Source organism: Antedon bifida, chromosome 1, assembly GCF_963402885.1.
Source record: "Antedon bifida chromosome 1, ecAntBifi1.1, whole genome shotgun sequence".
Classification (NCBI taxonomy): Eukaryota; Metazoa; Echinodermata; class Crinoidea; order Comatulida; family Antedonidae; genus Antedon; species Antedon bifida.
The window spans coordinates 3772280-3890505 of NC_136226.1; the positions used below are offsets into that span (position 1 = coordinate 3772280).

Sequence of the window (118226 nt, forward strand, 5' to 3'; positions counted from 1 at the left end):
GTGAACATATAAAATGTGCTCGCATTCCAAACGAGGCTTTGAACTGCACCGGTGTGAACTGAAACTAATAATTATTAATAAACATGTTAAAATAACATTACAAGCAACTTTATATCATCTGTAAAACAGGTTCCTTTCACAAATAATTAAGATATTTTATTTTTATTTTCTCCCGAATGCTTTCCTTAACAGCTGTTCGTTCACATTAACTGTTAATTATTTATGCCCGTTTACACGACTGATTCTTGCGCGCAACCCTTTCGGCGCGTGTTTTATCTTCTTTATCAGACTATACGTTGAGCGTACTCCAACAGAAACATGTAAATTAGTATTTCTTTTCCTGTCTGTACACTAATTCAAGCTTAAAGACTTTAGTGTAATTGCTTTCGTATATGATCCTATTTCCCCAAATGTAATTATGATCATATCGCTGGAATTATTGTATCCGTTTTCAAGGCGGTTTTAACATTGATACTTATGGCCTATATCATGTACTTTAATTATAGCTGAAGTAGTTATTCATCACGAAGGGACACACAACTACACGCGCGCGCTTAAAGGCTGATAGTGTGATTAACATGATTTCCACGCGCGCGTCGTCATGTTCCGCTTGGATTAGCAACGTTTTTAACTTATTGCAGACTATAAAGTATGTGTTCTGTCTTGATGCAATGATAAATATTTTGTTTTGATAAATAAATTTAAATTGGAGTTAAAATCTGCAATGCAGTATTTACTTAGGGTTAAGCGAAATCCGATAGATTTAGAAGTAGTTACACGAATGATATATTATGTTTACTTAAAAAAATAGAGAAAATCTTCATCTTTTTCAAGGAATTTGTCTTGCATAATGTTACCTAACTAAAGAACGCGTGAAAGAAGTGATGTTTCTGCATTCGTACTCAGTTAGAATATTATTTTTCGTATGGAAATTGTATTTATTTCCATTTATTTATTTGTTTTATATCTTTGCTATTTAAATTTGTATTTTACATGCTTGACAGGTTTTTATGTCTATATTTTAAGGGGTTGTTTTATTCCTTAATACTTTCTATCTTCATAAAGTGAAAAAGTACGCGAGGATGAGTTTGTTTCAATGTATCACTCACATGCTGTGTATTGCTTTATATGATGGATACTCACTTTGACGTTTATCGCTGTTTTATGACGTCATTCGTTGGGACAAGATAGTATTGACGATATAATCATACCAGAACGGAAACTGTAAAAATCATGTACCAAACAGAGGGCATCAAACACACTAAATGAAAACATGGTGGAATCGTAAATCGAATAAGTTTATTTACTATTTTTTTCTGTTTCAATTATTTGAGTTCGTTGTGGTATTGCATTCTTTCTCCTTGATACAGAAAAAAAATGCTTTTCGTTAGGCCTATTGTTTAAAAAAAATGTTCAGACGCCGCAATAATGTTATAAGATATTTGAAAATTGTTCTCTTGCATCTATATTACACTTAAAACTTAAGCTCTGTCGACACAAACTAGTTTAACAAAAAAAAGTGTGATGTGCCCAAATATGGTAGTGAAATGTCCAAATATGGTAGTGATATGACATCATCATGTCCATATATGGGCACATAAATATTGCTTTAGACAGTTTTTGAGCATATGATTTCAGATTTTACATTTTAAATCCATATTAGCATAGGAGATTTCCATGTTTCTTCCATTTTTACCCCACATACTTACGTTTTATATTCGCATATTTTAAGTCTGTTTTAACTGATATGATTATAGAACCAGCGTCGCTTTTCACTGTACTGTTTCATAAATTGTCCGATATTAAATGATATACGTGATCAACAACGCAAAATCCAAATATAATAAAGATGAATACGTGGTTTTATAAATCATACACAAACGATTTCGCAGCAGGGTTATGATGGAACCTACAGATAACCCTAAGATACTGCATTTTATCCATTCATTATGTCACACGATTAGACGCGATAATGTACGCGCGCGTTTAAATGTTAACGAGAATTACTCGGTGTTCGTACGCGCGCGTTCAACTGTTGATTATTATAACTCGTCATTTACACGCGCGCGTTAACTTTTATTATGTGTGAAGTTACGAGTACTTAAAACAAACAATAGGCATAATAAAAAGAAAATTATTTCTATTTCTCTACTAAACCTTTAATGGAATTGACATTTGATAAGATCGTCTGAATTGTAAATTCTATGTAGAAATATTGTGGTCGCGTATCGTTTCAACCTTTTCACATTGCGTATTAGGCTAATCTTGCTGATTCGTTATTTAAATTAATAAGTTCGTTTAACTTGGCGTGGCTGTCATCATCGAAAACTATTTCAGGTTGAAAGAACACGGCCAGAGAGCAATTTTCACTATTACAAACTTGATTGTAAATCTCCCTATTATTAAAACGGCTGCCTAAACACTGATCAGGCTATTACTACAGTTCCACATGATGCAACAACATCCTTTCATCTGTATTAAATTCAACATTCTTTTTGAATCAATCTCACGGTGGGAGTGTTGGCTAAATGTAACAAGTTCAAGTATTGTGCAAAATTGAATGTGACGTGTCGTTACTTGAAGTATGCGCCGCATGTTGCTGGTGTGAGGTTGTTATATTCTTGGCCTTTTCCGACGATATTTCTGTCCCGTTGTACCCTCTGGCTTAATTCTCAACTGTATCATTTTAACCCATTACTTTTATACATTCTTCTAACAAATTATTGACTACCCGTGTCACAAATACAATAAGGTTATAAATTACCGGTATATAAACATTGATATACTTAGATATAATCATATTTAGTTGAGCGTTTCTTAATAGGTTGAAGAAAAGGTTTCTGATTGGTTGAATGTTTGTATTGAATAAGCGCCTATTACCTTTTAACGAATCACTGTTGAGGTTGTATCAAGCGTTTTTTACATTTAGCACAGACTATAAAACATAAGCATTATAAGAGGCACAGCTGAATTTGTTTTGTATATAATACAATATTTGTTTTCCATAATTAATTCAAGTTTGTGTTATCAGTTACTAGTTGATGCAGACATGACATTTTTCACAATTTGTAACCTAAGTACCGATAGCCCGCTGTGTATCTTATTCGATTTGCCTGTTTATCTGGTAAATGGTGGTTGATGCCAAATGCCCGTCGTTACCTTATGAGAACCACCAGGCTAATACTTGTAGCAATTTTTAACCATCGCCATCACACACGTTTTGTCCGGCGGCGATTTCGTCAAGTATACATAAAAACCGCCGATAAGCACTATAAACCACCGAAATCATCATAGCAAACGTGACGTTGAGAGCGTGAAAAGTACGAATATTGTGATTTCTTGTTAACTTAGTAAGGTTAGCTTCAATTTCATCAAGACATGATTAAATTGTAATTAGATCAGGAATTATATCAGACAATAAAAGCTCAACATTCCATATTTTAAACATAACTTTAAAGACATTTGATATAAGGTTGAAATGTAAAAATAATAAATGTGTCCTCTATCGACGTTTTTATGTTTTTGTATTCATGTTAAAGTTAAATGTGTTCTCCCAACGGTATTGCATGTTTTGTTGCAGTTTTAAATGTTTCTTCTCAGCGGTCCTATTGTAGGCCTATCCATGTTAAAGTTTTAAATGTATCCTCTCAACAGTATTCATGTTTTGTGTCCTCTCATCCGTATTCCTATTTTTGTACCCAGGTTAAAGTTTTAAATGTGTCCTCCCAATGAGTTCATGTTTGTTAAAGTTTACATTTTGTGTCCTCTTAATGATCCTCGTGTTATTTTGTTAAAGTTTAAAATGTGTCCTCCCAACGGTATTCGAGTTTTGTGTCCTCTCATCCGTATTCCTATATTGTTGTGTCCATGCTAATAGTTTTAACTACTTCCTACATTCATATTCATCAATGTTAAGTTTTAGGAGATAGATTGATTGTTTTTATTACATGATGTTTTGTCCGTACTATCGTAACTTTATTTCAGTTAAAAGAATTGAACGTAATACAAAGACACACAAAAAACAGAAATAAATGAAAAGAAATTATCTAAAATATTATCAATTATTTTCTCTTTAAAAACTCTTGTTCTTTTTATTAAACTAATATGGTATACTTTTAATATGCTTATACTTTCTTAATATAATAAAATAAAAAAAATGAGAATTAATGTAATGCACATTATTAATTTTTTATTCAAATAAAAAAATGAATCGAAGATTTTCCTTTATTTACATATAGGCTATGTTAAGAAGACTATGAATTATAATTTGATTCCATTTCGATGATTAGTGTTGACTTTTTTAATTTGCTGTATCACTGATATAAAATGGAATTTCGCCAAATTTATCTAAACAAAAATATACATTGGAATATAATTTCCTAGAAAAGAGGTAATTAAACGAGTTTAACATCGATAATTGGAATTAAGATAAGATTGCTCCATAAATACATAGGTCACTTTTGTTTCATTTCACCAGTAAATCACATGAGAGTTACATCGTATTCTCCGAATTCCTACATTAAAATGAGCAGTCACGCCTGTGCGCCAACTTTTTCGCAGACGATAAACTACGTCATCATGCAGCAGACTTTTTAGATCGGCCGTATGATCGCCATTGTCCTTCATTAGGTTTTAATAAAGATTTACCTAATTAATACCGACACCTTGTATTAATTGACTCAATCCATAGCATTTTTACACTTCCTGATCAGTTAACACTTAGACACGCACATACCAACCATTAATGAAACAAATATTAGGCCTAGCCCGTGGTATTGTTTTCTTTGATCAAGCTATGGGAAAGCTAGAGGTACGGACCCTTGACTTCACCTTATGTGAGCCTTTCCTGAGGGTTAAGTACGAAGAATGATCAGATTACTGTATTCATACTTAGTTGTTTTAATAAGCATGGCGTGAACATAAGTAGCAACTTTAAAATGGAAATAATTGTTACAATGTTGGAATGACGATAAGAAACGAAAACAAGAAAGACAAATAAATAAACACACACTGCAACATTGATAACTTTGTATTTGATTGTGTTTGATAAAAATTTGAGAAAACAAAAACAAATTACCTTAATTATTATTACAGTAGTAAATAAGTTAGTTTACAAACATTCAGGGAAATAATATTTGTTTAATGATGTGTTCAAGAACTGTTTTTACAAAATGTAAAAAACGCGTTTATATAATGAACAAAGGTATTTTTTAAAGAATAATTACTCCAAAACGTTTGCACTTAAACATAACTACCAAAATGTATAAGAAAATAAGTCAACTTTAACTATGTTTATTGTCAACAATAGAGGGAAAATTACTAAAGAACGGCGTAAAGGTACGTGCAGTTTTTAACAAAATCAATGCTCAATACGCCTATTTCAACGTTTGACCAAAAAATGGTTAGAACGAAGGCTGCTCAATTGTACATCATATATTCTTGATGACCAAAGTGATTAACGCATAGATAAACGCCTACACATCATAGTAAACTCATCTGTTTTTTTAAGTTCTATGCGTCATCATGTTTTTATTACGTCATTCTGAGAAATATCCTTGTAAATTAGGCCTATAAGAACAGAATTAATGAAATAGACATTGTTGACAGAATGTTTTATTTTATTCGTTCAAAATGTGTGTGGTTTTTAAATTTACCAGACCGAATTAGCGGTGTCACTGATAGGCCTACATCGACCCATTTTAGTTCCCTTGAAGTATGTTAACTAGAAATCTTAACTAGTTTGTCTAAGAAAAGGTGCTCTCTGTACGTTATTCATCAATGTAATACATTACAAGAGTACATTAGTCTTCATTTTCACGATAACTTAGGCCTATGAAATTTGTTTTAATGTACACTGTTTTTCATTATATTTATAACAATTATAATAACTTAAATCTTGAATTATGGTATTGCTAGTACAGTAAACTGTTTTATTATTTTGCATGTTCTAAAACTCTGACAGTACTTCTTTTCTTTTCTATTATAAACAGTATCAGTTTTCTCCAGACTCAAATCTTATTTATTTGTTGCAACTTCAAAAAGTCCTTTCTACTGTTTTTCTTACTGTTATTCCAGTATCACTTTCGGTGAATATAGCCAGAGTTTGCACAAATGTGCGATCATCTTTTGTCAACGTGTAGGCCTAACATGTAAACCATGTTTTTTAATAGTCACCTTCATGTAGTAAGGGAATGTGCTTTAACTTGGGCGGTGTTCTGCGAAACTAGTGCACTACGTATTGTTTGTTTGTACTACGATTAATGACAGTGTTTACTAGATAATTGTATCTACTTGTGATTTCTTCACCTGTTCAATAAAAACCATAAATCACTCGTCTAAGATAATTACGTTTATCTTACCTCTACGATCCAATAGCCCTACTTTTAATAAACCAAATTCTTGGTCTTATTTTTAAAACAATTTCTCTTTTTAAACAATGAAATAAATGACTTTCATCAAATTCCCAAACTTTTTTGCTGCCTTTATTAATGTAGGCCTAAATCATTTTCCAATTTTTGTTTACAATTTCTCTTTTTAAACAATGTAGCCTAATAAACTAATAACTTTATGAAGTAATTCTAGCTGTTGAAAACGGTGAATACAATTTTGGATTTCAATATAAATAATGGACTTTTCAAACTTAAATAAGCGATTCTTGTGGTTGAAATTGCGAATGCAGTTTTTTCTGCCTTTCTTACTGTATGCGCGCCTAAATCTAATTTTGATATTTTTTTTTTACAAATTCTCTCTATAAACAATGAAATTTATAAAACACGTCATGATAGTGGATAAAACTGAATCTAGTTTTTCTTTATTACTGTACTGAATCATGTTCCTAATTACTTTTTCACTAAGCTATGGAATTTAAAGTACCACGCAAGTTGCTGGAACTTCTTTCCGATAATATCATTTTCCTGTGCATTTAAAAAATCATTAGTGGCATTAATAATTGTGTAATAATTTCGTGACTGAACTGGTTTTTTCAGAACATTTGAAGGCATTTTTCATAATTAAATACCGTCGGTGAAATGCTAGGGGTTTAGAATCGTCGAACGGAAATAGCGTTTTGTATTTACCGTCGGGCCTACTGAGTTATTGAATCAAATGGCATTAACCCCCATGAGCTGATAGACTGAAACGTTAATATTTTTTAAAATGACTGATAATGGTTTAGGTCAAGCGAGCTAGTACTGGTTACTAAATGGAATCTGTTCCGACTCGACGGGTAGCTCAGTGGGATTCATGCCGAAACTTCAATCTCATAGGTGGTTAAACCAACGTAGTTGCACCGTGTCAATTTGTTGCTTTTTAACCGATACAAAATGAGATACACGGAACCTTCATTTGCCAGATGAAAACGTGATAAAACTGCCAATCATATCTTTTATTGTTACGGAGGAACAGCAAGGACCAATACACTGTATTTTAAGCGAGAGCCATTTGCCGGCATTGCGACGATTTATTCATTAATATTAGTTATAAATCGGCATGTTCTATCTGGAAATGATGCAATTATTTTGTCGGTTCGCTAGACGACTGTGAGTTACCGCAAAGTGTGTTTTAAGTTTTTTTTCTTTTGTTGATGATTTGCTGAAACTTGTTTAAAATCCCGGCTTCTGTAATACGCATGTCATTCTCGATACAGAGTTTACATTGAAAAGTCCATTGTAAATCGTAATTTTGGAAAGTATAGGCTTAACAGAAGAAAATTGAAACAGTTCCAACGATTGGATTATTGCTTTTGTTTTTCTTTGAGCGACATCTAAGCTAGGAAATTTAATCTTACATAACTTGACCAAAACTACTAGTGTCCAATACTGGTAGAGTAATGTTTGTCTGTGATAGTGGCAGTTAGTCCACGACTTACAACATCTATACCTTGATTTGACGATTTATTCAGAATGCTGTTTGCTAAGTTGGGACTGTTGATGACAATGCTAATTGTTGTGGATGGGTAAGTATACCAATTTAGTTTTATTCCACTTAAATTATGCCTTGTAGGAAATAGTGCTAATAACCGATAAACAGTATTGGTTATTTGTTGTAGAAAGAAACAAGACAAATATTAGTATTATGTAGTTAAAGTTTAGTAGTTTAGTTTCCTTTGGGGCCAGGGAGCCCAGTTTAGTGGAATTGCATTGATTATCGTTTTAATCTGGTGCAGGAAAGTAGGTGACATCATGTGTTCGATCTATGATTCTAAGAGAACGAGAGAACTATTGTTATTGTAATTACTCTAAAACAAATGATGTTTAACGATAAATGTAAATGAATTGTAAGCTAGAATAACAAATGATACTGGCACGAGTAGGCCTAAATGTTTCAAGCATCTTGTGAGCATGTAATGAAGAGGGTCCTGGTGGATATTTGATCATCCCTATCAGAAAATTCTACCAGACAGGTGATACATTAGGGCTAGTGTTTTACCGTAGTAGACCAGTGGTTATGTTGTACTCGTATGTGTTATATTCGGTGTTACAGTAACTTACTGTTATGGAAAGTGTGTAACAGACCGAGTATATGTACGTATACAGCATTAGTGTTTTAGGCCTGTTTTTACAACGATAACTTTTATGGTAGTTTTAGCCTCCAACATTAGGCCTAATAAAACAACAATCGATAGAGGTACTCAATCATGAATCCTAATCCTGGATCATTAATGTGGTAGATGTACATCATCAGGGTGAATTAACAGATTGAAATGCGTGAAAGAATATGCAATATTATAAAATAGAGACTCGTATATTAATTTATATTTACATTTTTCTGGTACTTGATGAAGAAGATTTACGATAGATTGCCATGTTTAGTTAATTCGCCTCTGTAGGATAACATCTGAGGGATTATTTCGTGAGGTGAATGAACGCTGGTCATCTTAGATTGATAAGGTCGTTCGATTTTTTTTTTCTCCTAATTCCAATACAGGGTTGGGAACGACGTACGATCAAGGGGATCTGGTACGTACACTCCTTCAAAGAAAAGTCAGACGATTTGTCGGAGTTATCCCGCGCTTACCAAGAAACAAATGATGCTTTGTCGAAGACACCCAGATATTGCAGCGGAGGCAATTAAAGGCATCCAAAAGGGTATATCCGCTTGTCAGAACCAAATGAGAAACAGACGATGGAATTGTTCTGAACTTCAAACAAAAAATGGAAATCCTTATACGCATCCAATTATGAGACAATGTAAGTAACGAAATAAGGTACCGATACATATTGATTAATAATTAATAACATAATATCGATACTATATTATTGGATAGAGTATTAGATACATGTATTGATACTATATATCGATAGTCTATCGATGAATAAAAAACATTCCAACTTGATGCTGCATAAAGGAAATATCCATAAAATACCTGTACCTTATAAGTATACTTTATTCGATAGTATCGATATATCCGATACTATCGATACATTATCGATATTTTAATATAGAGTACTGTATTGATACTATCCTATAATTATAGATACATGTATCCTAAGATCCGATATTTTATTGTTTAGTTTGTACAGTAAAAAAGAGTTGGGTAGATCACGTGCCAACCACAAAAACAAAACCAATACACTCTATCACTGAGCGTTTGTTTTTGAACGGGTAACCTGTGCTATACAGGTAAAATCCACGGTGCGCCAGACGCCATTACACACAAATGTGCGCGCAGAATAACTACTTTTCAAAATTACAATTCTCATTATTACGCGTTTACATACATACAATTATTATAACGTACATAAAGCCGGCAATGTGTCAGCATATTGGCTCATCAGTGTGTTTAATCTATGAGAATCAACTTATCTGTTAACACGCATTCATCATTCATAAACCACAAGTAAGTAGTACACATCGTTGATAAACAAAAATAGACTAGTCAACAAAAAACTATAAATCATCGTGTCTTTATATAAAATAAATGTATTCACTCCATATTTAATGAATCATCATTTTTAGTGCATCCTTAACAGGACACCAATGTATTAGTGAATGAAAATAAGGTAATATTGGTTAGGAAATGTAGGCCTATTTTCTAACGATGGTGTGTAGTTCACACAAACTTATAATCCAGGTTATTTGAAACCGTTCGAGTTCACACACAAATTTAATCCAAAATATCCGTCTTTCCATGTCTCATATTGCTACAGTAATTTCCATTACAGCACAAACATTTAAATCACTTGACTTTGTTATGACTGAACCCACGACCTAATACGTATCAGGCTTAGTAATCCATCGTACATACCACTTTATTTGTCATTGCCATTTTATCTGTCTTTAAAGATCCTAATTTTCAAGTTTTGTGGAATCCAAATCGAATGTGAATCTTTCATAAAAGTATATATTACGTTTATATTTTACAATACTTGTTACTTTAGGCTATATTATGCAAAAGTTTCTCCATAATCTTTTCTTTTTATCTTTGCCTATCTCTTCTAATACACTTATAATAATATTCAATGATTTATATATATTGATGTAATTATAAAAAAAAACTTATTTGACCTTCATCCACACTCATGTTACTTTTAATCTAATTTATAATTAATCTATGTTTTATTAGAATGTACAACTGTATTTGATGTGTGTAGAAAGTGTAATAAAACAAATCAAAAAACCAATCATTTCATCAAAAACATGATACAATAATTACGGACGTTTAAACATGGTATAATCTAAAATATTATATCTTATAATTATGCAATCTAGATGGACTTTCTTCATCTGAGATGGACTTTCTTTATCTGTACTTATTTGAATTGATGACAAGTTGAGAGCATAAATGCTAGTAGAAAACCCCAGTTCCTTATTGATTTTTACAAAACTAATGAAACTAAAGTTAATATTAACTCAATCATAAGGTGTATATTATCTTACTTCTACTCTTCCATTTTTATAATCAATTTGAATTTACATATCTGGTTTGTAAACCGCATCAATATAATTGTAAGATTGTCTGCTCTTTAAGAAAATAAAATAATACGTATTTATGTGTTGTTATTATTAAAAGCAAGCGATAATGTTACCAAGCTAGAGTCAGGTCATGTAACCATTTAGACCTATATTCCGTTATCTTCATCTTTTAATGTTATTAAAAATGATTATAAAAATGATTGATGTCCGTTCTACATTCACCAATAGACCTCATTTGTAAGTCCCTCTCATTTGATCAGCTTGTTTGCAAGTTCATTAAATAACAATCATGTTATGATATGAGATTTTCTACTGATTTCATTTCCCAAAACCAAGTTTTTGTTATAGATTTGTCCAGACAGGCATGCATGTAGTAGATCACCTTAAAAGTAATTTGTCTTCTGATCCGTAAAGAATTTGTAAATCCAACTGTTCTCATTAAAGGTTGTATCAAGGGAGAAATCATTTTTCCAGTCTACCAAAATTGTATCACAAGCTCAATACATTCATAAATATCAATTTTATCAGTTGAATCATAAAGACAAACATTTACGCGCGCGTCAAAATGATGATAATGATGCTATGCATTTTTACGCGCTTAAAAAGGATGATAATGATGCTATGAATTTTTACCCGCGTACACATGACGATAATGATGCTATGTATTTTCACGCGCGTACAAGTGATGATAATGATGTTGTGCATGTTTACGCGCGCGATAAATTTTGGCTGATTGTATTTTAACTGTTGGTATTTGTACTATGTTTACTTTTCCTTCGCTCCATTAACAAAAATAAATGATTGCTTCAAAATCGAAAATAAAGTTCCAAAATTGTTTTATAGGAATATTTAAAAAGAATTGTTAGCATAAATAATTTGACCAAACAATGTTCTATGTATTCTGAACTTAGTAAGCCTCCTTCCACTTACATAATATTAATTATATAAATTTAATAACAATCTATATTTTATAGATTAGATTAATAAAATAAATATCAAACAGGGTACTTTAGAAACATTTCTAATTAGATTCTTATATTTACACAACTTTTCCTTTACTTATTATTCTACAACTTGCAATCTTCGGTTTTATTGAATGAAAATATCAATCTTACTAAAGCAGAATATTCATTTAAAAAAACTCCCTCTTACGTTGTTTGTTTAAGCTACTTTACAATTACCTTTTCTTGTTTTCTCATATCGGAAATAGTGTCACATGATTGATCTAAAAACTCCGCGCAAGTTGGTTGAGTGACAAGTTATAGAAAGAGAACAGCTAGAAAAAGATACATCGCCCGTAAAGCTTTCTTGAATTTATTTTAAAGACTATACTTCCTCTAACTTAATCTTTTCCTTCTTTGACAGAAATCTGTAGTTTTTAAGTAGGCTTACCTTCATTAGATTGAGATATAAACACACGTAAGGGTTTGTGATTTTTTTGGCATAAAGTTTACGGATATTCATTTCAAAATGTGAATTCTGCATGGATTTTGTGTGTATTTAAATATTTTATAGGTATTTGGTACCAACGACATTAATCAACATAACAGGTTTTATTTTTTAACAAATGCAGTTTTCTTTTGTATAACATATCTCTATAGGAATTCAAACCTGCTACTGTTTATGTGTCTAGAATTATTAGAAGCATGCAATTACCGGAATTGTTAAAATAATCTTAACAAATCATAATATTCTCTTTTTGTCTTTTATTATATGCAGTTATATATTTTATATATACAGTTTGTAGTCAGGAGACAAGAAACTAAGCACTTTTTAAACTATCTTGACTTAAGAAAAATGATTGATAAAATGATGACTAGTTTTCTATACCAAGTACACTATACCATTTTAATTGTTCAAAAATACATTTTTTATCAATTTAATTTGATTTCGAATAGTAAGATCTAAAAGCGTTTTATTTTTCACTTTTTTCGTCAATATTAAGCTTTAGGAAAAACAGCTGTGTAATTGAATGATCGTGTAAAACACGATCTTTAATTGTGTTTATCGAGTTAGAACAGAAGTTTGAAATCATTATTATAACTATGAGTGTACATTCGTGAGTTTCAGCAACTTCGGATTAGTAGTTGGAATTAGATTATCTGCAATTTTGAATTAGGAGTGACTCAAATCGCTTTCATCTGTGATGAGTAACACTTCACCAATGAAAAATTGTTTGCTGAAATTCATATGAAAAAGATTCGAAGTTGCTACGTCAGATTTCATTAGTATACGAAGGTCATGTGGTACCGCTAACTGTCGCTTGGACACGGAAAGGGGATTATACGCGAAGAAAGTTTTTCTGATTCTTGCTATAGGAAAGTTTTTTTTGTTCTTGGGTTAACAGCTGAATGTGAGATTAATAAGAACAAACAAGTATGATTCAACACACGATATTATGACATCGATATGTTTACGGTATTAGTTAAGGCATAACTTTTAATGATATTACGATTCAAGGAAATTAAACTATGTCGTAACACTTGCCAGGGTACGTGTAAGCACCTCCCTCTGAAAAGTAGAATAAACTTTCTTTTTCTGCCGATACACTGCTGGCGATTTCTACATACATACAATTAGTACATTCTTCTATCATAACGAGATGACAACAAAGTTAAATAATTCCTCTATAATTATATAAAATACTATTTTATATCTGAAATTATAACAATGTAGAATATACAGTGAGCTTTGTTCTCGCACTTCCTCTCCTGCTTCACACATAATCAGTGTTTAAACTCATTAACATGGTACGCATTTTGTACGCGCGCGCTTGAACTTTGATACTAGTTTACGGCATTTTGTACGCAATCTTCGCCTAGTGTCTCTTCGTTAACAAGAACAATGTATGCAAAAGAGAATGATGTGATAATTATAAATGTTTAATGTGATGATGACATAATTATTGTGAATTTTCAAATGCATACTTTACTTGTGTGGCGCATTTTTACAATGTTATGCAACTAAGATAAATGGTGCGTATAGCACGCATATAGTAATAAGTTATATATATTTCGTGTGTGGGAGATTTGAGATTTTTTTAAATAAAAATGATTGTATTTCTTTTCTGTAGCTTATCCTGAAACTGCATTTGCTTATGCGTTAACAGCGGCAGGAGTTGCGTTCAAAGTCACCAGTGAATGCAGCATGGGGCTCCTGAAAGCGTGTGGCTGTGACACCGCTTTCTCTGGATCAGCCGATACTTTTGAATGGGGAGGATGCAGCCATGATATAGACTTTGGTGTAGAATTCTCTATAGACTTTCTTGATAGTAGAGAACGAAACAAAGATCCCAAGTCGAGGATGAATCTGCATAATAATAGAGCAGGGAGATTGGTAAGATACATTATATATACTTGTTTTAATCAGTCATTTAATTTCAATTTCATTCTGTCTTAACCTTACACTATCAAACTTTATGTGACACAAAATGTGATGTGCCCATATATGGACATGAGATGTCATATCACTACCGTATTTGGGCACATTTGTCAAACTAGTTTGATAGTGTAGACAGAGCTTTAGTCGATTCAAAACAAAAACAATATAATATGAAAATGAACAGTAAAGCCAAAAGCAATTTTACAAGTCATATAATTGATCATTGTTTTTAATTAATATTCTTGTTAATCACGTCATAAACCAGTAACTTGGCTCGCAAGTGATATTGTTTCTAATTGCTATTATTATCCATTATTTTTTTAATTAAAATAATGTTGTTTGTTCTGTAGTTACCTGTAAACAATAACATATTCGATGAATTCCTAATTTAAAAATGCACTGTCATTTTTATAATCCGAAAAAAAATAAATAGTTAGGTTTTAAAATAATTTATTGTAAACCAGTCTGCTAAATATATAGTCAACATTATTGGTTTCTTTGATTTTGTTGGTTTGCATCCATCATCCATTACAGTTATACAGCTAATGGTGTATTTAATTAATTGAATTACAAATTTAACAGCAAATAAATACCGTACTGTTAATATGATTGACAGAAAAATATTTCTTAATATTGAGATTAATACATAATGAAAAGTACGATTATCAAGAGGAAAATAATCATTAAATAAATTATACCAAATATCTATTTTTGGCTTTAAGTCTAAGGACCTCGAAAGGTGATGCAGTATAGCCATTTCCTGTATGGGGATTTAATACCTTTAAGAGGTATGGCTTTAAATGACATAAAATACCAACATATCAATGCCTTACAGGAGATACGTATAACAAAAACAATCATTTAATTTCTCATTTGTACATTCTTCGTCTTTTTCAAATTGCTTAACTATAAAAATAATACATTCGATTGTTAGAACAATGTCATGCTCTTCTCTATAACATATTGAATGTAATGCTTTAAGATGTTTAAATCCGAAGTTAGATCCGATGAATCCATCAAAGCTCGCGATACGGTGAGTAACCTGTGTGTTGAGATCGGAATCTATTCCTCCCTGGTCGCCGCCAAGCCATGTGGGTTCATTTGTATAGTTAAAGTTAATACAAACAAATTGTCGGAAATGATTTTGAACACTATGGACATAATCTGTTTGGACTTGGAAGCAATTGTTGAAATCGTTTAGAAAGGTGGTCTAGCGGTGAGATATTTTCACACCGGTGTCTTAATTGAGTCTAAGATAGATTTACATTTTTTAAATATCTGTAAGATTTTATTAATTACATGCGCTAAAATTGAACCAAAATGGACAGTTATAGACCATTGAATATACAGTACATACACGTTTTCTGTTTATTGTTTTCCAGAAAATATTATAATTATTATTCAAATATTAAATACAAGTTTGTCATAAAAATCAGAGGCAATCGCGAACTTCCTGGAAAATTGAAACTAAATAATTATTTGGCTCACAGTAAATTCATGTTGCGGATTTTAAATATTTTCAAGTTTTGTGAAAACTCAATATCCGACTTGGCTGTTCGGATTCAACTTGTTTTATTACAACCAACAGAGATGAAGAAAATCCATTAATTGGCTGAGAGAGAAACACGGATACAAATATTTTTTCAACTTTTAACAATATTATAGATCCAAAACAAATAAATATCATAAATAAAATACATTATTAATCATTACCATGAAATAAACCTCTCTCTGTGCATCTACTCACTTATTCTAAAACTTTAGCTGTATTAATTAGTTCATTTAAAAAATAATATAGCATCGGTAACTTTTATTGTTTACGGAATAAGATGTTGCCAAAAGTATGGAAATTAGCAAAGTATGAAACGTCTACTGGTACTCTTTTATTATTATCATCTTATATTCTCAAACTTCTTGAAAACTTTTTCTGCTTAATTAATATTAGTACATGTGCTGAGTCTACTGTATTGCATATTTTCTGTATCTAACGGAATAAGAATTCTCCAAATAAAATGGTGTTTTAGGCACTGTTTGGGTTGTAAATTCTACTACTCTTATTTTATTGAAAAATATCTAATCATGAACAGATAAAAACAAAAGATCCATTAATAATTATTTTTGGATAACATCATTGAAAGTCGATGCTTCTATACAAAGCTGATGGTAGACTGTTGTGTCCAATTATCTTTGACATGTTACCAATATCTGGATAAAAAAATAAAAATTATCTCATTGGTCTTGGAGATAATTTCATAAAAGGTATTTGCCCAGTAAAATTAAGTGTATCAAATCTCATCGCTTCTGAAAGTGCCTAACATATCTACACAAATTAGATATGATTTGACCTAATATCTAGCTAAAAATGTCCATGTCCTTAACACCTGGTGGCAATTTTAATATGTACTTTTTTCATATGTCAAAACCCTATGTGGGATACTTTACAGCTGCCAATGACAACTATAATACGCTCAACAGACTTCTTCTAAAACACTTCTTACACATCCAAAATGAATCCTGTCGCAACCGATACATCAAAGACAATTTGGTCATATCCGAACCAGTAGGACATTAGTATAATGTTTGTTAGTAAGTCCTGAGGTGTTCACATCATCTAACTGTTTTTTTTCTTTTTATATTTAAACACAGGCCATAGCAGAATATGTTGAAAAGAAATGCAAATGTCATGGCATGTCAGGAAGTTGTCAGTTAAAAACCTGCTGGATGCAGAGTCCAGATTTTGGTGCAGTGGCCAAAAGATTGTACCATAAATACCAATCGTCTGTCAAGGTTAGACCAGGAAATAAAAATGGCGGCAATTTAGAGAGATCGCCAGCTACGAGAAAGCGTCGTGTCCCTCCCCAATCAGAAGTCGTGTACCTTGAACAATCGCCGCACTATTGTGAGCCAGACGATGGGATAGGTTCGGCGGGAACGAAAGGCAGACTATGTAACAAAACTGGTAGCGGGATGAACAGTTGTGAAGTAATGTGTTGTGGGAGGGGGTATAATGAAAAACTTGAACGTAGAACTCACCCATGTAACTGTACATTTATGTGGTGCTGTGACGTCAAATGTCAAAGTTGTGAAACAGAAACTTTAATTGCAACTTGTAAATAAACAATAAACACAGCAAAACTGGAAGTGATCAACTTGTAAATAAACAAACAACTGGAAGTTATCAACCAAGGCACATGGGAAACTAAAAACGCATTTTTTTTACATTTTGTATTATTTATTTAATAGTTCACAATTAATTCTTTAAGAAATATTAAAATAAAGCCAGTCGTAAAGTTTTAAATTTAAATGTACATAGTTTATAACTGAAAAGCAAATTTTACTGAAATAGAATAATTTTACATTTCTGCCAACCTATACTTTTAATAATAATTAATTCTCAATACCCTTATATATAGAAATAAAAATATAAAACCTTGATCAAAGATTATATGAAATAAATATATTTAAAATTAAATTATTAAACCCTTTTTGATATTTAATATCAGTAAACTTAATGAAATTATTAATGTAATAATTTTGCAATTATTGGCTAGTATTGTAAGTAAAATGGTTAGACATTCAACGTTAATGCGCGTACAAATTATGATGCTACGCGCGCGTGTTCCTCGTGATTTCACTGAAGATATGAAAAATGCTTTATCGGAAGCATCGTTGTATTTTTGCGTATGAACTGTTTGCAATTTTATTATTATATTTCGTTATACTTTTTATGTTTCTGTAAAGTGTAAAGATGTACAGTTATACAAAATATTTATGGTAGCGCAGACTACTAGATAGAAGTACATTTAGAGATTTATGTAATATAAGGGGCAGCATGTTCAATACATCTAATGTATATTGTGCTTTTACGTATATTTATATAAGTAGAAAGTTATTGTTTCGATGTTATTACTTTGATTGGTTACTAGAAAGAATAATTTAACATTGAGATATAAAAGAAGTAGTATGTAGGCCGTAGACGTTTTGGGTAAAACTCTTTTATATCTATAGCCTACAACTGTAAAAATTTTGCTCTAACAACTATTTATTTTGAGATAAAATTACTTATTTTTATCTTTAAATTAATATTAAAATGAAGTTAAATAGCCTTTCAATATTCTCTTGCGGTCGGGCTACTTGTTGGAGAATAGCATAATGAAACTTATATAATATAGGCCTAACGGTAAAGGCCTTATTTCGGAACGGGGCTTTTTGACTATGGACTAAACTGACATTTTCACAGCTTAGGTCTACCTTTTAAAAGCAACTATTCCGCCTGTATTATAACCTCATTATTCGGTTGTTGGTTTTTTTTTCTAAATTCTGAAATCCGGATGTTCAATGCGAATGTTATACAACAATATAATATACTGTAATAATTAGTCTCTAATAAATATTTCTTTCTTATATGGTTATTTATGTTGTTTGGAACTGACTAGAAATGTAATTAAGAAATTTGTTTACAGTTTTATATTGTTATTATCATTTTTCTAACTATATTTAAACTTACATTCTCAGTAGTATTATAATCGTTACAATTATGTTTCACGTGTGTAGGAGGAATTGTATAAAATAGGCCTAGTAAAATAAATGTAGGTCTAATTGTGGCATAAAGGCCCACCAACAAAAGCATGATTGAATTCTGTCAGTTAATTAGCACGGTCTAATATTTGTCCGAAGACATGGTATCGTGGACGTAGGCGGAAGATCACCTTGTTGTGGTTTTTAGCCGCCACAAATATGTACATACTCGGCATGTCAGAAAAGCTGTTGTAATCTCAATCAGTATTCGGCCACCCTAAATCCATCACAGAGTTGGAGCTATGCTGCGCCACAGGCGTTTCTTTCTATCATTATTATCGCAACCCTAGGCTTATTAGACTTTCTTTCGAAATTGTAACAATCTTGAATGTTCTAAATCAAACACTAAATTCTAACTCGTCACCATGACGAGATAGGTGATACGCACATTAATATTGAAGTTGATATTCGTATGTTATAATTTTATACAAGGTTGTATTTTACGTCATCATTACGTATTCTTCTGGTTTTTGTTTTAATATGAATTTGTTTAGTTACTGGTTTTGGAGTTTGTTAATATCAAATCGTTAGTGGGCGCAATACAATTTTTACTAGAGATAATTGATTCTAAAAAAAATGTTTAGATTTCTTTAAGACATCTTTTTCAACTGGAATATGATCTTGTATTTCGTCACTTTAAGATCAATAATTCGAATCTCTTCCATCAAGAAGTATCTATTAGAGAAGTGTCCAAATGGAGAGACATTTAATGACGTAGTCCTACTTTTTAAACATGTTTATCTTGTTTCTTTGTTAAAATAAACTGTTCATAAAACTTTGTTTTTCCATTACGTATGTTTTCTTTCTAATCACATAAAATGTGTCGCCGTCTAACTGGCGAATGTGGACACACAAAATAACAGAACTTCTGAAATAGTTCGCCAACGGTGGTGGTCAAATAATTTATGGTTTTGAATTTTTAACATCGTGACTTTAGTAAAGAGTATTCTATTATTTTTAATCATAACAAAAATATTAATAATTATTATAATACTCACTTAAATAAACAATTCTACTTAAATACACAAATTATACAGTCTTAGAAATAGAAGAATTGAGCCCGATGTTTAATGATAACAATTTACTTTGTAATATCAGCGTGAAAAGAGTTTCAACTTTCTACTGAAATATAGAGGGCGACATTTTACTCAGCAACCAACATACGCGCGTAAATATTTCTTCGTCGCGTTGTGTGTGTTGTGTCGTGTTCCATATCCTAAGTAACCACGCGTGCGTACTATGTACAATATGTTACCATGAAAACAAAAACAATGCAAACGAATACAGTCTGTATATATTACGGCAACGGGAGTGATCGGTGGTGGCTGCTGCTGATGAGGAAGGAGGAAGGCTTTCACTCAAAACATGAATTGTATAATTTTATATTTGTTTTAAAAAGTGCGCCACAATATAATAATTAAATTTCCTGTTGAGTGATCAGAATGGCGCATACAGATTCTAAACTTCTGGAATGGGGTGAAGTCCAAGAACAGATACAACATATTTTGAAGAACAGTGACCCGGGCGAAGAGACTTCTGTGTTCCTGCCTCACGGCCTGCAGGTAGGCCTACTGCGCTTGTATTTTTACTTGCAATATGCCCACCTCATTCATATAAATAATAGCCAAATATTATAATATGGCATTATGCCTGGCATAGAATAGAAATACAAAAACGAGAGACACAACTACAGTACAACGCCATAACAATGAAACCCATTTCATGCATCGTATACTTTGTTTGCCAACTATTTTACTTCTGACCAATCGGCTGACACCTAATTTACATATTAAGTCCTTCACGTGACTGCACACGTTGTCACTTTAATATGATGATTGGTCTTTATTTTTAGCCAGCATACACGTTTCACCATCCTCATGTTATCCGATGTTTGGCATTTTATAACTCAACAAAAGGCAGCGTGGTTATCACACATGTGGACGCGGGACATCGCAATGAGATGTTTGTGTGGACGATGTCTAACCTCAGTGAGGGAAAGGTTAAATGTGTCAGGTAAGACATGTTAAAATATTACAATTATAATTCTAAATGGCCGACTATCATAATGCAATATTGTTTTAAAAGCTAGTATTATGTGATTACGTTCTCATGAAACTCCGTTCATTAAACGTAAAGCTCTGTCTTCACTATCACACTTTATGTGACAAAAAATGTCACATCCCACTTTTGTCACATAAAGTTTGATAGTGTAGACAGAGCTTTAGATCAACCTATTTTAAAACTTTGTTTTTATTATTCAATTATTGTCAGAGCTATGTTACTTCAAGATCATACTAAAATACTTGCTATCTTATTACTTACCGTACTTATTAAAAAAAAAAAAAAAAAAATCATAGGCATATGGTATTATTGAAGCATAAACAAACAGTGTTGTGATTAGCGCCTTGAGCACTTTTAATGGATATGTGCGCTATATAAATTGTTATATTATATATTATTGTTACTTAAAAGGTCCGGTGTGAGATACAGAACACCCGCCTACATACTAAATTTTGATTTTAAACATAAAATCGCATATTATAAATGTACTTGTTTGTTCTGTAGGTTTTCAATCAATTCTTCCATCAGCAAGCTACTTTATGTTCCTAAACATCGTGTAAGTTCGAAATTGTTGAAATGTTATCTGCTCTCTTAAGCTCTGTCTACACTATCAAACTAGTTTGACAAACAAAGTGTGATATGCCCAAATATGATAGTGATATGATGTCATCGTGTCCATATATGGGCATTTACCAAAACAAGGTATGACAAATTGTATCTACATTTAATCTTTTACATTCAAGGTATTTGTTGGATTTTGTAAAGATATCCGTCTATGTATCTTCAGTGACGTCATCCACAACTGTTCCGAATTGTCTTCGATCACGTGTGCAACAACTGTTCTATGGTTAGTTATGTACTTTTGATAATGAAAGTTAAACTGTAATTTTGATTGGAAATAGTGTTTATATTATCTATAATATTATTTGTTTACAGTATGGCATTTAATGAATTGACTGATGAGTTGATAACCGGGGGGCATGGAAGTTTACAGGCCTGGAAAATGAGCCATGTCGAAGTAATGTTTTATTTTTCTTATAATACAAAAACAGGACAGCGCGTAATTGCTTTTACTTAAGAGAATGATTTGGTCTTAATTAAAAGTTGATTTCACCATTATCATCTTAAGTGTCACAGAGAATTGACACTTTAACGTCAAATATTTATCATCACTACGGATGATAGACTCAATTATGACGCGCGCGTACAAAAGCCGTACCGATATTATCAACATTTGAACGCGCGCATCAAATATTTTATATCATTATGCTAAGCAGAATAATATTTAACGATTTTTTATTTGTGGTTATCTTGAAAATTATAGATCCGTGGCCCACTATGTCCAACTACTGGATTTGAGTGTGACTTGTCGTCGACAGACTGGGTACGAGACGTCCGAATAGACGTTAAGAACAAATTGATTATTGCTTTGTGCGATGAGCGCATATTACTGATCAGCAGTGAAACACGCAAGCAGATTTACAACTTTCCAAACTGGCATCAAACGGCACTTACAAGGTGGGATTGAATTAACAAATGTCTACTTTACCTTTACGATGGGCCTGTATGGGTAGTTCTTGAGCTGGTTCACACTAACTGTGAACCATAAGTCCGGAATTTTCTCCAGGCTCAATGTGAACCTAGCTTGAGACCCAAGATTACTTGCTGTTTTTACATTAGTTCGCTTTATAACCAAACATCTCCTTAAAAGTTGCTTTTTGAAATTTCAGTTTTGTGTTTTACCGTAAGCTTGAATACTTCATCACAGCATCGATGGACGGCTGCATCAAAGTATGGAACGCGGTGGTCTATGGACAAGTTCATGAATTCGTCGGACATTTTGATTGCGTAACCGGTAACATTTGATTTAATCATTATTAATTAATAATGCTAAATCTAGTTTTGCACAATGTTTGTATAATTAGATAAGTGCACAATTACTGAGTAGTTTATCACTTCAGGAGAAATTTATTCGCCTTGGCTGTAACCCTGTTCTATAAATTCGTTTTAGATTATATTAGACAAATGGGCGTAGCCATAACATTATATTTTCATACTACTTTGCATAGTTGAGTTCACACCTGCACGGACTCGTATGCAAATGCCGATACGGTGTGCATGCGTACAACGTTTACAGACGGACAGTACGTTCAGATACGAAGAAAGAATTCGGCATAGTGAACAGTATTCCTGTAGATCGTCATTGTCAATACATTACTTTATGTATGTATTATGTAATATGTTGTTATAAATTCAGACAGAATGTTTAAATACTGTTTCTATTACAATCAGGTTTAATTGTTCATCCAACTGACCCACTACTTCTGTCCAGCTCAAAAGATGGAACTGTGCGTGTATGGCGACTTGATACCTTTGAATTGGTTCGTATATTCATAATCGTTTGGTACGGTAATCTATAATAGTGTTATAAAGCTTACAATATATTGATGGTGACGTCAAGTTTGTTGGACTTTCTGCATTCTCACTCCTGAGGACGATCAAAGTATTTTGATCGAAACGTCGAGAAACTAAACAGTTCTTTTCAGAACTAAATACACGTGGTGTACCGCAAACTTTATATCAATATCTTTTTATCATTACATTGTAAACTGTTTTTCAGACTTTCAGGTTAGATTATGAAGAGAGCATCTTGGGAATGAGGCAGGCTAATCAACATCAAATCTTCTTTTATACTAAACATGATGTCAAAGGTTATAACTTAAATCAGGTAAGTAACAATTTAATTTTGCAGTTAGCCTACTCATATAAACGAACATTTTGAACCCATTTACAATACAATAAGACGTTGACGAAATAAGTATAGAAAACAACAAGTGTACACACCCAATGAAGGTAAACGGAAAAGATGTAGACCAGAGAAGAGTGAAATTTCACTCTTCTCTGTCTAGACAAGATTGAGAGATAAATAAATGGAAACGGTTAGAAGATACAAGATGCTTTGCCTCTAGTAATCCTCTTAAAAAATGAGGATGATTTTTTTAGGAAAGTGCAACATTTTAGTGACTTTGTGGCAAATATACCATGTATATGTCACTTATTCTTCTTAATTTCATTATCTAAGGTTGTTTAATATCTTTGCAGTTTCATCACCTGTTTACACCAATACAATCAAGAGTTCATTTATTATCTAGAATCAAATCTAGCATCATGCCTTCAAGAATTCTCTGTGCTGCAGAGGTATGTTCATTTTTTAAATTATTTTTATGTTGTTCTATTCTGAGACGTCTTGCCTCTGACTGGCTCATATAAGTTCTCCAATTGTATCTATAGTGTGCTCATTTTTCCTCCTTTTTGGCATGTTTAGTTGTTAGGGTCTTTCCTTCATTTTAAATTTCACGTGATCTAGTGAATCACTCGTTTTCCTATGTAACAACACTTTCATTGTAGTTTTCAATAATATCTTTAAAGATCCCCTCCTTGAAGTACTGTATAAGTATCCATATATCCATTTCTTTCCTTTTAGCTTGCTTCATCATCTTGTTTTGACATTTTAATTATACAAATGTTCCATCAACAACTAAGACGCTCCAATGTTCTGATAAATCTCTCTTTAGATTTGACCCCGTCAGCCTCATCCACATCCATTCTTCTTCCAACTCATTCCTAACAAAATGTTCATTATTTTAGGACGGAGGTGTGCGTGTCATATCTCCTGTATCTGGCAGCATTCTCACCATCATCTACCCAATGGCCACATATCAGGTAATATACATTATAGTTGCATGTCTCATTGCTGTGGTTTGCTTTTGTTGATAATTTAATATTATAGGCCTAATAATCAAATTGTTGTGGATGAAATGACTGAGTGTTAGGCCTAATATGATTGAGTGCGTCTCTTCCTACCGTTCTTAACAAAACGACTTTTGTGTATCCTAGGTTTTAACAGATCTTGTGTATGACATATCCCGTGCCAGGATCTACACGGTTCTAACAACAGGAGATGTGTTGGTATTCAGTAGTGATACCAATCCATGCACACCGTCTCAACTGTGGATTCCAGATATCCCGGATGATTCCATTATATGTATAACACTAATCAAACTGGTAAGCAAAGGTTAAAATTAAATTAAAAAACGTTCTAACAATTTCAAAAAAATAAAATGATGGAGACACTTCGTCACCGCCTCTGTGTATGGTATTCAAACTGACGAATAGATTTTAATACAAGTTTTTACCGGATTCGGTGACCAAAGAAAACATATTACGATTTTCGATTACACACGCTCAGTCCAGGTTTATTCCAGGACTAAATTTAGGTTCTTTCAAAATACAGTCCTTTGTTTTTAAGATTCTATTATTATTATTATTATTATTATTATTTGTCGGTGGCGATCTCCAATAATACGCGCTGTCAACGCGATTTCATTTTTTCTTCGCCCTTCCTGTACGTATTTAATTGTTAGCATGGCTTGTTTCTTTATTTCTAGGACTCCGCATTGGGTAAACACGAAAGCTCTACAAGCGAGTCATTGATTTTTGCCGGCAGCAGAAGCGGACAGATTCATCTGATAGAGTCGTCTGGTGTAACGTTGCAAGCACCAGTCCAAGCACACTGTGGGACAGTCATGAAATTGCTAATCTCAGAAGGTGATTATGGGAAAGGAGATAACCGAATAGAGGGAGCTGATCGACTGATCTCCAGTGGATCTGATAAGGTAAAATGATTGCTTCATTAATAAACATATGAAACTAATACTGTTACTCTTCTTGTAATCGTCGTCTTCAAAACACACTTGGCCGTCATTCAAAATGTGGGTATGTGTAAAGACCCAGTTTACTTTATACTAGGACGAAAATAGTACTGATGGGGAACATGATCAAATCTATCTGCACGATGAAATTAGTTTGACAAAAAGAGTATGACGTGTCCAAATATATGGTATTGATATGACGTCATCGTGTCCATATATGGGCACATCACATTTTGTTGTCACATAAAGTGTGATAGTGTAGACAGAGCTTAAGAACAATAACATTCATACAATACATGTACGATTTTAATCGTTCTCGTTCATCATGACGTCATTTGATTGTATCTATTTATCAGCTAATTAATTTTTGTTTGTTCAGGTTGTAAGGATTTGGAAACTAGATCTCAATGACAAGTCCGTCTTGCTTACATCTATGATGATGGTAAGAAACATTTTTATGTGCAACGTAAAAATTATTATTTTTCATCTAAAAAATATTATTTATATAGAAATATTGCTCCTTAACAAAACAAAGGGATGCTGCAATAATCGGTGCTCAACAATTAGTACAACTTCGATTTGTAAACAACAGAACCATATTAAGAAAAATCGTTGTTTCACCAAGTTGTTTTCTCTCTTTTAGATTACTAGTCCTGACTGTTCCTGTCACGTGTCCATGTTCAGCAGTAGCCTGTGTATGACAATGCCAAATTTGTAAGTTTCTGCTAGGTAGAAATTCCTTTATGTTATGATACTATATACTGTACAGTAAGTAGACCTATATAAGTAATAACAATACCGATTTGTTTCATTATAGCAAGGTGCTTGTGTACGACGTTGGAGAACATACAACGCAAGTGAAAGATGGAAAAACTAATTCAGCAAGAAGGCGTGACGAGCAGTATAAATTATTTACACATCATAAGGACAACGACCATACTAAAGAGGTTGGTTTGAATAAAATGATGATTAGTTAGTATAGGTTAGTTCTTTAGACCAAAACAAACAGCCATGGGAAAACTTTGACAGAATCCCAAGTTTACTTGTTTTGCAGGTTAATTGTTTGTCTGCGCAATCAAGGTTGAAAATCTTCAAATTTTCTTCCTGATTTTGTTTGTAAACAAGTATTCAATAGACCATGTCTATTTATTTTCAAAAAAATCGATATAGTTATGAATTTACAAATGTTTATTTAAAACTCGAGTTATCCCTATCTTCAATACTAGCCAGAATATTAAATAGCGCGCCCTCTGTCGCCAAAGCATTTTGCTCACTTTTCTAGGCGTTTTATTCATTTATAAACTTTATTCTACATAGATAACAGCACTGTGCAGCTGCCATAGGCTTGGTATATTTGCAACAACAAGCGATGATGGTTTAGTAAAGGTATTTTATAAATAAACAATTTAGTAATTTTTAATATATTTTAGAAAAGTATAGGTAGACGGTTTACTTAAAAAATTATGTTAATTGTTTGATTTGTAAAATGTCCTGATAAAACCTTTCACAATATAATTTTGTACTTTTAGATTTGGGATACTCAGAATAACTTGGTGCGTGAGTTGACCTTTGACATCACATTAAGAGGCGTTTGCTTTGCCAATGACCGAGGCGACCTACTAGTCGGATTCCAAAATCATATAAGGTCAGCGAAATGTGTTTAGAAGTTTATAAAGACAAATTTATTTCCTTATTTTATAGTATTTTAACACTTGGATTTTTGAGGCATCATCAATTGACAGTTTGGTGAACATTTTGAATAAAATAAGATGAAACATTCATTAATATTTATCGTTTTTCTATTTGCAGTTTCGTGAGCATTACGAGCTATCTTCCTTTGACGTATATGGGGAGCATTGTTAAGGAGGAATTTTTGTCTGACGCAAATGAGGAACCTGTTCCATTCGATCACAGTTTGGAGATATGGTACACATTTAAATAGGCCAATATTAAAATATATGCAACTTTCATCCATAAATTATTATGAAAAACAAAAATCATATTTTACCTATGAGTGTACAGTCGAGTGATCTCCCCTATCTATCACAGTGTAAAAGCAGCTAAGATGTGAATATTCGTTGAAAGTAACATGCGTGTCAAATCTTAACTTCAGGAGGCCGTCTACTTTTATTTGGGCCATGTGTTAATTTGGAAATTCGTCGTACGTACAATTTACGTCCGTCGGACCATCAAATCAGAACGAATGTTTCTGAAACTAAAATTACTATTTCTCATCATTTCAATAATGCCTCAATGTTTAGGCTGTCAGTGACGTAGTCTTGACATATGTTCATGTACATACAACATACTTTCCTAAGAATGTCACAATTTGTTTATAGGTTCGATATTGCCTCGCTTCTTGCTTTACCAATTGAGCTAGTAAGGCGCAAAACGACTCTGGATGCTTTAGAAGACCTTCGCCGAGCATCAGTCAAAATAGGCAGCGGTGAAGTCGTTGACAATTACAAAGAAAGCCAGCCTTCAGATAGCCAAATTAACACTGACACAGTACCAGGTATGTGATGTCCTATAGTATTGCACAGGATTCTTGTACGGTATTATGTCTAGAGACAATAAACAGCACTGTTAGTTTCCTGTCTCCGACTACAAACTCCATTACCTCCTTTTCTATGTTATCCCAACGCTTTTGACCAGCTGTTCGGCTGAATTGTTGTGCTTCAGGCTCCGAATCTTGAAGACAACGGAACATGTGGTCATTTGTTATGTATAATGAGCGAGATTATCTATTATAAATGGTTAGGTTCAGTTAATATTTAGGTGTTGGCATTTTTTTTCCCGTGATATTTTTTTGTTATTAGTGGGCCCGTCGCTTGACATGAAACGGCCCCGCAGTTTATTACCTCTAGACATAGTACACAAGAATCGCCTGGTTATTATGAATTATTTTTATTTTCCTTCTTTTACCATAAGAAATGAAGTTATTTCACGATGCTCGCGTTCTTTACAGTATAAAGTCAAAAATTAGAGGTGACACTTTCTTAACTGATGAATTAGTGCTTGAAATTTTTTTTTTAATTTTTCTAATTTCAAGAAATGACGTCAGTACTCCTCATCCCAGAGAAGGCTAAATCAAGTACCGAATGTTTCAAACCATGTCGCAAGAAGCTCAACGTAAATTTCTTCCCGGTTTCATCACAATGTTCGATTGAATCAAGTGACGATGACGTTGACGATACTATTGCATATGATGAATCAAATGGAGCCATTGTACTTCAGTCGAGCGACTCGCTAATATCGATAGATAAGGCTAGCAACATAGCAGAAACTTCAGATGTTGACGACGATATGGAAGATGATACATTCAAATGGCCTATTGCACCAGACGGTAAATTAGTTTATTTAATTATGAATACAAATACAATACTTTTGTGAATAATGATTCTGTAAAAAAGTACTGTAAGAGATGTCACTAACGCTCTTGGCCTTTTGTGTCAACTTAAGCTCTACACTATCAATCTAGTTTGACCAAAAAGTGTGATGTGCCCAAGTATGGTGATATGACGTCATCATCATTGTTTTTGTCACATAAAGTTTGATAGTGTAGAAAGAGCTTTAGAGTTGTCGTGCCCACAAATTTTGCCGTTTTCGTGCATGATCGTGTGCAAAAGAGCATTGGGAACGGCGGCTGACAGTTCACACGGTATTTTGCAAATGGAAAAACGCATCTCCGGTAATATAGAAATCTAAATAAAAATTGACTATTAAACATAAAACTGTACTAAAACATTTTATTATATTGATTTTCACAGGATATATTCCAAACTCAGTTATAAGGAAACTAATGAAAATTCCATTAAAAGATACATTCGTTGACTCGCCATGGAAACTGAAACCGGTGAGATTTAGTTATTTTTATTATTTAGAATGTATTATAATTATTACTGATTCACTATTGATTTAATTTACAGATAGATAGAAGCTGATTAATGACAATCACTAAGTGTGCTATGGTTCTATTTTATTTAGATTGTCTTTCTTTTTTTATTTTCTATAGCTACCATCTGTTGAAAGCCCAGCCGAGTCACTTGGGAGGTCTTCAAAATCATTCGAGGATTATGTATGTACAGACAAACATTTTAGAACTTTAAAGACGTGTTCACACTACGCAGAACAACATTCTTAATTGACGAGATCACAAAGCTTTACACAACTCTGCATGTTTATGTTTGTAAATCTATAGTTTACATTTTATTATAATTTATTTTTCTTGCAACTAAAAGACGATCTTTCTTTCCTATATATTCGTAAAAACGCAGGTGAACACATTATGCAAATTTATTTCTATTCCAGACGACTCATGCACCGTTTGAATGGTTGTCTTCATCTTCAGAATCAAATGCGGATCTTGAAGAGATCATGTCGATGCTGTCAGATGGTGGTGGTGATCTTGATGTCCAAGACTTGCTGCCATTATCGTCCGATTCAGACTCTGAAATGTCTACACCAGAGGAAGTGTTGCTAAAAAGAAGGCGCAAGACTGCGGAAGCACTTATTGAATTAAAAAAGAAAAGTAAGAAACTGTAATACGTAAGATTTGTCAAATTTTCAATTTTTTATTTTTTTTCAAATATAACCCGGGTTCAGCAAAAACCTTTCTTTGCAAACTCCGAGTTTTGCCAAACTGTTTGGAAACATTCAAGTCTCTATTACTGGAGTCTTGTCCACCACCATTACTTCAAAACAGTGATTTGATTGCTGAGTTAAAAAATCTAAGCAAACTTGTTTGTCAAGATGGTGCATAGCCTAACTTTTGCAAACTAGTTTTCTGCAGTTTTTCAATTGGTCTACACTAGCAATCTTTTGCAAATTGTCATTGTCAAACTGGGAAGTTGCTGACGTTTGCGAACTATAAGTTTTCTAATGTTTTTTACTAGATATTAGATATTTTACTATACTTTCAATATTTCAATTTTGTTTATCTTTGTTGTTGTTCCAGTGCCCAAAAGGGGTATGGAAGGAGGAGGACTAACAATGGCAATGGTTGTAGAAGAGGCTAAACAGCTGAAGAAAGAGGAAGAAGAGAGGAAAAAATCTGAAATTGTAGGTTGCAAAAAATGGCAGATCAATTTTAAAATTTGATTTAAAAAAATACAATTGCTTGAATGACATCATAACGACAACGCATAGAGACTATTTGTATTTTGCGCTATATAAATTTAAAACCATTTTAACCATAAGTTAAAAATCATTGTACAATCGTCAAGTGGATGTGTTTTTTTTATTAATATAGGTTATCGAACGCAAACCATCGATACCAGATATACTAACATTGATTGTTAAAATGAGATGGTTTTCGCCCAAGAAACTAACCATCAACATTTTCAGTGTAACAAATGCACTTGGTACGTTTATTCTTTCTTATATAAAGTCACAACTGATTCCATAATTCTTGGTTTTAACTAGGAGGCAACGCATCGACGTAAATCGGAACGAAAGCGAATTGATCAATCACAAGCGACAGTTGAAATAATCCGGCGCTTGTGATTAGTCAATTGGTCAGCTTGTTTTGCGGCTAACGTCCTTGCGTTACGTCGTTAATCAATGACATATTATGGAGCCTGATCATGTGTGTAGGCCTACTCCGATTATACTTGTGTCTTTGAACATTGTTTTTTTTTAATAGTGGCATTGCTAGACAGGGTTGGTGATAGTATTCACGGAGAGGTCTGTAAATGCATAGTGGATATCCACAGGTTCGTAATATTGCAGACAAAACTTAACAAAAACATTATTAAGTATTCATATATATTATATCGTCCTAAAATGCCCTATTTTTTCTTAGTGGCATTGGATTTAATGAATTTTTAATGGATAAAGTACTCAACAACCTTCTGAAGCAGATATCTAGTGATCGAGCTCCACTGAGATGCAACGTGGTCAAAACTATGGCAAGTCTTGGAGATAATCGTAATAAAGTTATAATGGGTATTCTACCGCTTGCAATTGACCTTGTGGTAAGATTAGAAACAACATTCAATATTAATTAAAACAGATTATCTTGTACTTGTGGTACATTGCTTCCAATTGGTTAATGCAGAATTTTGAAATCAGCGCTTTAAAATTGTATACTGAAGCGCTGGACTTAAAATGTAGTTCCTGGTTTAAAATGTCTGTGTTTATAATATATAACCTTTGCAACAACAATAACCAAACTTATTTTTTATCAGCGATGAAGCAGAAAAGATTTGTTAAGTTGTGCTACATAACTTTCTTTTAATGTAATAAGATAGGAAATTCGCCAAAACACATTCAAAGACATTTTCTTGGCGAAAGAACAGTCGATTTTCAATGACAAAATAATATTTTCATTAAAATTTACCCGTTTTTATTCAATTTTAGCTAGAGGTGAAAGTGGCAGCCATTGAAGCCTTAAAGACACTAAATGGTTTGACCAGCAAAGAGCAACTGATGAATTATTTAGCAAATATTGGAGTAATACAACCATATGTGAATGAAGATGTAAGTCCGAAAGAAAGTGACTATTGGCGCGGTCAACTGAGTATGACTTACTATTTTCTATCTGCCCGACTATCCGTGCGTCTAATGTAAATTTGTCTATCGGCACGCGAACCGCAGAAGTAATGTGCACAGTCGCCAATGCATTTATAGGAGCAAAGTAGAAAACTGTTAAATTACACACGGTTGACCGTGCTAATAGCCCGGCTCGTCCGTGTAGAAATCTTGCTTATAATATTGATTATGTTTCATATTTTAAATAATGCTTTCAATTATTTTTCAATACAGAGAAATGTAGTAAAAAAGATCTTCAGCAAAAAATCAGCGGGAATTAAGAAATTTCGTGATCGCAATCTTCCTAAACATTTGACAGATCTGCAATCGCCAGTCGTAAAAGTTGATGGCTGGCTGGTTACATCGATAGATAAGTTTGAAGAAGAAGAGCAGTTTGAAATATCTGTGAACAAGAAGAACAAGAAGAACAAGAAAGAGGACAAGAAGGAAGAAATGAAGAATATGAAGGTACGGATTATTGCTTGACCGAAGTTACCGTTACCTATTTATTTGTTTCTGGGCCTGTTTGTTTGCACCAATACCCATCCACTCGCCTTTAATGTTTTTTGTTAATACGATATATACTATCAACACCAGTGTGATTGATTTGCGTGAAATCGATATATTATTATATTGGTGACCTTAAAAAAACTGATTAAAATATCGAGTGTCTAGTCAATATAGGCCGCTTGTGAATTGTTAGCTGTTCTGAACTTTAATTCCATCAAGTTATTGTGCATCTCCACAAACTAACCTACTTTATTGGTCCATATCATTATCTTGTTTGTAGGAATCGGAAGATATGATGGAATTAATACCACCTCAGAATAAGGAAACGATGCACTATGAACAGCTTAATGAAGTTAAGCAACGTAGAGTACTGCCCCATGATAACCAGAAAAGAAAACCTACCATAACAAGCGAAGTTGCGAAATTACCAGCAATCAAGGAGAATGCGATAAAACGAGAAAAGACGTTTTTCGTACCTGATAGCTGTTTTGGAGCCGAAAAGGTGCATAAGCAAGTTACACCGACAGTAGGAATAAAGACAATGCATGCGCAGATACTAGAAGCTAAAAAATATAGTTTATATCTTGAAAAAAGGAGAATGGAACAAACAATGCACCAACGCACGGAAGCTCATCGCAAACACTACGATAAGATTTTACGAAAGCAACGAAAAGGAAAACAAGTTCGTATATTCTTGCCAACGAGTAGCGCTTTTTACAAATATTTTTTCGATAGTGATTGCAAACGCCGTGGAAAACACGTCTATCCTAAACAACCGGATGTTAGCATGTCAGAGATGAATTCTGATTGGATGATAGCAAAATGCGCAACACTTCCCAGAATACACGAGCAAGAAGACGACAATGAGTCGAGTTTACGACTAAACTGTCAGTTCTCTGTTGTACTTGATAAAGGTGTGCAAAAACATCTTGAAATCGAGTCTGGAATTGAGGACAGTCTGACGTGTAGCAAACTGTCTCTGAGTGGAAGTCAAAAGGTCGGAACTCAGTACAGCAGCGGATTTGTTAGCAGTCATGACATTGAAAACTCGAAAAAAAATAAAATGCACGATAAAACAAACCAGGATGTTTTTAACACTTCAACTGAATTAGGTAAAATTGTTTAAGCTTGGTTCCCACTCAAGTGAGTTCACCAATCACAATCTCTTTGATTTTGGATGATCGCGTCGTGATTGGTCAACTTTACTTACGGTGCGCTTGCGTTACGTCTAAATAGATCAATTTACCGACGATACCCTTCTTTCTCTGTTTTATAGAGCGTTGCGAACCTGCGAACCTACGATTCTGTGGCTTAGGTTGTAGAATTATTTGAATTGTTTTTTTTTATTGTAGACCATCCCAAGAAACTGTACCTTTCATCATCGTTACTTCAGTCCCTGAGAAAAGTACCACAGATACCAGTAGAAGAACCAATCGTTGATGGTTGTCAGCGAGTGGTTTACGAAGCACGGACGTTACCAATAGAAAGAGCCGTATTCCCTCTAAGAATGACGAATAAGATCATGTTCACGAAAGAACCTAACACTACAATGGCCGAGTGGGACATAATGAGGTATTTGTATTATTGAGATGATATTTGTAGCGATCTACTGGGTTTTCTAAATAAGAGGAGGAAAGTGGGCGGGGAAACAAAAGTTGTAAATTGACCATCTGCATTTAAATCGTCTGTACTGAAGTGGAGTTTCAATTTGACAACGCGGACAGCGCGACAACGTAGAAATCTGTGTCACCGGTGTTTTTTTTTTCAGTAGGTTTCTGGTTTTTTCTGGAAGATTAAAATAAAAATGTACTTTTAATTTACTTTTCTCATTAGGTGCAAGGGTAAATCAACATTTGGTGTACTTGAAATGTCGTGGTCTTTGGTTCGATCAAAAGAAGATCTATCTGAATCCGACAAACATCGCCGATCCGTTAGGAAGCAGAAAAAACGTCATTAAGAGCATTTAATTAAAAGATTTCCAAAATTCTGAAAGTTTGTTAAATAAAAAATAACTGAAAAATGCGGAAAATTGTCTTGGTTTTCTTGTTTGAATATGTGCAATGATTATTGCTAACTCATCGAAACAGTAAGTACAAATTTAAATTGGTTTTTTTATAGTTATTATGGATTTTTGTGTGTCCCCTGAACCTTGAACCGAGGTTAGCAGTGTGTTGACATTATATTACCCCTCGTTCATTTTACAGGAAGGTTTCCCATGTTAAAGGGCCAACTGAGACAAGTTTTCTTCTAGGTTGGTCCTCATTTGTATGACATTTGATAAAATAAATTTTTGTTGAATTTGAATTTAATAGGGGTGTCCAAAAGAAGGGGTTCTTCTACTGTATTCTTCTTATGCCACCTATTTGTACTTGTGAACATACTCTTGTGAAGTCACAATTGCAACACAGAAGTTAAATTACAAAAACAATTTATTCTTAATTTACACAAGAAAAAAAAAATACTATACACACAATTAAAAAAAAAGATGCTTGCATGCACATACAGGCTAGGATCATTTATAAAGTAGACCCCTTACAGGATCAAACAAATAATAGGGGTGTCCCCTGAATATGGGTTAGCACTGTGTTAAAACATATATTTCTTCTTGTTCTAGTTTAAAGGGGTTCTACTGTATAATCAACTCTCTAAAAACCAGATTTATCATAAAAAAAACAAACAAGGAAAACATTTTTTTTGATACCAGGTTTTGGGTAGTTGAGTTACATACATTATGTCGTTTTTAACATTTAGCAGCACATGTTTTAACCACTACAGAACTTATATGGTCAGACATTCATATTATAGACATCAAAAACATGGTCTATTGTAGATTATACATTGACGACAACAAACAGCTAGACCTGAGCTATTATGTAGAAGTTCTATCAAACTCTTAATCTCAACATGTATCATTCATTAATTATACATGTATTCTTAACCACTGTAGTATTGCATATTACCGTTTTCTATTATAGATTTTAAAGCATTTACGATCCTAACATAATTTTGTCTATACTAGACACAAAGTCTGAAATAAATACTCCCTCTTAATTGATTTTTATGATAATGAATTAATTACTTCTCTAATGGTCTTGCTATAAACTAGCAGGCATAGAAACCTATAATATTTAAAAGAGCTGGTTCAACCGAGATTCGAACCCGGAAGCATCTTCTTGATATGCAGACATCATACCATTAAACCACTGGGTCTTTCATAATGTGTTTCAACTTCTTTAACACCCTAAACGTTTTATAATAACTAGGGTGAAATAACTACACTATTCATGTTATAACTAGACAATGTGTACAGAGGGGGGGGGGAGGGGTCTGCAAAAGGCATAACCCCCACCACCACCTTAGTATAATCACTCATGCGTAACTCTTTTCTATAACCTCAATCATGCATATTATTAAAAATGAGTTTTTTTCTTCTACAAAATCCACAAGAAAATTGTATATATTATTCATCTTTTAGACACAAACTTCTCAAAAATCATTCTGTACAAATTGACTCATTTCATTCCGAACATCAAATGCTGACTTCCATGAAAGAGATCTGTAATTATACTTCCATCCGTTCAAGATAAAAAAATCAACAGTATTTCAGAGTTTATATTCCACATGTTTATTTACTTGTGTTTTGATCTCTTCCTCCTGTCTTTTGACGATTTTCTAAAACATAACAAATTTAAAATTCAATTAGTTACCAAGTTTTACAAACGAGGCTGGAAGTTTTTAACAAGTATACAAAAAGAGAAATCATCACATGATAATAGGAAAATGTACACCAATATATTGTTATTTTCTAATTAAATTCTTTCTTAAACTTTCTTTAACATCGGATATGAGTTGATGTTTTTTATAACAATAGGATTTAGTCCGACATGCGACATAATAATATGTAAATCTTGTAAAGCGCTTAATGCACAGAGCATCTAAGCGCTTTCATTAAATTTGTCTTTTTTTCCAGATAAATCCAATTCAGTTTCCACTTTTTAAGTTCAATAATTTCTTTGTACCTTTCATCTGAACTGTCATCATAACGTTCCCTGCTTCTTGACCGGTCTCTCTTTCTTTTCCTCTTCTTTTTCTTCACCTAAAAATGTTAAAATGTATTTATTATTTATTTAAACACTACTTGTAGGTAATATTCTATGATAAATGCCAATTATCGGGTGCCAATTAAAGCAGAGTGTCGCAAACCATAAAATCGACACATTTTCAATTCTCTTTAAATGGTAGACCAAGTCTTCTCGGACTAAACTGAAGGTTCAGTGTTGACATCTGTGCACTTTAAAGAACCCTAGAGGTTACTCCGGCGTACTGGTCCATCTTGTCATGAACAGATGAATGAGCGACACATAACACATAGGGACCCTCAGGGGAGTCCAACTATACTCAAAACGGGGTTTTTCACAGTAAAGGACGATAATGACATGCATAAACTTCGCCCCTGGTTAGTCTTGCCAGATTTTAATGCAATTAAAAAATGACCTGTGGGAAATCTATCATGCAGAATGGCGTCAAGGAGTTGTGAAAAATTGAAATTATCTATACGCTACCTGAATTTCTGATTCACTATCTGAGGAAGACGATGAAGAAGGAGAAGGCGACTTAAACACAAAAAAAAGATTATTAATAAGCATTAGCTTTAAAACAAATACATTTACATATTATTTGTTTTTCTTTTACCATCCTTTCAATAATGAAGCAGGCTAAAAGATTCAAAATTGTTTCTGTAAGGATTATCAAATCTAAATAGGCATCGTAAACAGATATGTTTTAACCAGAATAGAGGGGGAGGGGTAGGGGCACTAAAATAATATTAATAGTCACTTTAATTTTCAGTGTTAGGCTTTTCTGGGAAGGATTCTTCAATTCAAACAAAGTTGCTTCTTTTTTTTTTGCTTTCTGCAGGACTCCCTCCAACTCGGTGAGCAACTTAGAATTAAAAATAAATTAATTTAATATTTGTGAATTTAATGAATAATTATCATAAATTCAGGTTATTTACTGTATTCAGAGGGATTATATACTGTATAATTTACACTTTAGTAATTAACAACTATATGTTTAATATAGGCTCTTTCTTTTTTTCTTTGTATTATGAATACAATTCAATATTAAATTCAGAAGATAAGAAGGTATAACATTATGCATTAAAGGATGTGGACAATCCGTTATAATAAGCAAAATTCTCTTCATAGACTTTTTCACAATACCCTGTGCCGTTTCTTTTTCTTTGATTTCTTCTGCAAAAAAAGACAAATAATATAAGATTACCAAATTGATATAAATATCTATTTATTCATGCTTTCTAAACATGTCTGGGAAAACCTGGTTCTTTCAGTGGTCTGTATTTCACTTAAGGACTCGATTGGCAGCCAAAATGGAAAAGATCCCATGCTCAAGTACAAGGCTAAATATGTAGTGGCCTTTGGTCCAAGTATATTCCCACTCTCAAATTCTGCCAAATTACCTGGGACTATGTCTCTATCATCTATGACTATCAAAATACACTTTTTGCAATAAAATTAATAATTTATTACACTAATACTTTTCTATAATAAACTTACTTCTTTTTTCTTCTTCTTTTTACTTTTGCTCAATATTTTTTCCCTATTTTTTCTGAGGTCCTCTTTGTGTTGCTGGTCAAGTAAAAAATAAGATTACGATATTCCAATATTAATCATAAAATATTACTTTTTTCTTTAAAAAATGAAAACTCTTAAAAGACAAATCTTAAAGTAAAATATTATTTGAGGATGCAGTGCAGATTTCTAAATCCTGGAGTCATTGTGATGGGGTAAGTAGTCTGAAATACAGTACATAGTTACCTCGTTCATTTTCTTCTCCCAATCTGCCAGTGTACTTGATCCATGGTTTCGTTTATCAAGCCTTTCCTGAAATTCCTCCCTATATATGGGTAACAATATTATTATTAATAATATATTATAAATAATGAATGTACGTAAAAATCACAATTTGGTATTTCAAAATATGGATGCGAGTCATACCATGATACACCCCTGCATCATAAAAGTGACTTACAATGACGTGACAATGACACACCCAGTTTTTAATTAGTGACAGACCTTTTTTTTTAGGGAACCAAGACACACCATGTCTGACTATCTTTTTGTGGTAAAGTGACGGACATTGATGCACCATTGTTTATTAATTGAGGTGACACACCATTAGGTTTTTTGACGAGCACCTGCATCATTAATTATTAGTAAATGACGCACCTCTCCCAGGGGTAGTATAGTGTGTCATACAACTGACAAGTGCATTATTACCATGTAGGCCTTCCCGGTCTGTTTAAGTAATCTTGTATTGATGTTCCACCTGTTTCAACTGGACCCTTGGCTCTTGCTGCTGCTATGGGGTTTACATAGGCCTTGGTTTGGTAAACAAAGAAAAATCAAATTTGATGTAAAAATTATGCAGTAATAACATATAATATATATAATAAAAAATAGTAATAGAAAAAACACTTCAAATCAGAATCCGAATTAATTTCGCTCCTCTAGGCCTGGCTACTATAGGCATGGTGAGACTATCATGGTTGAATATCTTGGCCTACTTGGTTAGGCACTCTGACGGCTAGGCATGGCAAGTTTTCGTCCTATCCTACGCCTCCTCAATGTCTGCCGCCGGCGCCGGCCCGCGGCCCGCACCACAGGCACCACCACCACCGGGAATGCCTAGCGGAAAGGCTCAGCAGTCAGTTGAAAAATAAAACATTGTATTTTCATACATACCACTCTATTATCTCGTTTTCCCATAGTCCAATGTTTCCTTTCAACTATGAACTAGTTGTAACGGCACTTATTAGTGTTTCAAATCAAATATTTCAATCGAAATTGTGAAAAAAGGTACAGTATAGCTTTTTCATGCCTGAATTCTTCGTTGAAAATAAAAACAATGTGAGGGGCGCCCTCTATCTGTTTACGTACTTCTTTGGTTTTTTTATACTGCGCCCTCATTCTTTGTACTTGACAGGTTTGTTGGTTTGTGCATGGAGAAAAGAAGAGAATAGCAATCTTCTCTTCTGAGAATTTTTTTCACAGCCGCCGACCGGGCGTTTTCGTTCATTTTTAATGTTTATTAATACAAAGGCGGTATAAGATGGCTTATGTTGACCGCCCTGGAGATATGAATGATTCGAAGGCATTAGAAATAAAAACAAAGTCAATTGAACAAACATTGGTGCCGCTAGTAACCCAGGTAAGACAATTAACTGTCGTTTAATTTTCAGAGACCACACAACCAGCAGATAGGATTGGAGGAGGCGGAGATGATGGTACACAGGGTAAACACACACAGACAAGGGAAGACGCAGACGTTTGTTGTCTCATCAGCTCACAAATTATTCAGGGCTAGGCCTAGGCTGGCCCAGGCAGCAATCCGCCCATCATCACCACACTGCTATATTAGACAGTAATGTTGCAAATGAAAGGCAAATGTATTATACGGAGAACTGCGAATTGCAGAAAAAGTGTATTTATCACTGCACAGAATTTTGGACCAATTTTACCAAAATATATACAAACTACGCAACATTATAATTTGCCCTTTAAATTATGCCAATCCTCGCCAAAATGCATTAATTATGCACAAATCAACGGGCCAAACCCACAAGAATATTCAAAGTAAAAAATGTCCTGCTTCCGGGGGTTTTCCCGATGTGGTCTTTCATTTTTATGGTGCATCAAGCAACTACGATGCACCGTCAAGTCAAGAAATAATGTTGCGCATGCTCATGGTTACAACACGACAAGTCTTTATTCCAGGTTTTCTACAACAACGCATCAAATTATTTGTTTTAATTTAAGAGAAGACATCGTTTCTTATTATTGAGCAGTTGGGGTACGATTTAGTAATTGTTTTCTCTTCCATTCCCCCCACGAGAGGAACATTGGTAGCCTTGTTTAGTAGCCAGATAGTTCTTTATCCCCATTCTACAATCTTTTTAGTTTAGAATTTACAGAGCTTATTGTATCATAGCAAAATATTCTTGAACACTATATTTTTCAATTAGGGTTAGGGTCTTCTACAGTGGTATAACAGCTATCAGTGCTCACTGGCTAAACCCAGTGGCCCTGGAACTTAAGGGGCCCCAGTGCATGAGCAACCACAATGTATATCCAGCGTTGGAGGGCCCCTTTGGTGTGCTAAACCAGGGGCCTTTTCCCCCTGTGTTACGCCTTAATGGATACAGTATTTATTTACACATGTGATAAACACTATTCAGAGTCATAATTAATATAGCATTCATTTGTACAAGCTCCAATAACTTATTTATTTATTTATTTATTTTCAATCTTTCTACATAGCAAAAAACAAACATAATATAAGTATAACAGGGGAGTAGCGGAAAAGCAAAAGTATAAAACTTATCAGAAATAAACACAAATATTCTTGAAAATCATAGAGCTTGGTTATTCTAGTGGTAGTAGCAAATTGTATTTATCATTATTTACTAAAATTCCCAGGGTATAAAAAGTCTATTGTTTGTTTACAGCCAGTAAACCACAAACAATAAACAGTGATCAAACAACAGTGATCAAACAACAAAACAGAATTAGCACTATTAATATCACAGTATTAAACTCTGTCTACACTATATTATTATTATTAGTTTGACAAAAAAAGTGTGCAAATATGGTAGTGATATGCCCAAATATGGTAGTGATATGCCCAAATATGGTAGTAGTGATATGACATCATCATGTCCAATAAAGTTTGTCACATAAAGTTTGAAAGTGTAGACAGAGCTTTACTCTATGAACTATTGAACTTTATACTTTGAATTGTTGTAAATCGGAAGAAAATCTAATTTAAAGAAACCTTTAATTCAAATCGTTAATGTTACTGTACTAGCTAAATTGTAATCATGATAAAGTAGGTACGATAACTGTAACTTCTGTATTATTAAACACATTATTATGAATGTTACCATAAATAGCACTGTATTCTGACTTCAAGGCTGATTTAGGATAATATAGTGAAATTAATCTAATCAGTCAATTAAATAATATTGATAGGTTTCTTCTCATCACCTCTTAGCTTTTAGGTCAGAAGAGAATTACAGTACAGTACTAGCTTATAGTTAACAGTTTAGTAGTCCAAATACAGATTGCAATGAAAATTATTATAGACTTTTAGTGTACAAAATTTAGGTTTATGGTGTGGATTATTATATAAATCGTAATTAAGCCTCCATTAGTTGATAATTAATGATATTAGGACATTTATAGTTGTCCTTTTTTATATTGTAGTTCTAGGAAATCTAAATCCTCTAGGCTGAGATGTTTAACCCTTATTAAAAAGTACATTTAAATGAATGTATTTATGTCATAATATATTGTTCTGTATTGTTTACACATTTGTATAGATTTTAATCCATTTTTGTTTACTGTACAACACAGTAGTACAAATGTTTAAAACTTTGCAGTACCATTCCAGTCATTTTTATATCTTATTTTATGTATTGTACTGTACTGTAGATAGTGAGTGTGCAGTACTATGTTTGTGTGTTTTAATATCAAAGGTGCCTACATACAGTACTGTACAGTATGAACAATACCCATAGTCAACCCAACCCCTTCATAGTAAATGTACAATCCAAAATGGACAATACCAAGTTAGTCAAGCAAGTCTCTCTACAATACAATCCATGTTTGTTCCTACATGCATACCAAAACATGATTGGAGTCTCTGATGTGTTATGAATGGGACTTGCCAAATTCAAGTTCGATTTGAATTTTTAGATGTACTGTATTTATTTATTTTATTTATTTATTCAATTTCCAGGTATACAAACAGAAAGAAACCAATATATTGTATTACTTCAATTCAAAACAGCACGATATCTAATGACATTTTGTGCAAAATACAATGCATCATTTTCTTTTTTGCTCAACATCTGGAGTTTGATTATAACAGATCAGTTGCTGAGCTTTCCAATAGCATTGATCCATTTGTTATATTGTTGTTGGTGGGGATGTACTATTGTTTGTTTTATCGGTTTTTCCCCACAATTTTTTTTTTTTTTTTTTTTTTTTTTTTTTTTACAGATTACGAATAAGATAGACACATAACTTAAAAATTACAATAAACATAAAAACATCACAGATGTGCAGATGGAGGTCAAAATAAGTTGCGGACAACTTTAAGTCATGACCACCATACTATAAGTATTCTACATTACATTGACTGCACAAGACATGATGCATTATTTATAACCCTTCTACTGCCCCCAACACCCTCTCATCTAAAGCTCAGTCTACATTATCAAACTAGTTTGTTATAAAAAAAAATGTGATGTGCCCAAATATGGTAGTGATTAACATCATTGTGTCCATACAGTATATGGGCACATCACATTTTCTTTATAGTCTAGATAGTGTAGACAGAGCTTAAGATCTGCGCCAATGGATACTGCAATGTCATGCTTGGTCCTAACATTGTGGCCTCTGATGAGTGTGGACATACTGTACATTCTATACAGAAAAACGTACACCAAATCATGGTATGCTGTAGTCTAATCAAACCAATTGTGAATTGCAATAATCCAGCCAATCTGGCCTGGCTGATGAATTAAAACGGAAAATTTAGCACAAGTTTAATCTTCAACTCATCATTATTAAAATTCTCTGGGAGTTTAAAATTCTTTCTGCAGTAAACATTTTGTCACGTACAGTACCATCAATGAATTTTAAATTAGCAAATTATCAAAAAGGTTAAGTTGAGCTGCTTGATCTCAACAAAATTTATGAAGAAAAAATAAGGGGTGGTAATTTATTACTTAATATAGTAAGGTATGCAGTAACTGTTAGCATGATGTTCAGATAGACCTGGATATCAGAAATTATTGAATTTCTTTAAATTTAATACAGTTCTTTGCCACATATATTTAATCCATGCGCCAAGATGTGTTGTTGTAAAACAGTTTAAATAAAACTTTAATAATTTACAAATTACATTTATTATCTGTTCCTTTTTTCCGGACTAAGACTAACACAACAGTATGTTGTACTGTATACACATTTTTTTGTTCATTCATTTAAAATTAAATTTTAAAACTCAATATTTATTTAGCCGTCAAACTATACAATAATTAAATAAATCACAATATTTACACAGCTTAAAAACTGTATAACTTATAACTATCAGTATAAACGTCAGTGTATGTACAGTATGTCTTTAATTTGATTATTTAAACTTTAAGCACAAACAGTTAAATTTAAATTATAAGTAAAGGTTGTAGGCAGTTTATCGCTCAGGAATATTGAATTAGTTTTAAGCCCAAAAACCTGGCAAATAATATAAATAAATAATCCAGTGTATGATATAGTTTATTGGGCAATCATTATAATAATCTCACCATATTATTGATCTTTATAAGGATTACTCTGGTTCACGAGTTCAGTCTTCAGTGTAAGTATTTCTGCCAAAAGCAAAAATTGATTGTACAGCACAGTTACTTGGTTTTTTTTTCTTTATTTAAATTTGCACAATGTCCACTAGATATTGACCAGTAGCCTTGTATTTATGAACTTGTAATACCCCTAGGATAATACTAAGTCTGTAATAAAGAAGTTATAATTTGAGAGGAAACTTAAAGGTCAAGGGTTAATTTTCATTGGTCAATTCTAGTCTCTTTTACAGACATGTATTAAAAAAAATTCTGCAAGGACTCCTTTCCTACTGTCTACAGCATCCCAACCATTTCCAGGAATACAATTCATTCATTCGTCTATTTCGTGCCTACAGTAGCTTACTGTACCTGGATAAACCGACATTGGCTTATTCTCTCCGAATCTATTCTTCTTTCTTTAATTTAGAGAATGGTACATTCCAACACACCATCATCATTTTCTTTCCTGCCACAGACTCTACCCTCAAACCCCAATTATCCTTTCTCTCCCACCCCGAATCCCCTCCCAAAAAATACCATTTACTGTAGGTTAATTTCAAATGGTTCTTTATTGCAGCAGTTTAGTAACTCCAATCAATGTAAAGAGATCAGTATGAGTGGTAAATGCAAAAATCAATTAAGCACTAAATAGTAATTAACTAACTTATCCTTGAACTCAGCTGAACTTTACATAGCTTATTTGCCCGATTTAATAACACTGATTGGTTTTTGTGTTCTCTATCAGGTACATTAAATAGCAAACCAGTGGCATGAATGAGTAACTCTTGATGTGCTATAAAGCTATATTAAAATTGGAAGCGTCACCCTTAATCCTCTGAATAAGGGTTGGCCTAATACTTACTTTCTTTATTACACCTTCCTTGATTAAACTTTCTTTCTTGGCGGTCATTACAAAATAATGCATATCATCTTTGTAAACACATTTCCCCTCATTCATTTTACGGAAGTGTTCTCTTATAGAGCCACCCCTCAATAGGGATTTCCCCCTAATAGGGCCATCCCCTCAATGGATATGTCCCCCTTGATATGGCCTAAATAAACACAAATACTTTATAGTATTAAAGTGGCTGATTTTATTTTAAATAACTCCAAAACAATATTTATTTTAAATTACGGTAAGTTTGCAAATTATCTTACAATTTATAAAGCCATGTTAAAAATTATTTTACAAAATTAAATGTTATGAATTGAATAGGGAGAAAGATAAACTAACAGTACTATTTAATGAGGTAGAGCAAGTTGAATAGAACAGTCTTCCCATTCAATGAGTACATACCTGAGCATTAAAAAATACCCAAGTAAACTTTTATTCAATTACCATTTGAAAAGTAACATAATGCCACATGATGCAAAATCAACCAATGAAATTGCAAGTACTGTATATCTGTATGTGTGTTTTATATTGTATTGGAAATTTATGAAAGAAATATTGAATATTTTTCAATACCCAAGGTAAATTATTCAAACGTCTACCTTTGGGAAAATAACTAATTAAAATTGATCACTTCCATCTTGTAAATAACTATACAGTATAGATTTCTTTTTTTTTCATTGAAAATGAATAGTATTGTAATGCATTTTTAATGTATTTTAAGAGGCTTATAAAGGAGAAATTAAAATGTTATTACTAGTGTATCTTGTTGTAATGTTTTATTTCTAACAATTAAATACATCCTGATTTACAGCTTATTTAATGGTTGATTTGAAGAACATATAGTGTACAGTACTTGCGATATTTTATGATCTGTTAAAATCTCAAACGTATATTTTATGACATAATATAATTGTAAAGTAGAATTAATTATATAAAATGAAATGGAGTAAATACTGTTTAAAGATAGGGCAAAATGTATTAAAAGAATTTGTTTTGAATTACCAAAATTACGTTTTTTTTTAACAAGCACATATTTCTGCTGCTAGTAATAGTATTAATCAATTAAATAATCGTTTGAATAAATTAGCCATTTCTTGGAAGCAGAAACAGGGCAAATTTTAAATACTGTAACCAATTAAATTATATGGGTGTTGGAACATCATAATCCAGTTATATCTGTACAAGTTAGCTGCAACAGAAGTAACAGATTGATAGTCTTCAATTTAATTCATCTTTTATTGAATATAATATTTTATACCTCCAATGTCTAATTCATAATATAAAAACAATAGAAAAGTACACAATATTTGTCTTAAGCTTTGTCTACACTATCAAACTAGCTTGAAAAAAAAGTGTGATGTGCCCAAATATGGTACTGATGCTTATGGTTGGTAGTGGCACATCAGGCACATTTTTTGTCACATAAAGTTTGATAGTGTAGACAGAGCTTTAGAATAATTTTGGCATGATAACCCCTAGTGTTTATGGTTTTATCTGTGGTACTAAATGTATTGATTTAAAAAACCTTTAACTAGTAGAATACGGAATTTAAAATTATATTTTTTCCAAAAATGATCGAGTCGGACTAATAAAGTCGAGATGAATACATTAGGTCATACTTTCTCAACATTCTTTTTACTCATGATAAGATGCAATAAAAAATGATGATACTCCAATTACAGGCCACTATTGCATGCTAATTACATGCTTGGTTTGTACTGCACTATGCATAGCAACGTTTCCATGGCGTTGCAATTTTATCCATTGTTGATGTGATTTTTATAGGGTTATTAAATTGAAGTTTAATACCGATCATTATTATTATATTAAAAAGGGGTTTTTTTTTTGTTTAAAAACAAAATTATAATGATATGTACTGTACATTATTTTCAAATCCTAACTTATATGAAAGTTGTTTTCCTGAGCTTAGAAACACAATTTAAAACACAATATAAAAATGTAACACCTTGACTAATTATCTTGAAAAATGTACATTATATAGATGACAAGAATATGGGAAATACCAGATCTATTAAAACTTGGCTGAAAATTGAATATTTAAAGTGGTATTTGACACTGACCGTCAAACTATACGCCGATCAAGTTTGTTATTAAAATACTTTTTTTGGCACCATTTTATTTTTAACAGTATACAGTAGCCTACAGTGCTCTCAGCAATTGACTGCCATAAGCTTATTTCCCTTTCATTCAATCTTATCCCTTCAGTCATAAGATTTTCATATTCATGCATTAGCGCTTTACAACACTACGTTCTTCTCTCCCCTGGCATACTGATTCACACATTGTGTCGCCAAAACCAGTCAATCCCATCATGCATCAGTTATTCTGCGGTAATTAATGTAATTATTATACAGAACAGATGAAATCCGGAGCTTAACTCGAAAAGCAGTTGTTAAAAATTGGAGATGCATTGATGTGACAAAATTTAAATCAATACTCTACCATACTGTAGTATAATAGTATTACAAAATTTTTGCTATTTTTTTAAAAATAAATAGTAAACATTGGTTCTTTGATGATGTACTGTACAGCATTTAATTTAAAGAAGATACAAAGAAACTTTGGTATCAATTTGTAAAAATTTAAGCGAGTGAGTGGCCGAGTGGAACCGTAATTACGTAGCCATAACATCAGCAAGGATTCGCGTCTCACTCATTTAATAGTTCTAGTGGTAGAACGAGTCTTCTCAGATAAGGACTATAAACTGTAGGTCCAGTGTACTAGCTCATGTGCACTTTGAAGACAGTACGTCTTTCAAACGAGTACTACTGTATTACACACATAGCCACACTGATCATAACTGGGTCCTCTTGGAGACCAGTCTTTGAATAAGAAAAACAAAATTCCCATACACATTCAACAGAAAGTAACGCACCAGTTACATGATGGAAAATATGTTTTAGTTTTATACAGTATACCAATAGCACTTCTGGTCTATGCAATCTACATTCCTTATATTAATTGTTGGGTAAATAAAACAATTAAAAAATACTTTGATTTACTGATCTTACTAAAGGAATTATTGCTTCCATATTGTGGAATGTGCTTACTGTATCAGTTGGTTTAAAACAATTTTAATTTGAGACAGATGAAAGTGGAAGCCATTTGTATAACAAGGCTTTGAATGCAAATAAAGGGCCTCAGTTTAAAACTGAAATTTTAAAATACAGAGAGGAGATTTTGATTCACCCCTCTTGGGACCCACAGTAGACATTGAAGTACGTATAAATCAGTATAATTTTCCCGATATAAAGGAATAGTCTTTAATTCATAAGATGAGGTTACAGAGCTTTTAACTTATGATTCCTGGTTCGAATCTTGCTTTGATCGCATTCCTTTTAACTAAAATTAATTTTATAAAACATACTGTATACAGTAATTTATGTTTGTTAAGAATAGTTAAAATTAAAAACTAGTCAGGAATTCACTTCAGAGCCTTTAAATATAGTTCAGCACATTCAATTCAGGTATCAAACACTGATTAACATACTGTACACATGTTTATATAGTACAGACATAGCAATAATTTATTTGAACCTACTTTGAAAGGATTGCACACATCTACAGTATAGGATCAACATACAAGACTAAGGGGCAATTTTTCTTAGAGAATACATTTATTAACTGTATTGATATATATTGTCAGAAACGGGTCCTTTATAAAACAAACTATGTTAAAAAAATGATCTACAGTTTTAAAAACTGAAAAAGTTGATGGATTGATTCTTGTCTCAATCATCAAAACTACAGTAGATTTTAAATGATTCTCTGTAGCAATTTTTAGCTGCCGTGTAAATCTTGATGTCAATTTGGCCTCACCTCAGAAAGTTGTTTTTTTTACTACATCTCTGTGGATAATAATGATAACATTACACAAACAACCAGGAATGATCAGCAAATCAGAAACCAGTTATAATTTTAGTAAAATTGAACAGGCCCTGATAAACAACAACAAAGTTTTACCCCTTAATATCTCCATAAAAAAACAACAACCTATTCCTTACTACAGAACCCTATCTATCAAAATGGCTATGTACAATACAAGCCATGTTAAGTGCCTGTATGGCCCTTTCCTCCGTCTCTACAGTCCTACAAATTTATACAGTAAAAACAATATTATACTGTGTCACTTTTCTGGTTGTCTCATCCATATTCATTAACCTCTAATTCGTATCCATTATTGCTAAAATCATGTTAATTAAAACAAGAAGGACAATTAGTTATTTCAGCAGCGTAATGTAGTATTGATTTTCACAGATGAATAAATGAATATGATTAAAACCAACAAAATATAACATTCAAAAGCTCTGTCTACATTATCAAAAAAGTGTGATTTAAGAAATTAAAAAACCATGAAGGAAATCTTGTCTATTTCCTTCATGTAATATGAAAATGGGAATAGACAAAGTTAAGTACTGTCTATCACTATCAAACTAGTTTGAAAAACAATGTGTGATGTACCAAATATGGTAGTGATATGCCCAAATATGGTAGTGATACGTCATCATCATGTCCATATGGGAACATCAAATTCACATACAGTAAAGTTTGATAGTGTATACCCAAAGCTTTAAGCAACACAAAGGTTACTGATACTGTACACATTAAGTAAAGAGTACTGATACTATCTGTAGGTAGTAGATATTAATAGTATATTAAAAAGCCATGGAGGAAATCTTATTTATTTCCTCCATAAATAAATAAGATTTCCTCCATGTACTGTACTGTATGAACGAAACAGGAATAGCCAAAGTTAAGCACTGTCTACAGTATCAAACTAGTTTGACAAAAAAGTGTGATGTGCCCAAATAATGGTAGTGATGTGCCCAAATAATGGTAGTGATATTCCCAAATACTGTATGGTGGTAGTGGTATGATATGATCATGTCCATATATTGGCACATTACATTTTTGTCACATAAATTTGATAGTGTCAAAAGTGCTTTACAAGAAAATACCATTCTTTGTGTTTGTACTAAACTCTTTCCTTCATTATAGACACAGGCCTTCATGTTGTATTCACATCTTTTGGAAGATTTATTAGATAATCTGGCTTCATTCTTAACATGTGTATCGCAGGATGAAATTTAATTATGGTTATTGGATACAGGGGCGCATTAAATTCTAAGCTAATTGGAAAACTTTAGTGATTCCTTCATCGAAATTGTCTCATAATTTAATATTAATTGATCGCTACTAAGATTTAGGTTATCTTCAATGTCATGGTTTGACACATTATCTTTTGACTGTTGGTGTTATTCACAACTTGTACTTTGCAACACTTACAGTATCTATTTGATTTTATGCTTGCTTGCGTGTCTCTAAATATGTGTGAATTTGTAGTAGGAGTAGAGACGTATACCTCCCTGGTAGGAGTATTCTTTAGGAGTTGGGTAGTCGAGCAGTTAGGACACTTGACTGTCATACAGAGAGACCTTGGTTCAATTCCTGACAACTCCCAGTCTCTCAGCTGTAAATGAGTACCTGGTTGAAAATACTAGGAGAAAGGAGGCGTGGAAAGGAACTGCCCATCCTACCACATAATGCCGAGGCTTGTCAAATGAGCTCATAACAACTCATTACCCTACAGTATGTTCAGAATTAATACGGGACCTTTACCTTTTACTTGCCCCAAGCTGTGATCCTTGTTTGTTTATCTTTTTTTTTTTTCATACATAATAACAAAATAATTTAAAATTAAACTTAAATATAATAAATAATAAAATAAAGTTAAAAAAAGGATCTGGTAGAAGGCCAAAGTCGTAGCCACCAGAGTAAGAATTTTAAAATAAAATTTTTAAATTTTTTAAATATTTATAATTTAAGTTTAAAATTTAAAACAATTTTACATATTATATTATATATCTAACAATATTTATCATTTTGAGCTATTTTGTATTGAGGTAAATGCTTTTTAAAGTTTTGATGTCGGCCGTCAATCTAACAAAAATCTATTATTATTAATCTTTTGTTATTAATGTTAAAAGCTTCAATGGTCTTCAAGTAAAAGCTGTGATTAAAGAAAATGCTGCATAATGGAAAAATAAAAAAGTAATTGTCATTAGACCTGTACTTGTAATAGACTCGTATTACTACATACTACATACAGTAGAAGTGGTCCTCTTATGACCAAACCATTATTGCTAATGGGAACAGAAAGAAAATAGAAGAGAGAGAATTATTCACCGCAGTTACTGCAGTATCCAACTGCATTTTTTAAAAACTTTAATTATGTATGATTTTAGTTTGTTTACAATAAGTTAGGGACCAAACAAAGTGATTCTTTATAAGGGTGAATAGAGGTTGGCCTTGGTGTTAAAACATACATTCCTCTTAATCTTATCCATTACAATACCTCAATCACTACAGTAGAACCTCTATTGATAAGGGGACACCTTTGAGACCCAAAAAGTGTCCACTTATACTAGAGGTGTCACCTGAATAGGGGATGGCTGTGTGAGTATTGCCCATTTCCCCTTGTAAAAGTGTCCCCTTAGTAGGGGTGTCCCTTGAATAGAGCTTCCTAAAGGGAAGTTATGACATTTTAAACATTCAAAGATATCTGTACTTACAGTAGTATAGTGAAATGTTTTTTTAGGATGTGAATTGCATTATAAAATAAACTCACATTTAGAATGTCTACAATTGATGAATCTTAGACTCCCTAAAGAACCGTAAAAATACTAATTTTAGTTCTCCTGTCTTTGGGTTTTGGAGTTTCATAATGTCACGACATTCACTTCAAATCGCACAGCACAATGTCTCTATGACAAAAAATAATTCATTTTATATCTTTTCAATTATAGGATATCTTTCATCAGAAAATTATGTATGTTTTTAATTGCAAATTTTGAGTGATTAGGCTTAGAGTGTGATTAACAAACAGACATTGAGCCTTGAAAACAATTAAAACCCAAGCCTCTATGAATCGCAGGTTTAAAATTGTTATAGTAAATAAATATTTTGAACTGAATGATTATAACATAACTTAAATTAAAATGGCAGTAAAAAGTATTTTATAGAAATAAATATTTTTGTATCATATCTCTTTTAATCTGAAATATCAATTAAATATCACACTGTATCCAATCTAATAGCAAGATACAGTGACTCACAGGATTGTCAAACTATATTTTGTGGTTATAATTTAAACTACTGTGAGTCCTTGATTGGGACTATGGAAGTAAGATTGAACCCTAGACCTTAGAATTGCAACGTAAGCTTGTTAACCACCAACCTACAGTTACCACTACTTTGCTTTATTTCTTCGCTAAGGTTTATTTTCTTCAATTTTTGTATCTGGTTTTATGAATTTCGACAGTGATGGTAATGTCAATAATGTCAGTTTTAATTCTGTAATTTTAAATCCCAGGCCACATTTTTTTCCTAATTATCTGTACCATATGGGATGGTATGTAGATCAATGTTTCTTTACTTGTCATATTTTGAATTTGTATCCTGAATAAATGTGTAAAAAAAAACAACATTTTCTCCAGTTTGGCCTTTTTTTTAAATTTTAATTTAATACAGGGAAAGGCCTATTGTCTGCTACCTTCTTCTATCACCATTACATTTTGAAATATATTTTTTCCATATTGTGATCAAAACGATTTGATGAATAAACACATATTATATGTTTGGAATCGAAAATAAAATTGTTTATATTTTTTAACTTTCAGATAACAACACTTGTAAACCACAAGGAAAAGCAACGAGTGTCTGAGAAGACGTGCCAAGCAATAGAACGTGTAGGACAAGCAGTAAGGCTAGCTGTTAGCAAGTTTGTATCTGTAGGGGAAGCATTAGGTAAAGAGAATTTAGACATCCAAGATGAGCTACATGAGGCATGTTCAGAAGCCCAAGTGGCAGGTAAGCTAAGGATAAATTACTACATGAAAAGGTATTTAAGTTGACAAAGAACTACACTGATACAAGTTGAATGGCACGGGTAAAAGCGGAGACTTGGCAACATACAGCCACAGGGTGGGACCAACAGCAGAAGTTAAGCAGAGGCCTGAACTAGCTCATGACAAATTTTACCACTTTTGTGGAAAGACGAACCTCCTGTAAAAATCCTGGCTACAGACTTGGACCATAAAATCTGTGCACGGATTTGATGCTCTCTTCGTCCATAGCATTCGTGATGGAACAAGTCCTCTCAGACAAGGACTTCCAACACAATTGTGTGCAGTGCACAGAACCCATTACATCTTTTGTGATGAGTGAATTGGTTCACAATCAGCCCCTGTTGATATTTCATAAAGGGACCTGCTGTTTCTACCAGGTTCACCTGCACCCAATCCCAGTGTAGCTTTGTTTGATCTACAATAGGGATTATCAGATCACACTAAGAACTAAGAACAAGTATACAAAACAATCTTTCATTGACTTTTGTTTATGAGGCGAATTGATAAATTGTCGGAATCATTTTTTTTTACAATCATAAAATGATAATGTTAAAAATGATTTATCCCGAATAATTTACCATTTCAGGCAATAATATCGCACGACTGACTGACACACACAGTTGGCTTGCTTCTACAACACAGAACTCAACAGATAAAAACAGTATGATCAAAGCAGCCAGAGGTCTCCTATCAGCGGTCACTAAGGTCCTGCTGCTGGCCGACAGAGTGGTCATCAAACAAATTATTGTTGCTGAACAGAAGGTCAAGAAAAGTCTAAATAAACTGGAAACCGTTCAGAATTTTACTGAATTCGTCCAGCTATTCAGCCAATTTGGAAAAGAAATGGTGGAGTTGGCTCATCTCACAGGCGATCGACAAAACGTAAGTACTTTACCTTGTTCCTCACAATTAACTTTAGTCCTCACAATTAACTTTAGTCCTCACAATTAACTTAACTTAACTTATAACCAATCATTGGGACACACCCCTAATCAGGGGCGCTTATCGTAAAACGAATATGGGACAATTATCCATATTATCTTTTTTTTCATACGCATCTAACAGCAATAAATAAACTCGCCAATTACTGGATGAATAAACTATTTTATAATTTATTGTGCTTATATAAACTAATAAGTCTCATTTTAGGCTTAGGAAGTGGAGTTGAAAGAGTCGTGAGTTACAACCTGACATAAAAATAGAGGATTATATTATTATAAAGAGTATAGCGCTGATAATAACAGACCCACTGTACTGAACTGCATCATTTATGATTCCCTCCCTACCTACACAACTGGGTTCCAATATCAATTTTCAATATCAAGGCACAGTATGCTTTTCTAGTTAACATCATTTACATAATTTGTCTCTTTCTGATGATGTTAATTTCCATCTGTGTCATAAACAATAATATTAGCATTCTCTGACGCCATTTTGAATCGGTTCAATAAATACTGTACTGTAGTCATTCGCACAGCCATAAATACATAATTATTAGTCACATTGAATAGTAGCAACATTATTATTACTGTATTATAGTGTACTGTATTGATAGGTACAGTAATACTAAAATAATATTTATTGAGGTCTTTAATTTTGTATGGTTTTAAAAAATAGTAATTTTACCTCTAAACACTTGATCAGATAGTTTAACACATTGGTTGAAAAGGATTAGGCATTGATTGATTGGTCACATTCAGATGGCTCTAATAATGCATATAGTACAGTAGAACCCTCCATTGGGACAGCCCCTATTCAGGCGACACCCCATTACAACCCGTATTCAGAGGACACCCCTTGGAACATGTTGTTTGGTCTTTTGAGGGTGTCCACTTTATACTGCATTTGAAAGTACAGTACTTGGTCACTATTCTTTAAATGTCTTTAGTTTCTAAACGCAATTTTAAAAATTTGAAGTTCCCCAAAATGTGGAATTTCCCAGATTTTTTGGGAAAATACCAGATCATTAAATTGGGGGTTCCCACCAAAAAATACTACTTTTTAATTGAAAGATTATCATACAGTATGCCTATTATTTGGAATGATTACTGTAAGTTGAAAAAAAGAAAATTTGATTAGGTTAGAATAACTTCTTTCAAATGGAGTATACCGTAGCTATCACCTTCTGTCACCTGAATGTATGATACAGTATTTTTTAAATATAATTAACACTGTTCAGCATGCTGAATGTTATATTAGATAGAGAGAGAGGCCTACATTGAAATTGACAATTAACATTTAATGGTTTTGCTTGTCATTTGTACAAGTAGTAAAATGATGGTGATTGAATAATGCATTGTAAGAGTTAATGTGACGTTTGCTATTGAATGATTAATAAGATTCCTAAGACAAGAATTATTGAAGTTGCTGTCTGTTTTATGATTTATGATATGATGTGATCAAATAATTAGATGTATCCATTTTGCAGGACTTGAAAGATGAACGAATACGAGTGCAGATGGCAGCGGCTAGGGGAGTCTTAGAAAAATCAACAATGATGTTGTTGACATCCTGCAAAGTTAGTGCAACTTCATAAATTTTGTTTCTAGACAGCGCTGAAATATTTTAAAAAGCAAACACGTTATAAAGTTTGTTGTTAGAGGAAAGGAAAATAAATTGTACACTAAATACTAACTAATTCACAAATCAATAATCATGTCTGCAGAAAGTTCCATTTGAAATCTGATCTGATTTTCTGACCAGATTCGAAAATGCAACATTTTGCTTACAGGATGAATAACATCTAAACCACAGAGGTTTGTTAACAGGTTAAATCAACATGAAAACAAGATAATCAATTGGCTCAGACAATTACCCCAAAAAAAACATCTCCTAGACAAATAAAAACATGGATTTGTATACTGTAGTTATGCTTATTATGGCCTAAATTGTCTTAAAACATTGTTCCAACTTGGATGAGTTGACCAATAACAAGCGACAATTTGGATGATCCATTGCATTATGATTGGTCAAATTACTTAGTGTTTGCACTTACTTTCTTATGTTATGTCTGAACAAAGCTTTAGGTGTAGTTGTCCTTTGGTGGTATCTTATGTAACATAATAATAAAATAATAATTAGTGTTAAATAAATGTGTTAAGTGCATACAGTATACATTGCTATTGTTCAGAATAATACATTTTTTTTACAATCAAATTTATGATAATTTGCTATCATTGTATTTTTGTTGCAATTTTTTGTACATCAACATCATTTGTTATGATACCATTTTAATGCATAATGCGTATGATGCCATAATGTAAAAATAATGACGCTACTTCCTAATGCAAACAGCATTACTTTACAACCGTTTTTCGATTTTGTTTTCCGATGCAATTCCAAAACAATCATGATGAAACATGATGTCAATATAATGATCACTGTAATATTACTAACAATTCTCAGAGGTTTTTAAATCGATAATCTTTATAGAGTGATTAGGGACGTCATGTCAGTTTTTAAAATTCGCAAATATTGATGTAATCTCATCACACAGTGGTTCTTTTTCGTGCTAATTGCCTTTTTAATTTAAAATCACCAGACATAAATAGCATGATTATAGTTATAATGTATAGCACTTTGAAATGAACAAACCTCTCATAATGTAGAAGAATAACTACAACCTTCTCCCACAAAATAGGAAAAGGTAAAAAAAACCTTCAATTTAAACAATCTACCTGTAGATAATTTTGTTTTCTTTCCCAATTATAAAAAACAATTCTGGAGAATTAAAAAATTACAGGATCCTAGGTGATAGGATCTAATCTATTACTTCGATTAGTACAATTATATTAGATTTTTTACAAATTGAATTACAAAAGATATTGTATTACTATTATATTGATCAAATTATTAAATTCTCATTCAATAGCTCTTGGTTAAAGGCCTAACCTACCACTACTACAGTACTAGACAATCGTCTATTTTATATACCATTAATTTGGAGCCAAAAAACTTGATGGCAATCGAGAGAACACTGTCTGAATTTATAAGATATTTTCCTTCAAATCTCAATTTATATATAAATTAGTTTACACAGATCATTTTCGTTTCCTACAATATCAAATATTTACCTGCGAAACAATAGACTAACCACATTTTTAGTCTTTTTCGCTATAAAGAATGTGTAACAATTTCATTTCAAGTTTGTTTTTCTAATAGTTATCTGTTAAAAGCATTTGATATATTGTTTAGGTATAAAAGATACTTTTTAACTTATCCTGTCAGCGATGTGTGCATCAATTTTAATATGCAATAATGCACTGGTGATATCTGTAATATAATGTACCAAACTATTGACAATCTTGAAAACCTATTTTAGGATAAAAAATGTCATTTACTGTATGCAGTCTATAAAATATTAATACTACTAGGCATAATACTGACATCTTGATATTGATAAAGTAGAGAAGCTCAATTGTTTTCTTTTTTATTTATTTTTTTCCCTAAGGGTATACTGTAGTTAGGATTATTATCCATAGATCAGAACATACCCTTACAGTAGTAGTTTTGTTTTGTTATTGTGAATCCATTTAAAAATTTTCGTTCTCTTTTAGACATGTATTCGTCATCCCGACTGTCAATCAGCGCAAGATAATTGTACCGGTGTCTTTCGAATGATGCGCAAAGCATTCCAAATGTTAGATGAAGTATTGTTGGATAGTTCGTCAATGTCCGTACTCGTAAAACCGAAAAATATTTACAATCTTTTACACACGCTTAGTGTAAGTATTTGTAGTTGTTTTTATCAATGTTGATGAGATTTATAATAGTATAATAGGAAGTAACAGATATAACCTCATTCTACTGTAAAGATTGATGAACAAGCTAACACTTAACATTGTCATACACCCCTCATTCTAACAATGGTACAGTCCATAATGGATGGGTATTGTCCTGGTGGTTATTGTCCGATTTCTGATTTGAATATTTATAATGTTCTTATTTTGTTCAATGTTTTGTTAAATAAGAAACCCTGCTTTTTGACACCTATTAAGGGAGCACTTTCCTGGGAAGCAAATGAGGAAAAATATTGTTTAACACTACAGCCAATCCCTATTCTGAAGACACCTCTATTGAGAGGACTGTTATGTTCAAAAGGTTTCCCATCAAGGTTCTACTGTATTGAAAAATCGTATAAGAATTGAATGTCACCGCCATCTTTCGTTTCTTGAACGTACGTAACTTTAAAGGGAGAATCATGTTATAGAAAAGTTTAACATCTAATGTCATCCCCCAAACGCTCTGATCTTTATTAATATAGCACTATAGAAATGTACCATTTCCATTGTCGGAACAATTGTTTCAGTCTGTCTTTCAAAATATCAATAACTCTCAGCTGAGAAAAAACGGAAGAAGATTGAAAGAAACAGGAAAGACTTTAATTACAATGGCTATTACAAGCTGATAAAAATGTCAATATTTTGTTGTTATTACCACGATATTGTTTGAGGGTAAATTATTCTATTTTTACATGTTTACAAGTCTTGTTGACCTTTGAAATAAATCACCAAATGTACAAGGAGGCCTTGGCAGTAATTAGCCACTAATGTGTGAATCTGAAAAATAAAAATGAGGATTATTCCTACAGTAATTGTTTGAATTGAAAAAGCCATTTTTTTTTATATTGATTGTATATAATCTCATTATCTCATCACTTTAGCATCATCATTATTTTCCATCATCTTCACTCATCTTTATATCTATATCACCTTTATTGTCACATTCATCATAATCATCTCTCACTTTTATCATCACAGTTATCATCATCATCATCTCTAACTTTTATCATCACAGTTATCATCATCATCATCTCTCACTTTTATCATTATCACAGTCATCATCGTCATCATCATCATCTCTCACTTTTATCATTATCACATTTATCATCATCATCTCTCACTTTTATCATTATCACAGTTATCATCATCATCATCATCTCTCACTTTTATCATTCACAGTTTCATCATCATCATCTCTTACTTTAATCATACCGTTTATCGTTATCATCATCAACACCATTATCACCTTCCACCTCAAATAACATTATACTAAGATTCACACAAAAGGGAAATTAGTTTTAGTACAATTTGAAAACATGAATATAATACAGTAACACACAACACCTATGCAAACATTTTTAAAACAAATTTAGAACAAATGCCTTTTAGTATACATACATAACAAACAAGACATTTTTCAATTAAAACGCATTCTCTTTTATCAAGTTTACGTAGAAACAAAAGGAGTACTTGAACAAAACGTTGAACCAGTTCTATGAATCTTACTTAGCCTACAGCATGTGTCGTGATCAATGCAAACCTTTTAAAAACAGATTACAAAATATACTTTTTTTATAGCTAACATTTAGCAAACAACACATTTCTCAAGTAAAAACATTAATTTTCAAGTTCTACAATACATTCTTTCTAAACAAAAGAATACCTGTCCATTGATTAACTAAAAAACGTTGAAAACATTTCTACGAATTCTTAGCCTAAAGCATGAGGAGATATCTTTTCAGTATCAATGGCTTCTTTCATCACATGATAACCATGGCAACTATATTGATTTCTAAGCATCTTTGTTATAGATGACTTGGTCCTACATCTTAAAATTAAAAATCAGATTGATTTCTTGTCTATGAAATGGACAACTGAGCATGCCCGGTACGGTAAACTATTCAGATTTAACTAAATCCATATTAGTATATTTGTAACCTATTTTCAGTTAGTATTAGATCTTTCCAATATATAGGTCAAAATTTGTTAAAAGGTAGAGTAAAGTTACGATCACATATGAAACAAAATATAATATAATTTATTTTATTATATTATTATACTCGCAGTATTAGTTAAAGATTATGTTCCTTGTAATAGTTCCCATCTTTATCATTTGACCTAGTATTGCTTCATGCTTTTCAGAGGCCTCTACGTGGTTTAATCCAGTTACAGTAGCTACCTATTCTTCCATGTCCATTCTCCTCTCTCAAAAGCCATCTTATCTCATAACTTAAACCTCCCACTCCATGTTTTCTTTCCTGTCTTCATTGTTCATTATTTACACTACGTTTCCTATTCTCCATGTTCCTGCTGTGAGCTCACTCCTAATTTCAGGGACTTCTTTCCATGCTTCTGTCTCGCAATTTCCTGATCTTCTTAATTATTCCATGGATCGTTATACCTTCTTCCAACATAAAACTGCAATCTGCTTTTCTTCTTTTTCACATCCAACAGCAGTAGCACATCAATGCTTATAAACTATTGTCTTACTTGAGACTTAGGAAGTGGAGGATTGACACTAGGTCAAGATTGAATTAAGACACTAGGCCAAGATTGAACTATGACACTAGCTCAAGATTGAACTATGACACTAGGTCAAGATTGAACCTTGGTACTAGGTCAAGATTGAACCTTGGCACTAGGTCAAGATTGAACTTTGGCACTAGGTTAAGTTTGAACCTTGGACCTTAGGAATGGAAACCAAGCCAATACTTCACTACTTTCTAGATAACAGTCTGTTTTTTCTTATTTTATTTAGGATGTAATTGAGACATCTAAGGTAACACAAGCAGAAAGCAACACACAAGACAAGCTAGTGACAACACTGAGTTTAGTTGTTGATGCCACACAAGACTTCACTGACTCCGCTTACACACAGCATGAGCAGAGGGAACGAATACTTAAACTGCTTAGCAAAGCTAAACTTGATGTCAACCACCTTGTACAAGTTGGTAAACGTATTGTAAGTTTTTTTCCTTTTCTTTTTTGCCTTAAAACGTTATTTTTCTCAGTGATTTGTAATTTTTGTATTTTCTAGAGTTTATTTGTGTTTTTTTTTTTCATTTTATTTTTTATTGCAAACACATATAATAGCAAGTAACTCGCCAAATAGTTTTCATATTTAATATGTTTCATACACCAGGAGCAAGGTAATGCTGCGAGATATGAGGATGAGCTGGATACAAGTGTCTACAAAGCTATCAAAACGGTGGATGATGTTAAAAAACAGGTAAAATCTCCAACATTGCCAATGTTTTTTAAAGCTCTGTTTACACAATTAAACTAGTTTGACAAAAGCAAAAAAAGTGTGATATGCCCAAATATGGTAGTGGTATTCCAAAATATGGTAGTGATATGGCATCATCATGTCCATATATGGGCACATCACATTTTTTTGTCACATAAAGTTTGATAGTGTAGACAGAGCTTAATGTGACATATTACGTATTTTCACGTTCTGGGTTCAAATCCTGTCTGATTCAATTTGTTTTTCCATGTTTGTAAAGAGTGTAAATATGATATTAGCAACCTCTGCAATAATAAGGAATAAACAAACAAAATAATTCTCATCTTCTCAATGAATAAATTTACATACATGAATAAATTATCCTTGTGTTTACAAAAAGGCAATTACCGTCCTGTGTATATTTAATTTGAATATAATTTTTTTTTTTTTTCAGCCTTTTCATATTTTGTAAATACTCACAATTTTGGTTGTTTTTTTAATTAACTTTTTTAATCGGTTTAGTTTTAATTGAAACTAGACTTGAACTCGTCACTTTGACGAGTTAGTTATCCGCACGACAAACGCCACGCGCACGTCATACGTTGGAATTTTGCACACGGAAAAAGATTAGGGCATTATGAGCTGAACTGAAGAATATCATATGCTGTTAGTGCCGAATTCTGTCAATTTTGTGTCATATAGTATATACAGTGCAAACGGTATAATCTGTATACATGTTACATACAGTGTAGAATAGGTGAAATTACGGGACCCCCCGTTTATTCTTATTTTTAACATGGCGACGGTATCAAAATGAAACACTAAGATAGTAATTTCGGAAGTACATTATCTCAGCAACAACATGTTAACGTGTAGAAGAAATTTGAATACGTAAAATGTAGATGCGCGCTCTTTTAAATGTGATGAACTATGACGCAAAAGATGAAAATACGACTTTTTTTATTCAACTGGCCATATAATGACGTCACAACATCGGATTGGAAAAATGTTCACATGAATTCGTATCTACAATCCAATAGCTTCCAGAAAACGTTTTAATCATGATTATAGCTTTTTATTCTGACGAGCTATAACAGATTGAAAGTTACTTTAAAGAAGAAAATAAGTGACCAACGTTATTTAAATTTTTTCAACATGATGACGTCATAGAATTAAAATATTTTTAACTCATACGAAAGATAGTTCATTTACCTACAGAATATCAAAATCGGGGTGAAATTGGAAAACGGATAAGTGAAGATGCGCTCAATTAAATGTGATACGCTAAGACGAAAGATACAAAAATCCTATATTTTATATTCGCGTGGCCACACGATGACGTCACAATGTCCGGTTAGCCATATTAATGCATGATCCAATATCTACAACTCATCAACTTCCAGAATACGTAATAAAAATAACTTTTACCGTTTAGTTTAGAAACTACGACTGTTTAAAAAAAGGTATAATTTTGACAAATTTTGACAAATTTTTGAACTTTTTCATCAAAAACGCACGTAAGTTATCCAATTCAACGTGCCCGTATGACGTAATTTTAAGTAAAAAATGTTTAAAAGTTGGTAAAATTACTAGAAAAGGCTAAAAAAACATAAATAACGCGAAAAAAATTGTTTTCAATGCTACGTGCGCACCGCGCGCGTAAAAATATGCGCGCGCGTGGGAATTTTTTACATGCTTAAAATGACATGAAACGCGTAGAAAGTTGATTAGAAATTGATTTTTCGCATTTTGAAATTTTAAACGCGCGTGCGCGCGTAACTTTGTGTGAAACATGCCATTTTTTTTTCACAGTCAGTTAGCGCAAGATATAAATTAAACTTTTACTAAGTTTTAAATTCAAATGTTATATGGTTTTTGATTTATGTTAAATACGCGAAATTCGTTAAAACGCGCGTAAGTCATGTTGCGCAACTCTGACGTCATTCAAAAATAAAAAAGCACAACTTCACGTGAATGCCCACATGTTAACAAAGTTATGAAATGTTAACTTTACAAGTTTTAGAGATACGCTCTGCACAAAAATGACAGAAAGAAAGAATAATACAGAAAAAAAAAAAAAAAAAAGATGAAACAGGACAGTTCCAAGGAGTTATCCGCTGAATGCGGATAACTAATAATGGATTTTAATATGTTGAGTGATTCCAACATAGTTAATAGGATTTGTTTTATGTTTTGTGTAGGTGGAGGATTTCATTGACTAAAAGATTAACATTTTAAATTGATTTAAGAGTAATCTAAAGCTCTGTCTACACTATCAAACTAGTTTGACAAAAAAGTGTGATAATGTTTGATTGTGTAGACAGAGCTTCCGTACCTTTTCAAATGTATTGGCATTAAGAAGAGCTGTAGCAGTTTTTTTTTGCCACAAAATGTTTATTAATAAAAAATTTCCTAGGTTTGTAAAGTGCCTAATGTTGTGAAACCCTAAGCGTTGTACACATCATTACCCATTTTCGTATCAAACACGTATGAAAACACTCCCATAATGCTAGATAGCAATCAGCGAAAAGTTGTGTCTTGATTTTAATACCAGATGCACATGTACACCTGGGTGTAGAGAGGCCAACATAAGTAAAGTTTCTTGCCTAGACACAAGCAATGCAACAAGCATTGGATTCGAACCCACCATCTCATGATCACTGCGCCACATTCCCTTACACTCCACTTACTACACATACAGTTGTTTAAGCTTTCAAAATTTTTTTTTTTTTTCATATTTAGCTTCAAATGACAGCACTAAGTCAAGCAGAGGAAATATTTAGGAGTAGTGACCAAGATGAGTTAACAAGTAAATTAAGGGAAGCGGCTACGTTTGGACAAATTGACAGGGTTCAGAGTTCAGCTGAAAAATTCATGCAATATTCAGAGCAATTACAGGAGGTATACATTCATTGCTTACCACCTTGACCTAGTTTTAGTGGTTTCTAGGTCCAGACCGATGACACATCATTTGACCTTACCTAACTTGGTTGTCCTTTGTCACATAAGTTGTTGGTCTCTCTCATGCAAAGTCAATGCATATGTCAACAGAACAGTCAATGATGGCCTGATTTTCCCAATCATGAGGATAGCTAACAACCAAGTAACAAGTAAAAGCTTTATGTTTCCTGACTTGTGTTTTTATTTTTCTAGGCCTGTAAGTTGATGCGTCATGTAGCATCCAAACCACCGGTGGCAATTGGCCTGGAAAATGCAGAAAGCAACATGATTAAGTTAGCGCCACAGGTAATTATTATTATTTATTATAACAACAAACTTTCTTTCTCTATTTAGTTGTATTTGCATTGAAACAAATTATAATTAAATAGTATTATTTGGGTTACAGATTTTGTTTCTTTTTTATTTTAAAAAGTATTTGTGTCTAGCTTTATTAGTCTACTTTCATTTGCAAATTGCATTTCCATGTAATAATATAATCTATGCTGTGGCGCACATCATATTAAGGTTTAAAGTGGTAACCATGCCAACATAACAACAAATGCAAACAATCATAATTGCCCTATGAATTTCTTGAAGATTTTTTTTTGTCCAAAACTGGAACCTTTATTGCCTCTTTCATTTTTTATATAATTTAATCACCTTTTTATACATTATGATTTGTTATAATTCTCAAAAAGAAAATCTCAGAATTTATAATGTATTAATTTTAATTTGAAAAATGAAAGAAATTTCCTAAACTTTTTTTTCAAATTTATAATCGTCATATTTTACTTTTTACATTTTTTATTGATCGTAATTTCAAAATGAATAACTTCAGTTTCACATGCCATAGTTGAAAAGCTTCATTAAATATAGTATTAAATAAATTCATGAATTAAGTTTCACATGCATAATATTAAACATAAACACTCAACCAACTTGGCATGATTTATTTTATCTTAAATATTTTACGAAGCACAAAATTTAAAAGCATTCTTATAATCATATCGATCAAATCTGTTATAGAGAAAGGTATTTGAAAAATAAATTTGAAATGTCTTGTTTAGGACATTTATTTTCTTCAATATACAATCAGAATTAATTGTTTATGTACTGAACTTTGTTTATTACTGTAATTCAAATAATTCAATGTACAAATAAAGCTATTATGTATTTCTGTGCTTTTTATTATCTAAAGAGCTCATATGCAAGACCAGTCGGAACACCTAGTACTGTATGATCAGTCATATTTCTTTTCTGAACAATTGCTTTTTTCACTTTTTTTTTATTTGATAAAATTTGAAAAGGTTACACAGGAACTGGAAAAATTAAATCTATTATAGTTTGGGCTACACAGATTTTTGAGAACCGTAATATGGTGAAACTAATTGACCATTACAGTATTTGGTGATGACTTGATGACAGTACTAGGTCACAAAATATTTATCCGACACATTCTCAGACTGTTTTAATTGACCAATTACCTGTAATAGATTGTTGGTATTTTTACATTATTACCGGTTCGCCATTTTTACTTCAAAATGTTTGCATGACAACATGTTAATTTGTTGTAATTTTGTAGCTTGTAACAGCGTTCTCGACGTTCGCAATAAACCCTACCAGTAAAATTGCAAAAGAAAACGTAGATGTTTTTAGCAACACATGGCAATGGCAGGTGAAAGAGATTAATATGATCATGAAAGAAATAACTGACACTTGCACGGGCAGAGCTAGTAAGTATATGTGCTGTTGTTCTTTCATAAATGTAGTGTAAAACATATATTGCACCTTGTTCGGTTCACAAGAAAGTGTCCCCTGAATAGGGGTGTCCCAAAGGGTTGTAATGTATATAGTTGAAAACAAAACATAGATCTGTCTTCAACAAACATTAAATAAAATTCTGCTTTTATATTATATTTGTTTTACAAAAATTGTTTTAAAAAAATCTATAAATATATAATTTATAAATGATCACTGATGTTCGGCTAGTGTTGTCCGAAAGCTCAAATCTTTCTGGCTGTTTTACTTTATTGTTTTGAGTTAGCTTTTTACATATTTTTTTTTGTATCTCCATTGAGATCCAGTCACTGATACCCACAGCATTATCATTTTTTCAGTAATTTGCCTTTGGATTTACATGTATATATAAATGATAATACTGTATATATCAGCATTCACACAAAGCATGCGTATGTTTTATCTCTTCCTTTCATAATGCACATGACACCCCATACTTACTCAACGATAATTGCTTGTTGATTAGCAAGTTGTAGACAATCTTCTTTATGTTATAACCTTTGTTGATTGACATATGTCAGTCACAGTATCTCTGTCAGCTTGTATATCGATCACTGCAATGCAATCTGACAATACTGACAAGTTTAGTTGTAAGTGTGTAATTAAACCTGTAATTAAACAGGCAGAACTATTAGAAAAAATTTTTGTAGATGCGGTATACTGAATGATTAACCTGAATTTGTCTTCTATTCCAAGTACTTGTCACTGTTTCAAAAGATTTTATTTTTGTTGTAAAATCAGTCTGTTGTATGTCATCCAAGACTTAAATATAAAGTATAAAAATTATATTACAATAGACGTGGTAACTGAATCTATTTCAAGTACTATCACAAGATTTTGTTATTGTTGTGTTATCATGTGTATGTTATAATCTAAGGCAGAGTTCTGTCCCTGCCTTGAGACAACCCAATTAAGGGGAAACACACATGTGAAACAAAAAAAGGGGGAATATATGTGTTTACACTATAGTCTATTCAGGGGACACCCATATTAAAGGAACATTTTGGTAGATCCAAATGATGTTCCCTTAAGGTTCTATTGTATGTTTTATACCATACTGTATATGAATATGTTTATAATTTCCTTATCTTTAAATACTTATTGTAGTAATTATGCTTCATTATTTATAAAGAGCCTAGTAGTAACAGACGTTCAATATAACATTTATTTCATGTTCAATGCAAAATATATGATAGCATACATACAAAACATGCATTCAGTTTGAAGACAAACTGATCGTAACACCTCATAATATCAGACTTTATAACAATACTGTAAACCATAAAATAAAAATAGTGTCTCAATTCATTTCAACATTATTGACCTAGATATATCTATATTTGATAAAAATAAAACAATTTGAGGACAAGATTAGCCTTATTATCGCTAATGCATTTGTAAGTCCTGCACGCTTGAATTGCCATGGAAACTGTCTCAGATGATTGGATTCAGATTGAGACAAATGAATTTCTTTATCCTTTAATTATTCATCATTTTCTCATTTTAGATACGAAGCACGTTTATTTGTCACTTCCTCGACCAGGTGTAAGTAAAAGCAACTTATTATATACTCAAGGTTTTGATAATCTGTTGTTAAAACATCGTTATTATGTCCATTTTATCACCATTAGTCTTAAACTAATTTTTTTCTCAGATTGTCAACAGACAATTAATATAATAATCACTATATTAATCTTATAATACATAGATGCACATATTACCTACCTACTACCAGTATTGCACTCCTAAGAGGTCATGCACTCCTCCTGCGAACTCTAGCACTCCTCCTCCTCCTGCGAACTCTTGCACTCCTCCTTTGAGCTCCTGCGCTCTTTCTATGAGCAGCTCTTGCACTTCTCCTGCGAGCTCTTGCACTCTTTTCTATGAGCAGCGCCTGCACTCCACTTGTGAGCTCTTGCCCTCCGCCTATGAGCTCCTGCACTCTTTCTATGAGCAGCGTTCTGCACTCCACTTGTGAGCTCTTCCACTCCTCCTTTGAGCTCCTGCACTCTTTCTATGAGCAGCTCTTGCACTTCCCTGGCGAGCTCTTGCACTCTTTTCTATGAGCAGCGCCTGCACTCCACTTGTGAGCTCTTGCACTCCTTCTTTGAGCTCCTGCACTCTTTCTATGAACATCGCCTGCACTCCACTTGTGAGCTCTTGCCCTTCTCCTTTGAGCTCCTGCACTCTTTCTATAAGCAGCATCTGCATTCCACATGTGAGCTCTTGAAGTCCTCTTTCAAGATTATGCATTCCTCTTGTGAGTTCTTGCAGTCCTCCCTGCTCATGCACTCCTTCTATGAGCTCTTGCACTCCTCCTTTAAGCTTGTTCACCCCTACAAGCTCCCACAGTCCTCATGTGAGCCAGTACCATCCCCCTGTGAGCTCATGCACTTCTCCTGTTATATACACGCCTCTTATGAACTATGGCACTGCACTCTTCCTAATAATAGCAATCCTGAAATGTTGCCAAAACAAAGGGATGTTGATAATGATTTTTGTTAATAGTAAAGTTTTACAATCTCCTTAAAGTGTGAAATTACTGACATCTTTTAATGCTAATTTATTTTATATAATTACAGAAACATGGTACTACTATGAAATCATCTAGACCAGTTAAACTTGATGCAGAGGTAGGCATAAGCATAAGCTTTTACCCTATCATTACTTAGCCAAAATATTCCTTAACTGCAGCTATACACCTGATCCCATCCTGTATGCCTAAGCAAAATAGAGACTTTAAATTCATCTTGTTTTATAAATCTGTGTCCAAGCAAAATAGAGTGTGCCATTCACCTAGTTCCATCCGGTTTGCCAATCAAAATAGAGACAACAAAATTCATTTATGGTTTACTTTAGGATTAATTATGTTATTATATTTTTTATAGGAACAAGCAAGGATTGCAAAACTAGGGTTAGAATTGAAGCTAATGACATCAGAACTAGACGTGGAAACAGATAAGTGGGAGGATGCAGAGAATGATATTTTAAAGCGAGCTAAGAACATGTCTAGTATGGCTTACTCAATGTATTTATTCACAAGAGGAGAAGGTCCATTAAAAACAACCCAGGATTTATTTAAGCAAGCGGAGGTAAGAGGTCAAATAGAGGTCAAATAATTATGGTAAAGGCAGGTAATGCACAAGCAAAAGTCATAAACAATTTCCTCTCAAAGCACAGTTTAAAGATGTTTTATTGTGGTAAATAGCAAAGAACTCTTTGTGTAGTAAATGGGACCAATTAATTTCTTGCCATTTTAATAAACATTTGTTTCTTCTGTCATCAGTATTTTGCGGAGGAGGGTAATAAACTGTTTCGAGTTCTTAAAGATTTCAACAGCATGATACCAGAAGGTGGTCTGCTACCAGATCAGCTTGTGCACCATCTACAGAGTTTACCATCGCTATGCCAACAGCTCCATTATACAACTAAGTCACCATCACTTGGTAAAATACAGACATTTGCTAAGGTTTGTTGAAATGTTAGCTGCTTCGTACAATTATTGGAATTGATGATTGATAATTTTAATAATTTTAACAATAAGTCATAATCTATTAAATTAAAGTTAAAATGAGTAAAATCATTTTATTAATGTTACTACGTAATCATATACTTGTCTAGAAAATATGTTGTTGGGATTCTACCGTGCTTTGTAGAAACTACAGATATATCAAAACTAAATGAATAAAAGTGTGGCTGAGCAGCAGGCACACCGCAAAGCACACAAATAATATAGTCACAGGTTCAAGGCACTCCTAGGTCATAGTTCTGGTGGTAGAACTGGGCCTAGTCTTTTCTGATCCTAGTTACACCCAGTGTTATGGTCCATTTCTGTTCATTTTGTCAAGAACAAGAAACCACTAATAGGACAAAAGATTATTAACTTAACTCGAGGTGTAGCCACCAGTACGGTTGTAAGGTTTCAACTTGACCACTTTTTCACAGAGGCCTTTGAAAGCCCAGCACAGAGATTGTTCTCTTTTCTTGCGTCAACCTCACTACTTTATTTCCTGTGGCTGAGCACTGTAACTATAAATACGATCAATAAAGCACAGATCACAAAACCTTGATCATTACGAAGGAGCATTGAACAATAGAGATCTGTGCTATGATGTCATAAGTTGTTTACAATAAGTCACTCCAGCAGTTGCCTAATAATTATCTTCTCTTGCTTATTGTAGGTGAATGGGAGTATTCAAGAGACCAAGAACTTGTTAGCATCTATCAGCCAAATGCTTCCACTGTGCAATACTCTAGTAGTTAAAGTAAGTAGTGTACCAGTGGGTTTTTAGAGACAGCAATACCTTTGCATTTGTAATATTATTCTAGGAATAAACATTTAGTGGTCTAATGGCTTTTCATATCATGTAGAAGTTGGAGTTTGAGTTGAGCTGATTAAATAATTACAATATGTTGCAATTTCAGTACAATATCAGGACTCCTCATTCTACCCATCCCATATGGAGGCACGGCGGTTCAGTAATGGAGACAAGGAGCAACGGAGACGATTCAGACTCTGCAGCTAGTGTCCTTAGTACGAAGTCAGATGGCAGTCTTCTTCGCAATGTTAAGACCATCGCCAACATCGATGCGTTTGATCGCATATGACATTACGACAGCTGCTAGCGTAATTGGTGGTACAGTATCATCCTTCATTTGCATACAATTTTGTCCCGACAAACTTTGTGTTTTTGGAGGAAAGTCCAAGTGAACACAACACTCTGACCTCTAGGACTTTTATTTAGAAAATAACAATTTCAGATGTTATGGCAGTCGCAATATAGTACATTATTTTAGCAACAATGTTACACATGTAATGTAAATGAAGTGTTTGTAATTGAGGGATGTTACTGTACTCAACACTTTAAAATATGTTCAAGAAAAACCAGTGTTTATTTATGGGTGTAATGACACTAGTTACGCTAGCATATGCATTGTGTAGTTTTAATGTATGTATTAGTGCGTGTTCACATGTGTGCCAATTCATGATTAGACAAGGATTAGTGTACACCAGGAGTATCTCGCCAGTCACATAGTGAAAAGTACCAAAACAGTTCTAGGCCAGTTGCTTGTTGCTAAATATAGCTTATCAAAGGTTTTACTTACATCTGACTTTAGTCACCTGGCTTTAGTACTGTCTGGCTTTAGTTAAGCAAGTACCATGCATAGTGTGAACATACTCAACATTAAACAAACATGACCATATAGGAAACCAATGATAAAATATTAGCAAACATTGTTATCATATAAACGAATAAAACCAAATGAAATAGGACCATTATAGTTAGCTAGCTATCATACCTGCTATGTAACTTCCAGTGTAGACAATTAGAATAGGTCATAGGTTATAGGTCAAACCTCTAGGTGTGCCAGTATGAATACCAATTATGTGTACTTAATTTATTTGTATTAAAGTTTTTCAGGATATGGAGCTTATCTTTAAGGACGAGGAAAGACATTTTTATAATGGAATCAAAATTCATGTACTGTACTTACTCCTATTCCTAATATGGACCTTGAAATCGATGTTATTCCAATAAAAGTTAGTAGGTTTATTTATAACTATGAATGTTTAAACATATGTGGCAGGGAGTGTTAATCATGTCGGCAATGTGATTTCAATTCAATCAATTTATTCGACCAATAAATATAACAATGCAAGCAGAATGGTTTGACAAAAATAGAAAGTTGATTAGTGGTGTGATTTCTATAACGTTTAACATATAGTGTAAGCAGCCTCATACATAGGCACAGGAACTTGGGGGGTTAAACAAGGTCTTCAGAATTATTTATTACAAAGATAAGGATGCAGAATTTAGAAAATGGAACAAAGTGTCTGTATTAAGGGTGTTCAAATATATCTTTTTCATATAAATCTATTAATTTCACAGTACATTTATTGATTAACTTTGTTAGTTTATAAAAAATATTAATTTGTTAGTATATTAAATGTAATATATTCATATTAATTTTACAGTTAACATATATTGAAATGTTTGCATTCAAACCTCTGAAACTGGACAAGTAGTGGAAGGGGGGGAAGTAATATTTAATATTCTAGTTTTCAGGGCGTTGGTTTTACACCTTTCAGGGTTCATACATGTCTTGGAAAAAATGAACATTTTTACTAAAATTCTTCTTTTCTAAATTCTTCCCAGGCCTTTCTTTATAAAGTTATGTACATTTAAAAAGTGTTATTAATAAATTGGACACCATTTTATACAATTAGTTTGCTTTCTATGACATCAATATTATGTAAAACATTTCAAAAGTCTTTATAAAGTTGTGGAATTTATCACGAAAGGTCACGGATCCAATATTAACTATTGAGAAAATCTATGAACTCTGATTTTTCATTAAATATGATATACTGTAATACTAATTAATTCATTTACATTTTGTAACATTTGTGTATCATGTTCACATTAATGCAACAGTTAAGCTATAACTTGAGTATTTCCATTTATATGTAAGATTTAAAATATTGTGTGTAAATTGTTATCACATTCACATAACAAGTCTTTCAAAACTTTCATAACTGTTCATTTTGTGTTGTTAAATTGTAAATCTTTATTTTTAGCACAAAACATATGTATGTCACAAAATAGTATTCATTTTTATAAATTGATCTTTTTGCTCTTTTGAAACTGGACATCATTCTTGTGCTAAGCCACTACATAACACTGGTTTAGTGCAATGCATGTAAGTAGTGTGAAATAATTCGGGATTCAGTAAACATCTGCAATATTACAGAGGTGATTATTTACAATTAAACCTTTCAAAAAATGTCAACAATATTTATTTAACTTTGTGAGTTTATAATGCAAAAATGATATTGACTATTAAAACTAGTAATTATTAAAATCAAGATTTTTATAATTTGATAAGTGAAATCTACTTATTAACATATATTTTTGATTCAGAATTAAGAGAGACAAAGTATTAAGTAGGCCAAACACATTTTGAATTGTAATGAATTGGGGGTAGGGCAGGCAGCCAGGAATTCATATTATATTTTATTAATTATTTTACCAAAACAAGGATGAAATCAACTTTCAATTATCTTTAATTGTAATATTTGTATGGTATTTGAGTCTTTTTGTGGGGCTGGCTCAAAACCAAGATTTCCCTACCCAATCTATGGATTGATACAGTATGTCAGGGAGTGGGTAAACATGGGAGGATCCTAGATAACAAAAAAATATATATAAAATCATAATTCATAATTTAATTTTTGCTGTAGACAAAATTTGGATCTACCCTTAAAAGGTCCCCCTAAAATTTTTTTTTTTTCATTTTGTTGTTGAATATGCCATTTTAATGTTACATAATAGTTATTCACTTTGACTAAAAACTGGATTGAAAAAATATATATTTACCTGAAAAATATAATTTAAACCAAAAAAATAGACAAAGGTTTTTGGTTAAAATTTCTTTTGTCTTAAAAAAATAATTATATTTTTTTTACAGAAGTGAATAACTTTATTAAAACTGCAAAATAGCCTATTTAAAGTCTGATTTTATTAATCTTCATTTTCCATGTTTTTGGGGGACAATACATCGTTAATTCTCACACCCCTATGGGTTGATATTCCACTCTCATACCAGAGCTTGTTAGTTAAAGTGCTGTTTACACTATCAAACTAGTTTGACAAAAAAAGTGTGATGTGGCCAAATATGGTAATGATATGCTTAAATATGGTAGTGATATGACATCATCATGTCCATATAAGGGCACATCACATTTTTTTGTCACATAAAGTTTGATAGTGTAGACAGAGCTTAACAACAATTATTATAAACTTGTATATTTTGTATTAAAGCTTATGTATATTACTCATAACACTAGACAAGCAATAGCTAATAAATGTATAAACAATTAATGTTTATTTACTAATTGTCATAATAGCAGTTTGTCAATCACTGCTACCATAATACTTGTTCTCTGTATAGCATTTAATAAATAGATTGTAAAGTGAATATTACAAAATGTATTTTTGTTTGAATTTATATTGTATTGGATTTTTTTTCTGGGCCCTGCTCCCCTTAAGCTTTGAGGCCATGGAGTTTGACCAGTAAGAAGTCATAGCTGTTACACCACTGCAGTGAAGTTGCCTGAATTTTTTTATTTTGCAATTAAAAATTGGAATCAGCACTTTAAGCCCAACTCAGACAGCATCGTACACAGGGCCTGATGAGTCGTCTTGTTCGGGTCAGGACTCGAGTCAAGTCGAGTTGGGCTTAAATGTTTGTTTGAAATCATTTCACACATAAGTTGTATTGATGTTGTTAATATCCATTGTTGTTTGTATTTTATTTTCTTTTCAGTTCTTTTGTGCTTAACAATCACAAGCTTTTGCTTTTTTTTTCTTCTGCCTTTTTTTCTTTTAGATCTTTTGAATTATGTAGTTAATTAGTAGACAATTACATAATCTTTTTCTTTTGAAAGACATTTAATCTTAATATTTGAAGCACACATGAGGAAAAAATACAATAATTAGATTAGTTTAAATTGTTCAACAATTAATACTACTGTATTTATATTAATATCTATCAAATTTATAAAAGTGCAGTACAGTTCTAATTCAAATATAATATTGACTATTGTTTATTCATTCACTCATACTGCACAACAAATTCAAAATTAGCAAGAAAAAATATACTAGTCTAAAATATGATTTGATTTGAAGTTTGAATATGTTTATACTTATTTTATATTTTATTTAAGGCACTGATTGTTAAAATTCTGTTATTGTGTTTAGTTTCTAATACAATCCTAAAAATATTTCTAAATATTTCAGGGTTTCAAATCTAGCCTCTTTTTTTTTTATCTATACGACATAATAGTTTTAGTTTTGTTTATATATTTTTGGATTCAGCATTTTCAGATTTAAAATATCTTACAGTAACTAAAAATAGGTCCAATTATTGCAATGATCCTTATACTTAATATAAATTACTACAACAGGAAGTATTATTGGTTTTTTTTTACACATTTTTTAACATTTTAATACTAACCTGAGCTTTCCAAAGTTGCCTAATGTTATATAGTGACCGCGTAAGATTCTGTGTTTAAGCCTTGGTTACTTTAACATTATTTATCCGAAATACAGTCTATACAAATATTTGGTATCATTTAGGAATGATTTTTAACTGGCTTACACAGTACAGGAACTACACTTTACTCACTATAACAGTCGTTGGAAAACGATGGGTGTATATAATGCCATGTACAACGCACAAAGGGAATGTAGATTAGATCTGACATACAAAACTATATGCGGACGCAACACAAGTAATTTGACTATTATGACTAGTTCAGATGAACTCTCGCTTCTGATTGGTCAACTTAGTTGTGCTGCTGTCCTAATACTATAGGAATGAACATAAATGGCACATATTTGTTACACAAAAACGCACATGTGTATACATTCCTCAAGGAGAAGAATCTTTTCCAACGTACACTAACCACAACACTATCTTCTATCTACATTTTTCAATCTTAATGTTACATACAAAATTTCTTTGCTGTCATACCATGTAGATTCGACAAAAAAATATTTTTCATTTCAGAAGACACTATTTTTAATGTTTTCTTTTCTTGTGAATGGCAAATAAAGTACTACAAGCATCTTGGATTTTTATAAACATTTCTTGCGCTTCTTCTTTGCCTTTTTTATGTTTATCTGGATGCCATTCTCTGGATAGCCTCCGACAATGTTTGGTGATCTCCTCTCTTTCAACACCTTTAGTTAAACCAAGGACCTGTAATAAGAAAAGAAAACACTGTCAAAATTTGAAATTGTCATTTAAAGTGTCATTTAATAGTACAGTACTGTCATTTAATATTGTCATGTATTAGTTTGTCCTTTAAAATTGTCATTTAATATTTTTGTCATGGAATTTTTTTCATTTAGACATAATTTCATTTTGTCATTTAAAATATTGTCATTTAAATAATATTTTGAATAGTGGGCTTTTCATATCATAGAAGACGTAGTTGGAATATTTTTTTCCTTTATAACGGTCATTTTTCACTAAATTTCTAAATCGTTGATGTCTAACAAGAGTAATATTATTACTGTATTTAATAATGAACATTAATATCCTATGATCTTTAAATAAAATCATACAGGTTTCTTGTAATCTATTTAGAACAAGGTTGTATCCTGGTTAGATTATGATTATGAAAGTGATATGTACAGAGCAAGAATGTCTTTTTTGCTCCTCTGGCGCAGGCTTGCCTTTTGAAGTGCGGCTTTCTTTTCTACATAATTTTTGTTTTATCCATTGTTCTCATGTACTGTAGCAGAATTACTTCTCTTTTTAAAAGGAAATATTAATATTAATTTTATTTCCGATAATTATCGTTCCTACGTAATTTCAACATGGTCAAAGCAAGGCAATCTAACAACAGGATGCTCAGTTCCACACCTATTAAAAGACACCACGCCCTGTACATAGTACAGTAATGTTGGTATTTGTCGCAGCCAGACATAAGATCAAAGGACTGGCCAGGCGAGCTCAGTGTCCTGTTGTTAGATTGCCTTGGTCAAAGTGACTATCCATTTTTATTGTAAGAAGAAAATGAATAATGTTTTGATCAAATTGAATTTGGATAATGTCGCTTATGATATCATGTTGGACTGCGCAATACAAACCTTATATGCATTTGTCTCCCCTTGTGGATCTAAGGCCTCTACAAACTCATTATACATATTCTTCCATCCGATTTTCCAACCTGTTTGGATCAGTTCGTACACAACATTTTTAAGTTCTTTCCAGAAGGGCGACTCGAAAAAGTGGTTAATTGCTTCGTGTAAATACACCGTTTCACCGTCAGATGTTGTGACAGTTGCATTGTACAATAGAAACGAACTCCATAGGCACATTACAATTAAACCTGTTAAATGTAAAAAGTCAATACATTAGCAAACATGTATTTATTTATTTAAAGGGAATTGCAAATCTAAAATATTTATCTATCTGTACATCAGTCTATACAATCACACTGTACAATATACTTCTTTTTTTTTTTCAGATTTACTGTACCATACTGTGATAAAAAAAAAAAAATTCCACTCCATACAAGTCTTTTCAACTTTGTTTTTTTGCAGCCTCCGCAAGGCAAGACAATTAATAGCCAATCACACCGGTCGACACTGTATTTAAAATCTTTCTTTAATTTTACGTGGAAGTTGGTATTTAGGGGGCGACAGCTTCATCATAAATGAGGTCACTTGAGGTTGACACAGACAGATATTCACTCTTTTGTACATTCTTTGCTAATATTATATTTGATGTTCAAATTTGATGCTCAAATTGAGCAACAAATTATGCAATTTCAAAGTATAAAGTACAATGTATAGAGCATTGCAAATTGCGTATCACGTATTACTGTACATAAATATTTACAATTATTTACCACCAAAAGCTAATTGTGTAAATCGTTTGCAGCAACTTCTTTGAGGTCGAATTTGTCGTTTGTACTTCTTCGTTGTTTGGAATAAAATAGAGCTTGCAACTACAACTGAGGCGATAGCAGTGGGCTCCCTCAGGATGAGTAACGCACCGTACGCTCCAAGTAAAGAATATTTAAATGATCCCGTTTCCTCTCCAATGTTTCCCACTATATAAACCGCAACTGCAACACTGAACGGTACAAGAACAAACTGCAAAAGTGTTACTACGTTTGGAGTTAAAGTTTCTGGTATTGCGCAAAGAACGAGGTACCCACAAAACGTTGCAAATACGAGTTGTCCTATCCACCTTGAAAGGCTAAATCGTGGTTTTCTGTCATTTCGTAACTGTGATGTCAACCAATCCATGTATTCATAGGTTTCATTAGCAGCATCAACATAAGACGGGATTCGCCATAAGTCCCTCACCCAGCCTAGGCAGAATCCACCCCAAGTACACCACCACACGAAAGCCTGTCGGTCTCGGCCAAGGTAGAAATGGTGCATGCCGAACCAGCCTCCGATGAGCCATAACAAGTAGGTGATTAACGTTGATTTAGACATAGCTATAAGAAGGAAAGGTAGAATAAATAAATGGTAAAAACTTCAAACCATTCTGTTATTTTAATCATAAGATGTCAAATTGCGCAACGAAGTAAACATCCATCGTGCCAGTTTTTGATTTGTTGATTTTTCCGTCAAGCAAGATAACAATCACGTATGGCGCGCAAAGTTGGTAACATAAAATACTTAATGGTCAAACAAATATCTTTAAAAAATCCTTAATATTGAATCTTTATAAAGCAATCAAATGTCAGTCAATTTATTTTTATGAAAATATATTGCAAGATGCAATGAATACTTAGATTTAAAAAGTATCCACACACCAAAAAAAACATATTTGTCATAATGCGCTTTCCATAGCACAATCTTTTGATCAATAGGCACATTCGATTGGTATATTTTGAGAAGATCTAGCTCCTATGACTTCTAGTTGTTGTGAGCAGTTTTGAGGAACGCATACATAACCAGTCGAATACGCATAGTAATTTAAAAAACCAGGGAAACAATAAACAACGCGACGGGATTTCCAAAAAAATGTGTTCACACTCTATAAATAAATCAGTATGTTCTTGCGCCATGATGATTTGGTCATGTGTTTCTTATTATCGGCGCTAATCGGCGTCAACTTTGTAATTTTTTTTAGACCTAGCTAGGCCTACCTAGTAAACTTATAGTAGGCTATACGCCTTAGTTTAGGCCTAAGTAGTGAGTAGGCCTAGAGTAGTAGTTTTTTAGATTAGGGTTCAGATGCGGTGTCTTATTATTTCGGCCGCCGACGTTATATCGGCCGCCAGTGGTGGTTGCACTATAAAAATATTGGCGTTCCATACCCAGTGGCAGAAATGTCCGTTATGTACTGTACTGTGGTGCTATTTTAATCTATTTTTATGTTCTTAGATGATTGTCTGACTGACCCATGGACCATACAGAAGCTAGGCCTAAATCGATAACAGAATTAGTAAAGAAACAATGCAAAAAAACCATACAGTCGCTACAATGGATTAAAGTTGTTGCAGTCGGAAACACCAGTGTAGGCAAAACGTGTCTGATAAAGCACTTTTGCGAAGACAAGGTATAATTGGGCCTACTAATATTTTTATTCTGCCACACCATTTTTTGTTGGGCACAATATTAATAGATTTGTAAATAGTAAACATTAGATTTAAGTACAGTAATGCGGAAGGAAAAATGATCTTGGTGTTAATGACATTCAACAACAACTCTTCAAAAGTACTATTACTAATTAGACCCAAATCTAAATTTGATTGAATGAAAATTTAAATTCACATATGCCATTAATTTTAATTAAAATATATTATTAATGCTCAATTACATAAAAGTGGGGAAACCCTATCATAATTGTGTTATTATTGTGTTTCTTCTTTAAGTTTTCAGCAGGCTATCAGCCAACAATTGGCGTGGATTACGGATTCAAGACATACTCTGTAAATGACACCGAGTGTAAGAATAATGTTTTTAATTATGTTTCTGTTGCTTTATGTTGAACATACAACTTATTACAAGCAAAGAAAAGTTCCAAGAAAAAGTGTCCAATTTTGAGGAGCACATTATGAATATGAAGAAGACATGGACATACAGTATAAATCAAATAGGTTTTGTCAGTGTATATGATAATTCAAAGTTTTTCTTTTATTTAGTAAGAGTTCATTTGTGGGATCTATCTGGTAACAGTGATTACCTAGACGTACGATCGGAATTATACCACAGCACTCAAATCATCCTCCTTGTGTTTGATGTCACCAGTGCAGTGTCATTTACAAGTCTTGACAACTGGTACAAAGAGATCACAAGATTTGGGAATGGAGGTGCACATGTTGTTCTAGTGGCAAACAAGGTGGTGTTTTATATTTAGTCTATTACAGTAGATGGTCCGATTCTTGATGTAATATTAGTAAAAAAATCAATATTTTGGCACATCTGGCGTTTCATACATACAATACTACTAGTTTCCAGACCGAATTGAAAAACTGACTGGGAGACTAACAACATATTAAGACAATAACTATAGACTTTGGACAATAACCAGGTTAGAGTGAAATTGTAATTTCACCCCCCTTCCCTCATAGAACCCTCCATACTACGGGGAGCCACACACAGCAAACATTATATCAAAATCTATTAAGGGGACATCTTCAGGACCTAACCAACTCATATAATAAATTTAAATGTTTTTCTTTAGCGAAAAGTTATATTTATTTTTATATATTTAGATCGATCAAAAATCTAAACGAGTTGTGTCAACTGATGATGCTGTAAGGTGGGCTACTGCAAAGAATGTTCAGTGAGTTACTTTTTTATGATTGTAAAATTTAAAGGTGACAATAAATGATTTATAAAAAGGATGAAACCTATTAGTAATACAATTAGGAATTATATAGCCTCCATGTAGTATGGTTAGGTTAGGGTAGCCTCCATAGGACTTATGAATGTTTTTTATCACAACAGTGAAAACACATCCCCAATAAAATTATTCAACTTGTGATTATTTTACTTTTGAAGATATTTTGAAACTTCTGCATCCAATGGAAGTGGTGTAAATAAGATGTTTCGAGAAACTCTAAAAAAGGTGATGGATGAATGAACACATCAACAACAAAAACAGGGACATATTCAAGGAATACGTTCTTCCGAGGCAGAGCCAGGCAGTACACATACTCAGCGAAGTCTGGCTGGAAGTAAAGAAAGGTTTTAGTGGTGTATTCTGGAATTTGATAAAGAGCTGTCCAATATAGAGCTAAATCTTCTAGGGAATTCCTGGAGCATGATTCTTCCATGGAAATTTTTAAAATAATAATAATAATGCATTATATGAATGCTGTATGAATGTGATGGGCGGACGTCATCTAATCTCAATCATCATATAATATAAAACCGTTTTTGTGTTTTTATATATTAGTGCTGTTATTTATTTTAACTGTTTATTTGTATCAAATAAAGATTTAAGATAGAGAGACTGTTTCTGTTTTATTTTTCAACTTGATTAATTGTTTCACAAAATCAAGGACTCAAGAGTAGTTGGTGATACGGTGTTGCGATTTTATAATGAAATTATTATATTATTAATATTATAATGAATTATAATCAATGCAATATACATAATAAGTATAAAGACCGTGCTCAATTTTAATTGAAAGAAAACTGAAAACGCGACTTTTCTATACATCTTTTCATACATTTTCTGTGCCCCGTACTTTGTCCTCTTGCAGCTGGTGGCGCTATTTTATGTCGTGATGTTTAATTTTTTATGGTGTTGGAATTGGCCACATCAGTCGCAAAAGTCTGGACAATAAAATATTATATTTTGGAGCTCGTTAAAACCTTTCCTCGGTAAATTATAGCGGAAACGGTTGTTGATTAAATCTAAACGGTGCGTATTAAATTTGAATATTTTGTTTTGTCATTTATAAATGTTTTGACTAAATATTAATAAGTAGGCCTGGCTAAACTGGAAGGAGACGCACCTCTCTACAAACTAACTGGCCGGATGGAGCGCACGGGAGACCGGAGGGCACTGCTTGGAGGACCCAATCATAGGCGGCTGCTAGGCCTACCTTGGCCAAACCTAGGTCCCGTCATATTCATAAATAAATAACATAAACCCGGCCTATATTACACATTGCATGTCATTTGTTGGTTTTGGTTGAAGGTCACTTAAAATTTTAAATAATAAAATATAGGCCTAATTGTAAGGCTTTCCAGATGTAATTGTTTGTAGGCCTAGGCCTAGGCTAGTTAGGCCCCTAGTTAGGCCTATATTTTATGTGCTTCTTTTCGATTGTTATTAATTTAAATATCAGTAAGTTAGTCTAACTTATTTAGTATGTCAAAGAGGTATAAAATAAAACCTTATAGGCCTATATAATTATACAAATCATACTGTTTTATGACTCAGTTTTATGCAATTATTACCTTCTGTGTTTTCAAAAGATTACGACAAATTTTGTTTAATTAAAAAAAAATTAGTTGTTCTGAACAATTATTGCACCTAATTATTTCACTGGAGCGACCGTATCACATGATCTGAGTAAATTGGTAAACGACACTTATTTGTATTTAAAGTAGAAATGGGAATGGTATTTTAAAAGAATGTTAAATATAGTAAATCTATAAATTGCAATTTGCGTAGTTCAAATCCTTTAATTAGTGCAAATTTTTTTGTTTTTGATTTAGCATAAATTATTTTAAAAACGTAGTGTATGAGTCGATTTTGCATAGGTTGGAAAACTTTATTAATAACTCAAAAACAGAAATTTTTTTTTTTGACTGGTTCAAAAGCTTTTACTAAACATAATGTGTTCTAGATTTTGCATATAGCTCAAGCCTTTTACAAATGTTTTCTTGCTTTTGTTGCCTAGTGCAAAATAGTGCAATTTGTTTGGGATATTCACCTTTGAATTTGAATACTGTAGTTCACAAATCTTATTATTTTGCATACTGTACTACCTACATATAGGCCAAGTACATTGTGATTGATATATTTTATTCCCTGTTCTAGTGTACAGAATTTTACAACATACAATAAATGAAATCATTATATTAATTGTGAATACTATTCATGTATAAGATTTATAATATAAACATTACCAGACATTTTGCAATAAATGGTAACTAATATTTAATAATATTGCATAGATTGACGATACTACTTGATGCATCTATTTTGCAACATTGTGATTACTGATGCACACTCTGATGCATAACATTATACTGTCACAGTAGTTCACAAACTCATTTAAGATGCTGTATAAATCTTAAACTCAGATAGGAATATTTTATTTGATATAGCAGATATTGAAATTATGTAGCAAGATGTTGTGATATATACTGTAATATTTTTAGCTTATGTTTGCAATTAATGATTTTAGCCTCTTAAATTCTTACATATAATTATGACTGTTGCAATATAATACTGTGTAAGTGTAACTGTCTAGTAAATGTCACAAACCTGTGTTTCTGTTCAAATTTATTGTGATTCCATCTGTTAATTGTGTAATAGCTTAATAGCATGTTTTTGACAAGAGATTGTGTTCTGTAAGTTGTTCAACATGTAGGCTTGTTCTCAGTTGATTATTAATGGTCAGCCTACAATACAAATTGATGCAAGATAAAAAGTTTTAAATGAATGCTTAAATTAATTTACAATTTTTTTATATTAGAAAATAAATCTGTTCAATCACATTACGGTAATAAATATATTTAAGATACTTTAATTCTTAGTATAAAAATTAATATTTTTACTGTAACACACCTGAGTAGATTCTTGTCATTTGATTGGAGGATTGGGTCACATGATATTCAATATGCAATTTCATTATGCTTCTTCCATGCTTCTTCCATGCTTCTAAATTGATTCTGCAATTTATTTTAAAATGATTTTTATCTGTAAAATTAAATTGATTACTTTTATTATATTTACAGTGTTTCCTTTTTATCTTTAAAACAATATGTATAAGATTTATATAAAAATTAATATAAAATAACAAAATAAAAGTTTGTAATTATTATTGTGTTTTAGATGCCTTCTACTACAATGAAGGTGGTGCGGTGTCCGTCGGACGAGCTATCCATCACAAATTGTGCAATAGTGAGCCCAGAAGATTTTAAACGGAATGCCAAGTAAGCTTGTATTATAATAACCACACAAACACATCATTACCATATCGATATTATCATTGACATTATCATCGATATTATCATTGACATCGTCGTCATTTGAAACCTGATCGATTGTAATTAAGGCTACAAAAACAACCCTGTCTAACTTCTTTTTACCATTAGACATCTTTATCATTTTTACTCTTACCATCTTAATACAGTACAACATTGACATCAATATCAATATCTTTTATTAAGACATCCTGTTATTGGCCTTTGGCTGTTGGATGTGAATTAAAGAATTAATACTGTATACAATCCATTCAACATATTTATCATCATATTATCAACATATCAAATCATACAATATTTTCATCATTTATAAATTATATATATATATATTTTCAACATTATTGATAATCAATATTTTTATCATTGCAAATTATCATCATTATTTTCACAATTAATTATGAAAAGCTATACTTCTATTATTTCATTTTTTAAAGGCATATTACTGTAAGAGTCCAGGGTAGTCCATATGTATTTAGCATCGCTCTTGACCAGAAGGTACCCAGCGGCTCGATTGGCTTCAGTCTGGTTCAGGTTAGTTAAATGTATTTACAACTGTTGGATTGACCATTAAGGTAAAAATATAAGTGACTCTCAGAATTGAACATTTTGACTTACTTGTAATACATAGATTATGAATACAATCCTTGGTCCGATCACTGCAGTGTTGAGTGGAGGAATGACATATAAACATACACAATACAGAGAAAATGGAGATGGGTTTTGATTTTCTTTACCTTGCACTTAGTTTATTCATTGAGTAATAAATTAGATTAAATTTATTTTGTAGGCTCTTCATGATTTAATCTTTCATTATGTTTTGCTAAAGCTGAATAAAAAAAAATTAAATGGTAATAATGTTTTATTATTCTAGAGAAAATGGGCGATGCTGTCAATTGGCCAAGATGTAGAAGGTAAGTGCGTTGCTGACGTAGGGTTTACCCTGGTGTACTAGCTCACACACAGCCGCTGTTGTTTACAGATAAGAGAGCGCCTAAATTGACAGCACTGACCTTTAGGGGAGAAGCATGTAGTTGACATGTCTACATTGCTATGAGTTGATCGTTGAAATGGTGCTAGAATACAAATGGACAACATTTTCATATTATATTTTATGACACAAAAAGGAAGAAAAGACTGTAGTCTGCTATTGATATCAATTTCAACACCAAGACAGAAGCAGGCTAATGTATTGATAGATTAAGCCATTACTGGACTTCAATGAATCAAAATCAATATTTATGTTTATACATTTGAAAGTCTGCCTTTCTGACCTATGACCTTTGTGTTTTGATTAGTTATTATGTTAATTTAATCCCTCTTATCTGGACTATCGTGGAGAAATTTCTCCATAGTGGTCAGTTTCTCAGCATCTCGGCATCAAAACTACAGCTGTTTTAACTATATAAAATAGGGATCATGTAAAAATTATTCTACTGCAATTACTGCAGAAATTATAAACAGTGTGTACAATCCCCTCCAAACCCCCCTAAAAAAAGCTTGCTAAAATTGAACAAACAAACAAAGAAGAAAATGTAGTTATGGCAGTAAAGTAATTTGCTGAATTAATGAATTCATTTTGTATAGAATAACAAAAATATAAGCAAAGGATGAGTGTTTTTTAATTTCTTATTTTAGTTTCTCCTTACAATCTTGACCCAAACACTCAGCTGATTGCTACGATTGTTTTAGAAGCAGACTATCTTCAAAAGAAAAGGTAACTGTTGTGCCCAAATATGGTAGTGATATGCTCAAATATGGTAGTGATATGACACCATCATGTCCATATATGGGCACATCACATTTTTTTGTCACATAAAGTTTGATAGTGTAGAAGTGCTTTATTTTAACATCATCTATTAGATGCATGTTTAAGCCCATGAGGTTATGAAAAATAGTCAGTTTACCACCATTTTTTGCTGACCATATATGTATATCCATGACATTATCCTATAGCATTTTTTTCTTTTTATTAATTTCATTTTTCTGCCCTTTAGTCATTAATTATATTTCTCTGCCTTTTTCTTTATTTTAGTGGCAGCAGTGAGGCTTATGATTCTGATAAAATGGCTCAGGAATTTTGTATCCAGTTTGTGAGGAAAGCATTCAGTGTAGGACAACAGGTAAGTCTATACAGAAATACATCAATTTAAGCGTGGCGTAGATACAATGCAGGCAAGTTGACCAATGACAAGTTTGAATAATTCATGGCTTGTGATTGATCAAATTAATTACGTACATCCTTTGGCATTTAAAAATAATTGAGAATTTCTCAACGTGTAATAATTTGTCATTTAAAAACAAAAAAGAAAAAGAAAAACCTTATAGAAAAATTAGATAGACCCAGCGTGAACAGCATGGTTTACGAGTTGCTATGGCACTATAGCTATTACAATATAGATGTGTTTTATATACTAATTCAGCATTGAAGCATTTCAATTTTGAGCATTTGAATAAATTGCTTTATCAATTTATTTGTCATCTTCATCCCTAGATGGTATTCAAAATGGCAGATAAGAAGTTGCTTAGCTTGGTGGTTAAAGAAATTAGTGGTAAGCAAACTGCATGCTTCATTGCACATTCAATGTGGAGCTCTTAAATTTATTATTTTAAGTGAATTATCTCATGTTATAGCATGGAGGAATTCAACAATTAGCACAATATTTCATTGAAGAGTTTTCTCCATCACCTAATTGAAAATCAGTCATGCATAGTGCTTGAAATGAGTAGAGACATGATATCACTCATTGATAATATCCAATGCCTATCATAGTTGATAAGTTCATTATAATCTGAATTTTGACAAAAGTATTATGAAAAACATTGAATGAAGCAACACAGTACCATAATTAAATTCATTTTTTTTTACAGGAGCCGACCCTTCGATATTAAAAGGTCAATCGGGGTCTGGTAAATCCAGCGCTCTTAAGATTGGTGAACTTCTTAGTAATAGCCAGATCATATTTGAGAAAGGAGAGAATTCCGCTCTTAATTTAACTGGAAAATCTAAAGTGTAAGTGTTTATATATATATATATATTTTAAACTTAAATTAAAATTAATTTTTCAAGCTCTTAAAGAAAGTATAACCAATATGGTAGATATTCAGGAATAAATGAATATTACAACTGTACTATTGTGAATATACTGAAGTGTCCTTTTTTTGGATTTGAACCAAAGACCTCATAAAGTACTACAGTGTGAGCATTTTACCATAACATTTGTCATAAAATCGATGTAATTGTCTTTTTAGAAAGACAGGAGCTCAATCCATCATCAATCCTGACTGGGATTTTAAACAAATGGGAATTGGAGGTCTGGATAAGGTAAGAAAAATGTTCTCAGCACAAACCATTCCCTGATTTTACTTTACACCCAGTACATAAATTGAGATCATAAATATAATTGGGAGTTAGTTCAATCTAATGATCTATTAAAATAAAATTTATAACTAATATTGTATTCATTTTCTTACAGGAATTTTCCAACATATTTAGGAGAGCGTTTGCATCTCGCGTCTTTCCCCCTGAGTTTGTAGAACAGATAGGTGGCAAGCACGTGCGGGGTATCCTATTGTATGGACCACCAGGTAAATGCATTGTTGTAGCTTCTGTAGACCCATACAGTGGGTTAGCTGTGTAGGCTGTAGACAGATTTTCATTAAACATAACATAGCAGTAAATGTATTCCATTGTGATTGGTGTGGAAAGTAATAAAAATATGTTTTCTAATCCGGGACACTCCTATTAAGGGAATACTTTTTGCAGGATCTTGAAGGTATCCCCTTGATAAGGGTTCTACTGTACGCAAGTAAATTTAAAAATGCTCTCCGTAGTCAGTTTGTAACAGTATTACCAAAATTGTTTTCCCTATTTCAGGTACTGGTAAAACTCTAATGGCAAGAACTATCGGTAAAATGTTAAACGCTCGTGAGCCGCAAATTGTAAATGGACCAGAAGTACTCAATAAATTTGTGGGAGAATCGGAAGCAAATATTAGAAAACTATTTCAAGCAGCTGAGGAGGAACAAAAAAGGGTTAGTATTAGTAATTTTTGGTCCAGAAACTGATATTCTACTATAAAATATAGGCCAAACAATTTATTTGAAAATGCACCTTTGATGTGGAGGCAGTCGCCAATTCGATGGTGCGACTGACACAAAACTAAACCACCATCATAAAAAATAAGGAAAGTGACAAATGATATACACTGAGCCAATAAACCCCCACCTCCACCTCCACATAAAACAATAAAGAAAGGGAAAAGGAACATTATGCTAAGCCTCTGCTACCATTCATATCACAATGTGAAACAGAAAAGATGAGAAATTATGCAAAAATAATAATTATATATATACTCAATTTATTTATTTTGAATTGCATTGACAGTGTGGCATAAACAGTGGTTTGCATATTATAATATTGGATGAGATTGATGCTATCTGTAAGCAGAGAGGCAGTATGGTAAGTAATCATATATACACAGCTAAACATACATTATTGATAACCTGATACGATATATTATGACTTACTCTAAGTGTCTTCTTTACTCTCTGTGTATATCATCTTAAACAAAATCAATATATTTATTTGCATACAATTACATATATCTGTATATATTATACTGCCTTTTTCCATGAACAATATTTAATACAATGTAATTGAAAATTGGCAAGAACAACGATATACTGTATATTGCAAACAATTACATTACAAATGTATCCAATTTTAGAATATAATAATTATTTAATCACAATTAAAATGGCCGTTTAAAGGTTTAAATTGACATGAATGTGATGTGTGCATTAAATATTATTTGATAATTTTGAACATAAAAAAACATCCATTTTTATCCTTTTTTGTAAAATATGGATTAAATTGAATATAATTAGATAAAATTAACACACTAATTTATGCATATACATTGCAGTCTGGCAGTACTGGTGTACATGACACGGTTGTCAACCAACTTCTGTCTAAAATTGATGGTGTGGAACAGCTGGACAACATTTTACTTATTGGTAAGTAATGTGGTTGAATACTTGAGCTACTCTTCCCTAAATTTTAATGTCTTGGGTTCATATCCAGATATAAATCTACTCCTTTTAAGTGCTTTTTTTTTCAACTTTTATACATATTTCTTTTTGTGTGTTTTTTTCACTTAGTATAAAATGATAAAATATATGCACGATCATGTTGTGATAGATTCATTTTTTTTCAAGGAATGACAAATAGAAGAGATTTAATAGACGATGCTTTGCTTCGACCAGGTCGACTCGAAGTACAGATGGAAATTAGTAAGAAAGTTTGATAAAATATTAAGTGTTAAAGTGCGAACAATTATAATAAAATGAGTATGTTTGGTAAAAGGTAAAAAAAAGTAATCTAGAATAGTGTTTATTAAAAAAATATATATTTTTAAATTCTCAGATATACAGTACTGTATATGATTTTTTTTTATCCCAGCCTTGTCTACACTATGAAAATTTACCAAATTCTTGGTTGCCTACTCAAAGTTTGTTAGAGTAGACTAGTGCAAGCAAACTTGTTTTCTGCAGTTTGCTCGAGTTTTCTACATCTGAAAATCACAGATCGGTCTTCCAACATATTACCTAATTGTCAAGTTTCAAAATATCACAACATTGTGCTTTTATAAACCCAAAGGTTTACCAGATGAAGAGGGTAGGATACAGATATTTGAGATTTACGTGAACAAAATGAGAGACAACAACAAAATGGCGAAAGATGTTGACATCAAAGAGCTAGCAATAGAAACGAAGAACTACAGTGGTGCTGAGATTGCTGGACTTGTACGAGCAGCACAGTCGATGGCCATGAACAGGGTTATTAGGGTATGTGAAGCCTATACCACTTTTACCTCGCCTAGATATTTAAAAAACGCATGCTCAGTTATCAAATTATGACTACACTGATTATATCCTATATTCACATTTCCTAGCAAAATCTCGGATTTTACACACCAGAAGTCTACACATATTTTTTTATATGGTGTACGCCTCGATGTGTAGGCTTTTTATGCCTTTAATTTTGTTTACTTATCAAGCCCAGTTAGAGGAAAAATGGCAAAATCAGCACTGTGGTCATGTTACAAGAGTTGTCAAAACAATAAAAAATCCTAGAAAGTAGGAAGCATTTTGTCATTTTTCCCCTGACTGAGCCTGTTTTTTTTAATTGATTTTTTAAATTAATAATTTAATTTGATAATTGTTTCACTGAAGGCTGATTCAAAAGTAGTAGTTGATTATGATGCGGCAGAAAACATTCAGATTACTAAACAAGATTTTGTGATGGCTATGGAACATGATATTAAACCGGTAAGGTATACAATAGAACCTCTATTAAGGAGACACATTTAAGACCCAACAAAATGTCCTGTTAATAATAGTCACCTGGAAAGGAGTTGGCAATAGTGTTAACATTTTTATGCTGTCGTTAATTTCACGGAAAAGTTTCTACTAAACAGCGGTGTCCCCTGAATAGAGGTGTCCCTTAAATAGGGATGTCTCCTGAATAAGGGTGTCCCCTAAATAGGGGTGTCCCCTGAATAGAGGTGTTCCCTGAATAAGGTGTCCCCTGAATAGGGGTGTGTCTTGAATAGGGGTGTCCCCTGAATGGGGGTGTCTTTTGAATCGAAGTGTCTCCTGAATAGAGATGTCTCCTGAATAGGAGTGTCCCCTGAATAGAGGTGTCCCTTGATTAGAGGTGTCCCCTGAATAGGGGTGTCCTAAAGGAGAGGTTCTTCTCTACTTGCTCTCTGCAAATTTAACCCAAATCTCATTATGGAATTATATATATTTAGTAATATTACATAGCCTATGTAAATACGTGAACGTGATTGGTTGAAACTGCGTCACATGACTACCGCTGCGAGGATCGTAAATCGTATATATCCTCGAGAACGATGATATTGACCGATTAATTTTCGCGTAATTATCGTGTCCCCTGTCATTAAACATATACATTCTCGAGTTCGATGATATTGACTGTGTAATTTTCGTGTGGCAACACTCGCGTTTGCCGATAAATAAACAAAAGTCATCTACTGGATCTTGAACCTGGGTGGAATTGTCACTCCATCGCAAGACAACGCTTCTACCACTGCACCACGCAGCTTGCTTGAAGAAATTAATCATCTAAACTATTTAAACTATGCATACATAGCGCCCTCATTTGTTATTAGTCCTCCCTAAATGTGATGAAACACCGTTTGTGATTGGTCAATACTCACGGTAGTAACCTAGTAACTAGTACGCGCTGAACATCCGGTGATTCGGCTCCTCGAAGAGAAGACGATGAATTGTTTATTCGGCCTACCTGATTATAATATTATTATTAATAGGCTTATTGATGGAAATTCTTCTGTTAATTTAAACGACCTAGGCTTAAGTGAATATTTTATTGCCAAGGAATCATTAATTAGTAATTATCTGTATATTATTCTTCGCAAGGTAAGGTGTCTAGGCAGGAGGCTTGTTTACATACAATACAAGTACTATAGAATAGGAGGCCTAGCCTAGCTTCACCCAACCCAGCAGACTTGTTCTTGGCTATATAATATAACAGATATCGCCTTTTATATCGGTAAAATATAAGATTTAACATCCCCTCGGGATGATATTATGTTCTCGGGGAATTATATATCCCTCAGCTGCCGCTTCGGGATATATATATTCCCTCGAACATAATATCATTCCCTCGGGGATGTCAAATCTTATATTTCACCTCTAAGCAGGCAATATCTGTATAGTGTTATACAAACACAACCATATTATTTTTTGTAGGCATTTGGTGTGAGTAACGAAAACTTTGATCGTTATATCGTCAATGGTATCATCCCTTGGGGACCTCAAGTTACAAGAGTTATAGAAGATGGAGAGCTTATAATTAAACAAGCACTCGAAAGTGAAAGAACACCATTGGCTAGTTTACTTTTGGAAGGTAGGTTCGTAAAGACGCTATAAATGGTTTTTTATTGTGAAAATAATAAAGGAACATTTTCTAACTTAGTAAATGGAGCAAGTATATTATATCTCCTCCAAATAAAGGAAATGGAGGCTCTACAAATCTTTTATCCAACCATGTATGTTCTGCTTTGTGATTGGTCAGTTTAAATGTTTTTTTCTTTTATCAGGCGCTCCAACCAATGGCAAGACGGCATTAGCTGCCACACTTGGAATCAAGTCCGAGTTTCCTTTTGTAAAGATCTGTTCACCAGAAGATATGATTGGCTTCTCAGAAAGCGCCAAATGTCACGCTATCAAAAAGGTCAGTATAGTGAGGTCAATCTTTTGTCACATATCATAATTTTTTAACACAGTATATTTTTATTCTTTTTTTTCTTTAGGGGTTTACAAAATTAGTTTCTTGAGTTCCCTGCATTTCCATACATTTTTTTAATAAGGTTCTTACCTAATATTTTATTTTCATGGAATGAAATTTATTTTGATTGCGTGATTGAATTTTTATTTGTTCACAGATATTTGAAGACGCGTACAAGTCGCAACTGAGCTGTGTTGTTATAGATGATATTGAGAGATTATTAGGTATATATACCTATTGTTTTTTTTTATTATGAAAGCATATTCAAATAGAGAAAAAGTATTTTAAAAAATCTCTTGAGTGACTCCAACTGTGATTCGAACTTGCCTCTTCTGCTTGGTATACAGACACTCTACCATTAGACCACTTTTATGGAATGATCAAATCTTAAAACTCTTCAAATTAGTATTGTGTAATTGCATTAAGTTTGTACAATGTACAACCAATATTACATTGGTACGTATGCCTTTATCATCAGTTGTATTTGTGTACACATAAATTATTTAAATTTAAAACTTGTCTTATTCTTTAACAGACTATGTTCCAATAGGCCCACGGTTTTCAAACTTGGTTCTTCAGGCTTTGCTTGTATTATTAAAAAAACAGCCACCCAAGGTAGGGAGACAACAGCAATGTTTTGTTTTTTTTCACTATGATCCAATGTTTTTAGCTTGTCAATTTTTTTTCATAATCTGAAATGAAATGTACTAAATGAAAACATATGAAATGAGATATATTTATATATTTCCAGACTTACTTACAATTACAAATACTTTTCGTTGTTCATATTTAAAACTACTTTCAGATCAATCAATAACTTAGATTTGTACTCCATGGCTAGAGTTTTACCATATATAAATATGGTATTTCCTGTCTAGAGTAATAAATTGAATGAATTCTATCTTTCAATTTTAAAAGGGGCGTAAACTATTGATTATTGGAACCACCAGCCGAAAAGACGTTCTTGAGAATATGGAAATGACGCCGGCATTCACCAAACATGTTCATGTTTCTAACTTATCTAGTGGAAGTGAAATTATTAAAGTCTTAGAGGTACGGTTTATATGGTTATTGAATAATGAATTTGATAGGATCCAAATATGATTTTTTTACTGATGTTAATAATCTTTTATGGTAAACTTTTGATATTTTTATGGATCATTTTTTTGTGTGTAAAGCACTTATAAACATTGTATTAGGCTCTTAAGGGTGTATTTAATGACAATGTGTTTTATTATTCTTATTTCAGCATCTTAAGGGTGTATTTAATAACAATGTGTTATATTATTCTTATTTCAGCATCTTAAGGGTGTATTTAATAACAATATGTTTTATTATTCTTATTTCAGCATCTTAAGGGTGTATTTACAGAACAAGAAGTTTCAGAGATATCTTCAAAAATAAGTAATAAAGGGTAAATATTTACTTCATACAAATGTTTTTTTTTCGTTTACTGTCCTGAAACGAGAGCTCGCTATTGGCCCGTCTGGTTGACATAGCATTTACATGTTTGACCCTAATTAATTTTGTTATCTTTCACAGTGTCTGGGTCGGAATCAAACGTCTTATAGCATTAATTGAGATGGCACGCCAGACAAAAGGACCGCATCGAGTCGCAAAGTTCTTGGTTCTGCTTGAAGAAGAAGGAGGGTAAGTGAATAATGAATGAACAAATGCATTAGAGCTCCTATTGAAAGGACACCCTTAAAACATAACAAAGTGTCCCCTTAAGAGTAGTGTCCAAAAAGACGTGTTATACTGTAAAGCTCTGTCTACACTATCAAACTTTATGTGACAAACTAATGTGATGTGCCCATATATGGACACAATTATGTCATATTATTACCATATTTGGACATATCACTACCATATTTGGACACTTCATACTTTTTTTGTCGAACTAGTTTGATAGTGTAGACACAGCTTTAAGTAATTGTGATTTTTTATTTTTGTAATTAAATAAATGTTTGTAATTTTGATTTTCAGACTTAAACCATGATGAGCCATGAAGTAATTATTTCTGAAATGGAAAATATTAATATTAATTAATATTAGTAATAAAATTAATATTATAGAAATATTAAATATTAGTGACCAACACTTAATATAGAGAAACAGTACTTATGTGAGGAGAGTGGGTCATTGACCTAGGTCAAACCGAAAACTGTGTATGGCGTTTGAAATTGAATCAACTGTGTACGTGTGCTCTTGTTCTATCTACAGTACATTGTAATGTCGCATATTATATATATTGATTAATTTAATAAATAATAATAAAGTTTCTTTATGCCTGTGCATTTATAGATATAAATATCAAATGCTGCCTTGTGAAGTAATATACTATAATATGAGTACTTGTTGTGCGTGAATATATGTTAATAACTATTGTTGTTCAACCGTACCACGCTGGGGCTGTCACTATCCAATCAAATTACATGTGTGTTAGATATTCACCGAATAAATAATATACTTTAAAGGTATGTAAGTTTAAAATAACTATTAATTTAGTTTTAATTTATTTCATTCTAATAATAAGATAATACAATGGCGCAGCAGAAAATTAAGTAAGCCCATGGGGCTTTAACACAAGTTCCACCAGGATTTAAAACAATTTTCGAGATCCAACCATTCCATTTAAATGTTATATATATTTAAATTTAACCTAATATTATTAATCAAACATTGTTTCATATAATATCAATAACTTTTACCCCTGCAGTTTCTATATAAATATATATATAATATACATATTTTTAGTTTAATAATTAATGTAATATTGGTTAAAAAGTATTGCTTGTTAATATAGTTAATATTATTATTAGTCGATTGATTTAATTTAAACTACAGTATTTGAATGTCAGTCTAATACTTGCAGGATTTCAAGCCAGGATATGTATGGGCAGCAACTTAACCACACAGCTGAAATTATGCTAAAATAAATTTAAAAATAATCTACTAATATTAAAATTTGTCCTCATTGAAATATTATATGTTAAACATCATATTTTTAATATATTATTGTCTTGTACAAGGTTCTATTGTATTGTAAAATCAATGTTTTAGAGAAAAGTAAAATTATAGTTATGATATCAAAAAAAAACTATTGGTATTTTATTAACTTATGAATTTCATTTTTAGTATGTGCTATATATAAATAATATGAAGGATATTTTGTATTGTATGTGCCTTAATTTTGTAGTTGTCCTGAAAAAAAATATATTGTAAATTCTGATTTATTATCTGATCTATTATGGTATAGTACCATGTATATTATTTTGTAGATATTTTTTGTAAAGTTTGTTTTCCAATAGGTGAATAGGTTTTCCGACCCCTTTATTTATTGACACCATTATACCATAATTTGACATATACTACATATTTTAAAAAGTCATTTTTTATCTAAAATTAAAAAAAAACATTTATTTTGTTAAAATGCTCAAAACTTCAAATTTATATAAATAAAAGGGTCGAAATTTTGTAATTTTTCGAAATTTTCTCTGTACAGATATTTTTTTTAAAATGGCCAAAATATCGACTTTTTAAAATTCAATTATTATGCAATAATATAGTCATATATGCACATATATTGCATTATCATCATCTTATAGTCATAGTAACCAGTTATGTCAGAAATAAAATGGTCGAAATTTTGTCATTTTTCGAAAATTTCCCTGTACTATAGTACAAGAATTTTTTTCAAAAATTGGCCAAAATATCAAGTTTTTAAAATTCAATTATTATGCGTTTTTATTGCTGTATATGATCATATATTGCTTTATGATCATCTTATAGTACCATAGAAGCCATATTTTTGAAAAATAAAAAGGTCGAAAATTGGCCATTTTTCGAAAAAAATCCCTGTACTATGGTACAGGAATTTTTTTCAAAAAATTTCCAAAATATAAAGTTTTTAAAATTCAATTATGCGTTTTTATTGCTGTATATGATCATATATTGCTTTATGATCATCTTATAGTACCAGAGAACCCTGTACTATAGTACAAGGATTTTTTTCAAAAATTGGCTAAAATATCAAGTTTTTAAAATTCAATTATTATGCGTTTTTATTGCTGTATATGATCATATATTGCTTTATGATCATCTTATAGCACCATAGAACCCATTTTTGTCAAAAAATAAAATGGTCGAAAATTGGCCATTTTTCGAAAAAATCCCTGTACTATAGTACAAGGATTTTTTCAAACAATGGCCAAAATATAAAGTTTTTAAAATTCAATTATTATGCGTTTTTATGGCTGTATATGATCATATATTGCTTTATGATAATCTTATAGTACCATAGAACCCATTTTTGTCGAAAAATAAAAAGGTCGAAAATTGGCCAAAATATCAAGTTTTTAAAATTAAATTATTATGCGTTTTTATTGCTGTATATGGTCATATATTGCTTTATGATCATCTTATAGTACCATAGAACCCATTTTTGTCGAAAAATAAAAAGGTCGAAAATTAGCCATTTTTCGAAAAAAATCCCTGTACTATAGTACAGGGATTTTTTCAAAAATTGGCCAAAATATCAAGTTTTTAAAATTCAATTATTATGCGTTTTTATTGCTGTATATGGTCATATATTGCTTTATGATCATCTTATAGTACCATAGAACCCATTTTTGTCGAAAAATAAAAAGGTCGAAAATTAGCCATTTTTCGAAAAAATTCCTGTACTATAGTACAGGGATTTTTTCAAAAATTGGCCAAAATATCAAGTTTTTAAAATTCAATTATTATGCGTTTTTATTGCTGTTTATGATCATATATTGCTTTATGATCATCTTATAGTACCATAGAGCCCATTTTTGTCGAAAAATAAAAAGGTCGAAAATTGGCCATTTTTCGAAAAAATCCCTGTACTATAGTACAGGGATTTTTTTCAAAAAATGGCCAAAATATCAAGTTTTTAAAATTCAATTATTATGCGTTTTTATTGCTGTTTATGATCATATATTGCTTTATGATCATCTTATAGTACCATAGAGCCCATTTTTGTCGAAAAATAAAAAGGTCGAAAATTGGCAATTTTTCGAAAAAATCCCTGTACTATAGTACAGAGATTTTTTCAAAAATTGGCCAAAATATCAAGTTTTTAAAATTCAATTATTATGCGTTTTTATTGCTGTATATGGTCATATATTGCTTTATGATCATCTTATAGTACCATAGAACCCATTTTTGTCGAAAAATAAAAAGGTCGAAAATTAGTCATTTTTCGAAAAAAATCCCTGTACTATAATAGTACAGGGAAAAATTGGCCAAAATATCAAGTTTTTAAAATTCAATTATTATGCGTTTTTATTGCTGTATATGGTTATATATTGCTTTATGATCATCTTATAGTACCATAGAACCCATTTTTGTCGAAAAATAAAAAGGTCGAAAATTAGCCATTTTTCGAAAAAATCCCTGTACTATAGTACAGGGATTTTTTAAAAATTGGCCAAAATATCAAGTTTTTAAAATTAAATTATTATGCGTTTTTATTGCTGTATATGGTCATATATTGCTTTATGATCATCTTATAGTACCATAGAACCCATTTTTGTCGAAAAATAAAAAGGTCGAAAATTAGCCATTTTTCGAAAAAATCCCTGTACAGGGATTTTTTCAAAAATTGGCCAAAATATCAAGTTTTTAAAATTCAATTATTATGCGTTTTTATTGCTGTTTATGATCATATATTGCTTTATGATCATCTTATAGTACCATAGAGCCCATTTTTGTCGAAAAATAAAAAGGTCGAAAATTGGCAATTTTTCGAAAAAATCCCTGTACTATAGTACAGGGATTTTTTCAAAAATTGGCCAAAATATCAAGTTTTTAAAATTCAATTATTATGCGTTTTTATTGCTGTATATGGTCATATATTGCTTTATGATCATCTTATAGTACCATAGAACCCATTTTTGTCGAAAAATAAAAAGGTCGAAAATTAGTCATTTTTCGAAAAAAATCCCTGTACTATAATAGTACAGGGAAAAATTGGCCAAAATATCAAGTTTTTAAAATTCAATTATTATGCGTTTTTATTGCTGTATATGGTTATATATTGCTTTATGATCATCTTATAGTACCATAGAACCCATTTTTGTCGAAAAATAAAAAGGTCGAAAATTAGCCATTTTTCGAAAAAATCCCTGTACTATAGTACAGGGATTTTTTAAAAATTGGCCAAAATATCAAGTTTTTAAAATTAAATTATTATGCGTTTTTATTGCTGTATATGGTCATATATTGCTTTATGATCATCTTATAGTACCATAGAACCCATTTTTGTCGAAAAATAAAAAGGTCGAAAATTAGCCATTTTTCGAAAAAATCCCTGTACTATAGTACAGGGATTTTTTCAAAAATTGGCCAAAATATCAAGTTTTTAAAATTCAATTATTATGCGTTTTTATTGCTGTATATGGTCATATATTGCTTTATGATCATCTTATAGTACCATAGAACCCATTTTTGTCGAAAAATAAAAAGGTCGAAAATTAGCCATTTTTCGAAAAAATCCCTGCGCAAAGGGTACAGCTCAATCTTCTCATTCGGAAAGGTAAAGAACGCAAAAAGAAATGGACAAGAAATGGACAGAGCCATGTGGGGTCATTAAAACTGAATTGGACTGGGTCATTAGATAATGAGGAAACGGGACAATTGGCCAATGGGGCCCAAGAATCTAGGAGGTTGTTTTGAATACCGGCATACTAAAAACTGTCAATTTTAGGGGTTTATCACATGATCGATGTATTAAATGATATTAAATAATAGAATAATAAGACTTTAATTTTATGTTAAAAGTTGAGAAAGTCGACATTGTTTTATCCAATTTTCGAAACAAAATCCTTGTACTATAGTACATGAATTTTGTTTTTTAAAAAACGGTAAATTCGACTACAATATGTGTGCTGTATTAGTTATTAATTAACTAGTTAAAAAACCCACCCTGACTTCTAATTGGCCAACAATATTCCAAGTAGTTTGATATTAAGTTAGCCTTTTTCAAAAATTGAGACAAAATTACCGTTAACTTTGTCTGGGGCTTTTTTTCTAGGCCACATGGTACCATATGATATGTGTAACTGTCAGAGGAGTAACTAAAGGTTACTGGATGATAACCTCTATAGTATGAGTTATTATCACAATATATTATTAGAATTGGTGGAAGGAATTATTTGATTCACATTAAAATGAATTGTAGTGGAATTGCTCTTGAAATAAATATAAAATATTTGAGAATTTACACTGCTAAGGAAATACTCTTGACAAGAATATAGAAGTCACCATTTAATGTACACTCAACTGCAAAAAGTTTCCCCTCTGCTTTTTTTGTAAGGGCTTGGGACCTTCAAATACAAAGTGCAATGAATGATATAATGTAAATTATAATGTAATAATTAAAACTGAATATAATTTATAAAAATTACAAAATAATTTACAACATTAATCATTGCTCTTTGGATTTGGCAGCATTAAAAACTTTTTTTTTTTTTATTATTATTAAAAAAAAATTGAAGATATATGAAAGAGTATAAAAAGTCTATCCATGGCTACAAAAATCATTTGGAATCATTCTTGTTGCTGCTTTTTTTTCCGCTCTTGACGAAGGCGACGGATGGCAACCATAGTCGATTTCCATTCTTCAAAAGTCACATCAGATGTTGCAGCACAATACCAATTTCCATAGTACTGAGTGTGGTTCTTATTTAACCTTGGTTGCTTACACTTTGAGCACACAATCGCAGACGTTCTTGGTTTGTATATTTTGATCGGTTTCCCTTCCGATATGTCTTTAGCCACTCGTTTTCTGTACAAGAGGGTAGTTCTAGGAATACGAGTACTGCTAGCCTCAGGGACTGATGGTGGTGGTTTTGCTATCTCGCCTGGAACTGGGATCGACTGTCTGTTTCCTAAATAGGCTAGGCCGGAAGTGTTTTTTGGTAGGACAAATGTGAAAGATGGAGCGCTTGTATGAACGTTTAGCACCGCTGGCTTGGTTAAAGGTTCAAGTAGGGTTTTATCAGAGACAAGTTTGGGTACTGTTGCTGAGATGCCAGATTCCAACACTTGCCGCTCTTGCTTCTTTGATGTTCTGTTGTACCTGTTGTAAATAAATCAAACACAGTATTTAAAAACTTGAATGTATTTACTGTAGTGTAAAATAACAGTAATAACAAGTTAAAACTCACCACTGGATGAGTGTCGTACGATTTATCTCCATCAACTGAAGCTTAGCAAACAACATCAGGTGTCCATTCGATAGCACTTTCCGACGAATGTTCTTGTAGCCTTTGGTAATGAGCGGCCAGCGCTGGAAACGTTTACCTTCGATAGATACGGTAGATGGATACGCTTCACACAGTTTGGTAATAATGCACTCCATATATCGATTGCAGTCCGGCCACTGAGCTGGTCCGGTGTTCTGACCTAAGAAGCATCTTTTTAAAAAAAAACAACAAAGAAACGAGTTAGATTTAAGACTCATCATGCAACAAAGTGAAAAACGCTGGAAACTGCCTTACCGTCGAGTGCTTTCAACACCAGGTATTACGGAAGTAGTTTTACTTTTCTTGAACCTGCCTTTCGTCAAGTAATCTTGATGCCGTGCTTTGCGCTTAATGGTTTTGTCATAAGCATCCAGGTTGTTCCACAACTTTGCGACATGTTCAGCATGACTTTGACTTATCACTCCACTGTCTTCCTTAAACTGCATAAGGTAATCTGCCAGGGCTTCAACTTTGGCGTAGCCTGGAATGTTGTCCGGTCCAGTGGAATCCTCAAGTTCCTAAATTGTAAAATATGAAAACAAAATAAATTATTAGACTCGTGCATTGTATTTCAAAACAGAAACAAAATTTGTGAGGTAGAAGCTAATAATACAAATTTAACTCACTGTGTCAATAAGGGCTGCTTTTCCTTCACCATCATCATCATTACCGTCACATAAAGGCAAGGGCTCCAGCTGGGGTGGTGAGATTTCTTTAGCATTTCGAGGTTTAAAACAACGCTTAGGTGGTTTGTAGTCAGGTTGAGTCTTGTCATCATAACCTTCATCAACATCAAAAGTGTAAATTTCTTCATCAAAGTCTTCATCATTAATGGTATCTGTTTTGACAGGAAATTGAGTTTCGAGTACTTTGTTCGACTGGCTATACAGGTACTCCACTCCGATGAGTTCTCCAGTGTACTTGTTTGGAATGATAAAACTTTTGTACACTTTTTTGCCAATCACTTGCTCTGCCAGTATGTTGAGAGCATGCTGATGCAGTCCACTATATGTACTGGAGATGGGTGCTCCAGACTGGGTAGCAGCTAGTGCACGGTTTGCATTCCATCGAACAAGTCCTTCCATCAGGTAAGCTTGGAAATGTAAGTCGCTAGCACGCTCACCTGAGAAAAAAATAAAACATCCATAATTATGAAATTATACAAAAATCAGTAGATAGGTTTGAAGATTTGGTAGATACCAAATAAAAAGTAATACTGTACCTGGAATAAACCTGTTAAGGTGAAGGTGAAACGATTCCAAAGAAGTGGAGCCTCTTGCGCAACGATAAACTGGCAAGGTAACTCCACCCTTAAGCATCTCGCTGGTTTTTGTGTAGAGCGGGATGCCTTCTGGATCCTGGATGCAGGCGATGTGTCGCTCTTGTGAGCTCCAGATATCCCAGGTCTGTTCGGAGTCTAAGAGTGGGACGCCCATTGTGTCACGGCCTTCTTCACCATCGAGGGAAGTCAGGAGCTCTCGGATTAGGTCGGCAGTCTCGCGAGTCCCTCGTGTTGTCCTGCGACAATGTAAAGCATACTCCTTCTTGCTGATGTTTTTCAATATGATGTCGTCTGTTGGGTTGGAATGCTTCTTGCTTGCAATGAGCTGTTCACGCTTGGCGAGCTTCAGACGTTCAACATCGTCAGCGCTCCACTCAAAAATGCAAGCGGAAAGACGTTTGAGAAAGATCGGATACAACTGATGTGATTCTGTTGAACAAGCTGCAGCAATTCTCCTCATGAAGTGCCAGATGTCCAGGCGAATTTGCATGTCAGGCCAGGCGCTGAACATCTTCCTTATGCTTGAATGACCGCAGCAGTCACGATCGACGTAGAGAATATCGGGAGGAGGTACGCCTGCCGAAGCATATCGGTTAATGATACCGTTTGTCATGTTGTTTAGGCCACATCCTTCTGCAGCAGTCAGGACTGTAATGAGCACCTGGCCGTGCTCATTTCCGACGTTTGTTGCCCATGCTCCTGTTCCACATGCACGACCGGCTAGCTTCCTTACAATCTGCAAAAAAAATATAATAATTATTAGGAAGAAAGCTTCCCGACAATCTGCAAAAAAAAATTTAAATAATTAAAAGCAAATTGCAGAAATTACTTACCCTTTTGGTCGAGTCAATCTTCAACACTCTTCCGAACGTCGATGTGATAGAAGCCTTGAGTTCGTCGATTCTTCCCATTACTTCGTTGCAGTAGATGGTGAGGAACCATTGGACAGTGGGAACAGGAATCATTTTAGACACCTCATCAAATTTAGAAGCAGCAATGACATAATCATCATGAGAACCACAGAACTTCTTGCAATTTTCTAAGTAGAGAGCCACTCTCTCATTCCACCGCCTTGTGTGTTGTTCTAAGACTTGTTGGCGAAGCTGTGATGGACTGTTCCCGAGACCACGGTACTTTAGAAGCTGCAGGACCCGGTTGTCGCAGGCCAAGTGATACGAAAGTACAACAGGAAACTGAAGGCGATGCGCTAAATCAAGTTGCTTTAAAATGTTTTCACTCCAGCCAATTTGTCTTTGTTGGCAGTTAGAGCACCTCAGTTGTTCTGTTGCAAGAAAGTAGTGGCAGTCTAAATCCAGGACTGGACGAACGATTCCATGGAGGCCGCCTGATGTTAGTGGATAGCTCTTGCATTCTGGCCGAGGGCAGACCAGCTTGACCTGCCAAGTCTTGCGGGGCAACCAAAGAAGAAGACGATGACCGAAGTAACTGTTGGCCATGGGTATGTTTTTGTTGAGCGGATCCGGTTGAGGTGGATAATACCAAAGTTGTTTGAGTTTAGTTGAATCCAACTCTGCGGTCCCTTTCTTCGATTTCTTGAATAAGGTTTTTGAAATCCACTGTTGATCAATCTCGGGCAAGTTCTTCTTCCATTTATCTGGTATGAGACAATCTGCAAGAAAAACCAAGACAAAATTGTATAATTAATTAAACTACATTATGTAATTTTCATTTTCTAGTTTTAAACATCAAACAAAATAATTAAAATTACATGAAATAAACTACCTTCACTATGTTTGATAGTTTCTGTAGTGGATGGCATAGTACTAACAGGTTCATAAGATGTATTTGGTTGAGCTGCAAGACGGAAAATTAAAGAATATTTAGCAGTAAACTACTTTCATTCGCTATCTACAGTATGCTAGAAAGCAATATATTTAAACAACACGATTTTATGATTGAGTATAAATGAATGCATAAAAAAAAACCTAAACCCAGCAAACCTACAACATACACAGGCACTAAAAATGCAAAACCTCGAATTATTAATTTAAAAAATGCACAAAAAACACAAAATATGAAATAAGTCTTACCTGGTGCATATGAGGTTGATGGCTGCAAAGAAGCATCAAAGACATCAGTACCAGAAAGTGTTTCATCTGTGACATCCTTAACCTTTTGTAGCTCAATACCAACAGGTATGTACGATGTCTGTCTAGTTGGGCATTTCCTGAGGCGTTTTATTTCTTTCATTGCTATGGCTTCTTTGCCTTCTGGGAAAGACTCCACGTACCTCTTAAAGTTGAATTTGTTGATATTAAGTGAACTTGTACTTGGAATTTCATTAGCCATTTTAATTACAAAACATACTGCATATTCCAGTACATTTTCGACCATCCACTTGAATGTTTGTCCACTGTATTTACCATGCTGAAACCTGTAGCAGCCCAACACATCACATTCATCTTTGGTGTTTCCACCCAGCCTGCACACCTCCTTCAAGGCATCTTGCCGTACATCATCAGGAGTTAGACACTTGCCAGTTGGTCGTTTTCTCAAGCTGTTAAATACTACAGCAGCAGATGTATCTTCAAGGATTAAGGCACCCTCTTCACTGCGCCGAAAAGTTGGTCTTAACATACTGTACTGTCTATTGAACACCTGCAAAACTAAAAAAACTGATCAAAGGCAAAAATATATGTAAGTAAAGTATGTGATAAAAGAAAATGTTACCCGTATAATGCCACTGTGCACCGTGCAGTTGTAGTAAATGGCTGTAAATAAAGGAAAATCAAATCTAAATAAAATATCTGTGGGTTAAAATTTCTCAAGTAATAATTAATAGTAGACCAAGACTTTAAATGTAAAATATTAATAAAATGAATCACATAGCATTAAAACATATCTACTAAGAACAAACTATTTTATCTAAATTAAATTAAGAAAATATTACATATGAATAATTATGTTTTTTTTTCAATTAACAAAACTATATAAAGAATTACAACATAAATTAGAGTAAATTGAATAATCTTTGTTTATTAAACAGTGTATGTATTAACTCTTTGATCCCTGAGCACTTCCTTTAATGCAATCAAATTATTTGAGAATCTTATCTAAATCCACAAATACAGTTGATTGCCTAATTAAACGAATGCTTTAGATCAAAGAGTAGAAGCCTACACTTAATTAAACAATCATTATAATAAAAGTTAAATTGTTTATCTATCAATTAGAAGGCTTAGTCTGTTTCCCATGGATGCTATTCTGATACAGCACACATTTAGTTTTTTATAGTTTAAAATTATGTTAGGCCTAAAATCTATTACAGGCTACATAGGCTAGTCTAACTAGTAGTAGGATTGTTAAAATATTAAATAAATTAAACTTTGAAGAATAGCTTACTTTAAACTAAATCGATAAATACTAATCTAAGCCTAGGCCTAGTCTATCTAACTACCCGTAGTAGATAAGTTTTGAAGAAAAAAAATAACAGGGAGCCTTAAGTAAGTATAGCATCTTACTAGGGCCTATAGCCCTTGCAGGCCCATGGTTTGACTTACAATTCATGGCAACCAAAAAAGTCTTTCTATCTAGCCTAGCCTAGGCGGCCTATATAGTAAATACATTAATTAAAGTAAGTGTCGAGTGACACTATATCTAAACCCTAACTAACCTATAAAGGCATGCGTTATTGTTAATACTTTATGAAATATATGTAGGCCTATTGGTAATTAGGGGGGGAAGTAATAATAGCAAATGCATTTTACCCCACAGAGCAGACCGCCAACAAGAATTAGCGTCGACCGCGGGGCTGGCACCCATACAAACACATTTGCTAGGCCATAGTCACGGCCTAGGCCAAACAAGTTATCAACACTTTAAATGCATGAAATCAATTTCGCTCTTACCTTTAATGCAAGTACACGTTCGAATTGAATACAGCTACTACCAGAATTCGCCTTGAAATTAATAATAATAATAATAAGTCTAGAGGATTTGTAAAAAGATGTTGTCGCATGTAAATCTGGACAAAATCTCATCATTGTTTGTGTTGTGAAAAACTTGTGGAAGTCAGATATTAATTACGTCACTTTTCAGTGTTCTGATTGGTCAAAATGACGACATTTGGAACACTTTTCTAAGGCTCTGCTTACGTCACTTTTCAGTGCTCTGATTGTTCAACTTTTGGAACGCTTTCCGCTGCTCTGATTGGTCAATCAGTTGTTCAATTCATTGTCCAATTCTACAGCACACATTGGGTTATTTGTAGCGCAATACAGGGTTTGATATTTGTTTTTGTCTTACGTGGGTTCATCCCACTTTTAATTCCATAAATACATACTGTATATATATACATTAATACATTAACATGTATATTTCGTCTATTAACATTTGTTTTAATCATGCATATTTGCTTTCTTTTTGAGTTCATCTTTTTCATTATTATCTCTTAACACTTAACTTTTTTTGTTTACAGTTAAACATATTGTGTTTAGAGTATTTACCTTTGTTTTTTTTAAATTCATAATTTATTTTTCAACTAAAATACATTATTTATTTTTCAACTAAATACATAAATTTTTTTTTCCAACTAAAAAAAAAAAAATACATACTGTATTTTCAACATACATTTCTACTAATGTTATTTTATTTACATACATTTTTATAGCATAAACATACTTTGACTTATATTAAATATATTTTTTTTTTAATTTTTTAATAATCTTGTTTTCATCATCATCATACACATATTTTTCTGCTTGTATTATTTTTACTTTTATGTTAACTCATAACATAATTTATCAACATGTCTTATTTTAAAAACTTTCTGTATTATCTATATCTAAATCTATCTCTAATCTATTCTCCTATTACATGCTTTTTTTTTCTAGTTATCCATTAACATACATATTTTGTATTCGTTAACATCCATTTTTTTTGCATTTGATATTTTTTATATCATAATGATTTCGTCTTTATTTCGGTTTCTCCAAAAGACCGTCTTTTTCATTGGACTCCACTTCTTCAGTTGTTGCATCAATATATCCGTATTTTACGTGAATACATCTGTTAAAGATAAATGAATAAATATATACAAGACGCATATTGCACAGAACTTACGTATTAAATCCGTAGAATACCTACATGTATTATAATCAGTGCGTATCGTCAACATATATATTTCTTGAGATTTAATCCTTTATCAAGAACTATAATTCGAACCATAAACATGAAGACAGGACGCTATTAAACCATGATTAACATTAACACTAATCCAGCTATAGGCCTAGGCATGATCCTGTCTTCAATTCTATAGTTTAGAGTAGAAAGAGTAGACCTCATAGGTCCAAATGACTACTGTACTCAATAAAAAAAATTTATAAAAAAACATTAGTCGTTTTTCTTTTTAAATTATTATTTCAACTCTTGCTGTACACTATGTGAGTCAAGAACGCGAACAGACTTTCCAACTATTTAGAAACTTCATTTGAATTTAAGTTTAAACATGTACTTACATTACAATAACAGTGGTAATCAGTGAAAGCATGGCGAATAGGTACCAAATAAGATTCGGAGCATATTTAACAGTAGCTGAATATACCAGGTTTGTCCAAAAAGGCCCGATAATAAACCCAATGCCATCTGTTACTCCAGCTAAAGCAAACAACGCTCCTTTATAGAGAAATAAAAATAAATTAATATTTAAACAATTACCCCGGTATGTTTTAAAATTAAGAAATTCAGTTTAAAAAGCAGATGTTTTGCACTACTATTAGGCCTACTACCTTGACGTAAGACTATGTTTTATAGTATGCGGAATTCCTAATCAGCGTACGCAAGAAAAAGTAGTAAAACTAACCTCTCTCCTGTTTCTCCACCAGGTTTGATAGTTGTGCCTGAGAAACTGCCTTTGGTACATAAATTAAACAGGCCAATGGTATCACTATACAAAAGAAAAGACCAAGATTTCATAGACCACTGTATATTTATATTTTTATCAAATGAATGATTGTACCTATTCTGCAGTTGTCACTAGGTATATCTTAACTGACTATTGACAGTCATCTAGATACTGACTATTGACAGCACAAACCATGTGTTTCACATCTATTGGTCAATTGGGTAAGAAGACCTATTCAAGAATATAAATGCTTTACAAGGTATTGTACGGGGTGCCATTTGGGACGTTGAAAAATAAATTGTGTGTATTCATTTTGAAAAAAAGGGTATTAATTTTGACAAAAAACCGATACATTTTCTAGTATATATGATTAAGTGCATAAAAACAAAAATTGAATTTCAATTTAATTTGTGTTTTGTTTGTTTAAGACACAACTATCAATTGCGCAAACTGTGCCCCGTATTGAGCTACCAAAAAAATTATAGTTTATCTATTAACTGGCGTTTAATGTTTACTTACATCAAGATTTAATCATAAGAACATACCTACATAAACAGTGTTAGCGGTTGCTGTTGCTAAAGCAATAAAATTAGAAACAGTAGAAAGCAAACCTAGGTAGATCAAAGTGCTGTCCCCCATGTTGCAAAACTTCTGCAAAGCTTTTGTAACAAATAGCATTCCTAGAAAACAACCAAATATGAATTACGAATCGCTCTGGATTTTGCAGAGACAGCATTTCCAGCGACCCTATTTACGATTATATAAGCCTCTTGTACTTATCTTGCGCATCACGACAATTTTGCAATCAATTGTTATGTCGCACAATGAAAACTAAAACGTGGCATACTACTATATATATCAGTAAATTTCATTTCTGTTAACAGGCTTATGCCAAAACATTTACAAAACAAGAATTTGTAAGTTACCTATTGCATTTGACATGAAGTAACAAAAAGTGAATATCCCATCTGTTGACAAACGCAATGGCGGACCAATGAGATACAGTTGAATGATATAGTAACAAGGGTGTAACATGATAGAAAATCTAACTGCCAACCAAAGCCACATTATATTTCGGCGGTTATTTCTGTTACTGGTTGTTATATCGATAAAACCTTCTATTACCCCCTTAAATGAAGATGTTTCCTTTATCTGTTTAGAATCAATACTGTCCTTCATCAAACACACAATGTAGAAAATACAAAACACTAGCAGACCTGTCATGAACAAGAATGGTTGAAGGAATCCAGTTGTCTCTATCCAAATCGAAAACAGTAACTGTCCTAAAGCAATTCCAAGAACGACAACTCCAAGAAGGATTGCCATGCGAATTGTCACATCTTCTGGTTTACAGGTGTCGCCAATATAAGCAGCAGCTCCTGATCGAAGTAAGATTGGAGTGCCAGTCAAACCAATTAATAAGTTTCCGATAAGAAGATATGGGGCAGACAGTTCGAATATGTATACACTGCAAAAATTAACGGATGCCCCTAAAAGTCCGACCGCCGGCACAATTAGACTGATTTTCCTGCCGACTCGATCACTTAATACTGATATGTATAGCATAACGAATAGTGAAGGGAAAGCCTGGCATAACATAAAAACAATATTCCATCTGGCAGTCAGTTCTTGTTCTACTAAGCCTAGATCCGAAGTGGAATTGTTAAGTTCAGAATTAGAACTTAGATGCACAGAAATTACATATTTAGTGAAGACCACTCCTTGTATAGATAGAAGTGACCACGCCAAATAAGCAATAAACACGGTTGGCTCAACTGGTGCCTCCATTTAATATTCTGATCGACTGACCGTGTTACTGTAAAATCTTTACTGGAACAACTTGTACCATCAGTCTGTGATTTAACAAACAATTGTACTTCTAGAATAACATTTTAAAGAAGAAAGTAGTGTATTCATTTCTTCCTCTATGCATTGCCGATAGAATATGTAAATACAAAATATGTAGGCCTATATAAAGAATATAATTCAGCTGAAAAGTGAAGCTAATCCTGTCCACTCGGACAATGATACATTCATTTACGCCACTGTTCGATTGTTCGATAGCCATCAAGCGTTTATAAAAAAATACCTAAGTATTGTCTTCATTAACCTTACTATAACCTTGGTGGTGACCATAAGTTCACTTTTAATAGAAACCTTAAATAAATTCACTTTTGGTATTTCATTTGTGAATTTGGTAAAAGCACTGTATAACAATACAAATTGTATATTCACAAATAATGGTTTGCAATTAGAAAGTGTTGTTATGCACCAAGGTATTAGACAAGCATGTCCCTTGTCTGCTCTACTGTTTATTTTAGTAGCTGAAGTCCTAGCTACGAAAATAAGAACATATGATATGGTCAAAAGCCTGATTGTTCCTGCAGGCAACAATGGTATATGCACATATATTGCACTATCATCATCTAATAGAGTCATAGTAACCAGTTATGTCAAAAAATAAAAGGGTCGAAATTTTGTCATTTTTCGAAAAAATCAAAATTGGTCAAAATATCGACTTTTTAAAATTCAATTATTATGCAATAATATTGCCATATGTGCACATATATTGCATTGTCATCATATTATAGAGTCATACTAACCAGTTATGTCAAAAAATAAAAGGGTCGAAATTAATCCTCTAAATCAATAGATAAATAGGCCTATACGTGCATTTTTTTAAAATGTTTTTAATTCGAGTAATTACATGTAATTTTCTCTTGATGAGAATAGAAAAAGATTGTCACCACTCTCCAGTACCATTCAACCGTGTTTTGATCTATTTCTGTTATTCATAATTTACATAATGATTTCGTTATCTTTATTTTGGTTTCTCCAAAAGACCTTCTTTTTCATTAGACTCCACTTCTTCAGTTGTTGACTTCTGATAACATGTTGCATCAATAGATCCGTATTTTACGTGAATAAATCTGTTAAAAATAAATTAATAAATATATACTAGACGCATATCGCACACGGAACTTACGTAAACGCCGTAAAAGACCTACATGTATCATAATCAGTGCGTATCGTCAACGTATTATATTTCTTGAGATTTAATCCCTTATCAAGAACTATAATTCGAACCATAAACATGAAGACAGGACGCTATTAAACCATGATTAAACATTAACACCAATCCATCTATAAGTATGATCATGTCTGCATTTAAATTTAAAGTTTTAAAGAAACAGTAGACATATAACTCCAAATGACTACCCTATAAAAAATAAAACAATATTAGTCGTTTGGTCTATTATAATTATTGTTTCAACTCTTTTTGTACACTATGTGAGTCAAGAACGCGAACAAACTTTCCACATTAAAATTATTTAGAAACTTCAATTGAATTTAAATTTAAACGTGTACTTACATTACAATAACAGTGGTAATCAGTGAAAGCATGGCGAATAGGTACCAAATAAGATTCGGAGTATATCTAACAGTAGCTGAATATACGAGGTTTGACCAGAAAGGCCCGATAATAAACCCAATGCCATCTGTTACTGCAGCTAAAGCAAACAACGCTCCTTTATAGAGAAATAAAAATCAATTATTATTTATACAATTATGTTTTAAAATTAAGGAGTTCAGTTGAAAAAGCAGATGTTTTGCACTGCTATTGATACCTTGTTGTAAGACTATGTTTTATAGTATGCGGAATTCCTAATCAGCGTACGCAAGAAAAAGTAGTAAGAACTAACCTCTCTCCTGTTTCTCGACCAGGTTTGATAGTTGTGCATGAGAAACTGCCTTTGGTACATAAATTAAACATGCCAATGGTATCACTATACAAAAGAAAAGACCAAGATTTCATAGATCACTGTATATTTATATTTTTATCAATTGAATGATTGTACCTATTCTGCAGTTGTCAATAGGTACATCTTAACTGACTATTGACAGTCATCTAGATACTGACTATTGACAGCACACACTATATGTTTCACATCTAGGTCAATTGGGTAAGAAGTGCATATAATCAAACATTTAATTTAAATTGAATTTGTTTTTTTTATCTTATGTGGGTTCATCCCACTTTTATTTCCATACATAATATGTTCTAAACATTTTCATTTCAATACACTATACATATTATGGGCCTGGTTAGAGCTTGGATGGGAGACCATCTGGAAATATCAGGTGCTGTATATGGAGCTGGGGTCCCGTTAGGCATTTGAAATCAGCACTGCTGACTCTTATGGCAGCCCCTGCATCTAGTATCTGCATCTGTATTGACTTATGCCTTTCCTCTGGTCAAGGTGGGCACTGGACCAATCAAGGTGCTTTAAACAGTCCTGGCTTTGTTTGTATCAAACCTGTTAGTGGCGGTAATTATCGCTGTTCGTTTCGATTGAATAAAATAATATAAAATATAACATTAATATTAACAATGTTTGTTTTCATCATCTGTTTACATACCTTTTTTTAAAGAGTTTTGTTCATTTGTTTACATATTATCACATTGATTTTTGTTTTTATCTTTTCTCTTCATAGTTTCCTCTTTTTATACATATAAATTTGTTATTTTGTTTCTTTTAGACACAACTATCAACGGGGAAACTTATTGAGCTACACTGAAAACATTATAGTATCTATCTGGCTTTTAATGTTTACTTACATCAAGATTAAATCATAAGAACATACCTACATAAACAGTGTTAGCGGTTGCTGTTGCCAAAGCAAGAAAATTAGAAACAGTGGAAAGCAAACCTAGGTAGATCAAAGTGCTGTCCCCCATGTTGCAAAACTTCTGCAAAGCTTTTGTAACAAATAGCATTCCTAGAAAACAACCAAATATGAATTACGCATCGCTCTGGATTTTGCAGAGACAGCATTTCCAGCGACCTTATTTACGATTATATAATAAGCCTCTTATAATTATTTGTACAGTACTTATCTTGCGCATCACGACCATATTGCAATCAATTATTCTGTCGCACAATGAAAATTAAAACGTGTAGCGGCTTACTATACATCAGCGTTATATAACATTTCTGTAAATTTGCAATATAATATTTGTAAATTAGCTTAACAGGCTTATGACAAAACGTTTACAAAACAATAATTTATAAGTTACCTATTGCATTTGACATGAAGTAACAAAAAGTGAATATCCCATCTGTTGAAATTGACAAACGTAATGGCGGACCAATGAGATATAGCTGAATGATATAGTAAAAAGGGTATAACGTGGCAGAAAATCTAACAGCCAACCAAAGCCACATTAGATTTCGGCGGTTATTTCTGTTACTGGTTGTTATATCGATCAAACCTTCTATCGCCTCCTTAAATGAAGATGTTTCCTTTATCTGTTTAGAATCAATACTGTCCTTCATCAAACACACAATGTAGAAAATACAAAACACTAGCAGACCTGTCATGAACAAGAATGGTTGAAGGAATCCAGTTGTCTCTATCCAAATCGAAAACAATAACTGTCCTAAAGCAACTCCAAGAACGACAACTCCTACCAGGATTGCCATGCGAATTGTCACATCTTCTGGTTTACAGGTGTCGCCAATATAAGCAGCGGCTCCTGATCGAAGTAAGATTGGAGTGCCAGTCAAACCAATTAATAAGTTTCCGATAAGAAGATATGGGGCAGACAGTTCGAATATGTAGACACAGCAGAAACTAACGGATGCCCCTAAAAGTCCGACCGCCGGCACAATTAGACTGATTTTCCTGCCGACTCGATCACTTAATACTGATACGTATAGCATAACGAACAGTGAAGGGACAGCCTGGCATAACATAAAAACGATAGTCCATTTGGCAGTCAGTTCTTGTTCTACTGGGCCTAGATCCGAAGTGGAATTTTTAAGTTCAGAATTAGAACTTAGATGTACAGAAATTACATATTTAGTGAAGACCACTCCTTGTATAGATAGAAGTGACAACGCCAGATAAGCAATAAACACGGTTGGCTCAACTGGTGCCTCCATTTAATATTCTGATAGGTGTACCGTTTTACTGTAAAATCCTTACTGGAACAACTTCTAGCATAAACAAATCAAAATTGTAAATTGAACTTACACACGATGTACATTTTAGAGTAGAAGGCGATTGCCGATTGAGTACAAAAGTAAAAGTCAGCTGAAAAGCAACTAATCTAAAATCCGTTTGCTCGGATAATAGAATCACGAAGGAATAAACTCCTCCATATTATAGAACAAAAGATTGCTGGAATTGTCTTTATAACCTATTGTTCTATTGTTCAAAAGATTTTGTTATCAATTACGCCACCACTTATTTAAACGTTGTTGAACAAACGCTTTTGTACCCCGTATTGAGCTACCAAAAAAATTATAGTTTATCTATTAACTGGCGTTTAATGTTTACTTACATCAAGATTAAATCATAAGAACATACCTACATAAACAGTGTTAGCGGTTGCTGTTGCTAAAGCAAGAAAATTAGAAACAGTAGAGAGCAAACCTAGGTAGATCAAAGTGCTGTCCCCATGAACAAGAATGGTTGAAGGAATCCAGTTGTCTCTATCCAAATCGAAAACAATAACTGTCCTAAAGCAACTCCAAGAACGACAACTCCTACCAGGATTGCCATGCGAATTGTCACATCTTCTGGTTTACAGGTGTCGCCAATATAAGCAGCGGCTCCTGATCGAAGTAAGATTGGAGTGCCAGTCAAACCAATTAATAAGTTTCCGATAAGAAGATATGGGGCAGACAGTTCGAATATGTAGACACAGCAGAAACTAACGGATGCCCCTAAAAGTCCGACCGCCGGCACAATTAGACTGATTTTCCTGCCGACTCGATCACTTAATACTGATACGTATAGCATAACGAACAGTGAAGGGACAGCCTGGCATAACATAAAAACGATAGTCCATTTGGCAGTCAGTTCTTGTTCTACTAGGCCTAGATCCGAAGTGGAATTTTTAAGTTCAGAATTAGAACTTAGATGTACAGAAATTACATATTTAGTGAAGACCACTCCTTGTATAGATAGAAGTGACAACGCCAGATAAGCAATAAACACGGTTGGCTCAACTGGTGCCTCCATTTAATATTCTGATAGGTGTACCATTTTACTGTAAAATCCTTACTGGAACAACTTCTAGCATTAACAAATCAAAATTGTAAATTGAACTTACACACGATGTACATTTTAGAGTAGAAGGCGATTGCCGATAGAATACAAAAGTGAAAGTCAGCTGAAAAGCAACTAATCTAATCGGATAATAGAATCACGGAGGAATAAACTCCTCCATATTATCAGTCCTCCATAACAAAAGATCAGATTGCTGGAATTGTCTTTATAACCTATTGTTCTATTGTTCAAAAGCATGGATTTTGTTATCAATTACGTCATCACTCTTTAAACGTTGTTGACCAAACGCTTTTGTATCAGCTTCGTTCATTACAAGGCATAAAAACAAAATGAAAAGTATCAACAATAAAATTTAAATCTCAAATAAATAAGAAGCGAATTATAAGTAAAATGAAATAGTAAAAACTAAATAATCTTACAGAACAATTACTTAACCTTTGTGATGGAGTTAATGTCATTATCTATTTATTACCATTACTTTTGTTGTCAATATTATTAAATATTTTAAAATATAAAGAGAATATTATTATCATTATTAAAAATATAATTGGCAAATAATATTATTACAGTATACTGTTATATTAAAATAGATGCAACTGTTATATATTATTATTTGGTTATAATGAAGTTATGGCTTGGGGGTTATGATGCTTGGCTACCAATCCAATGGTCATGGATTCGAGTCCTGTCCTGCTTCTAATGTTAGACTTGTATTTATACTTGTGTATAATGTGAGCAAGATTGCCAGCTTTTTAAAGAAGGATAGTGAATGAATTCGCTTATGGTTGTTCTTGGTAATTCTAGTAAAGAAAAGAAGAGTAGCCGTATTCATCACGCGTAGTGAGACATTTTCCCTAAATACAAAGTATTTCACTTTTTCTTTATTCCATAATGACAAAATGATGACCACAGGAATGTTTAACGGCCAAAAATTATTAGGAAACTGAAGAAATGTTAGTGAGTTCTAGTTTAAAACAAGGCCAACAGCCATAAGTCGCGTGCTCTCAGAAAAAAATGAACTTTCAAAAAAGTAATGTACTTTAAAACTTTTCTGTACATCAAAACAGTTCAAAAAGTACAGAAAAGCGATAAAACGCATAGTGATACCGGACCGACAGACAGACCGACAGAGCGACAGACAGACCGACATAGTGAACTATAGAGTCGCGTCCACGCGACTAAAAACAACATTGTTTTCATGGATTAAAATGGAGAAATAATATTTCTCCGTGCATTTACTATCTTACTTGTAGGGTCCACAATAAAAACATCTTCTGATTTACAGAAATTATATATTATTTAAATATGTTCGTACACATTTTTTTCGTTATGAATAGGCTATCTTTTATCAAAACTATACTGTATTACCATTGTTTTTTTGGTAGAAAATAACTACCCGGGACATGGGACAATAACCACCCAGGACAATAACCACCCGGAACAATAATAATTATTCGGATAACGATCGTCAAACCCGGTTTCGAGAGAAACCTGTTTTTTATGTTCTATAAATATTACCATCGGTTCCGAATAATCGTTATTTGAATTGATAACAAATACAATTTGTACGCGTGTAATCGCATATTATCAGTGGTTGAACTGAATTTAATGATTAGGTTACAGACTAACAGATAAGGCACTTTTTTATTTATTTATTTTTTCAATTTATCAACAAATAAGTTCTAACCAAGTATAAGCACTTTAATCTGTATTCATTTTTGTCAGCGAAAAAAAAAAGAAATCTTTTTGCAAACGAATTTTTGTACTTTGATCAATTTATCCATCGCCTCTTATTGGTCTTATCGTGGTTAAATGTGTTCCATATTTATACAGGCGTAGGCCTACCGCGTATATAAAGCCATTGAAAAAAAACAACAATGCAATGTAATTACACATCATTTATTTAAGCTTTCGATTGATGCAATTTAATACAATAATTACTCAATTGTTGCACTATTGCAATATTGTAATAAACGCTACAGGCCTATACATTTTAAAAGTATAATTGTTTGTACTGTATTTATTCACGATTTAATATAATATAATAGACTAAACAATCATGAACAATTAGGTGATATAGTATTGATATTAATTTACTCAGTATTCTTCCCGAAGCAGGTTTTTCCAACTCATAAAACAATGGTATAGGCCTATAAAAAAGTATACATATATACACTTACCTAGTTGTGGTAGGTTAGGCCTAGCCATTTAAAAACATTGACCAAGAGCATTCGAAGTCTATTTTTGTCAATTGGATAGACAAGTACAATAATTATGACATTTGTTTGCTAAATTAGTTATGTCATCTTATGTATATCAATAATTTGGTACTTTGCTTATATTGTCTGGAATTGATATATATTGAGAGAACACTGTGAACTGTATTTAGAAAATTATAAAAGTAAATTAGTGAAGCTTGTATGACATATTGTCCTCATTGAACCTCCAAAACAATCTAATACGTTTAACTTTCAATCGGGTTTCTGCAGAACGATCGGTTTGAACTGTATTGTTGCAGCCGGAGTTTCTTCTATCTACGTTGTCTAGCCTATATCTATTATCAGTTAATCAGGAATTCATCAAGAATCATACACATGATACACTACCTAATCGATTTAAGTTAAACTGCATAATTCATCTCCTGCAGTTTTTTAAAAAAGCAATTGAATAGTTGATTTTATGGCAGCGTTATCATCATGAACATAACGAAAAAGCTTAAAACGATTGAGTTCCAACCAGGAAGACGTACTGATGCTGCAGAACAAGCATCACATCCACATGGATACATGGCGTTAGCAGTAGCTATGGCAGACTGGGCCTGTACTATCTCCTTTGACGTTATCTGGTCTACATCACATTTGAAGTTGTCGGGATATTTGGTGCTGTTCCATTTGTCGATGCACGCTTGTAATATTATCATTTCGTTGCTGTTCATGTTCCTGTCATTTTTCTCGGTGTAATAGTTATCGTCAGTATATGGCACTGTAGATGGTGCTCTATCGTTGAAAGTTCCGGATCTACCTACCATTGTAAAATCCTTTTGTATACAATATCCAGATGCCACTATGTGACTACTCTCTTCTGGACAAATACCATAAATGTGTTTGTAGGCCCTAGCGTGATTGGTTTTGACTTTACATATTTGTTCCCGTTCTATGTCATCTAACAAAACAAAATGAAATATGCCTGTTTGGTTGTTAATGTTTACTTTGTCGTCCTTGTAAAGCGTGAATCCCATATAGACTTTGGTCTTTGAAAGCGGTTTTGATGCCTTGTATGACGAAGACGAATTCAACCATTTAACCTCAATATTACTGTAGTTGGAGTCACTACTTTCGATTTCGCTATTGTTCCAATTTAGATCTCGTTTGTCTCTAATTGCATCATAGTCATTGAACAGTTCTGGTCCAAACCTTTTCACTACAAGCCCTTGAACACGCACTACACTAACGAGAAAAATTAGGTATAGCCAAGTCATGTTGGCTGTAGTATGTTTCAATTATGTAGCTCTTACTTGCTAGTATCGTATTGTGGTGAGCAAGTAAAGGTGTTTGCATTTTATACACCATAGATAATCACATGATTGCGAGGCGCTCTCGTCGTAAGCAAGCACCTCTTAATGACAGCAGTCTCCGCCCTCGCATCCACTATTTACATTACGCCAAACACTTAAAATCTATATTTTTAAACCGAACGAAGTATGGCGCAATATTATTTTGAAAAGATTATTGCTCATCGAAACTATTATTTTGAAAGGGTTATTGCTTATCGTAAATGTGTTCGTGTTTTTGGTTTGCTTGTTTTGATGTAGGCCCTAACAAGATTAATTTTGTTACTGTATTAACCATTTTATGCATTAAATCAACAGTTATTTGTTACCAACGGTACTGTTTCTACTGCGTATATTCTCTCTAAATCAACATCATAGCAACATAATGTCTTCTGTCTGCCAATAAGGCTGATAATTGGAAAATAACAGTTAACAATATGGTTGATCATTGCC

General features: G+C 32.7%; 11 protein-coding genes across 11 annotated transcripts; 5 read left to right on the plus strand and 6 right to left on the minus strand.

The window, feature by feature from the left end:
* The first annotated feature begins 7267 nt into the window (after positions 1-7267).
* LOC144852430 (protein Wnt-10a-like) lies at positions 7268-17563 on the plus strand. The gene is made up of 4 exons (XM_078710234.1): positions 7268-7954; positions 8926-9188; positions 13988-14250; positions 16942-17563. The coding sequence occupies exons 1-4, from the start codon at positions 7902-7904 to the stop codon at positions 17410-17412; spliced, it is 1050 nt and encodes a 349-aa protein (XP_078566360.1). The 5' UTR covers positions 7268-7901; the 3' UTR covers positions 17413-17563.
* A 3194-nt stretch (positions 17564-20757) lies between these two features.
* LOC144837388 (uncharacterized) lies at positions 20758-34700 on the plus strand. Its single transcript, XM_078692465.1, has 32 exons — positions 20758-20886; positions 21439-21490; positions 21678-21781; positions 21871-21952; positions 22259-22452; positions 22665-22789; positions 23227-23315; positions 23555-23662; positions 24037-24132; positions 24583-24657; positions 24832-24999; positions 25383-25610; positions 26026-26088; positions 26290-26360; positions 26464-26593; positions 26964-27032; positions 27176-27291; positions 27456-27572; positions 27986-28161; positions 28699-28992; positions 29417-29502; positions 29662-29724; positions 29958-30177; positions 30604-30707; positions 30898-31009; positions 31291-31360; positions 31450-31621; positions 32007-32126; positions 32412-32645; positions 32968-33799; positions 34040-34259; positions 34521-34700. Exons 1-32 carry the CDS (start codon positions 20834-20836, stop codon positions 34642-34644), a joined length of 4767 nt encoding a protein of 1588 aa, XP_078548591.1. The 5' UTR covers positions 20758-20833; the 3' UTR covers positions 34645-34700.
* Positions 34701-35098: 398 nt separating this feature from the next.
* On the minus strand, positions 35099-39600 carry LOC144852440 (protein FAM133B-like). The gene is made up of 8 exons (XM_078710246.1): positions 39452-39600; positions 38987-39087; positions 38525-38603; positions 38264-38335; positions 37910-37939; positions 37250-37300; positions 36707-36783; positions 35099-36359 (listed from the first exon to the last, which is right to left on the minus strand). The coding sequence occupies exons 1-8, from the start codon at positions 39473-39475 to the stop codon at positions 36317-36319; spliced, it is 477 nt and encodes a 158-aa protein (XP_078566372.1). The 5' UTR covers positions 39476-39600; the 3' UTR covers positions 35099-36316.
* Positions 39601-39675: 75 nt separating this feature from the next.
* Positions 39676-73661, plus strand: LOC144838212 (alpha-catulin-like). Its single transcript, XM_078693566.1, has 16 exons — positions 39676-39917; positions 52708-52897; positions 53522-53817; positions 55364-55453; positions 57492-57659; positions 60475-60678; positions 60859-60945; positions 63685-63843; positions 64096-64188; positions 65465-65615; positions 67187-67224; positions 68262-68312; positions 68568-68771; positions 68966-69148; positions 69861-69944; positions 70105-73661. The coding sequence occupies exons 1-16, from the start codon at positions 39819-39821 to the stop codon at positions 70285-70287; spliced, it is 2280 nt and encodes a 759-aa protein (XP_078549692.1). The 5' UTR covers positions 39676-39818; the 3' UTR covers positions 70288-73661.
* A 381-nt stretch (positions 73662-74042) lies between these two features.
* On the minus strand, positions 74043-77820 carry LOC144852448 (dnaJ homolog subfamily C member 22-like). Its single transcript, XM_078710258.1, has 3 exons — positions 77105-77820; positions 76341-76582; positions 74043-75444 (listed from the first exon to the last, which is right to left on the minus strand). The coding sequence occupies exons 1-3, from the start codon at positions 77700-77702 to the stop codon at positions 75265-75267; spliced, it is 1020 nt and encodes a 339-aa protein (XP_078566384.1). The 5' UTR covers positions 77703-77820; the 3' UTR covers positions 74043-75264.
* Positions 77821-78118: 298 nt separating this feature from the next.
* Positions 78119-80674, plus strand: LOC144852456 (dnaJ homolog subfamily C member 27-like). The gene is made up of 6 exons (XM_078710270.1): positions 78119-78263; positions 78600-78774; positions 79091-79163; positions 79361-79557; positions 79934-80004; positions 80223-80674. Exons 2-6 carry the CDS (start codon positions 78619-78621, stop codon positions 80302-80304), a joined length of 579 nt encoding a protein of 192 aa, XP_078566396.1. The 5' UTR covers positions 78119-78263; positions 78600-78618; the 3' UTR covers positions 80305-80674.
* Positions 80675-80962: 288 nt separating this feature from the next.
* On the plus strand, positions 80963-94894 carry LOC144838218 (vesicle-fusing ATPase-like). Its single transcript, XM_078693573.1, has 24 exons — positions 80963-81090; positions 83239-83339; positions 83825-83921; positions 84262-84301; positions 85026-85104; positions 85423-85510; positions 85882-85939; positions 86259-86400; positions 86640-86712; positions 86864-86975; positions 87265-87422; positions 87775-87849; positions 88316-88406; positions 88608-88682; positions 89050-89237; positions 89625-89720; positions 91188-91344; positions 91538-91671; positions 91883-91949; positions 92261-92340; positions 92644-92778; positions 93075-93139; positions 93268-93375; positions 93712-94894. Exons 2-24 carry the CDS (start codon positions 83239-83241, stop codon positions 93722-93724), a joined length of 2232 nt encoding a protein of 743 aa, XP_078549699.1. The 5' UTR covers positions 80963-81090; the 3' UTR covers positions 93725-94894.
* A 4353-nt stretch (positions 94895-99247) lies between these two features.
* Positions 99248-104034, minus strand: LOC144838227 (uncharacterized). Its single transcript, XM_078693581.1, has 8 exons — positions 103332-104034; positions 103024-103095; positions 102114-102910; positions 101221-102016; positions 100625-101121; positions 100254-100516; positions 99921-100169; positions 99248-99832 (listed from the first exon to the last, which is right to left on the minus strand). The coding sequence occupies exons 1-8, from the start codon at positions 103876-103878 to the stop codon at positions 99301-99303; spliced, it is 3753 nt and encodes a 1250-aa protein (XP_078549707.1). The 5' UTR covers positions 103879-104034; the 3' UTR covers positions 99248-99300.
* A 2183-nt stretch (positions 104035-106217) lies between these two features.
* Positions 106218-108931, minus strand: LOC144840606 (proton-coupled folate transporter-like). The gene is made up of 5 exons (XM_078696522.1): positions 108238-108931; positions 107689-107823; positions 107102-107185; positions 106758-106914; positions 106218-106308 (listed from the first exon to the last, which is right to left on the minus strand). Exons 1-5 carry the CDS (start codon positions 108929-108931, stop codon positions 106218-106220), a joined length of 1161 nt encoding a protein of 386 aa, XP_078552648.1.
* Positions 108932-109941: 1010 nt separating this feature from the next.
* Positions 109942-113091, minus strand: LOC144840671 (proton-coupled folate transporter-like). The gene is made up of 5 exons (XM_078696649.1): positions 112224-113091; positions 111791-111925; positions 110848-110931; positions 110517-110673; positions 109942-110073 (listed from the first exon to the last, which is right to left on the minus strand). The coding sequence occupies exons 1-5, from the start codon at positions 113089-113091 to the stop codon at positions 109965-109967; spliced, it is 1353 nt and encodes a 450-aa protein (XP_078552775.1). The 3' UTR covers positions 109942-109964.
* A 502-nt stretch (positions 113092-113593) lies between these two features.
* LOC144840738 (proton-coupled folate transporter-like) lies at positions 113594-114175 on the minus strand. The gene has a single exon (XM_078696770.1). It carries the CDS (start codon positions 114173-114175, stop codon positions 113594-113596), a length of 582 nt encoding a protein of 193 aa, XP_078552896.1.
* Positions 114176-118226: the final 4051 nt, after the last annotated feature.

Excerpts from the sequence above, each read along its gene's own strand:
- LOC144852430 (XM_078710234.1), top strand. The coding sequence starts at position 7,902 with ATGCTGTTTGCTAAGTTGGGACTGTTGATGACAATGCTAATTGTTGTG. Across the intron at positions 7,955-8,925 it reads ATGCTAATTGTTGTGGATGG|GGTTGGGAACGACGTACGAT; the intron begins GTAAGTATACCA and ends ATTCCAATACAG. Across the intron at positions 14,251-16,941 it reads ATAATAGAGCAGGGAGATTG|GCCATAGCAGAATATGTTGA; the intron begins GTAAGATACATT and ends ATTTAAACACAG.
- LOC144837388 (XM_078692465.1), top strand. The coding sequence starts at position 20,834 with ATGTTTGTGTGGACGATGTCTAACCTCAGTGAGGGAAAGGTTAAATGT. Across the intron at positions 23,316-23,554 it reads GACTTGATACCTTTGAATTG|ACTTTCAGGTTAGATTATGA; the intron begins GTTCGTATATTC and ends ACTGTTTTTCAG. Across the intron at positions 30,178-30,603 it reads TATTGAATTAAAAAAGAAAA|TGCCCAAAAGGGGTATGGAA; the intron begins GTAAGAAACTGT and ends TTGTTGTTCCAG.
- LOC144852440 (XM_078710246.1), bottom strand. The coding sequence starts at position 39,475 with ATGGGAAAACGAGATAATAGAGTG. Across the intron at positions 37,301-37,909 it reads AGAAAAAGAAACGGCACAGG|TCGCCTTCTCCTTCTTCATC; the intron begins GTATTGTGAAAA and ends TTTGTGTTTAAG. Across the intron at positions 36,784-37,249 it reads ATAGTGAATCAGAAATTCAG|GTGAAGAAAAAGAAGAGGAA; the intron begins GTAGCGTATAGA and ends TAACATTTTTAG.
- LOC144838212 (XM_078693566.1), top strand. The coding sequence starts at position 39,819 with ATGGCTTATGTTGACCGCCCTGGAGATATGAATGATTCGAAGGCATTA. Across the intron at positions 63,844-64,095 it reads ATTCAGAGCAATTACAGGAG|GCCTGTAAGTTGATGCGTCA; the intron begins GTATACATTCAT and ends TTATTTTTCTAG. Across the intron at positions 69,149-69,860 it reads AAATACAGACATTTGCTAAG|GTGAATGGGAGTATTCAAGA; the intron begins GTTTGTTGAAAT and ends TGCTTATTGTAG.
- LOC144852448 (XM_078710258.1), bottom strand. The coding sequence starts at position 77,702 with ATGTCTAAATCAACGTTAATCACCTACTTGTTATGGCTCATCGGAGGC. Across the intron at positions 76,583-77,104 it reads TACACAATTAGCTTTTGGTG|GTTTAATTGTAATGTGCCTA; the intron begins GTAAATAATTGT and ends TACATTTAACAG. Across the intron at positions 75,445-76,340 it reads GGGAGACAAATGCATATAAG|GTCCTTGGTTTAACTAAAGG; the intron begins GTTTGTATTGCG and ends TTCTTATTACAG.
- LOC144852456 (XM_078710270.1), top strand. The coding sequence starts at position 78,619 with ATGGACCATACAGAAGCTAGGCCTAAATCGATAACAGAATTAGTAAAG. Across the intron at positions 79,164-79,360 it reads CTCTGTAAATGACACCGAGT|TAAGAGTTCATTTGTGGGAT; the intron begins GTAAGAATAATG and ends TCTTTTATTTAG. Across the intron at positions 79,558-79,933 it reads TTGTTCTAGTGGCAAACAAG|ATCGATCAAAAATCTAAACG; the intron begins GTGGTGTTTTAT and ends TTATATATTTAG.
- LOC144838218 (XM_078693573.1), top strand. The coding sequence starts at position 83,239 with ATGCCTTCTACTACAATGAAGGTGGTGCGGTGTCCGTCGGACGAGCTA. Across the intron at positions 86,713-86,863 it reads GAATTGGAGGTCTGGATAAG|GAATTTTCCAACATATTTAG; the intron begins GTAAGAAAAATG and ends ATTTTCTTACAG. Across the intron at positions 92,341-92,643 it reads TAAAAAAACAGCCACCCAAG|GGGCGTAAACTATTGATTAT; the intron begins GTAGGGAGACAA and ends CAATTTTAAAAG.
- LOC144838227 (XM_078693581.1), bottom strand. The coding sequence starts at position 103,878 with ATGTTAAGACCAACTTTTCGGCGCAGTGAAGAGGGTGCCTTAATCCTT. Across the intron at positions 100,517-100,624 it reads AAGCAGCCCTTATTGACACA|GAACTTGAGGATTCCACTGG; the intron begins GTGAGTTAAATT and ends TTTACAATTTAG. Across the intron at positions 99,833-99,920 it reads CGTACGACACTCATCCAGTG|GTACAACAGAACATCAAAGA; the intron begins GTGAGTTTTAAC and ends TATTTACAACAG.
- LOC144840606 (XM_078696522.1), bottom strand. The coding sequence starts at position 108,931 with ATGGAGGCACCAGTTGAGCCAACCGTGTTTATTGCTTATTTGGCGTGG. Across the intron at positions 107,824-108,237 it reads TTTTATCGATATAACAACCA|GAATGCTATTTGTTACAAAA; the intron begins GTAACAGAAATA and ends GTTGTTTTCTAG. Across the intron at positions 106,915-107,101 it reads GGTGGAGAAACAGGAGAGAG|GAGCGTTGTTTGCTTTAGCT; the intron begins GTTAGTTTTACT and ends TTCTCTATAAAG.
- LOC144840671 (XM_078696649.1), bottom strand. The coding sequence starts at position 113,091 with ATGGAGGCACCAGTTGAGCCAACCGTGTTTATTGCTTATCTGGCGTTG. Across the intron at positions 111,926-112,223 it reads CTTCATGTCAAATGCAATAG|GAATGCTATTTGTTACAAAA; the intron begins GTAACTTATAAA and ends GTTGTTTTCTAG. Across the intron at positions 110,674-110,847 it reads GGTCGAGAAACAGGAGAGAG|GAGCGTTGTTTGCTTTAGCT; the intron begins GTTAGTTCTTAC and ends TTCTCTATAAAG.
- LOC144840738 (XM_078696770.1), bottom strand. The coding sequence starts at position 114,175 with ATGGAGGCACCAGTTGAGCCAACCGTGTTTATTGCTTATCTGGCGTTG.